Source organism: Prionailurus bengalensis, chromosome C1 (genome assembly GCF_016509475.1).
Source record: "Prionailurus bengalensis isolate Pbe53 chromosome C1, Fcat_Pben_1.1_paternal_pri, whole genome shotgun sequence".
In the NCBI taxonomy this organism is placed as follows: domain Eukaryota; kingdom Metazoa; phylum Chordata; class Mammalia; order Carnivora; family Felidae; genus Prionailurus; species Prionailurus bengalensis.
In genome coordinates, this window is record NC_057345.1 from 200,993,661 (window position 1) to 201,137,839 (window position 144,179).

The 144,179-nt window shown below is 39.1% G+C and overlaps 1 protein-coding gene across 14 annotated transcripts; it reads right to left on the reverse strand.

The window, feature by feature from the left end:
• Positions 1-10,882: 10,882 nt before the first annotated feature.
• Positions 10,883-81,734, reverse strand: FN1 (fibronectin 1). 14 transcript variants are annotated; one of them, XM_043577740.1, is made up of 46 exons: positions 81,239-81,734; positions 80,124-80,252; positions 79,062-79,199; positions 77,344-77,475; positions 76,268-76,405; positions 73,909-74,067; positions 71,228-71,419; positions 70,232-70,411; positions 69,395-69,571; positions 67,950-68,102; positions 66,530-66,658; positions 64,541-64,684; positions 59,455-59,576; positions 56,625-56,805; positions 56,250-56,426; positions 55,097-55,225; positions 54,900-54,989; positions 53,682-53,876; positions 52,619-52,891; positions 51,031-51,297; positions 45,874-45,968; positions 44,033-44,201; positions 43,421-43,507; positions 41,981-42,172; positions 40,396-40,668; positions 39,090-39,272; positions 36,865-36,954; positions 35,311-35,580; positions 34,200-34,316; positions 33,141-33,305; positions 32,236-32,391; positions 31,452-31,565; positions 30,345-30,614; positions 28,947-29,134; positions 27,396-27,483; positions 26,331-26,507; positions 25,491-25,580; positions 25,061-25,240; positions 23,821-23,910; positions 22,180-22,643; positions 20,906-21,044; positions 18,301-18,465; positions 16,300-16,425; positions 15,687-15,793; positions 12,231-12,338; positions 10,883-11,640 (listed from the first exon to the last, which is right to left on the reverse strand). In XM_043577740.1, exons 1-46 carry the CDS (start codon positions 81,384-81,386, stop codon positions 11,569-11,571), a joined length of 7,428 nt encoding a protein of 2,475 aa, XP_043433675.1. In that variant the 5' UTR covers positions 81,387-81,734; the 3' UTR covers positions 10,883-11,568. The 14 variants fall into 14 exon arrangements, with proteins under 14 accessions (XP_043433675.1, XP_043433681.1, XP_043433674.1 ...); XM_043577746.1 differs by having other exon boundaries at positions 22,180-22,286; positions 81,239-81,708; XM_043577739.1 differs by having other exon boundaries at positions 22,180-22,568; positions 81,239-81,708.
• Positions 81,735-144,179: the final 62,445 nt, after the last annotated feature.

Consider the following 144,179-nt stretch of genomic DNA (forward strand, 5'->3'; position numbering starts at 1 on the left):
AATGGACTAATTTCCCAGCCCTCATTGAAAGAAGGCTGACTTGGCGTAACCAATAAAATACTCACAAAAAATAGTCGACTTCTGGGGCTAGGTCCTAAAAGGCATTGCAACTTCAGCCTTAGTTTCTTGGATTACTTGACCTGGGACTGGCGAACACCATGTTGTGAAGACATTTAGGCAGCCCTCCAAGAGGAGAGGAGCTGTTTTGGCAACACTACCTGCCAGCTCTGGGAGCCAGCTGTCTTGGAAGTGGTCCTCCGGCTCCCATCTCAGGCAACATCTGGCCGCGACCTCTTGAGAGACCTGAGACACAAGTGTGCAAAGGAGCTTCTCGTGAATTCTTGACCCACAGAAACAGAGACATGTTTGCTTAAAGCCACGATGGTTGAGGGTGATTTGTTAGTAATAGGTGGCTAATCTAGGTTTTGGCTTATAAATTAAGTGTGCATTCGATGTCCCCAACTTGATTGTTCTTTAACTTTACCAAAAGTTAACATCAAGGGTATAATTATCAAAACAGTGGTTGCTGTATTTAACACTGTCTTGCCTATCCATGCTTGCACAAATATTCTTGAGAACAGTACTACAAAATATCCTACTTAGATATGCCAACGTGCAAATTCATCAAATTCATTCATTCTGTAATTACTGTTTTACATTTGCAGAAGAGGACTGTGTAAGAGCTGAAATGCCACCCTCCGTTACTCCCCAGATATGGAGGAGCAGTATTTTTTTCTTTTATAATTTATTTTTTATTATTTTTTTAATGTGTTTATTTTTTGTGAGAGAGAGTGGGGGAGGGGCAGAGAGAGGGAGATACAGAATCTGAAGGAGGCTCCAGGTTTTGAGCTGTCAGCACAGAGCCCGACGTGGGGCTCAAACTCAAGAGCTGTGACATCATGACCTGAGCCGAAGTTGGATGCTCAACTGACTGAGCCACCCAGGCGCCCCCAGAAAAGCAGTATTTTTAAAGACCCAAAATGCTTTAAGAGTATTTCTGTTAAAGAGTAAACTTTTTAAACCAGGTAAGTTTTTATTTTGGACTTCAGGCACACAGAATTAGAATAATCTTTAGCCCATGACAGACTGGTTTATGTATATGGTCTTAATAACATTATAGGACTGTGACTTCATCTCCAGGACAAAATCTAGGGTCTGGACAATAACTTAGAATCCAGCCCTTTGGTGTCCCCATCTTCCCCCACGCTATCCTATCTCCTCCAAGATAACCTCATCCTGAATCCCATGCCGATCTTTACATTTTTATGTAAACTTAAAAATTGGAAATCTTTGCTACCTACCCAAAGATTAGGAAGATTTTTTCTTATGTTTTGCTCTAAACAATTTATAGTTTTTATTATTACAGTTTACATGTAAGATCTGTTTAAATTTTAGTGTGATGATGTATGTGTCAAGTTTCATTTTCTTTCCATACGTTCATCTAGGTGTTTTATCATCATTTGGAAAAACTTCCTGTTGGATTTCCTTGTTTGCTTAGTTAACCATTATTTGCATGGGTCTGTTTCTGGCCTCTGTTCTGTTCCATAGTTATTTGACCTAACACCAGTGCCACGTTGTCTTAAAAATTATAGCTTTGTGGTAAATTTTGAAATCAAATCATGGAAGTCCTTTATCATTGTCCTTTTTAAAACTTGTTTTTTGGTTATTCCAGGGCTTTGGCATTTTCCTATACGTTTTCAAATTAACTACTCTATTTCTATAAAGAATCCTGTTGGAGGGTGCCTGGGTGACTCGGTTGAGCGTATGGCTCTTGATTTGGGCTAAGATCATGATCCCAGGGTTGTGGGATCAAGCCCTGTGTCAGGCCGGTCCCTGAGCGTAGAGCCTGCTTAAGATTCTCTCTCCCTCTTCCCCACTTGAGCTTTCTCTCAGGGGAAAAAAAAAATTCTGTTGGCATTTTGATTGGAATGACATTGAATCCATAGATCAATTTGTGGAGAATTGACCTGTCCCCTTCTTTCCCTGTGAAGGTTGATCCCCTCTGGTTTCTACCACCTTTTGGTTCCTCTCCAATGGTTTCAAATATTTTGTAACATTTTTGTTCTATGTTTATAACTATCTGTAGGAGAGTTAGTCTAGTATAGTCTACCCATAAGAGAATCAGAAACACCAGTGAACATCATAGGAAAATTTTTAGTCACTACTTCCATTTCTTAAGTTTTTTGTTTTTTTTTTTTAAATTTCTAAGTCAATTCTAGGGGCACTTGGGTGGCTCAGTCAGTTAAGCGTCTGACTTTGGCTCAGGTCATGATCTTGTGGTTTGTGGTTTCGAGGCCTGCATTGGGCTGTTTGCGGACATCTCAGAGTCTGGAGCCTGCTTCAGATTCTGTGTCTCCCTCTTTCTCTGCCCCTCTCCCGTTCACACTGTGTCTCTCTCAAAAGTAAATAAACAAAATTTTAATACATTTGAGTCAACTCTAGAAAGTATATTTTTTTTCTCCTAGGAATTTGACCATTTTGTCTTAAGTTGTCAAGATCGTTGGCACATGGCTGTATTGTTTTGAATTTTTAAAGGGTCTTTATTATGGAGGTTTTGGGATGGACACAAATCAGCTAAACTCTGTACCTGTCATCCAAGTGTAACCCATGATCACTAGTTTTATATGTTTGCCCACTTAACCACTCCTCAACACTGATTATTGTGAAACACAATATAGGTATTTCCTCTGTAAATATTTCAGTTAAAGTGACTCTATAAAATTGTAAAGTATTTTTACTCTTTAAAATATATAATCAATCTATCTGCTGAAGGGGCCAAGAAATAATAATACCCCAGTAGCAAAGAACATGCCTAATGCCGAGTTCTTGGTTTCTGATGCTATCCAATAAAAGGATCCAGGACTCCTTAGAGAAACAGCCGACTCTAAGACTAGGGCAGAAAATATACAAGATGAGATGGATGCCTGGAGCATCTTAGTTTCAGTTAAGGAAGTGGTTTAAAAACAAAAATATAATGAGAGTATGTCAAAAGACATGGGAGCCAATGAAAAGAATTCCCAATAGCCAAAGCTGGAATCATTGGAGCAACAAAATAATGTAGTGTTAGATTATAACCCAATCTATGAAATACCTGAGTTCAACGCTGACATAAATGAATGACTAAATATATGAAGAATAAATCCATGAGGAAGAATTTTAAGTAATTTATATGGATACTGCACTTTCAAGGATATGAGCATAACTTTTCCACCCCTGAAGCGTGGGCCCTCTGCATAGTGACTTGTCAAGGAGCGTAGCATGGAAAGGAGGGTGAAAGAGTAATTACAGTGGAGAAAGCTGCCCACCACCTTGGCCAGGTGAAGGTTGAACCACTGTGTCACGCTGTTAGTGTATGTATGCCTAAAAATGGGAGTGGCACTTTACCTCTCTGGTCTTTCCAAAACCCTGTAACCCCAGCTGAGTCATGAGAGAAACAGACAACTCCCAGCTGAAGGACATTCTACAAAATACCAGTACTTAGCACTGTCAAGATCATCAAAAACAAGGGAAGTCTGAGGACTACTATCTAGAGGAGACTAAAGAGACACAACCACTAAATGTAATGTCCCCAGGATAGACTGCTTGAACAAAGGACATGAGGTAAAAACTAAGAAAAGTCTGAATGAAGTATGTAGTTTATTATGGGTCAGTGTTGATTCATTCATTGTAACAAATGTACCATAATAATGTAAGATGATAACAAGGAGAAAGTGGGTGTAGGGTATATGGGAACTCTGTACCATCTTCACAATTTTTTCTGTAAATCAAACTATTAGCAAATAAGTTTTTGTTTCTGTTTTTAGATATATCACCACAATTCAAGTATCACACTGAAAGACCTAACCATTCTTAATATCAAATACCCAGTAACTGTCCAGATCTTCCACACTGGCTTTTTTTCCCCTTAGTTTGTTGGGAATAAGATCCGAGCCTGAGACACATTGCATTTGGCTGGTACATCTCAAGTTTGTTAGTTGACTGGTTCCTCTCCTTTTTTATTTTTATTTATTTTTTGCAGTCGATTATTGAAGATGCCCACTTTTTGGTTCCATAGATTTTCTGATATTCTCAATTTTGTTACTGCTTTCTTATAATGTCATTTTATTTTATTTGTGCCTCTTTTTTTAAAATCTCTTTTAAAGTGTTAGTTGTAGTTTAATGATTTTTTTTTTAACGTGTATTTATTTTTGAGAGAGGGAGAGAAAGCGTGAGTGGGGGAGGGACAGAGAGAGAGGGAGACACAGAATCGGAAGCAGGCTCCAGGCTCTGAACTGTCAGCACAGAGCCCGATGCAGGGCTTGAACTCACAGACTGTGAGATCATGACCTGAGCCGAAGTCGGGCACTTAACCGACAGGGCCACCCAGGGGCCCCTGATTTTTTTTTTTTTTTTTTTTTTAAGTTTGATCTATCAACAGTGGAGAAAGATCTGTTGAAACCTCCCTCTGTGAAGGTGAGTTTACGTCACTCCCTGCAGATTTATAGATGTTTGCTTCTTGTATATTTGAAGCTAAAAAAGTGCTTGCACTTTTAAGTTACTATTTTTCATAGTGCTTTTATTATGTACTAACTCCAATCCTACTAACAATTTTTGTCTTAGATAAAATATATAAAGTAAGTTATTTTATCTACTATGAACATAGCTAGACTAGCTCTTTTTCTAGTTTATATATGTCTAATACCACTTTTCATTCTTCTTTGGTGCTCTTACACTATAGGTGCAGATACATCTGGAACCTGTTTTTGTTTTTAATGCACTTTGCCAACCTTCCCTTTTGCTTTCAGCTCATTTGTATTCATGTCAATTATTGATATATTTGGACCCTATTTCTACCATCCAATCTATAAAGTTCAAACCACTTTTTATTCCCTTCCTGTATTATTGCTTTAAACTGATAACTATATATTTCTCCCCTAATAAGAACTTCTTCCTGCTTAAAGAACGTTTCTCCATTCTCATCCCCCAAAACTCCCATGTTAATCCCAGATTTTCAATTCAGGGTTAGAGAGAGACATTTTCTCCTACCTTTTTTTTTTTTTTTTTTTTTTTTTTTTTTAATTTAAAGACAATCTTTCCGAGGTTTCTGTTAACTACTTCTCATACCTCTTGCCATTTCTCCTGTTTTCTCTCATGTAGAAATTATATGCAGTGTTGTGGTCTCTTTAGGGACAAATTCATTTTTAAAAATAAATTGTAACAAATCATGCCTGTGGAAAGTGCATAAAACATCTACAGTTTAAAGAATAACATGTGAACAGGGGTGCTTGGGTGGCTCACTGGGTTAAGCGTCTGCCTTTGGCTCAGGTTGCGATCTCACGGTTGGTGAGTTCCAGCCCCGCATTGGGCTCTGTGCTGACAGTGCCCAGTCTGCTTGGGATTCTCTCTCCCTCTGTCTCTGCCACTTCCCTGCTCACTTGCTGTCTCCCAAAATAAATACACTTAAAAAAAAAAAAAAAAAGAACATGTAAAGAAACACTTATGTCACCATCAACCAGGTTAAGGAAAGTAATTTTTGCGAGCAGCCCCCCATGCCTGTTCTGGATTATTTTCCCATTTTTCCCTCCAGGAAACTACCTTGTGCCTTTTATGATAACCAATAACTTGCTTTGCTTCTCACCAGTTGGGTGATCTTGGGCATGTGGTTTGAACTCTTACAGTTTGTTTCCTTCCTCACTTGTAAAATAAGGATGGATTTGCTTCTGGAAAGGCTGAGTCGCTCTTGGTTAAAAGTACTTCTGGTTAAAGACACAGGAAGCCAGTTTGTCAGGTTCAGCTGAGTGATGTTAGGCTATGCACTCAGCCTTTGCCTCACTTTCTGTCTCTATGCACCTCATAGGGCTGTTACGAGGGGTGGGTGAGACAATGTGTAAGAACACTGAGAATACCACCTGGAACGTAATAAATACTGTAAAACATGCTAGTTACTATTCCTGGTGTTTTTTGTGTATATGGAAGGTGGTGGAGGATGACATTAATGCATGGAACTTGCTTCAAAAGTAGTAAGTGTATATTTGTGGAAGATTTTATTTCAGTTTCCAAATAGGTAGCCAAGAGATGTCTGATTTCCTTCAGCCTTTCATCGACTCTGTTTCCCCACACCTCACTTCTTACCAGTAGGCAAAAAGATATTGCAGAGACTTTCTGTAAGTTAAGAGGCATTTTGTTTTCTTTAATTAAAAAAAAATTTTTTTTAGTGTTTATTTAATTTTGAGAGAGACAGAGTGGGAGTGGGGAAGGGGTAGAGAGAGTGGGAGACCCAGAATCCGAAGCAGGCTCCAGACTCTGAGCAGTCAGCACAGAGCCCGATGTGGAACTTGAACTGTGAGATCATGACCTGAGCTGAAGTTGGATGCTCAACCAACTGAGCCACTCAGGACCCCTCTTTTTTTTTTTTTAAATGAAGAGTCACGTAACACAAAATTGACCATTTTAACAATTCCAACGTGTACAAATCAGTGATTTTTAAGTGTATATATTCACAAATTTATGTCACCACCACTGCCTAGTTCTAGAACATTGTCATCAACCCAAAACAAAGCCTGTTCCCATTAGCAGTTACTCTATTCCTCGCTTCTCCCTGCCCCTAGTACCCTTTAATCTACTTTCTCTTTTGGTTTGCCTATCCTGGACACTTCATATAATTGGACTCATGATATATAGCCTTTTGTGCCTGACTTCGTTCACTTAGCATAGTGTTTTCAAGGTTCATGTTGTGGTGTGTATCAGAACTTCATTTCTTTTTACAGTCAAATACTATTCCCTTGTACGGACACACCACATTTGTTTATCCATTCATCAGCTGATAAACATTTGGATGGTTTCCACCTTTCGTCTATTAGGAATAATGGTGCTATGAACGTTTGTGTACAGGTTTTGATGTGAGCATATGTTTTTGGTTCTCCAGAGTATATACCTAGGCGTGGAATTGCTGGGTTCTACACAATTCTGGGGTTAACTTTTTGGAGAACCACCAAATTTTCACAGCAGCTGGACCGTTTTGCCTTTTCACCGGCAATGGATGAGGGTTTCAGTTTCTCTACCAAAGCTGCATGTTTTCGAGGCAAATATAACTTTTTAGTGCTTGGCTCAGCATCTTACATCTAATGCTGAATTAATTAGATCAGTAGGTTTCATTGTAAAGTCCCGTCCAGCCGTTTGCTGGCAGAGGCAACGTTTCCTTCTGGAACGAAACGGCAGTTTCCAAAGTACTGTAATGCAAGGAGAGAAAAGAGAAGGCCAAGGGAAAATCCTTGGCCTTCACTGCATTATGTGGGAGAGGAGACTCCTGTGGCGGGCAGCGTGCAGACGTGTGTTCCAGGGCCCCGAGCTGCTTGCCTCCCTCAGCCTCCACACAGCGCTAATTGTGAGTCTTCGGGGCTCCACACAAGAGCTATTTTAGAGATAAATTTGGCTCCTAAGATTGTTAAAACGCGCATGTCTCTAAAGAGTAAGTAAAAAGGAATTCAAGGAAATGTAAAACATGCTTTAATATCTTCTACCTGACCCTAGTGAGGGATGTTAGAAAAGGAATTTCCATTCTTTGCTTTCAGCTGAAGCACCATTTCTCTTGCTGTTTTATTAGAGTATTTTCTTCCTTTGTGATTTGTATAGATTTTTGTTTGCAATTCAAATTAATCTTTTATTTCAATGAAGTTATGGAGTGAGCCAATGTGGCAATGATTATAACTCTTATTTCAAATGTGAGTGCCATATACTCTTTAAAAATAATGTTCTTAGCCTGAAAAACCCACAGCAGGCAAGGTCATCCTTGTGTTGTTCTCCTTTATCACCCTTTATGCTTATCTTTAAGTGTTCCTGAACACGAGAAGTCCCAAGAGTGGTCTTTTTTTTTTTTTTTAATGGTCGAAATCTATCTCCTGAAAATGGAATTTTTTAATTGTAGCTTGCCACTTTCCCTACCACAGTAATGGGAATTTACTGAATAGGAAGCAATTTCAGCATTTAAATGTGCTGATGTGATGTTTCTTAATCACTTTAATGAGTTTCATGCAACTAGAAATGGAATAGAATTTTCGATGGAAATATAATTAAATAGAAAAGTCATTTCCTATACTTGTAATTTCCACCTGATCATTTCTTTATTCACCGCCTTAGAAAGTGTGCCTTACAGACTTATAGTGATATTATTATACAGACTAATTTGCATCGTTCACTTAGGTCATTAGAGCTGAAAACAATATAAATACACAGTAAATTTCATTGCAAATCAAAAGCAGCAAGGCAAGGTAAAGCTTCAAACCTATGATTTTTCTTTTTGATTCTGATATATTTGTTAGTTTTACCTGACTTTTTCTTAAATTGGCAATTTCCTGCCTGAATCCAGATTGGTTTGTTTTTTTTTTAATGTTTATTTTACTTTTGAGAGAGAGAATAAGACAGCGCGAGAGAGTGCATGCACAGTGGGGGAGGGGCAGAGACAGAGGGAGAGAGAATCCCATGCAGTCTCCACACTGGCAGCAGGGAGCCTGATAACGGGGCTTCAACTCGCTTTCAATGGAACTGTGAGATCATGACCTGAGCCAAAGTTGGATGCTCAACTGACTGAGCTACCCAGGTGCCCCCAGGTTGGTCTTTTAATTATGCATTTTCAACCTGGTCTGTTTAAGACAGGTCTCAGGAAGAAGTATCATGAGTCAGTAAAAACTGTTTAAAGAACTTTGGAAATCCTCTTGGTTCTTGTTTTTGAATGATTTTTCTGAGAAATAGTAAAACAAAGTTTTACCATTCTTGCATTGTGATGCCAAAACATAAAAGACCATTGAAATTTGTTTAATTTGTTCTGATTATTTGAATGTAGTTAACCGATTCACTATTGAAACAGTTTAATTTTAAAATTAATGTATTGCTCTTGAGAATCTAGCAGACATTTTGGAAAACATGGTATTTTTAAATCTTAAATATGGAGTTTGTGTTTTGTTTTACATATCAGTGTATAAGTTGTCAAGAGGCTTTGCTGTCCATTTAATCAATACAGTCCAAGTGGATTTACCTAAACTCACATTTGGGAAGATAGTTTTAGGTTGCAGATAGTGGTTCAAAGCACATTCTCAACTGATAGCTGCTCTTTGGTCATGTTTTAAAATATAAAGACTGTTAAGCAAGATGGAGTTGGGGTGTAGACCTTGACCCACGTGTTACCTGGGCTTCCTCTTCACATATGGAAATGGAGGGACCCGTGTGCATTCTCGTAGGTAGGCCTGCACCTTCAGTGGGACAATCCACTGCACAGTGTGCATAGATTTGTATCAAATCACATGTTCTCTTCAGCGATGAATGATGACAAATGAGAGAGTCACTTAATATCACCATGATCTGTTTCTTCTGTGATTTATCTCTCTCTCTTTTTTAAATGTATTCAGAGCTGCTGTCTTGGTCATTACTGGCCTAATAAAGCTGAAAGATGAGGAACGTTAAACAGAAACCTAGGGTTAGCTTCTATGTCCTGCTAAGGAAAACTGATCTGAGCTGCATTCTTTATAAAATTAGACTGTAAAACCTTGTCCCATTGAGACACTAAATGTCAGGGCATTTTATAAACCATAAATCAATTCAGATGTGAGATGTTTTTTTTTTTAAACAAATGAACCCTGAGGAAATCTCTTTCTGTATTTAGTCTTAATATTCATTGGCAAGTATTTATTGAAATATTTTCTTCTGTTACTCAACAGTGTACAAAAAATGTTTTCCAAAGGCACTTGGGTGGCTGTCGGTTAAGTGTCCAACTCTTGATTTCGGCTCAAGTCATGATCTCCTGTCATGATCTCACGGTTTCTGGAATTGAGCCCCGTGTCAGGCTCTGCGAGGACAGTGTGGAGCCTGCTTGAGATTTTTTCTCCCTCGCTCTCTGCCCCTCCCCCACTCGCGTGTGTGCATGCATGCTGTCTCTCTCTTTCAAATATAAACTTTAAAAAATGTTTTCCATCTCTTGTATATTATGAATTACTAATTTTTAACTAATTAGAATTCAGCTGTTTCCAACACCATTATTTACTGTTTTAGATGCCAGATTCAATCTCAACGTTTTGTTGTTTCCCCAAAGTTAAACTGAAAAGGAGATGTCTCTGTAGGTCAGGAGTGTGCAAACTCTGTTCCCCGCTCTGCTGGGGCACCTCAAAAGTGTCAGCTGGCAGGAAGCAAGCAGAGCTGGGTTGAGGTTCTCCTATCACAGCATCTCCTTAAGACAGAACTCCTCTAGGATATACTGTTCAAGTAGTTTTAACATCACTGGCCTCCTTTTGTTTTCCTTGCAGGTAACCTCTTTGAATGGGTGTTTATTCAATGAAGGATGGCATGGAGAGGGGAGGGAAGGAAGAATGATAGTTGGAAAAAAACAACCAAAGGTTCTTTCAATCCCACTTCTGAAGAACCAGCTAGCAAGCTAAATAAATATTTGAGTCCACTGAAATCTGGTAAAGCAGAAATATAAAACTAGCTCCATTACTGAAGAGATGAAATGATAAGAATGAATCTGTTATTGTAGTGACAGATTTAGAAAATTTTGTATGTAAATCGCCAAGGGGGAAGCTGTACACATCATTGGTTTTTCAATGTTTGCTGAATTGAAAAACAACATTAATTAAAAAAAATTTTTTTTGTTTATTTCTGAGAGAGAGACAGAGCATGAGTGGGGGAGGGGCAGAGAGAGAGAGGGAGACACAGAATTCCAAGCAGGCTCCAGGCTCTGAGCTGTCAGCACAGACCCCATCACAGGGCTTGAACTCATGAGCCATGAGATCATGACCTGAATTGAAATCAGACACTTACTGACTGAGCCACCCAGGCGCCCCTGAAAAGGAACATCTGTGGGGATTCTTCTTTACCCCAAATTCCTTTATACGACATTCAAGCCACGACAGTCAAGTTGTGGAATGTAAATCTTTTATTAAACAGTTGTCTTTCCACAGTAGTAAAGCTTTGGCACATACAGTATAAAAAATAATCACCAACCATAATTATACCAAATTCCTCTTATCAACTGCATACTAAGTGTCTTCAATACAATTTTTTCCATATAAAAATACTGGGAAAAATTGATAAATAACAGGTAAGAGAAAGATATTTCTAGACCATTACTAGAATCATTTGGAAAAGGTGAATACTGTGGATATTTTAAATATCACAGTTACAGGGACATGCCGTCCCTACAATACTGCAGGCCAGTTAAGTGGAAGCAGAAGTGTTTGGGTAACTTTCCTACTTAAAAATTTGAGAATATCATTTCAATACATTTTGTATGTCGGTTGGTGCCTATGCTTCCCTATTGATCCCAAACCAAATCACAAGTTAGAATCATTTCATTTAAAATACTGAGCGGTATTGAATACTTCGGAGCAGAACAGGCGATGTACTGCTTCCATTTATGAGAAAAGTCTCAAAACACTCCCAGGGTGATGCTTGGAGAAGCTGTGAGTTGAGCTGAAGCTGGAGAAGTCACTCCAGAGCAAAGGGCTTAAGAAAGAAACTCTCTAAGATGGGGTCTGCTAACATCACTCCAGTTTGGATGGACCTTGGCAGAGAATCCATGCTTGTTTCTCTGGATTGAAAATATCACTCTCGGGAATCTTCTCTGTCAGCCTGTACATCTAAAGGCATGAAGCATTCAATTGGGCAGTTGACATTCTGTTAAAACAGAAAAGGAAAGAAAAAAAAAAAAAGCAGCATTCTGTTAAAATAGAAGAAAAATTTATAAAAAAAAATCCTGTAAAGTTACAGAAAAAAGGTGGGGAGGATTTTATGACAACTACTTATAGATAGATGATTTTTAGCTTCAAGAACTTATCAATATACTGGGCAATAGGAGATGTTTAAGAGTTTAATAAGTCTGAACCTAAATTATGTCATAGGGTACACACTCTTATGTGGATCCTGAGAAACTTAACAGAAGACCATGGATGAGGGGAAGAAAAAAAAAAGAGGGAGGGAGCCAAAGCATAAGAGACTCTTAAAACTGAGAACAAACCGAAGGTTGATGGGGAGTGGGAGGGAGGGGGGGGTGGGTGATGGGTATTGAAGAGGGCACCTATTGGGATGAGCACTGGGTATTGTATGGAAACCAATTTGACAATAAATTTCATATTTTAAAAAAAGGTGTTTTTTAAAAATTAAAAATATTTGGTTCATTCAGAAGAAAGGTAGCTACAGAAAGAGACTCCCTACTAGGTGTCTAACTGCGTTTAGGGAAGAAACACTCGAGGTGCAGGTGCACGTACAGTGTTCGTTCTCTGGTGGTATCTCTGCGAGTACTGGTTGTAGTGGCCGGTGGAGCCTTCGTGACCGGGTTCAGCCCCTGGTCTTCGGCAGTTGTCACAGCGCCAGCCCTGAGAGAACACAGGCATGAAGTCAGATGGGGTTTATGATAACCTGGGAGCATCACAATTTAGGTCTTCCACGTTGGCAAAGTATAAGCTATAAGCGGTTAACCACTGAGGGAGCTTAGATGAGGATTTTATGCATTTACAACTTGTAGAATACATTTGGGCTTATTGCTTATATCTTATAATTGCCCCTGTCTACTTATGCTTTTCCTGAAATGTTCTCCCTTCTCTCCCTATTCAAACCCCACCCATCTGCTAAGAGTCATTCCGGTCCCAACTTCCTAAGTAAGCTTTCTGCACTAGAAGACAGAGAGGTTTTCCTAGAATCCTAGAGCTTTTTAAAATGGACTTGCGATCACAGGGACAAACACCCTCATTTTGCCGATAAGGAAACTCAGGCCCAAAGAGTTACTTGCACAGAGCAAGTGGGAGAACCTCGTACTGAACTGCCGATGGATTTGGGACTGCTACCCAGCTGTGTGACTCCTGGCCATCTCTATCTGTTGTCACTTCTTCCTAAATTTCCATGCCTAGTGTGTATTGTAGCCTTTCATCTGGCCAGACGCGGGATGAGAGATGGGAACAGGACGGAGCGGGGCCACTGAGACTCCTCCCTGAGAGTTTTGCTAGAAATGTTAGGGAACAGGTTCTTTTTCGTTGTTGCTCCTAAGCCTGTAGGTGATAAACATGGAGCTGACAGAGGTCATCTTTCTCACTATCAGCAGGAGTTTCTAGAAAACAAAGCCAATACAAAGGGACAAAGCATATGAGAGAGTGAGAGACTCTGAATGCCACTGCCGGAGCAGCTCTGAAGCTGGTCGATCCTGGACTCTTCAGCTTTGTGAGTCTTTTTTTGCCTAAATCAGCTTGAGTTGAGCTTTCCTCTCATAACCAAAAGAACCTCAAATAATATAATCACTTTCTTCTACTGTCACTTAAATATTCCAGACATATTTCTCCATTAAAAAGTATATTCCCGGGGCGCCTGGATGGCTCAGTAGGTTAGGTATCTGACTCTTGATTTCGGCTCAGGTCATGATTTCACAGTTTGGGAGTTCGAGCTCCATGTTGGGCTCTGCGCTGGTGGTACAAAGCCTGCTTGGGATTGTCTCTGTCCCTCTCTCTCTGCCTCTCCCCTGCTCTCTCTCAATAAAACTTATAAAAAAGCATATTCCTCCTAATACCTAATACAGGTAAATACCTACTTACAGAATCACTGAATCTGGCTTCTACACACATAAAAATGTAACAGTTTCTACTGCTGTCTTTAGTGTTTCATTTAGCACTTTCTTTAGAACAGTACAGGTGTCACAAATGAAAGATTTCATGTGCATAAATAATGAGGAGATGCTGAAGTGAGACCACAGTCTAAAAATTAACTTTCCATCACACATTTCTATACCAACCACTTACCAGAAATGCCTGAGTTCTATGATCACAGTCTTTGTTTAATGAGAGACAGTGAGCACCTCCACAGGTTCCCTCCATCAGAGGGAGGAGGTCAGAATACTTTCCATGAGCTCAGGTCCTCAGGTGGGGACAGAGGCAGACACCCGAAGACCCTTCCCTGCCTTTCTAAAAACCATTTTCATCATGTTCCTTTTCTTCTTGGGCACCTACAGTTGGCTAATACCAAAGGCATCAACCAGTGAATCTTACCCTGGGGTGGGGAGCAGGCTCTTCATTGTATCAGAATGTGAGGAGCTGTTGGAGAGGGTGTGTTTTCATTGAAAATAAAAGGAGTGTTATGTTTCATGGCTTGTGAGTTATAAGAACCATTTTATTTTGAAATTTCAAATAATATTAGAGAAAAGCACAGCATTTTCTGTCATACTGAGGTAGAGCACAGACTAGAAATGGTTGAGGGGCCCCTGGGTGGCTCAGTTGGTTAAGTGTCTGACTCTTGATTTCGGCTCAGGTCATGACCTCACGGTTCGCGGGTTTGAGCCTGAGTCAGGCTCTGTATTGTCAGCATGAAGCCTGCTTGGGATTCTCTCCCTCTCTGCCCCTCCCCTACGTGCACACGCGCACATGCTCTCTGTCTCAATAAATAAACTTGAAATGGTTGAGAAGTTCCAGTTTAAATGATGGAATTCCAAGCCTTTCCATAAGTGGCTTCCCCTTCTTCTCATCTGATTTGTTACCATAAGACGCTCTGTAGACGGGTGGCTCCCTGGACCCCACATATGCCAGCCCCTTCCCTTCTCAGGTGCTTTACTCTGGTCTCTCTGCTTCCTCCTCTTCCCTCAACCTATTTTAAACAATCTAGGGGCATCTGGGTGGCTCAGTCGGTTAGGCGTCTGACTCTTCATTTTGGCTCAGGTTTTGTGAGTTCGAGCCCCCACGCTGGGCTCTGTGCACTGACCACATGGAGCTTGCTTGGGATTCTCCCTCTCTCCCTCTTTCTCTGCCTCTCCCCACTCACACGCTCTCTCTGAGAATAAATAAATAAACTTAAAAAAACAAAAAACGAAACATCCTAAACCCCAGCCAGTTCATGTTTCTCATTCCATGGAAACTTTCTTGCTGATTCCAGCCTACCTGGAAAGTATTTGTCAGACTCACTAAGAAACTTAATCAGCTTGACTTTCAGTGTATGCTAATTTAATGTTTCCAAATATATCGTGAAAAGCCAGGACCATTTCTCCTTCCCTCTGTCCCATATTCCTGAAGCACAGTGCTAGACCAACAGCAGGGATCTATTACTGGATTGAGAGAGGATACAAGAAAGTGGTAATTTCTTAGGTCCAGGATGTTATTCAGAATATTTAACAGCAATGCCACGGGGACACCTATCTATCAGAATGGATCTAGAGGCCCAGTGCTGTGCAGCATTTAACACTTTAATTTAAGGGGCGCCTGGGTGGCGCAGTTGGTTAAGCGTCCGACTTCAGCCAGGTCACGATCTCACTGTCCGTGAGTTCGAGCCCCGCGTCGGGCTCTGGGCTGATGGCTCGGAGCCTGGAGCCTGTTTCCGATTCTGTGTCTCCCTCTCTCTGCCCCTCCCCCGTTCATGCTCTGTCTCTCTCTGTCCCAAAAATAAAATAAACGTTGAAAAAAAAAATTAAAAAAAAAAACAAAACACTTATTTAAGATGAAGAATTGAGACAGCCCGAGAATAGTAGGTGTGAGAAGAAGGGCTGGGGCTGCCACGGAGGGGAGAGCTGGGAAGGGGTGTAGAGGGGCCTAACGTTGGCAGCTATGTGCCAACAGGAAATGAGGTGTTTCTACTTTCATAACGGGCACTACCACACCTTTGTGTACAGCACACACACAGGAAGCTGACCTCTTAATCCCCAGTGCAGGAGCCCCCTCTTTGTCTTATTTAAATTAGAGGGAGGCTGGCCTTACCCGCTGGCCTCCGAAGCATGTGCAGGAGCAAATGGCACCAAGATATTCCTTCTGCCACTGTTCTCCTACATGGTATGTCTTCCCATCATCATAGCACGTTGCCTCATCTGCGTGGAGACACAATTCAGAAGCTCATGTAAGACTGAGAATAATACAGACCTACCTCACCTTCCTAAAGAGGGTGGGTTCTATTTCTCTCCCAAATTTGCATCATCACAGCCGAAATCCTACATGTTTGTGAAAACCATTGTTAGGAGAGGTACTGCTGTATAGATCTTAGGGCAGCACTTCCAGAAACTAACTCTGATAAACTGGATAAGGTTCGTATTTTAAAAGTTGAATCTAAAGAACCATAAAGCTTTCTTGTAGTATTTCACTGCAGCTTATGGTCAAAATACTGAGGAAAAGTGCTCATGTGCCCTGTAATAACATTAAATCCTGGCTCGTTTTTGAAGCTTGTCTCCACTTTCCCAAATCAAAAGATTAACAAACCCACTGCTCACTCCTCAAGGAGACCTAAAGTCTCCAATCATTTCTGTGAATGAGAGCTGCAGCTCAGTAATAAAAGTGGGAGTGCTTAATAAGCCACTAAAAATGATGTGTGGCAACGTACGAGGATCACACTTGAATTCTCCTTTTCCATTTCCAAGACAGGTGCAGCTCATCATCTGGCCATTCTCCCCCTGACGATCCCACTTCTCTCCAATCTTGTAGTTCACGCCATTGTCATGGCACCATTCTGCAGGGTGGGGAAAGTCAGAGGCAGAGAGTTACCAGGGTGTTCTGACTCGCAAGACAGTGTGTGAGCTGGGACACGTCACAGGATTTCGAACGCCAGGCAACCTGGAAGGAGTGGCAAGAAAAGTTGAAAGTCATGATCTCCATGACAAACCAGTTTTGGGTTGGATTTAAAAATATTATCTTTACAGTTTCGCATTTTCTAGGATATTTTAAGACGCGATGTATTCCGCCAAAATCATGTCACAAGAATTGTCAGTGACCTTCATCTGCATTCTCACTCTTAAGGTTTAAAATTACTGGAAACCAAAGTAGGATTTAAATAGTCTTTTGGGAATGGATCATAGATGAAAAGTCACTTTTTGGATTTGCAGAGAACCTGGATACAAAGTAGTTCTATTAACCAAAAAACAAAGCTCAGCTGGTTTCCACGAGTCACAGCCTGTTTCTTGTAAATGGAAAGGGTAAACGAATAGGCCTGTGTGTCAAAACAAAACAAAAACAAACAAAATGATAGATCACTGGTTATTATCCCTACAAACAAGGCTGCTTCTGAGGAGCATCTAAAAGTCACAGTGCTATATCTTTACTACACATAAAAGGTGTCTTTAATCTCCAAAACAAAACACACGTCAGAAGTGTGTATAACAGCATACCAGTTCTTCCCTTTTATCAAGTCGGTCACTCCTTACTTTGGCAATTACGACATATAAGCAAAGGACATGTGAGTTGGGCCAAAGCATCACATAAATCCTTATAGCTCTGCTCCCACAGTTGCGCCTAAGTACTTAGCTTGGTAATAAATATACAAACCTAAAATAGTTCAGTGTCAGAAATGAAGAGCCACCTAAATGATGCCAAATGCTAAAACCTCCAACTCCTACTAAACGGCATAGGGCACACCTGCTCCATCTTTCCATTTTCAGATGGTCAAGCACACCAGCCTGCATTGAAAAAAATTAGTTGTCTTCATATGTTAGTCTGAATTAAACCACTTCACATTTTAGTCTGAAAATCTCTTAAAAATCTATTATGTTGGATTTCCCCAAATACAACTTCTGGATATGTCTTGTAGGAGGCTCGTTTATAAGCCATAATGGTTAACACCTATAGAAAGAAACCAACTGTCCATAATAATCACATCCCCTAAAAAAAAAAACAAAAAAACAAAAAAACAAAAACGCAGAAATGAGAGTTTTGTAAATTCTAATGTTAAATCTCAAAGCATAATAAGTCATTTCTAGGATCATTTTAACTGAAAGTATAATTAAAAATATTACAATCTTTTTATAGTTTGAAACTCAAATATATTTCAAATGAAGTCGATTCTTAATTATGTAGAGATGAGTATCTGTTCTCTCTACATTACATGGCAAGATTCAAACTACCTGATGTGTGTACATGGATGTGTAATACGAGGGTGTGTATGCGTGAGAGTGTGTATATATTATGATATGTGTATGTTTGGTGTGTGTTGAAAGAGAACATGAGCATAAATGTTCACCTCTGAGCTCACTCAACATTAAAGATTAAAAAAGATTTGGGATTCCTTCACATCTCTTCTATTCTTCATTAGACTTGGCTCCGGAGAATTTGACTTTAGTATCTTAACAGAAAATTTTTGTAAAAAAATCACATTATCATCACAAATATATTCTTAATTAATAGTCATATTGCCCCATAACCCTGGAAATGAGGCAGGAGTCAACAAGTAAAATTTCCCATCATTTTTTATGATGCAAAATGTTACTTTGAGGCCAGCAGTCTCCCCTCATTTGCTTCATGTTTGGAAGAGCCCTTGTCTACCAAACATGCTTGCTTGGCACACTGTGCTAACGCCTGGAACTGGAGGAGATGGACAAAGCAAGCTACTCACTAGATGAGTCACATCTGAAATGCCCACTGCCAAAGCCCAAGCACTGGCACGAGAGCTTAAAGCCAGATTCAGACAGCCGCTCCCACTCCTCTCCGACGGCATGATGGGAAACCGTGTAGGGGTCGAAGCACGAGTCACCTGTAGGTTGGTTTAGGCCTTGGTCGACTACATGAAGAAAAGGAGGAAAAAGAAAAAGAAAAGACATCTTATTGGTGGTTTTGGAGCATAAGGAGAAAACTGAATTACGGTTATAATGACTTAGTCTAAACCAGAAATCCCAGCAGCATTTAGAAACATGCCTCTGTTCTACCCAATGCATCAGCTGCTCTAATAGTGCTTAGATGCTGCCGGTGAACACTTGCCCAAGCACCTTAAAAGGAGCCCACATTTCATTTTTGCCATCACTTCTAAAAAATCCTCATTTCTGGCAAAACATGGAACACATCTCAAGGCATTTTAAGCTAGTTCAGAACCTGAGCGGGACGCAGAGGCTGGACTGTCTCTCCAGGAGTACCTGAGGGACCTTACGCTAGTTACTTTGCATTTCTCTGTCTTACTTCCTTCACCTGCAACACGGGGATACTAATAAAAATATATCTACCTGCTCAGGATCTTGTGAAGGATATATAGCATGAATTCAAAGCACTGGTCCATTGCTAACACTTAGAAAGTGCTCAACAAGTAAAAAATATTAGAGAGCATCTTTTGCTTGTGCTTTTTATTTATTTATTTTAATGTTTATTTATTTTTGAGAGAGAGAGTGAGTGAGCAGGTGAGGGGCAGAAAGAGAGGGAGACACAGAATCTGAAGCAGGCTCCAGGCTCTGAGCTGTCAGCAAAGAGCCCGATGCGAGGATTGAACTCACAAACTGCGAGATCATGACCTGAGCTGAAGTCAGATGCTTAACTGACTGAGACACCCAGGTGCCCCTGAGAGCATCTTTTGCTTTTAATGCAAAAGTCTCAGGCATTCTTATATACCATTAGAATGCAATATTCACTTTTATTATTGCAGCCTTTGCTTTGCATAACCGTGCAAAAATAGTGCAAAAATCCTAGGTTCTGTACATTATTATCATAGTAGTAGGACTGTTTCACTTTAGCAATAAAATCAACTGTTTCAAATAAGAGAAAGCAAGGGATATGAACGACTCAGGAATGAGTAATGAGGTCTCTTCATGTTGCCTCAGATCTTGGTCTTTATGTTTTGAGAAAACTTAATCTGTGCAAACAAAGCATGCTTCCAATGATTTTCTAAAAATTAAATAAACTAACTTCGGTGACTTTGAATCCCACCGGGTCTATTTCTTTTTATAGTGCAAACATCAAAATCTCAAAAGCAATAGATATTTCAAGTGGCTAATAGTTTAAAAGGCATCACCCTGGAAGAAACTAGAGTTTGAAAGAAACTAAGAAGTCTGACATGTCTAAAAGCCAGGAGAACCTGGCTAGAATGCAGAATACTGCTGCTGGGGATACTGGGTTGGAAAGAGAAATGAAAGGAAACTGAAGTGTTACTAGGGATTTCGGTAACCCTCCTAAAAATAGCCAGGAGTTAAAATTCCACCTGACTTAAGTTATGGAGATGGAATCTTAAAGAAAAAAAAAAATGATGTGGAAAAGCACAAAGACCTCTGTGCTTTTGAAAATTCCTTTCATGTGGCTCCCCACTAGTAAAACCACGCAAGGCAGAAGGCATGCATTACCATGGATACATAACACAACAAGCACAAAACGATCCCCCCACCAAATAGTCAACTGCTTAAATTCACAGGCATTTATACACGTAAAGTAGCATGGTCATCTGTGTACTACACATTCGGCAGCTGACCCTGGAATAAAGCCCGTCCCTTGACAGTGATAGAATTTAGCACTCCCTGCTGATGTGGGATAGAGAACCCTCTGGTGGGAAGATGGAAGGTTCATGGTTTCGATTATTCCCTATCTCATGTTCCTTGGTGAATCTTCAGCTGATGCAGGTTGAAAAGGCAGGTGATACACTACTGGCTTAAGAGGACTTTGCAAGTGCTACAAAGAGATGTCGGTGACCGTTTAACCTCTATTTCAGCTTTGGGCCTATGTAATCAGAAAAAGAAACTGAAATAACACTGGACTAAGGGAGCTCCTTGAACAGAAGGGGGCTATGTTGGCAGCATTTTACATGAGGAACAAAAACAGCAGTCGCTAATGTTTGCAGATAGGGAATTTCCTTTACAGGTAATCAGTTCCAGTACTTAAAAATCCCTGAAGAGGCAGCAACATGGTGAGATGCAGAGGGCCTGGGAAAAGAGATCAGGAGACTTGTGCCCTGTATCAATTCAGATACTCACTGGCAGGTAGTCAAAATGTTGGACTAAATAATATTTGAGGTCCCTTCCAGGTCTATTATCATACACTGTTTGAAACTATTTGTAGATGCATTTTACAAAGATAGTTGGATATCATGAGGGAAAAATCATTGCATTTAAAGTTGCTCATTTACTTAATGGCATTACCTCCCAAAGTTAAAAGACAACAGCGACAAAGGAACATTCAGTCAAGAGAAAAAGCGTCTCTGGGATAGTCCAGAGGGGAGCCTGTGCCTGAGTAACCAGGCATGCACGTACCAGAGTTGCCCACGGTAACGACCTCCTCCCGAACCTTGTGCCTCTTGTGGTCTTTCAGTGCCTCCACTATGATGTTGTAGGTGGCCCCTCTGGTGAGGCCTGTCAGGGTGGCACTGGCCGAAGTTCCAGGAACTCGGAACTGCAATTATCGGCACATCCAAAGTGACGGAAAGAGCGTTATAGTGAGGAATTCATGTGACTTGCCCTATTCTCTTATCAGTAACCTGCGCTACGTAAATAAAGCAAACAAGGAAGGACGGTGGAAAGGTCTCACACCAGCCGTAGAGAGAAATGGAACTTGGGGGAGAGGCCATCTTTTTTATTTGACCTGCCAAAAATCTACCCTCTGTGCTCCCTAGTTATCGGGAGCCCTCAGTAATTTAATAGGCAGGCTCTTCTTCGTCCTGCTGTAATCGCAGGTCTGTGTAAGCCCACTGGAAACCCTCACCACCCCATTTCACATAAAATGTGGACACTGTGCCATGAGGGAGATCTGTTCATCCTATGCAAGGTGGCATGTGACCCCCAGATGGGGGCCTTAAAGCGTTTTGGCAAATCCTCAAACTCATGTTTCTAAGCTCATGAAACTTTCACAGTGTGGTTAGTTTCTTTTGTTTTTGTTTTTGTTTTTTAACTCTTCCACTTTCTAAAAATAAGAACACAATAAAAATTGATACCAGCAAGACAAAGAACAAAAGTTTTAGAGAATCCATCGCTTGTAACAGCTGATATGCACGGCTTCACTTAAGTTCCTTCTCCTTAGACATATTGTAGATAATGGGATTCTTCATGGACAAACTATAAGGTGGCTATTTATTTATTTATAAAGATCTCATTTTTAAGTAATCTGTACACTCTATGTGAGGCTCGAACTCACGACCCCGAGATCAAGAGTCACATACTCTTCCTACTGAGCCAGCCAGGTGTCCCAAGGATGGCATTTTAGCCCTTCTTGCACAAATGTAAGTTCAGGCAGAATATTGATCTGTCTTTTCTCAGGTAATTTTTTGTCCATATTACTAAGGAGCCTTAAATGTGTGAGAATAATAGAAGTTCTTTTATTTTCTCTACTAAACAAAAGCTAATGATACTTTTTGGCACATCCCCCAAAGTAAGGCATCCTGAGATTTTAAAAAGAAGAATCAGGGCTTACGCCTGGCACCTTTCTAAAAGGTACTAGAAATAGAGCCACTTTATAGTTGAGCTCTGGTCACTTCAGTTACCTAGCTTACTTATTTCCAGGCAACTCAGAAGTAAAGAGGAAAAGCAATTACCTGTAAAGGTTCTTCGTCAATGCCAACGGGATGACATGAAATGATATACTCAGAGCTTTCTTGGAATGGGGTCCAAGAGATGGTTGTCTGAGAGAGAGCTTCTTGTCCTGTAGAGGCATTTGGATTGAGTCCCAGAACGTGAGGGTAGAGGTGATGGTCTACGTCTCCCCTGGGGACATGACCAACTTGGATCTCCTCATTTACATTCGGCGGATATGGTCTTGGCCTATGCCTTACAGGGGTGGCCGTTGTGGGCGGTGTGGTGCGCCTAAAACCATGCTCCTCAAAGATCATTTGTTGCCCAACACTGGGCTGCTGACCAGAAGTGCCAGGAAGCTGAATACCGTTTCCAGTGTCATACCCAGGGTTGATGAAAGGGGTCTTTTGAACTGTGGAGGGAACATCCAAGATCTCTGGTCCGTGAAGATTGGGGTGTGGAAGGGTTACCAGTTGGGGAAGCTCATCTAGCCGAGAGAGGTTAGAGCCAAAAAAGCAAAGCGTGTTAAGCTCCCAAAAGTAGCAGCAGTAGTCGTTATCAATTCAGGCAACAATGACTCTATCAATCTGATCAAAGCCCTTAGAAAATTAGCAGTTCTTAAATCACAAAACACTTTTTCCAAAAAGAAATCTTTATGATTTTTCTCAAAGGTTTCTTTATAGTTTAAGAATGAAAAAGCGTTCGTATGAGTTTATCATACACATAAAGCTTTGAACCGCTGAGCCCCATAGAAGCTGCTTCTGCTCAAATTAAGCCTAATGGAACTGAAATGTGCAGCCTTTTTTCTTCTTTTTTTCATTTGAGAATCATGTTATAAGGACTAGAATCCAGACTAATTATTTCAGCATCTGAAGTATGAGAATTCCAGAGGTTTGACTCAACAGTTTTTCATGAATTGAAATGATAAATATACATACATGTTTATTTCTAAAACTCTCCTATCAGCGTAAATATAGCATTTTCTTCAAATTAAACTGAAATTGGAATCATAAAGTTGAAAAAATTATTTAGCTCAAGTTTCAGAAACCAAATAATAAATAAAGACAAATAGGAAGGATTATTCTCCCTACTTTTTTGTTTTTTGTTTGTTTAACATTAACTTCAACAGAAGGTATAAAAGAAGAGCAGTAATAGCAACCTGCTTTTTACATTTTAATAACTGGCTTACATTTTTGAAAAGTGAATAGAAGGCTTTATATTGACTGGCTAAGAAAAAAAAAACTGGGGGCGCCTGGGTGGCGCAGTCGGTTAAGCGTCCGACTTCAGCCAGGTCACGATCTCGCGGTCCGCGAGTTCGAGCCCCGCGTCAGGCTCTGGGCTGATGGCTCAGAGCCTGGAGCCTGTTTCCGATTCTGTGTCTCCCTCTCTCTCTGCCCCTCCCCCGTTCATGCTCTGTCTCTCTCTGTCCCAAAAAAATAAATAAACGTTGAAAAAAAAAATGTTTAAAAAAAAAAGAAAACTGAATGTTGCCGATTATGTTAGGTTATTCATGATAACAAAGAGCACAATATACATGCTAAGCTGTTTAAGAAACAATTTCCAGGAGAAAGGTATCAAAACCTCGAGAACCTTTTCACAGCAAAATTTATCACTTATAATTAGTTTTGTCTTGATTATCTTCCTACCCAGAAGGTGCCCTTTACCTGTCTTTTTCCTTCCAATCAGAGGCTCACTCTTCTGGTTGTTCTTGAGGGCAATGACTTGGATGGTATACTCGGTCCCTGGTTCCAGACCTGAAGGAAGGACAGATCATCACATTAAAGTCTGTATGCTCAGCTAGTCAAATGGAAGTTGATGCTACTGGGGAGCAAGCATCCTCTCTCTAGCTGGCCTTTGGCCTCCTGAAAAGTAAAACAGACTTCACCTTTTTCCCGCAAAACCCAAATACTCCACATAGGATGACCACTTGGCAAATTAATAATTAATAATTTTCCTACCAAATCCGACACCAAGTAAACATGTTTATGCTAATTTTTTGTGGGTATTCCTTTAACACATGGTCTTGTTTGCCCTTTTGAATTCAAGAAAGTCTATCAGCATCATAAACCACTGGTGGAATACACATTTGGGGGAGATCACTGCAGATTGTATACATGAATCTACTTAGGCCTAATAACCAGTTGGTCCTCAGTGACAGGATCAATGAAAAGTTAGACTATAGGTAAGTACTCTGTAAGAGAAAGCCGCCAATCTTTGTGTGGTCCCTGTAGGAAGTATCCAATTCAACTCCTTCCACATCTAATTCTATTTTCCTTCCTCCAAAGTTTCTAAAAAAGCAGCATCTCTTTCTGGTTTCTCTGTGTTCCACAGTATTTTAAAATCCAGATGATATCCTGTAGATAGTTTAAAATTTTAATCCCCTGGAACAAAAATAATACCAGAGGCTTATGATCTTTCCCACTGAAATGCACAACTCTTATTCTCCATTCCAGGCATTCTCCCCAATATGGGTGGTTGGGAATCACTTTGCCTCAAGACCTAGTCTGTGAAACTGGGCAATGAGGGCAATGGCAGGTGGCATTCTGGCAAGTCCTGTAAGATCATCAGATCTTTAGGGAGCTCATGGGAGGACAGGATCACAATTAGTTTGTTTTGAAAAATGTCTTTTTCTAGGACTGGACTGACAAGTATTTGGCAAACATACAGCCAATAAATCTAGTTATGCCATGATGACAGTATTAGAATTACTGCATTTTCATGAATTCCTGTATTTTCAGATGTATTGAGCTCTACAGCTCTTCCACAGAGAATGCTTTTTGAAGGTATCAGAAACAGGGCTTCTTGTTCTCGTGATACAGCATCAAAGGCATAGTTGGGATCTGCTAAGTGCTTTGTGTGTCCTAGGGAGTCTGGAGGAAAATAGCAACATGGAAACCCCGATACCAGTAATAGTAGCCTCTGTGACACCAGGGCGAGGACGAGGGACCACTTCTCTGGGAGGGGACCCAGGTTTCTCATACTTGATGATGTAACCAGTAATCCTGGCACGGGGTGGCTGCCATGATACCAGCAAGGAGTTGGGTGTGGTGGCCAGGAAACGCAGATTGGATGGTGCATCAATGGCTAAAAGAAAACAAAATTAAGTCTCTAAGAAAGTGAGTAAGCAAGGAAATTATTCCCACACTCCTTTCCCTCCCTTATCAACAGACTTGAGAGAATCTGAGAGTTCTAGAACTATAAAAATGATTCACTTGTGATCTGCAATACGTCAGTCTCATTTTTGTTTCTTAAGCTCACATCACTGATCACCTATAAGTTGATGGCATTTCTTCAGTAAAAAAGTAGTTACAAAAAAAAAAAAAAAAGTAGTTACCAGTGGAGGCATCGATGACCACAGGAGAGCTCCGAGCATTGTCATTCAGGGTGTATAAATAGATCTTGTAGTCCATGCCGGGTTGTAAACCTGTGATTTGTAAACAGATGCTTTTTATCTGATCTTAAATTTTTAGGAGAATTTTCAAACTCCTGTGTAATTTTCATAGTTCCTCTACCATCCCATACAGACCACGTTTGAGCAGTAAATTAGAGCGTGGCATGGGTGCTAATAAGAAACATATCTCAAAAGAAAATCACTGATGCATACAAAGATATTGGCTAAAATACATTTTAAAGTTAAAAAAATGCTATTAGAAGTGGTCGTCTTGGAGAATAAGGGGCGAGCACCTGCTGAGTGTGTTTTCTCTTATTGTAATCAGTCACTGGCTGGTAACCAGACCTAAATTGACCCAGATATTGAACATTCTCAGACTACCACTTTGATTTTTATGAAGTAGTGTTGTTTGCTTTTTAAAATTTAATTATGTTTTATAATCAATATTAATGTTACGAACTGTATGCCATTATTTAGTTTCTTTTGGTTTTAAGCATTATGTTATATATATTTTTTTATATAAGAAAGGATACATTGATGAAAGGTTAAATTTAATAAACGGAACTTGTGCCATTTCTTTGGCAAACATTAGACAAAATCAGGCATTCACAGAATACAATTATTTCTAATCATAGTATGAAAGTGAGTTTTTAAATATTATATCTGGATTATTGTAAAACACTGACAGTAAATTTAATCATTGCAAGTGGTAGAGTAACTGAGAAGCTAATTTATGTCATTAGTAGCATCAACAAACGTGATCAGTCCAGTGAGTTCCCTGACCTGTGATGGTGTAGCTTCTGACATCTGGCTTAATGGTTCTCTGAATTGGAGTCTGGCCGTTTGCTGGGATGGCATCAACTTGGAAGCCAGTGATTGTCTCAGTCTTGGTTCTCCAGCTGATGGTGATGGTGGTCTCCGTAGCATCAGTCACACGGGCCCTTCTTGGAGGGCTGACATCTGCACAAATCACAACTGGAGATTAGCGCCCAGCTGACTCATTTAGGTAAGGTTTTGATATTTTAAAATGTTTCTTTATTATACACCAGATATATCCATTTCTATGAATAACTAATAATGTGTAGATTTTCCCCTGCATCCAGAGAGAAAGGTTGACAGTAATTAGAAAGTATGAAAAGATTCACCTGTCATGCTTTTTTTTTTTTTTTTTTTTTTTTGCAAAACTAAAAACCTTTGCAGATATTACCAGTGGTTTCTGAGTCTGACTTTACAGTATCTACAAATATCTTAGTAAGTATTAAAATTACTAATTTATTCTAACATAAAATATGGGTGGTAGGAGTTACAATGATATGGCCAGCCAGCAATAACATATATAGTATTGCTAGTATTTTGTCCTTTTTATAAGCCTTCATTTTTTTCTCTCAACATATGCAATGGAAACTGTATTTTATAGAATAGGAAATTTTGATACTTTATGTGATTTTTGAAAGAGCATACTATAAATTATTGATATGGCACAAAACTAGAATTTTGACCCAATTTTGTCCAATACTTATTGTACTGTTAAGGTACAGCAGAAGTCCATGTGTCTAGCCTCCACAGATTTATGAAGACAATTTCCAACAACTAGAGCATAAACTAAATGTAAGTCCTAGTTCATAACACTAACATTATCACATTTTGAAGTGATTCCATTTATGTGCCAGTACACCACTTTCTGGAGGGCATAAAAGGTGACTGTAGGCAGTCAAAAAGATGGGCAAGCAAATCAGTTTCCATATTGCGAATGCTTCTGTGAATTTGGTGATCTAGAAAACCATTTACCATTCTTTCATTTTTGCTTATGCAGAATATCTGTCGACATTAAAATGCCTGATTACTCACTCTCCAGAGTAGTGACGACTCCCTGAGCTGGTCTGCTTGTCAAACTGTCCTTAAGGGCATAGACGCTCACTTCATATTTGGTGGCGACCTAGAAAGGAGGACACGGTAAGTTTTAGTAACGTGATCTACTGAAACCGAGGCATTTTCACTACAGCATTAGAAAACCACAATGGTTATAAAAGAAAAAATAAACTAGCAAAACCCACAGAGCCATAAATTCCTAGATGAGTTTTATTCCCGCACTGCAGATGATCAACAGGACGTGTTAATTACATGAATTTAAAAATGTGCTTAGGGGGGCGCCTGGGTGGCGCAGTCGGTTAAGCGGCCGACTTCAGCCAGGTCACGATCTCGCGGTCCGTGAGTTCGAGCCCCGCGTCAGGCTCTGGGCTGATGGCTCGGAGCCTGGAGCCTGTTTCCAATTCTGTGTCTCCCTCTCTCTCTGTCCCTCCCCCGTTCATGCTTTGTCTCTCTCTGTCCCAAAAATAAATAAACGTTGAAAAAAAAAAATTAAAAAAAAAAAATAAAAATGTGCTTAGGGATCAACACCAAGTAAGCTTTAACTTACATACTTACACTGATACAAAGCTGATACAAAGTGGGGAAAGCAGGTATTGGCCTGTTTTTCTCCTTTATGATCTGACAGGTGCCAATCATGAATTTTTCTGACCACCGAGAGGCAGAAAGAACACTCTACTCTATCTCAGAACCCTCTTTCTGTCATTTCTCCTGAAACTGGCCTTATGTTAAGAAGTCCATCCATATCCTAGACTCCTGGCTAGTTTTCCACATGATTATCTAGAAGGATTAAAAATGTTTCAATGAAGGGAGAGTCAGGCTGGATTGGTACACACTGGAGAATACTCCTTGCCAAGATAAAAGAGCTCAAAAAATGCATAACCAAAATGGATTTATGGATTCAGCCTATGGATATATGAATTGCCCCCCTCAACACACACATACACACAATCTTTTAAAGTAAACAGAATACATTTAAAGAGCTGTGCAATATCCAAAGCTGTTTATAAAATTCTGTCCGAGAGAGTCATCTGGAAAAGCTTACATCGCTATAGATAATTCAGATACAGAATTACAAGAAAATTATTTGGTGGCAGAGGCACCAAAACACAATAGATTTATTATGATATTTTATCTTCACCACCTTAAAATGTGTAAGAGATGATTACAATTGATCCTTGTACAATGCAAGGGTTAGGGGTGCCAACCCCCCTGCCCAGTTGAAAATCTGTTTATAACCTTTGACTGCCCCCCAAACTTGACTAGTAATAGCCCCCTATTGACCAGAAGCCTTACTGATAAGCAGTTGATCACCACATATTTTTGTATGTTATTTGCATTATATACTATACTCTTATAATAAAGTAAGCTAGAGAAAAAAAATGTTATTAGTAAAATCATAAAGAAGAGAAAATAAATTTATAGTACTGTACTATAAAAAAATCAGCATATATAAGTGGACCCACACAGATCACATCTATATTGCTCAAGGGTCAACTTTGTTTTATTCCCATGAAAAAGGGCACTGCATACCATGAGTCCTGATACAACCACAGATGAGCTGTCAGGAGCAAGGTTGATTTCTTTCATTGGTCCAGTCTTTTCCTTGGGGGTCACCCGCACTCGATATCCAGTGAGCTGAACATTGGGCGCTGTCCACTGGGCGGTCAGGCTTGTTGGTGTAACCTGGGTGAACTTCAGGTCGGTTGGTGCAGGAATGGCTGTCGGGATGGTCATTAATTAGAGGTTATATTATAGGAACCGGGGAAAAGGGAAATTAAAGTGAATTCCGAGAAGTATAGATTGTGCTTGTTTGGTGAGGTGGGTTCCCTGGTCAAGTCAAGATTCAGTATGAGAAAGTACAAGAAGGGATGCAAAATAAAGAAAATGTTTGCTGAAAAAAATGTGTTTTATATCCACCAATTCTCAGAATCACTGGAAACACTTGGAAAAATGCCAGAAGACTAAGGGACTTTGGGTTTGAAAAGTTGTTGTTTTTTTTTTTTTTTTTTTTGCTTTCCCTTAAAAAAAATAAACATAAAAAAACAAAGTCAAGTTGGCTTATTGGCCATTAGGATTGATTTTCCATTTTATATGGAAAGATGAGCAATAGCCCTTTTCCCGGATAAGTGATCTTTGTATGGAAAACCACTTCACAGAGTATTCCATCCCCAAAAGACAGAATTATGTCTTTATCTTCTTTATTTGAACCCCACAGCAGATAGTGCTGCTAAATTTGAAGTACTCTCTGTGGTGCAGCATAAGAAGAAAATTGGCTCACAACAGAAGCAGAAAAGAGAAGCGAAGAGCAATAATACAGATAGTCACCTCCAAAGTTTATGGTGCCACACAGACACAAATTTAGCATTCCACTCTGCTTCGGAAACAAAGCACAAGCGGATAAAGTATAGTGGAAAGCATTTGCCCTAAACTGTTTCCGCTGTGTCTGACTCCCAAAACCTATAAGCAAATTGCGCACTCAGCACATGATATCTAACCAGAGAAGGAAGGTCTTACCTACGTGTTCTCAGAATCATGCTGCTAGGAAATAGCCCAGTTTGGGTTCCTTTTTTAGAGTAAGCTCTAGGATGCCAAACTCCTTTCCTTTATGCACCATGAGTGTGACCGCAGGGAATCCCGGTTTAAGAAATAATTCACAATTTTAGGACCATCTTCAGTTGTCTCACTTTATGGCCTTATTTATAAGCCAAGCCACTCTAAAACCTCCCTTTATGAGACTGTATCTGAATATCCCTTAAACTTTGTTGCTTATTACTATTCCTTTCTAAAGAGGGTCTTTCCTATTAGAGAGGCTGCTTTTTTTTTTTAACCCCCTTCCAGGGAATCAATAGCCCAAGAAAGTATAATTCATTCAGCAGGGCGTAAAGCCACTGCTCCCATGAGCACCCACTGGTGCAGTTACCGATATACCTGTGGACTGGGTTCCAATCAGGGGCTGGCTCTCCATATCATCGTGCAAGGCAACCACACTGACTGTGTACTCAGAACCCGGCCTGAGGCCTTGCAGCTCTGCTGTGTCTTCTTCACCATCAGGTGCAGGGAATAGCTCATGGATTCCATCCTCAGGGTTCGAGTAGGTCACCCTGTACCTGGAAACTTGCCCCTGTGGGCTTTCCCAAGCAATTTTGATGGAATCGACATCCACATCAGTGAATGCCAGTCCTTTAGGGCGATCAATGTCTGTTAGGCAAATTAATGGTAAGAGGTTATGTGAAAAGCAAGTTGTGAAATAAGCATTTTTACAACATGCAAAGCAGTTTTGCAGATACCATTTTCTCTGATGAATTAAATTCCAATGAACCCACTATTAAATGGAAAATTACTTGACACCTGAATAGGTTTTTTAGAAACTATTTAATGTTACATCACTTATCAAAACATAGGTGTATGTGAGACACATAGGCACCTGGTAAAATGTCCTCACAATGAGGATTTATTTCTATTAATTTTACGATATTGTAAAATTTGTTTTTTACAATTTGTTTTTACAGATTTGTTTTTGCAACGTGATGTTAGTCTCACAGACCTGAATTTTCTATACCTTGGAAGCGGTAAAGTTGATTTTCAATGTTAGAGTCAGATTATTACAACCTTTCTTTAACTCTTCTCTCCCCACTCTATTATTTACATTAATCGCTGGTCCAGACAGTTTTCCAAATGCTCCGAACATAATAGCTTCACGAAGCATGCCGCAATCAACTTTACCATCCAGTCGTAGAAAAATAGGTCCAGGCAAAATATTTTGTAGATTTGCTATAGGCAAACAAGATTTTGCTGAGGCCATTTGAGCAAAAGAAATTCAAAGCACAGCAACTATGATAGCTCCACAAACTTCCTTCCCTATATGTTCATTGCTTGGCACCAAGAAGGAAAAATGTTTGTAAAGGGCTCAGCTCAAGATTCAAACTAACCAAGTTGGTTTTCTCTAGGTATAATCGCAAAAGACGTGCAGAGGGCATTCATTTGCCTAAGAACACAATTGACTTTGAAAATGGGAAATAAGCATTGGTTACATACTGGTTACTGCAGTTTGAACCAGAGGCTGACTCTCTCCGTTTCGATTCTGAGCGTAGACACTGACCACATACTCCACTGTGGGCTGCAAGCCTTCAATGGTCATTTCTGTTTGATCTGCAAAGGGAGTGAAAAGCAAATGCATCTATGTCATCCACTGTAAGGTCAGCTAAGTGACTTTCAGAGTTCCGTAATAAACGCACGGTAGCCCAGAATTTTCATTTGCAGAATTACCATGAAAACATGGATGAGTCAGATATGAATTTCCCTTGGACAAACATGTTCTTTGCTAATACAAACTGCCATACTGGAGTAAAGTCAAACTAATGGAGACACTCTAAAATTTAATATGATGTCTCCAACAATGAAGGATGCTGCTCTTGGAAAAAATGAAAATTAGCCTGACCTCAAGATACTACCTTGGGATCCCGATTTCACCAGCATTTTATATAAAAACAAAAACAAGAGTTAAAAGGATCTTAAAAAGTTAGGCCATCTCTCTCTTTGGTGTGCATGATAAACCCACAAAGATAGATCTAATCATGTAAGATGGTCACACCATCAAACAGAACTATGCATGTAAAAGTGGAAACACACTTATCCTAAAAATGCTACCATGGAGGGAGTTTGTAACAATCTTGAGCCCTGAGTTCACAAATGGGGATCTCTGATGCATGATATGAAAATATATAGTACTTCAGACCTAGGTGGCCATTTATATTAAAAACCATATGGTGTGACCCTATTCTGTTTATCCTGATGTATGTGAGATGCTGGTTTTTCTTACCTGGACCCGCAGTTTTAGTTTTTGATGGTCCTGGGACATTTTTGGGAGTAGTGGTCACTCTGTAGCCAGTAACAGGGGAACTTGAAGGTAGCCATCTGACACTAATGCTGTTTTCCTGAACGTCAGTCACTTGCATCTGTGCTGGCTTGTCAATTTCTACACATAAACACAAGGAGAAATCAGTGAAGCCCCAGTCCATGGGGACAAGAATGGACAAGTCTTGTTTCCAGTTCTGGTATGTACAGAATCATCTCTTATTACCATTAATGACTCACGGGTGTATCTTTTGCAGAAACACATAGATTGCCTTCTGGAGGTGGGGCATGCATCTAGATGCCATTACCTATTTTCAAGATGGCTGCTTCATTCACAAAGACTATATTCCAAGTAGGTGTTTGTCTTCTTACCACCTCATTCCTTCACTCATTAACGAATATATTGAACACCCTCTATGCTTGTCTCTATTGCAGGCACATGGAATATATCCATTAACGAAATACACAAAATCCCTTTGTATATCTGGTGATACTTCTTTGTATATCTGGCTCAAAACTCTGCTGGCTGTCTATGTTGTTTCTTATTAAAAAAGAAACCAGGGGTGCCTGGGTGGCTCAGTCGGTTGAGCCCCTGACTTCAGCTCAGGTCATGATCTCGCAGTCTGTGAGTTCAAGCCCCACGTCGGGCTCTGTGCTGACAGCTCGGAGCCTGGAGCCTGTTTCAGATTCTGTGTTTCCCTCTCTTTGCCCCTCCCCTACTCATGCTCTGTCTCTCTCTGTCAAAAACAAATAAACATAAAAAAAATTTAAAAAGAAAAGAAAACTAATTCCACATGAGGAGAGTACTTTGGAAGAACTCTGTAAAACTAAGTAAATATTCTCATGTCACCTCAGAGCAGGGGTTGGTACCTGTTCGATAATCAATGGAAATTGGCTTGCTGCTTGCTGGGCTGTCTCCACGGCCAGTGACAGCATACACGGTGATGGTGTAGTCCGCTCCAGGTTTCAGGCCACTGATGGTAGCTGTGGACTTGCTCCCAGGCACAGTGAACTCCTGGACAGGGCTATTTCCTCCTGTGTGAAAAGAGGTTAGTTCAAAATGTGAGGGGCTGAGAAGTAGTCGGGGATTGTTGAGTAACTATAATAACATATTGAGACAGCAGTTAGTCACATGTTTTCTTATTCCTCTTAAAAGAGTGCTATTAATAGGGCCTAAACAGAAACATATTTATTTATGCATGTAGTGAACCTTAATAAGTGTGTAAAAAAATTGGGAGAAAATCACAGTTAATGCTTAACTGTGGAATGCTTAACATTCCAGCTTTAAAATGTCTCTGAATTGTGGGTTAAGATTAGAAGAAGAAAGAAGGTAAGTCCTCAACCCGGACTGCATAGACTGTGTTCCTTTTTCAAAATATTAATGCAATATATTCATGTTAAATAAAATTTTGAAGGGGTGCCTGGATGGCTCAGTCGGTTAAGCATCCGACTCTTGATTTCAGCTCAGGGCATGATCTTATGGTTCATGAGTTTGAGCGCCATATCGGGCTCTGTGCTGACAGTGTGGATCCTGCTTGGGATTCTCTGCCTCCCTTTCTCAATGCCTCTCTCTCTCCCTTAAAAATAAATAAATATTAAAATTAATAAATAGATAAATAAAATTTTGAAAATATAGGAAAGTAAAAAAAAATACAAATCACTTACCATTTTACCACTGATCATATATTTGTGAATTTTGAATTCTTTCTTCCTCAGCCCTTCTATTCCCCCTTTAGTATTACACGATTTTTTTTCTTGATTTTGCCACCCATTATAGCATACGTATTTTTCACATCCTCTTAGAAAAGACAAGTCTCCTCTGAATGGACTTGCCAAAGTTTCTTTACATACGTATCCATTGCTGGGCGTTCAGGTTACCCACAACACAATCCGACTTGATCGGAATGAAACAGTGTCTTACTAACGCACCTGTTTCTCCATAGGTGATCCTGTAATATCTCACTGTGACAGCGGGAGCATCCCAGCTGATCAGGAGGCTGGTGGGGGTGGCGGCGATGACTTCCAGGTCCCTCGGAACATCAGAAACTAGAAAAACACGGGAAAGTTGCCCCATCTATAACTTTCAAACAATGCCCAGATTCACTCTTCGCTCATTTTTCAGGTCAGCGCCTTTATAATTCTCTCATATAATAATGTAAATGCTATGCAAGATTAGTAGAATTAAAAATTATGAACAATTCAAGGTAAGGGGTTAAAGAGGTGACTCAAATTGTGATGAAATCATTATTATAAATTTATCATAGTGCTTTTTTCTTCAACTTTTTATTTTGAAAAATTGTAAAACAACAGAGAAGTCACAAAAATAATATACTGAACACCTATATCCCCTTCTCACAGGCATTTTCTAATTGGTAACATCTGCCACATTTGCTTGTCTCTCTGTCCTTCTGTTAGTCCACTTGAGACTGAGGTACAGATATCATCATGCTACTTCTCCAGATACTTCAGTATCCATCTCCTAAAAATAATGACACTATTACATTAAAATAATTGTGTTTTTAAAGAAACTTTGAAACAGGGACTTTCTTAATATTTTGAATAAAACTTTAGGTATTGGAAACATATAAATATCTAAATTCGGTGAGAAATTTTTTGCAATAAAAAAATGATCTTCGGGGCACCTGGGTGGCTCATTCAGTTAAGCATCCAACTTCAGCTCAGGTCATGATCTCACGGTTTGTGGGTTCGAGCCCCGCATCAGGCTCTGTGCTGACAGCTCAGAGCCTGGAGCCTATTTCAGATTCTATGACTCCCTCTCTCTCTGCCCTTACCCAACTTGTGCTCACGCTCTCTATCTCTCTCAAAAAATAAAAACTAAGATGTTCATTAAAAAATGATCTTTGATACAGTCTAAGAAGGAGATTTTCTCCACATACACTCTCACTTCTCTCTCCATGTCTCATAACCACAATCTATTTTTAAGAGACAATGACTCAGACAACACAAAGCTGTTTCACAGAAGACACCCCCTGCACAGGAAAGTCCTCGGAGTTTCTTTGCAGACCAGAAAACAAGTTACCTGTTGACTGTTGGCCAATCAAGGGAGGACTTTCCTCTCTGCCATTAAGAGCAACGATGCTGACCACATATTCTGTGCCCGGAATGAGATTGGTGAGGGTGATGGAATTCCGAGACGGGGGCACCCGATCTTCCCGAGGTCTTCCACCAGTGTGCTCAGGGTGATGGCGAATCCGGTAGCCAGTGATGGTGGCTCGAGGAGCAATCCAATGGACGGTGAAAGAGTGGGCAGTGATATCAGAAAAGTCTATGCCAGTTGGGGAATCGAGACCTGTTTTTCCCACCCAGGGGAGAAAGGTGGGGATGGGGAAAGACACCACCAGTTTAGAAGGTGAGGAAGAATGCAGGGAAGGTAACACACAACCTTCTGTCTGTCCTTTCTCATTAACACAACATATTGCCATAAACCTCAAGTTATGAAGCACTGATTCTAAGCCACACACAAATTTCGAAATCCTAAACTGACTCAGTTCCAAATGGCCAACTCAAGCTCTTTTTTCTTTTGCTAAATAATCCAAGTTATGTATGTGTGTTGTTATTCTAGGCTTCTGCATCACTCTTAAAGATGGGTGTTTAAGATATCCTGGGAATAATTTTCAAATGCTTCAGTGTTCAAGTATTCCACGTTTCTATCCTGTGTCTCTCAAAATAAGGCAAGTTATGCCCACTCTCAAGCTTTTGGCTGTCAAAGAAGTTTTCTATACTCAAAGGGAACTGATAGGTCAATGGGGTGATAATAATGGCAAACATAAAGCTCTCAAAAACTAAAACAAGACATCATCCTGGACAAATTACAATGCAGGTAAATCCTCATGAATTGAAAATTTAGTGTACCATGGAAAAAGTAATCAGAATTTAGAGTTTATCTCAAATTCAAGTCACTTAATCTCTCTGGGACTACCAGAAAATTTTGATTTTAGTACTAATAATTACTTATTCTATTCAATAACATATTCAAACCAAGTTGAGATGTCGCAACTTTTTTGGGGAAGCAAGTGGATTATAATACATAAGTTAATGGATACATCACACTGCAGTTTCTTAAAAAGGATAATTATTAGAAGCCCTCATATTTAAGGACTTTAATGTAATATTATGGGATTCAAATCAACTTTACATTATGCATGCATATTTCATCAAGCAGATAAAAAAGATAAACTTGTTGGCTTAGCAAAGGAGGGAAAAGACTTCCATGACAAGGACAGTGTTGGGTCAGCCTTAGAGCTGCCTAATGAAAAGGAATGTTCGCTATCTCTAAATAAATAGGGATTATATTATTCTTGGGCGATTTTTTACAAGGACAGATAACAAAGTTCCTGGACTATTTTGAGTCCTCTCTGGAAGCAGAGAGTATAATCTTAGTGACTGGAAATCAGGATAATACTTGAAGAAGTATCATTTAATTTTTAAGACCGGTGATCAAAAAGGAATGACAAGGTTATAGCACCACTACCATCACAAGAATGGAGATGTAGTTTTAGAAGCAGTATTCTACTTTACTATTAAAATTGGTAGGTGAGAGCTATTTGATAAGCATACTGCCAACATGACTCACCTGTTTTCTGTCTTCCTCTAAGAGGTGTGCTCTCGTGTTGTTCATAAACACTGGAGACACTGACCAAATATTCGGTGCCAGGCAGGAGATCTGAAGAGGCAAGTGGCACTTACTTTTAAATTGTGCTCAAAAGCATGAAAAAGCAAAGCACCCTTAGGACTATTTCAACTGATAAAATACAGAAAGGTTCAGTCCTATAACTGACTTATACTGACATGACTATTGCTACCTGGAGATGGGCTGTAACAAGGTGATAAGGAAAAGTCACCTCACCCTGTGACATCTCTAAGCTCTGCCCTCAGTTCCACTTCTGAGAGTGATTCAGCCATCTGCAATAAGATGGTCGCTGCCATGTAATATTATCTCTGTCATCCACTTAATATGATATCTATTGAAGGCATATAGTAATAATGACCGTGGCACTGTGGATTATCATTTACTCCTCACCAACAACCCCAGGAAGTAGTTTGCTACAATTGAAAGTGGACTTACGGCCATACAATAAACTACAAATATTTAAAGTGTACAGTTTTGACAGGTTGTGGTGTATGTAGGAACTTGTGAAACCATCACCAAATTCATAACAACGAAAGTACCCATTTCCCCCCAAAAGTTTGGTTTATAACCATCCCCATTTTACACAGGAGAAAACTGAGGTGCAGAAAAGTCATCTTGTTTGGTGTACTTACCCTAGATCATATAGGATTTGACCCAGACCAAGACCAGTGGTCTTAATAATTAACCTTTACTGGAAAAGAGTCCTATTCCATGAGGAAAGTGATTGGTTCCACCATATTGAAGGAAGAACAGACTACTTAAAAAATTACATACACATTCCTGAGTATCCTCTACTCTTAATTTTGAGGTCCCCAGAAAGGTACAGAGTAGGGTTTCTAACCTTTGAATTCCTACTCAGTAGACCTCATTCCCCTCCATACCATCTCCTCTTCAGCCTTTGTACAGAGGCCCCTGCAAGGTTTGGGAAAGCACCAGATGATAGAGCTGGATACTTGGACTCTACTTCCCTTATTCCTGCTTGCCCAGGGGCAATTGACTTAGCCACTAGAGACCTCGGTTTCTTCATCTGTAAAATTGGGTAATAATGGCTTCTCTGGGGGGCAGGGGGTGGGGGATGGCTACCTTGCAATCTAGAGCAGGATCTAAAATAAGATCTTAGAATGTGTGATGAACATGTGACCAGTCAGTGGGGCAGACAGTGGTCCTGAAGCAGGAGCTGTGTAATGAGCGATGCTGTAACTACTGACTCCAGAGTAATCCAGAACAGAAACAACAGCCCTGTTGATAGGCAGAACTAAGGATGTTCTCACCCTCAGCCATGAAATGAGAAGCCAAGACTATAGTCATGTTGAGCTGCCTTTCATTCTCTAAAATGTGTCTGCAACATAGAGGATATTTTCAGACCGTCATTTGGTAATATACCTAAATGTGAGCTCTTTCTTTCCTTACGTAGAAACCTATGCTATTCTCATGTGCTTATTTTACTATTATGGTGAAAATAATAAGAAGCAACATTTACAGGAAAAACAGCACCATGTTGCAGCTTCCTTCTATTTTCTTTAATAAACAATGTCTATTTCAAAAAGGTAGGATCCAGAAAGACACATAAATGGTTGCTGTTTATTTGAATGTTAGCTGTTTTCTGGGTCCTCAGCCTTCAGAGAAATCCTGCCAAAAGGTTCTTTCTGAAGTACCAATTACACTTCTGGCTCTTTCTTCAAAACAGCATCATCCCGATCTATCCTGGTAACATGTCACTGCTTCTGTGTTTTCAGAAGCTGGAGATTACCCACTGGCACTTTTTTTTTTTTTTTTTTTAATGAGAATAAAACAGATATGGTGACACTATTTTCAATCCTTATTGTTTCTCTCTCTGAACATCTAAATTTAGTCCTCTATTTTCTTTTGACATTCATTTATTTGTATGTGCTTATTTGGAAGCAGAATTTATTTGAAGTCTTCGAACTTCGCTGCTGGTGCTTTTCTACTGCGATCTTTAAAAAGTTGTGGATCTCAAAGATACATACATTAAAATAGTGACAAATGTGACATCTTTCAAAGTGTACAGAGTCACACATCACATTTGGGGTTTTGTTTGTAGTTTTGCTGTAGCTGTCTTGATCTTAGTTGCTCCTCCCTGAGAACCCGGAATTCTCTCCTCGTGCTCTAGCTTAGCATTTATGGAACAGATACAGTTGACTGCTTACTTGTTAAGACCACTGCGTTGTCTGAAGGAGAGATGGACAACTCCGCAACATCTTCCTCATTCTTGACAGGGGAGTAGCGCACCAGGAGGTTGGTCAATTCAATGGACGGAGGTGGGGCCCAGGTGACACGCATAGTGTCTGGACCGATATTGGTGAATCGCAGGTCAGTGGGAGGAGGCACAGCTGGTTTCAAATAAGAAGGAAGATAGAGTCAATGTCACTTTTAAAATGAAAGGTAACAAAAATTAGCTGGAAAGGTAAAACCAATAGTTCATGCATTAAGGAAATGAGTCAGAATCATGCAAACATTCTAATCTAAATCTGATCTAAATCATAGTGAACTACTGTTAAAAATAAAACACTACACACAGTACTGTTAGGCCTCTTTAACCTTTCTGCCATCAGTACATTTCAAAGAATACTTTTCATCTACTTTCAAACATGTTGATTTTAAGTACATTATTAACACCAGTGACAGTTATTTAATCCCAGGCTGAAGAGGCTGAAGTTGCCACACAGCAAAGAGAAACACAGCGGTACTTTTCAAACACATGCACACAGACGAAAAGACAAGAGGTCCTACATTTCCCCTGATGTGAGATGACTACAGCTACCGGCATCGCTACGATCCCACTCCGTGAGTTCTACCTACGAGTGCAAAGGGTTCATGCAGATTGGTTCTCAGCATGTTTCTTACCATGCAGGGCAGAGAACCTTCGGAATGTTGCATGCTTGGCCCCAGACTGGTTAAAGAGGAGTTTCTTTACCTAGCCATGGCAATGCAATCCACAGTGCCCCAAAGTTTCTTTTTCTCCTATGTCAAGATAACCCCCTTTCAACCCACCCTAAATTTGACTGGGTTTTTAAGTCCACTGCAAAGAAGGAACATGGTAGGGTTTATCAAGGAGTCGAAAGAAGAGCATAACGGCACATTCTATAAGTACCTCTCTCATAAACTGGTGCTCATTATCCGAGTTGGTATTCATGTGAGATACTTTGTAAAAACTCCAAGTCTGCAAATTCATTTAACCTTTGCCATTTTGTGTTCAACAGATCAGATCTCGCTAGCTTTCTACACATTTGTGGCTTAAATGAAAGTGTCTTTAAGACCACTTGCATATGCCTGCATCCAATCAGTGTAGCATATACATTCAATTCCTTCGCCCCGGGCCTCAATCCACCCTCTCTTTCTTAATCATTGGCAAATCGCTGGCTTTTCCCACGAAACATCCATATTTAACCAGAGTGACTGGTGGCAGCATGCAACACCGTCCACGTCTCAAACACAGAAGTTTTCAAAATTCACCCGTTTGCTGTGTCAGTGTAGTAGGGGCACTCTCTCCGCCATTAATGAGAGTGATAACGCTGATGTCATAGTCAATGCCCGGCTCCAGCCCTGTCACTGTGTAGTATCCTACTGAGGAGTCCACAAAATCTTCAAAAATAGGGATACCTTCTCCTGCCGCAACTACTGTGATGCGGTACCCAATAATGGTGGAAGAGTTTAGCGGGGTCCACCTCAGGCCGATGCTTGAATCGGTTATATCAACAAAGCTTAGGTCAGTGAGTTGGGGCACCTCTATTGAGTTACAAAGCAAAGAGGGGCAAAAGGAAAATAGAGGCAAAAAAGAGGAAAAAATAAAGCAGTGTACATCAGGTTACCAGTGGTAATAATTGATGGAATGTTAAAGCAATGATGGTAATATGCAATCTTTTCCAAATTTTCTGAAAAGACATCCTAATCATCATGAATAGTTTGCTTTCCTGGGAGAATAAGACAGGTTTACAATATTCTTTGGGATTTTCTTGCATTTTAGAAATGTCTCTAAATAGTAGAGTTTGAACGTCTCAGATTCCTAAAAATTATAGGCCTATTTAGGATGTCAAAACCATTCTTAGAACCTAGACATGATATCTGTAGTAAGTATCAACAATGCTGTTTTTTTTTTTTTAAATCCAAACTGTTTTAGTAGGAAAATAGAGCTTGCATGAAGAAGCTTAAAAAAAAAAAAAAACATCGGTGGGTTTTTCTTTCTTTTCCCATACAAAAACTCATGACAACATTATGGCCATAATGCTGATGCAGTATCATTGTATGGTGTGAAATGTGCCATTCAAAAGCACATTCAGGTGGAAGACAGACTTGAGTCCAATACTATTGCCAATATTTTGTTTAATTCATAATCAAAGTTATTTAATTAGCATTAGTAAAAGCATTCTACCAAACAGGGCAAAGGAGAACACCGCCTGTCCAATGCTTTCATTCGGTCACAATCCAATTTGGGGCAAATAAAAAACCTATCCCTAGATAGGTCTTTTCAGTGTTGTCGTTCAATCCACCAGAAAGAACACCCGAAGGTATGGCCTTTCTTTTTTTCTTCAGTTTTATGAAGGAAGGATTTGAAACTGCAAGACGAAGAATTGGACGTGTCAACCAAGTGCTAAGCCAATGCTCACATGTGGAGATAGGTACGATTGTACAGACAGCTGTTGAAAATGGATATGGACTGTAAAATCAGGGACAGATGTACCGATGGGATGCATTTACCATATTACTTTTAGCCTGTCAGTACAGAGGACAGACACATGACACTGTTTTAGTAATATTTCCACGTGAGCTGACAGTACAGAGTGAAGGCCATGGTTGCCACTCCATTACATACCCATCGCAACAAACAGCATCCCAGTGAAGCACAGAAAGTAAAGCGGTGTTAACAGCAAGCACTTGTCCAAATAGTTGCTTTGATTTCATGGTTTGGGAGAGTGTGGTTGGGAGGTCAGAACTAAATCCCAAATGTATCTGACACACTCAACCATCTGGGGATTAAGATATCAATCCCCACTCTCATCGAATCTGCCACTCTTAGGATAACTGCTTATTGTTCCATTACCTGGGATGATGGTATCAGAGATAGGGGCACTTTCCTTGTCATCTTTGACAGTGTAAACACTGACATTGTACTCCAAGCCAGGACTCAGGTTTTCAAAAGTGCAGGAACTCTGATCTGCATGGACCACTTCTTCCAAAGAATATCCCTGTTGGCCATTTGTAGGGGTGGTGGTAATTCTATAACCAGTAATGTCTAGAGAGGACAGAAAGGAGGAAGTTACTGCACAGAGCATTTGTGACCCAGCCTGAATCAAAGTAGACCCCAATGATGGACCCACAGAAGGGAATGGGGAAAGGACCCAGCATTTATTGAGGACTCTCCTGTTATTCAGTGCTGCAACAACCATTTGAGGCAGGTATTAATATCCTCAGTTTAAAGAAAATCTTGGAATGGGGGAGTGATTACCATAGGCTTGTCTGACTCCTAATCCAGATTCCTTTTACCACTATACCCTGCTTTGCCTTAACAGATCATCTTCAGGACAGGTGAGGAATCCTCCATTTTACCTGCTTAGTCTGGAATGGTTCTCAACCCTAAGCATATTCCCCAATATGGGCTCTCCTAATTTACAAGGTCTGAACCTATGGGATTTACAGGAAGGGAATAAGGAAAGGAGACAAAGTGAAAAACAAAAGTGGCTATACTTATATTGTATACAAAAAATGCTCACTGTGGAAGATGTGAGGAATCATAGAAACTGGGCAGTAAGAGTGTTGAGGGGGAAGAGAGAGACATTCAAATTCAAACAGTGATAATTAGAGATCCACAGGGACCAGACTAAATGAGAAAATATGTTTAAGTTAAACTTACTAAAGGGTGAGGAACAGGCTGGACACGAAAATGGTGTCTAGACAAGAAAGTCCAACTGGATGGAAATAAAGGTTTAGGTCATTACATTTGCTAGTGACCATCTAGACAGGCAGCCTAGACCATCCACAAAGACTAAATGTTAATGATCTGGTTTCAAACAAGCATACGACTTGCCAGCTTAAAGTTTCAAACTGGAGGTCATTTCTGTCTTCCATCACCTTTAGAGTTTTGTGGTGCCTCTCATGACAAAACATTTGTAAAACTTCATTGAATAGTATACTTAGAATCTCTAACAATAGACAAAAAGAAATTTCTGCAGTATGATTTCAGCCTTTTTTTTTTTCTGGCAATTTTGAGCACCACTGAGCAAAAGGTACCATCCAGAATGGTTTCTGTCAGCCCTCATGATGCCCTACAGCTTGATGAGGGTCTGCCTTGTTCACTTTCCTGTTATCTAAAGACACATGCAGTGAAACACGCTACATGTCACTCTGTGATGTACGCTCACATACTATATTTTTTATGGAAAGCTGGGTACTTATAATGTTGACCCTTTCTCTCAAAGTTTCCAACACCTTTGTCCTGTGACAGTACCACACAGACTTGCCCTTTGATACATCCCAGGCTTACCTGGAGTGGTGCTCCTCTCCCAGGACACTGTAAGCACACCGGTGTCGGGGTTTGCCTCCAGGTGCAGGTTTGTGGGTGGAGACAATGCTATGCAGAAAAAAGTTTAAGTTACAAGTTAAAGCTAACACCAAGCACTTGACCTGTGGAATGTTTCTTGCTGCCCTTTCCTTCTCTCCCTCCCCTCCCCTTCCCTTCCTTCTTTCCTCTTTCTTTTTTCTCTCTCCTCTTTCTCCCCCTCCCTCCTTCCATCCCTTCTTTTTAAGAATCAGTAAAAACATAATAGAAGCTATACTATGAAACCATGGTGGACAGCAATTCTCTGAGACCATTTTTTTTTTACAATTAACAATTTTGAAATACTATTGACATTCTTTCTGTCTTTCCAGTTCATAAATATTTTTGACATTAGAAAGAACAGTTCTGATGCCATGGAATATATGACAAGAGTTGAACTTGCTGCTCCAAATTTAGAAATAGCTAGTAAGATAAGGAGACATGGGATCTTCCTCTTACACCATCATCAGAAGCAAAAAGTGATACTGATATCAGTTACTTTTACAAATTGGAACAGTTTTAAAAGCTAAAAGAAAAGAGGCAAAGGACTCCTCTTACGTGTCACAACTTTCTTTACAATCGGTGTATCTCTCTCCTGCCCATCTCTCAGGACTGAGATGGTGTAAATGTATTCCACGCCTGGAGTCAGGCCAGACACGACGATGCTTCCTGACTCTGAAGTCACTTCTCGTGGTGCTTCCCCTCCCTGGCTTGGTCGTACACCCAGCTAGAAGAAGGAAAGCAAAATAAACACCAAGGGCAAATATTTCCAGAGCTAGGTTACTGCCGAGAGGTTTTGGTCATGCTTTGTATAATGTGAGCTTCTATGCACACTGCATGCTGTGCTTTTATTAGGGAATGAGTTGGCGCCTGCCTTTCGCTCTATTAGATTCTCCAACTGGAAGCTCCCTGGACTGGGGGCGCAAGGTGGGAGAGGTATCTTCCCAAACTGCATTACATTGGCTTGTAATGGAAGTCTCTGGAGAAATGTCATTACATAAGGTTTTGCTTGATAAATAATCTCCTGATATAAACCAGAAGTACACAGAGGCTTGGGGCAACATGGCAACTCATTTCTATTTTCTTTTTTGTCTTTTTATTATTTATTTATTTATTTATTTATTTATTTTTTGAGAGAGAGAGAGAGAGAGAGAGAGAGAGTGCAAGCAGGGAAGGGGCAGAGAGAGAGGGAGACACAGAATCTGAAACAGGCTCCAGGCTCTGAGCTGTCGGCACAGAGCCTGACGCATGGCTCGAACATACGGCCGGTGAGATCATGGCGTGAGCCGAAGTCAGATGTTTAACTGACTGAGCCACCCAGGTGCCCCTCTATTTTCTTTTTTGCTGGAAGAAATCCTCTAGCACTCTTTTTAATGAGTTATGAACATTCAATGTAAAGGTTAGTAGAGCCTTTAACATTTTGTACTTCAGAAACATTTCTTTTGAAGAAGTATGTTCATAGCTTAAACTGCAGGACAATATATTACAAAAGAAGAATTAAAATAAATGTGCCCATAATTTTCAATTTTTTAATATTTTATTTCAAAACCTAGGCAATACCGTATCATCAAACAGTGTTCTACTCTAGAGACGTCCTTTGTAGGTTACAAGGCTTCTGAAAGTCAGAATGACACGATTAAGGAGAATTTGAAAGGTAATCTTCAAAAACCGCTTCTCTATATTTAAGTAGCATAATCATCAATATGGCTATTTGCATATTTCAAAAAAGAAGTGACCTTTGGTGTATTTTTTTAAACAAGCTGTCATTGGGCTTTAGTCTTGATTTCCAATTATAATAAATATTTCTCTCCCTATACTCTAAATGCCAAAGAAAGGAATTCTTTTAAACATATTCATTTGTATTCATCACTTTCCTAATATCATTACTTTAAAGAACATGAATCCAGATATCTACAGGGAAGACCTTAATCTTAACTTCTATTAAGAAATTCACCCAAGGGGCTTTGAACAAGTTGAGATGAAATGATTGGATGAAAATGTGATTTTTAAGTGACTCTGACTTTAATTGGTCTCTCTAAATGGGTTTTTGTGAACTTGTTGACACCCATTTAGAACAACACAACAAATGGCGTTTCCTTATATATTTTAAAATGCAGTCCCCTGGGGGAAAGGATGGAGAAAATCAGATAACAACAACAGTTCCATACTAATGTTTTATCCTTTTGCGAAGCACTTCCACAGCCTCAGTCCATCCTTCCAGAAATCCAGTGAGGCCACAGTAATGTTATACCTGGACAATGCGGTCAGAGAGGCACAGACAGAAGCAGCGAATAAAACCCAGGTCTCCTGACTCCCAAATATCCTGTTTCTACCACATTCAGAAACATAAGGCCACTTCAGGGCTGTCTCACAAGAGGTTAGGGATATCTGCAATTTACCTTAAAACCAATCCTTGGAGCAGGTGTCCATGTGATCACAATGGTGGTCTCAGTGACCTCTGTGTTGTAAGGTGGAACAGAGCCGAGAGGCTGCCCTGTGAAATAGAATCAATGCATGTGTTCAATGTGCTGGAATCACAGACTACTGCACAGAATGCACGTAGCAATTTTTGTTTTTGTTTTGTTTTTGTTTTTTTCAGAGAAAGAGAGAGCGAGAGTGGGGAGAGGGGCAGAGAGAGAGAGAGAACCTCAAGCAGGCTCCACACCCAGCACAGACCCCAATGCAGGTTCAATCCCACAACCCTGGGATCGTGACCCAAACCGAATTCGAGTCATCTGCTCAACCGACTGAGCCACCCAAGCACCCCAGTAACAAGTACTTTTATGGAGAACCTCTGTTTACTCAGCTAGTGGATCCTGAATGTAACACCCTCACTGGGTGAGAATTTGGAGTAGGTCAGCGCTTCTCAGTCTTTTCTGTGCCACACAAGTTGTCTGACACCTGGCTAAAATGCAGGTTCTGACTCGGTAGGACCAACATGGGGCTAGAAGTTTGCATTTCTGGAATGCTGATGCTAAGTCCATGCATCGTACTTGAGTGACAAAGAGCTAAGTGACAAAGAAGACACTTTCAAGTCCTTTCAGTCTATGATTTGTGTCTTTTCATCAAGTTTGGGATTTGAGTTTTAGGACAATTAATTTCCCTGGAGAATCCCATTTGAAATATGAAACTGACCACAAATTGATTATCATTCTGCTTTTTAAATCATTAATTTGAGAACAATAGTTAAATTACAGATGAGATCTGAAAATAGCTTTAAGTTGAATTATTCCATAATTATGGTCGATTATTTTTGGTTGCAATAAGAAATGCCACATGAAAGTTAAACAAAATCTGTCACTATAGACACACTTAAAAATTCTAAAGGTTCCTTAAATATGTGATTACCCATTTAGGATAATCAGACTGAAAAAATTTAGTACTCTGCCACTGAAATTAAGAATTATAACAAAAGTTAATTTTGCGTCTCCTAACATCCTAACCTCACTGTTATTTCTCTTAATAAAAATATTACTTTAAAAAGAAAAAAACAGAAAAGAGGAGTGCCTGGGTGGCTCAGTTGGTTAAGCGACTGACTCTTGATTTCGGCTCTGGTTATGATCTCATCGTTTGTGAGATCAAGCCCTGGACTGGGCACTGCACTGAGTGTGGAGCCTGCTTGGAATTCTCTCTCTCCCTCTCTCTCTGCCCCTCCCCCCTTCACATGCACACTCTCTCTTTCTGTCTCCCAAAATAAATAAACATTAAACAAATTTAAAAACAAGAAGAGAAAGGATGAAAGAGTGTGTGTACACAAACTTAAGACAGACATTTTCGGGGTACCAGGGTGGCTCAGTTGGTTAAGTGTTTGACTCTTGGTTTTGGCTCAGGTCATGATCTCACGACCTGAGTCATGAGATCAACTCATGAGTTCGATGAGTTCACAACTTCATGAGTTCACAAGTTCGAACCCCACATTGAGCTCTGTGCCAACAGCACAGAGCCTGCTTGGGATTCTCTCTCTTGCTCTTTCTCTGCCCCTCCCCACCTCGCACTGTCTCTATCTGTAAATAAATAAATAAATAAATAAATAAATAGACTTAAAAAAAGAAGATAGACATTTTCAACAGTCCTATGAATCTTACTACAGATTTAGAATCTCTAAAATATAATCGGCTGATCAACTAAACCTTGTAATAAGGAAATGAGCATTTTAATAACTGGCTGCTATGGGAAATGTGAGGTCTCAAAAGCCAAGACATTTGAACAGGGCAAGTGTCAAATTCAAGGGTTTCAAGTGTGTTGCCAGCTCAGATCACGTGTTTGGTGTCTTCATAATTCCTTCTTTTTTATGTACCAACCAAATTCTGTGCCCACTGGGGGAAACAACTATTAAATGCATTTATGCTAAATTGTGAATGGCTGGTGAGACAGTTATCCCCCAGAGGCACACACATGGAAATTAAAAGTCTCAAGACCCCACTCACTACTCAGCTCCAGTCATTCATCTTCCCTGTGATCACATGGGAATTCAGGCACCATTGCAATTCTTCCTTCCCCCCGCCTCCCCAGTCTGGACTTTAATGTGTGATTTTAAAAACTGTTTTGAAAATACTGTGTGGGGGAAAAATAAAATATGTGTGTGGGCTACTTTGTAATTACTTACTCTAATGGCCAAATTGAAGTTCTACTGGTTTAGTGAGCTGTTTCCTAACTATGTTATTATTTCAAGGGTGTTTTGGGGGGAACCAGGATGGGTAATCCATGGTGCCTTCCCAGAGACTCTGAAATCATACACCACTTGGCTGCTGCTGACTTTGACAAAATGCTGTGGCCAGCCCTGAGTGACCATGTTAATGGCCACCAAAAAAAAAAAATTCAGAAAGCAAGCAGCTTCTTGTACTGAACATCTGTGAAAGCCACAACTTTTTCACAAATTACATTCTTTTCAACTGTCTTGGGCTTCAAGACTGGGTGTTTTCTACTGATTGAGCCAGCCAGCTAGAATCTTCCTAAGTTTAAGATGATGCTCTCTGCCTGGGAAGACCATTACAGGAAAGTCTCCAAACCACAAACCCACAAACTGATGTCAAACAAAGGATGTGACTGTAGTATGAATTATGGGTTCTGGCAGGTCATACATGAAGAATAGCCTAGCTGTTAAAGAAATAAAATTTGCCCTATTTATAAAGGAATAAGCTGTATTTTCCCCAGAAACAGCCCCCCACCCCCCACCTTCACATTTGCTTTTAAGAATTTGGCACAAGTTGTAAAATCCAGAAAAGTTCTTCCCAGAATTAAGCTTGGTAAGACAGTAAAAAGCTACAGAAACTTACAGCAATTTCAAAAATATGCAAGCCCTACTGATGTTTATAGCCTCAGAGAGTTCTCCAAGTTCAAATGAAGTTGTGGAACTCCCTACTTAAGTAGGTTTATTTAAATTGAAGCTTGGTTGAACTGTTTTCGTTCTCATTCTTCCCTCAATCATCTATTCAGTGAATATTTTTTGAAAGCGTGCTGTGTGCAAGGCACTATGTTAACCTTTATCTAATAAAATTAGTTTTGACTATCAGTACTTCCCTTAACTCAAATATAATTTTATTTTATATAAATATACTGTGCAGAGAATAAAAATAACATGTCCAATATATCAAAGTCTCCAAATAGTCTACACTGACCTGCCATACTCTACTTAATTACTGTTAGTACCAGTGAAAATGGTTTTTCTTTCGTGGTCACTCAGTCCAACCAAAGAAACTACACAAAATATGTATCATGTTAAGGAGTGAAAAAGTAAAAATGATAATTTGTAGAATCATATGTGGTCAGAAAAAGGCTAAATCTACTGAAATCTCCATTCTAATTCATGAAGGGCATCTGTAAGAAATAGATATTTACAAGAAATATAAAACACTGGTTTCGTATTAATGGATTCTAGAGTATCTTAGTAACATGTAACATAAAATAGCAAAATTTAAAGGTTAACTTACAAATAAAAAGACTTCACTTGCTTACAATTAGTAGTTACTTAAGAAAAAGACTCCACTAACAAAAATCATACACCAAATTTAAATGGAATTAAATTTTTGGTAAATTATGAATTCCTACAGGAAAATGAATTTTCTTTGGGAAGTAAATTCCATAGTTATTTACAACTAAACTTATATTCACTTTTTGAATGCTTATTAACGTCTGTATTTTTAAAAGCTTTTAGAAAAATGTAAACTAGTTGATAGTTGTAATATATGTCAAAAAGTGTTACGTGCTTCTGTAACTGAAAAGGTCGATTTAAAAATAACCAATAAAGCTAGAAATTAGGGGTCTCATAATTCTTTGTAATATAAATGAGAATGTTTTTAATAGAAATCAGTTTATGAATATAGGTCTTTATTGTGATGTAGATACATAGGAGATTTAAGGCCACTTCCTATAAAAGGTTAAATAAAAAAGGATAGATGTGACCAAAAATTGTCAGTATTTTCTTTCTTATTAAGAACTCTTGAAGTGGAACTTCAAGAGTAATTTAAGAAAGATAAAAGGAAAAAAAAAAGTTACTCTGTTCCTCAGAAATACTTTGATCTGCTGCAGTCTCATAAAGAAATAATTTCCTGGGGCACCTGGGTGGCTCAGATGGTTAAGCATCGACTCAGCTCAGGTCATGATCTCATGGCTCATGAGTTTGAGCCCCACATTGGGCTCTGTGCTGACAGCTCAGAGCCTGGAGTCTGCTTTGGATTCTGTGTCTCCCTCTCTCTCTGCCCCTCCCCTGCTCGTGCTCTGTCTCTGTCTCTCAAAAATAAGTAAACATTACAAAAATTAAAAAAAAAAAAAAAAAGAAAAATCATTTCCTTATCTTCTTGGTCTGTTGGTTTCCATAGTTGGTAAATGTTTTTATTCTACATTTACTGCTATCATTCAACACCCAGAATATTAGGATGTAGACATAGGTGCTATTTCCTTGCCTTAAGTAGGATTTGGTAAATTCATTTAATACAATAGCATTCAATTTTCAAATAACTAGGTGCTTTAAACTGTGTTACTCAAAGTGGTTTCAGAGGAAAGAAGAAGCTTGGCAACATTTGTAGTTTAACATGCTGCTACCTTCATCAAGAAAATCTTGCTTCGAAAAATAATCAACTGAACTGAATGGTGTGTTTCATGATTTATATTATGGCACAAGCTCCTTATTGTCCAATAAGAAACAATTCATGGTTCAAATAGCTGGTCCATGACCACATTTTGAGTAGCACTGGTTTAAATCTTCCTTTTTTTTTTTAAGTTTATTTATTTGTTTTGAGAGAGAGAGAGAGAGAGAGAGAGAAAGAGCAGAGCAGGGGAGGGGAGGGGCAGAGAGGGAAAGAGAGGGAGAGAGAATCCCAAGCAGACTCCTCACTGTCAGTGCAGAGTCCGATGTGGGGCTCAAACCCACGAATTGTGAGATCATGACCTGAGCAGAAACCAAGAGTTGGAAGCTCAACCGACTGAACCACCCAGGCGCCCCTTATACTGAGGTTTTTTAAGTTAACTTTTTAAAAGTGGGATGAAGAACAGAGAATGCAAATAAAGGTAAAAGAACCCATGACATCACTAAGAAAAGAGGGTAAACTTTGGCTTACGGGTGGTAAAGACGCCAGTGGCTTTGGGGCTCTGTTGGTTGCCTTTGACAGCCATGAGGGTTGCAGTATACTCAGAGGCAGGCTGCAGATTCCTCAGCGGGTACTGGGAGGCAGAGGGCCCTATGTTGTACTGCTTGGGCTGGCCTCCCCGGGTCAGGGCCACGGTCAGTCGGTACCCGGCTATGCGGGCCCGAGGTGGAGTCCAGGTCACGATGACAGTGGAGTCAGTTTCGTTGGTAAATCGGAGGTTAGTGGGAGCATCCAATTCTAGAAAGAAAAGATAAAACACATCAAGAAATATTTGAACCTTGGTAATGATCATACTGAAACTTAAAAGCCCAGCTGAATTTTCTAAAGATTTCTCAAGGTTGAAACTAAGCAAAAGTCAAAACCTTGGAAATGTTGAGCCATTAAGAAATGGAGTGCTACACAGAACTTTGCAAAACTGTGTCAGTCATGAGAAATTGCTGCTTTTTTTTTTCTTTTTTTGCTTGACTTTGATCCTGAGGAAGGTCTAATTTTCCATCCTGACTTTCCCATCACCCTCTGAAATTGTACTAACATTATAGAGATAGCATTAAAAATACAAAAACGAAAACACTTGTGAAGGCTACAATTAGACTCTGCTCTGAGCCAAACAGGTTAAGAAATGAGAGACAAGCCCACTAAAATGAGGGCAAGACATAACCTCTACAAGGAACAGAAACAGTATTCTCTGCATTTATTGAATGACTAGTCCTTTGCTAGAGAAATAAAAGTAGTTTTCCCATGATTCCTATCAGGTAATAATTATAACATATACATCAGAATCATGGTAAGACACTGGTGAGTGTGCACTATCAGAAAGAATCACACACATTGTGAGTTTCCTTGAGTATGATTACTAGCGGTTTCCCTGCAGTAATTTAAAATGCTTTTCAGATGAAGGGAATGCTTAGGAGATAGTCAAGGATAATCACTGAAAGAATGGGACATAGAGCCAAAATGCCATTACATCATTGTAGATCTAGCTCCATTACTTCCTAACTCTGGAACTTTACAAATTGCAGAAATTTTTAAGAGCTTCAATTCCTTCATGAATCCAATGAGGATAATAAGACCTTCCTCATTAGATCCAAAAGAGTATTAAATATAAGGACAATGCTTGTAAAGAACTGAGCAGAGGACCTGGCACTTAATAAGCAATGTTTCAAGCAATCACTATTCGTAAGTAATTCTCTCATAGAAGGGTTAAGAGCATACATTTCAAGTTTGACGGAGACAAATGTAGTTATAAAAAATATACTCAGGTTTGCAATCCATGTGTCTATTAGCAAAGAAAATTAGGTTCTCTGAAGTTGTCCTCTCTCAGTGCCATTACGTGGGTGCATGAATTTGGGGCACGGGTTACCATTTAGCATGATGGAGTGGGTCTCAGTTTTGCTTTCAGGTGTGATGTGCTTTACGTCCACTCTGCATTTCCTTATCCACTGGGTATTTCCCTATTTCTAACCATAAACCTAGGAGTAAATGGTTTGCTGCACATGCACCACAGATTGGGAATGAGGGTGGAGGATTCGGGGTGGAGATGGAGGAGAGCAGAACATACTGGTCGTCTGTTCTGCCGTCAGAGGCTTGCTCTCCCTCCCTTGGTTCACAGCGAAGACTTTGAAGTGATAGGTGACCCCGGGGGACAATCCGGTGACCTCCGCAAAGGTGTTCCTGCTAATGGGCAGCCTCTGTCCGTGCTCCCCAGGCAAGTTGACGGGGATCACGTCCACACGGTAACCCGTCACGGGGCTCTCAGGGGGTGTCCACATGATGGTGATCTTGACGTCAGTCACTTCCACAAACTGCAGGTCCTTGGGAGGGGGAACTTTATCTAACAGACAAGAGCCAACTGGTCAGTCACAATTCCTACTGAAGACTATTGTTTTTTTGTTTTTTTTTTAAAAGCCAATTTCCTAGATGTATATAAGGAAATTCACAGGGGTTCTCATTCCAAACTAATGCCAAGTTTTGTCTCTTAACTAGAAAATATGAATTTTTTCTTATATTTTCATGGTTCTGACATACTGCTTACATAGAACATTTGAAGTTTTTATCTAAAATATGTAGGTAAACCGAAGAGTTTCCAACATATTAAGTGTCCTATCAAGTAGGTTAAAATAAACATGCAAAAAATACAGTACAATACAATGCAATACAATAATACAATAATAAAATAAAATAAACCCTTATTGTGACAACAGAAAAAAATGTGGTTTGTATTTTACTGAACCATTTTATAGTATTTCAAAGGAATAGAGAAAGTGAGCCTTAAGTTTCTAGAGAAAAATGTGAAGACACTAAGGTGTCAGTTTTTATTCGGAAAGGCCAATAGCCAGCTTTGATAAGTCAGTTAATAGTGTGGACATTTCAGTCATATTTCTTAAGTTTAGGGATAAACTAATCTATAAGATCACTTGCATGGAGGAAATGTTGACAGAGACGAAGCAACCCTCCCACAGAAACAACTATTCTTTCATCTAACCTTTCTGGTCCTCCCTAGCAGGCTAAGGAAATGAACACAGTCCAAGGATAGTTTTATTTCTCCAACAAAAGAGCGGTTAGTCGTGTTTCCTCGTTAAGCCCTAAGAGATACAATGCCATAAGAAGTGACTTTAAGTTACCTGAACGCGGGACACCAGTGGTTTCTTGCTGGATGAAAACAGGAGTACTTTCTTGATTTTCTTCCACAGCGTAGATCGTGATGTTATACTGAACTCCAGGTTGCAAGTCACTGAGGGTGACGGAGTTGGCGGTTTCAGGAAGGTTAAGTTCTGTGCTACTACCTTCTACTGATGGCGAGTACACTATTCTGTATCCTGCAGATTCAAGGGGGAAACGTTAGCCACACTGTTTTATGAAACAGAGGTTTCGTAAGTCGTAAATCTCTTATCAGAAAAACGCTTAGCATCTTGCTTGATTAGTTAAGAACCAGAGATGTTGCCACTTCTCATAAGGACTATTCAGTACAAAGGTAAAACAAGAGCAGCCGTGCAAACCTTTTTAAATAATAAATATCATCCTTGAAGACCTAATATCCTTAATAAATGTCTGTTAGAGATGCCATGAGGTGAAAATACTCATGTTAAAATGATTTCTTCTCTTTGAGCTCCGAGCACTGAAAGCAATTAGTGAACTACCTTGAGCGCAGATTGTCTAGCACTGTCTCTTTCGGAAACTTTAGAGGCAGCTGAGTCACTTAATGAGCTAAGAAGGCAACTGAGCTACCTCTTTAAGAATAAGTCTTAGAATGAGGTTTTCAGAAAAATTAACCCTCTTCGGCCTCAGAAATGCCTGGTTAAATAAGTCCATGAGCTGGCTTTAGAAATTGTGTGTGTTGGGGAGCCTGGGTGGCTCAGTCGGTTGAGCATCCAACTTCAGCCTGGGTCATGATCTCGCAGCTGACGAGTTTGAGCCCCGCGTCGGGCTCTGTGCTGACAGCTTAGAGCCTAGAGCCTGCTTCAGATTCTGTGCCTTCCTCTCTCTGCCTCTCCCCCACTCATGCTCTGTCTCTCTCTGTCTCAAAAATAAAGATAAACATTAAAAAAAATTTAAGAAATTGTGTGTGTGTGTGTGTGTCTGTGTGTGTGTGTGTCTGTGTGTATGGGGGTCAATAAAATGGATATGATGGGAAACGATCTGTAAGAAAATTGAGCTGTAAGCCTTGATGATAATCACATTGTGAATTACTATTACACACACACACACGTACCCCTCTACCCTAGACTAGTAATTATGCAGAAGATTTACGTGACCTCCCTGTCCACAGGTTAAAATCGGCCACCTCGCCACCTACGCCATCAAGACTAACATGGCAGCCAGGGAGAGGAGGCCAAGCTCACCTGTGATGGGTGCCTGGGGTCTGCTCCAGCGAACAACAATCGAGGTGTCATCGACTCGGTCCACGGCAGGGTCAGGAGGCGCATCGGGCGCTAACAACAAAAAGAAAAGGGCAAATGAGGAAAACAGTCAGGAAATATCACTCTAGGCCTGTTCTACAGATAAACAATTCTTCTCACAGCATGTAGTACACATGTACCTGTTGTCTGTGAAGTAGACAGGATCAGACTCTGCTCTCCTTCTTCAGATATCTGATAGACATTTACAATGTATTTTCGTCCAGGAAGCAGGTCAGGGATGCTCACAGAAGTGGCCGTGCTTGGAAGATCTTTAAAGTAAAAAAGGAAAGGTTATCAATCAGAGCAAACCAATCCCTCAAATCACTCCACAACCTATAAAGGGGATATTTTTAAAACTGTACATTCATAAGGGATGGGGAAAGTCTAGAAGGAAATGTACTAATGGGTAATCGATAATTATCAATACATTATGAGATTTTTCTTTTGTTTACCATTTTTTTCTGAATTTTTTCTCTGAAGATATATAATTTTTGTAATCCACCCCCAAATTTATAAAAAACAGCTCTCTGTAGTTAAAAGTCAGGGTAGCGGTTATGGTCAGGGGACGAGGGGGTGTGGGGTAGGAGGGATGATCTTTTTTTTTTAAGTTTATTTATTTTGAGAGAGGGGGAGAGAGAGAAAGAGAGCATGAGTGGGGGTGGGGCAGAGAGAGGAGAAGAGGGAGAGAATTGAGAGCAGGCTCTGCTAACAGCACAGAACCCAACTCAGGGCTTGATCCCACGAACTGTGAGACCATGACCTGAGCTGAAATCAACAGTCAGAAGCTTAACCAACTGAGCCACCCAGATGCCCCTGAGTGTTCTTTTTCTTAATCTGGGTGCTGCTCACATGGATGTCCTAAGTTTATAAAAATTCATCAAGCTGTATGCCTATGATATATTATACTACAATAAAGTTTTTAAAAAGCCCCTAACCATGAGAATTTGAAAAGCATGAGTACACCCCCAAAGGCTAACATTTTCTGCTGTGGTCCTCATACTGGCAATCACTTCCCTGGAGAAAACACTATGGTTGTACAGACTTGTGCCCAGGCAAACGGGTAAGGCAGCTCACACTGGGACCAGGAAAATGAGAGCATGGCTCAGGAAAAATCCAAGCTCAGTTCTAGAAAGGGTCAGCTGTTCTCCTTTCTCACATTGGAAGTTTGTTCGGTCTGAGCTGTCAAGTAGTTCCAAAACTCAATGAACACCTTCTTGGAGGTCCCCCAACCCACATACACATAGAGTCACCATCAGCCACTCAAAAGCTGTCATGGCAACACATTTAGCTTACCAAGGTACTGTGGTTCATCTCCCTCCTCACTTAGCTCGTATTCCACACGGAATCCTGACACGGTGTCTGATGCCGAGACCCATGAGACCACAAAGCTGCTGGCCGTGATTTCGGTCACAGATTCAGAAGTGGCCACAACGGGAGAAAGGGGTGTCGTCTCTCCTGTCACAGTGTTGCCTAGACAGCCACAGGAAGGAGAGAGGGAGCCTTCAACCATCAAGAAAATGTCCTACTGTCATCTACAGAACACCATTTTTTAAAAACAGTATTGGGGCCATCCATGGAAGAATAGGACCCGAGAAGCAAACCACTCCCTGAGGACAGCGCAGCTCTGAGGAACACAGGCATGGGCATGAGGATGGCTCGGGTACGTACTAGTCACTGCTGTGCTCGTGCTGGTGGTGGTGAAGTCAAAGCGTGTCACCTCTCTGTGGCCGTAGTGCTGAACACTGATGAGCTGTCCCTCATATACCACACCTGGGGTCAGGCCTTTGATGGTGTAGGAATTCAAGTGGCCAGGAATGGTGGCTTCCTTCCAACCGCGTGGGGAATTTTTCTAAAGATTTAAAAGAAAAAAATCACATAAGTATTCACAAGGCTGAACATTCAGAGATGATCATGAGTAATCTTCAAAGAACGAGGGACCTGTGCAGCTCCATTGTGGAGGAAAAGCATGGAAAACTGAAATCAGAATAGGGACCTGTAGCAGAGTTTAATGTCAATAATAATTATTAGTATGGCTAATATTTACTGATAGCTTATTGTGTACCACACCCTGTGCTTTTACTTGCATTCTCTCATTCAGTCTTCATCTCTCCCTTCTCCAACTTCATGGTATAAATGCCCTCATTTTACGGGTGAAGAAACAGTTATATGACATGCCCAAGGTCACACAGTCACAGGCACGGGGCACCTTCCTTTTTGCCAGACGAATTTATTTCATATTAGCAAGAAAACATGATGAGCCTAAGTTTTGCCTCTCCCATTTTTTAAATGTCTATGATGCACAGAGATATATTCTTTTCTTAGGTGGGAAACGGCCAGATATTCTACTTCTCACTTAGTAGGATACAAATTTCTTGCCTTGCAGAAATAGTCAAAGATATAATATTACTTTGTGACTCAGTTCCTACAACCATCACATATAAGGTTCAGCTGGTCTGGCTGTATGACTCATTCTTGGATATGATTTACCCCATCAAAAGCGGTTAGCCAACTTTGGGCAAGACTGCAGAAGAATGTGATTTCGGTTTATTTAATCTTTGCTTCCAGTTTACATTTCACATCCGTCCAGCTTCATTAATATGTCATGGATCACAAAACTCATTGCAGTAAAATGTGTGGAAAAGAAACACACTTACTTCAAACAAGATGAGATCCTTTTAAGTGTAAATATTCTAAGCTAAGTCAAAATACATTTTTAATGCCCAGTGACTTTTTAAAATTATCCAATCAACCAGTTCCTCAATAATTCAAATACTCAAGTGTCCATTTATATACATATATATATTTAATTTTTAATGTTAATTTATTTTTGAGAGAGAGAGAGACAGAGTGTGAGTGGGGGAGGGGCAGAAAGAGAGGGAGACACAGAATCCGAATCTGCGCTGTCAGCACAGAGCTGGATGCAGGGTTCGAATTCACTAACTGTGAGATCATGACCTGAGCCAAAGTCGGACGCTTAACCAACTGAGTCACTCAGGCACCCCCATTTATATTTTTGAAATAAATGATATGGATTGTAGTATATTTTAAATTTAAATTTTAACTCAAGTACGTTGAAAAAAATCTCAAATTAGTCATTACAATTAGATCAGATTTCATGATAACTGTTTCATTCAATTCTAGAAGGTTAGGCATCAGAAGAAAGTATTCAAAAATACACTCTTGGATAATATCCATTGAGGAAAAACCTGAAAATTCTTCATCGTTAAAAATCTTAAAGAAATTAATCACTGCTGCTTCTTTGAAGATTTTCCAATTCAATGTACATCTTATTACTTCCCTATAAATGTCTCTTATTACAGTGATCTCACGCAATACTTCAGAATTAGTTTTAAAGTAAATAAAAGTGGGAGTGAGATGTAAAGATAAGAGACAAGAAGGTATTGGAGGGTAAAATATAGTAATCCCACTGGCTAACATCACTAAATGCAAAGTTCTGGAAATGGCTGCTCTGGACACTATGACAAGAATACTGAGTATGCTACAAAAAAGAATGCTTTGGGGGCACCTGTGTGGCTCAGTTGGTTAAGCATCTCTTTGTTTCAGCTCAGGTCATGATCTCATGGTTGATGAGTTCAAGCCCCATGTCCGGCTCTGTGCTGACAGCTCAGAGCCTGGAGTCTGCTTTGGATTTTGTGTCTCCCTCTCTCTGCCTCTGCCCTGTTCATGCTCTCTCTCTCTCTCTCTCTGTCTGTCTCAAAAATAAACATTTAAAAAATTTTTTAAAAAAAGAATGATTTCACAGCTTGAATTTTTCCCAAAGAGTTTAAATACAATTGCCTGAGTTGGTCCAGCATTTTGTTTTATTTTGTTTTTAATTGCTAGGATTTAACAGCTGTGACTAAAAGTGGACATTTTTTTTCCTGGGTTTAAAAGAGTGTTTCTTAAGTTATGAGTCATGAATTCTGGAGATCTAACAGGCAGGTTTGAAGGGTAAGAAATCCTAAAATTTACTAGATCAACATCTTCCTCAGTATGATTTCTTCAATTTCTAGATGCTTCTCATTAAAAACTCAGAAGGTTCACTTTTTAAACAAGCCAACTATCACCCCTCATTTTCTTCCCTGGAATCCTCTCTTTTCCCCCTCTACCTAAATAACTTCATAGAAACAAAAGTAACATTTTAAGAAGTGATCCCTTAAAAAGTGAACCTCTATAGCTAAATATTAATTTTTTCAAATCATGGAAATGATGCCAATAACTGTCTTCCTCTGACAGAGGTGCAAGATATACAAAGCCTTTAGATTCCCTTCCCATATCGGGGAAAAGTTGTTTCAGACATTATCATCTCTAATTCCTTGTTAAGAAGATCTTTCTAAATAACAAATCTTTCTAAATCCTTCTAAATACCAAAAAAGCTAAATCTATATATCAAATCACAGATAGTTCATCAGATCGGTTGGCTCGAAAGCTGGAAAACAAATATTTAGAATGTTTGTTTCAGAACCCTCAATGTCCCGTTTGTGGGTGGGATACTCACAGGTTTCCATCTGAGAATGTACTTGGAAATGTGAGATGGCTCTGGTGCATTCCACTGGATGGGGTGAGAATTGGGCTGACTGGGGGTCTCAGTGATGATGACTTGGACGGGACCAGTTGTGCCTGAAAATGAGAATGTGAGATTTGGTGATCTTGGGTATTCACTTGCTTCAACTTAAAAGTTAGTGCATGTGGATGGCCATCATTAAAAGATAGTTTTGCTTATCAGTAAGGGTGAGTATAGTTAAAAAAAATTCTGGGATTACTTTTTTACATATTGTCCTTGGAAATCAATGCAATAAAATCCTTTTTAGTCAATAAGTCATTGTCGTTCACATGAGAAATGCAAATAGAACTTGTTTATAGCAAATAAAATAAAATTTGAAAAATGCCTTAGTTTTATTTTGTCTCCATTTTCTTTTTTTTTTTAATTTTTTTTCAACGTTTATTTTTGGGACAGAGAGAGACCGAGCATGAACGGGGGAGGGGCAGAGAGAGAGGGAGACACAGAATCGGAAACAGGCTCCAGGCTCTGAGCCATCAGCCCAGAGCCTGACGCGGGGCTCGAACTCCCGGACCGCGAGATCGTGACCTGGCTGAAGTCAGACGCTCAACCGACTGCGCCACCCAGGCGCCCCAATTTTGTCTCCATTTTCAAAATAAGAATTGAGAAAATTGCCAAACTACCCTAACCCAAATAAAGTAACAAAGAACCCAAACTCCCATTTATTTATCATACTAAGCTTCTTTAAAACAAATTCTCATTTGTGAAGCTTTTCATCTAGAATGAATCCACCCACTAAGAAGGAAACAACATTCTAAAGGTCATATGACATGATATAAAACACCCATATTTCTAAATGGAGTAGAATCCTAGATGAATACACAAAAGCAGTAATTACAGGTTCAGTTTTATTTCTTATCAGCCTACGCATCCCATTAGGGAAAAAGTTTTCATTTTATTTTTACTTAGTAAGTATACTCTAAAATCATATCACTGATGGGCCACGTTATTAAGAGATCAAACTTTTTTTTTTGAAAAGCAATTATCAGCTGAAATGACAGGTTGAAGTATATACTAAATTCAGTATTTCCACATCTCAGTATGTATGATTGTTTCCTACAAAATTTAAAGTATGTTTTTTAAAGAAAAAACAATATAAGGAAAATGGAATTAATTTCTTAATAGTGTAGACTCCACTTAGGATAATAATGAATTACCTAGAAAATTTATGCTTGCTGAGCAGAACACATCTTTTCCCTAAACACTGTCTTTTTCATGATGTCAATGTTCAACTTTTTTGAAATGAAAACAAAGTTTCTTGTCATAACCTTTCCAAGAATTTCTAACTGCCACTCTATCAAAGACAGCAAAATTTTGCAAGTTTAGTAAAGTATTTCACCAGATTGTTAACAGATTTAGGTTTTCTGAAAGCTCTTAGGAAAAAAAAATATTGATTTTCAAACCTAATTATCTTTGCTGTCAAATTCTCTTTGAAAACAAAATTTTCTGTAGCAGAACAAATATATAACTTGCATCTCTGTGTAGACTTAAAAGTTTTACAATAATATGCTCACTTCCACACTGAGAATAATTCAAAGTGGTTGAAAACTAACAAGTTAAGATTCTTTGAATCTTAATTTCATTTAATGCACCTATTTCTAAGTCACATAAATATCAAAATCCATGTACAGAATTCTTAGTTTTCTATAATTCCATGTCACTCTTTGAATTACACCTTCTGTTCATGAAGCTCCTCAAAAATACAAATAAATTTTTAAAGACAAATGGTGAAGCAATATGTTAGAGATGTGACTTCTGTGAACATCAGTAAATACAGGAATATCAGGTCCTTACATTATTTACAGTAATTGGCATAAGGTTGTTCAAATATCAATCCTTTAAGGAATTCCTACTATAATTTCCTTAGGTAAAGAGACCTCTGATATGTATATTATTTAGTTTGACAGTCATGATTTTGAGGGAGGAAAAGGTTTATGATGCCATAGAATGTACAACACCAAGAGTGATCCTTCATGTAAACCAAAGACCTGGGGTGAAAATGGTGTCTTGATGCAGGTTTATTGATTGTAACAAATGCACTGCTTGGGTCAGAATGTTTGTAATAGGGGAGGCTGGGCATGTGTGGGGCAGGGGCTGTATGGGAAGCTCTGTATCTTCCTTTCAATTTTGCTGTGAACCTAAAACTGCTCGAAAAAAAAATGAGCTTTTAATTAAAAGAAAAAGTTTATGATGGTTGAATGTCTATTAAGTTTTAGAAAGACAATACAAATGACAATTACTGTCCACCTTTAACCTTAATCCTGTTCCTGGGTCCACAAGGTAATAAACGAGAGGGGAGGGAAACAAAAAAGGTGACTCACTCGTTTTTACCTCAGTGATGGAGCAAAACTACAGGAGTTTTTTCTCTTTCTAAACTTTCAAGCACTGGTTTGAAATTGTAGGTTTTAAATTTTAGGCTTGTACCATAGACCACTGAACATCAGTGTGGATTTCATGCATTTAGTGTATTTTTTATCAGAAAGTAAAGAGCCCATGTCCGTCATTTGTAAGACCAACTAAATTCTGGTTACCACTAGACCTGAATCTACATATGATTTGAAGACAGGACATCTGAAAATTCTGACATCATTTACATTGGTTAGATTTGGTAAAACTAAAATTAACCTAACTGGTATATACTAGCAATTACCAGTAAAAACCTTACTCCCTCTCTTATTCAATCTAGTCAGGCTAACCATAAAATAGTTAAGTAAAGATATGACACAATGTGTATGCCTTTAAAATCAGTTTAAAATAAGGCCGAAATGAATCATTTCCAGGAACGATGACCCTGGGGAAGTTAAATATTTATGAGTTTGTGACTCAGTCCTTTTTTCTCTATTTTGTTTGCTGAGATCTGTGCTTCCCTGGCTGTTTATTGACAAACCAAATGCCTCTTATCTTCTCTGAGTTTGAACAACTCCACCAAATCCTCTGTAGACGGGAGCAAACAGGGCAAGGCTCAGAGACAGTCTACTGGTCATCTGTGGTTCCTTTATTCTCCCCAACCTCATGAAGCCCCGTGCGCTAGGCATGAACCACTGAGCAAACCAGGCATGGAGATAAGCACCCAACCACGTACTGAGGGCAAACACCAATCCCCTCTCCAAATCTCCTTCTCTGTGTTCCCTGAGCATTCTTACCCTTTTTAAAAAATAGGAACAAAGTCAACAAGTAAACTCCAAAGCAGAAGGCTTCCTTCCCATGTAGATTTCACCCCTGTCCAGTTCACCTAAATGGTTCCAGCGAGCAGTTTTGTGAATAGGCTCATTGTAAAAGGGTGAGAAAAATTTTTTTCTCTAAATCATTGAGGGCGATTTTCAACAAGTTGCCACAACAATAACAACCATATACATAGAAACTCAGGAGCATTTCTTTAGAAGGCTCTACCCTTTAGTTGCCTCATTAAAGGAAAAAATATATATATATAATTTCTGAACTTAAGGTTCTTCTGCAATCAGATATTTTAAACGTTATTAAATAAAAAAATATATTTTAAGTGATTCCTACACCTAAATTCACCATGAATACAATTTAAGAGCCAGGTCAATTTGTGCTGTGAGCTTGTTTAAGCAAAGTCACCTTGTACGGCCCTGGCAGTGACTGAGGACTGGGGAGAACAGTGTTTCTTCCAAGTTTGTTGGAAGGGTGTATCTGGGCGGTTAGTGTTTAGGATCAGAGATTGTTAGGTTGTTTGTGCAGAAGGAACTTTAAAGGCAATCAACTTTAATATCCCCATTTTACAGATGAGAAACTAGTGAGTGAAGCTTGACACGGAATTCTTTCACAGCCTACAGCCAGGACCCATGTCTTGGCAAACTCTACCTTTGGCCAAATTGTTCCATATCCTGTTGTCTGTGATAGTGAATATGTGTAATAAGAGATACTAATCTCTTATGACATTATGGAGGGATTTAGTTTACTTAATCTTTTTCTCTTTGTTTATTTTTGAGAGAGAGAGAGAGAGGGAGGGAGACAGGGCACAAGCAGGGAAGGGGCAGAGAGAGGGGGACAGAAGATACCAAGAAGACTCCTTACTGATAGCAAAGAGTCTGACATGGGCCTCAAACTCACAAACCGTGAGATCATGACTGGAGCTAAAGGCAGACACTTAACCGACTGAGCTACCCAGGTGTCCCTAGTTCACTTAATCTTAATTTCTGTCATAGGCAGAATCTGATGCTCTCCCAACTTCTTTTTGTTTCTGAATGTGGCCCATGTTTCAGGTCTAAGGGTAACAGAGGCCTAGGAGGCTTTACAGCTTAGTAGTTGCTCAAATAACTGGTGCCTAAAAATTTGAGCTTCATAATTCACCGTGTCTTATTATAATCTCTCAGTGAAAATTAAATTTAAAAAATGTTTTTTTTGTCTAAAATGAATTAATCACACCTCCAGCTAGGCATTATGTCCTGTGACCTAAAAAAAAAAGAAAAAGAAAAAGAAAAAAACCCAAAAAACCCAGCAATAAACATTTGAGAATATTTGAACTGCGTAGGCAGAAAATTGACCAAATTACTCAACTCTTGACCCAGGATAGTTTGTTCTAGACTCCAACTGATCAAACAAATGAAAATTTTGACACAAAGAAGCCCCAGATGAAATGGTGAGCGAACACACATACCCTATATTGTATTTCACATAATCTCTCTAGGCAACCTTTCTGTTAAGAGCCGTAACATACAACCCCACACGTTACCTCCAGTATAGTTCACGGTATGGTTTCTATTTCCACGTGGGGATGTGAGATGAAATTAGCCAGAGTGTTTTAACCTAATGGAACGCTCTACAGTGTTCAGAAACAAATTTACACACAGGCACATTTTCACAGCTGAGCACACCTTTAACTTGATGGAGGAGAAAGGAAAATTATTTTAGTCAAAAATCTGATTATTAGAGACAAGAGAAAAAAGATAGAAAATAGAGAGGAGGCCAATGCAGGCATCAGAGTATTAAAAACACTGATGCTGCTCTGTTTTGGAAACTCCGTTAAAGACTCTCAGTTTGCATTAAGAAAGGTACTTACCTGGATAGGTCTGCAAAGGTTGGCAATGCCACTCCCCAATGCCACGGCCATAGCAGTAGCACTGGTACCTGACACCATGCACGTACTTCTCCCAGGAGTCTCCAATTTGATAAAATGTTCGGGTTTCTGAATCCTGGCATTGGTCTAAAATATAAACAAGTAGAAGAAGCAGCATTGAAGACATGGAGGTACAAATTTAATTTCAGTGTGCTAGACCATATATTTTTTTTTAATTTTTTAAGGTTTATTTATTTTTGAGAGACAGAGAGAGACAGATCATGAGCAGAGGACATGCAGAGAGAGAGAGGGAGACACAGAATCCAAAGCAGGCTCTAGGCTCTGAGCTGTTAGCACAGAGCCTGATGCGGGGCTCAAACCCATGAACTGTGAGATCATGACCTGAGCCAAAGTTGGATTCTTAACCGACTGAGTCACCCAGGCGCTCCTATATTCTTTAAAAAACATTTTTTAATGCTTATTTATCTTTGAGAGAGAGAGAGAGAGAGACAGAGTGTGAGTAGGGGAGGGGCAGAAAGAGAGGGAGACACAGAATCTGAAGTAGGCTCCAGGCCCTGAGCTGTCATGTCAGCACAGAGCCTGATGCAAGGCTCAAACCCACAAACTATAAGATCATGACCTGAGCTAAAGTCGGATGCTCAACCAACTGAGCCCAGACGCCTCCCCCTCCTTTTTTGTAAATTTTCAGACCGTATATTCTTAATTTTAATGGAAACTTGCAACTGTCCTTACATTTAAAAAAAATTTAATGTTTTTTATTTTTGAGAGAGAGAGAGAAACAGAGCATTAGCTGGGGAGGGGCAGAGAGGCAACTGTCCTTACAAATATATGTGGTTACAAAATGTTTTGTTCATATCTTTTACCTTACAGAGCAATTAGTAGTAGTAAAAAAAAAGTACCCATTGGGAGAAATGTTTAGCTTTCTAAAAAGATATTTCTTTTTAAATTTATTTTTATTTTTTTCAAGTTTTATTTATTTTTGAGAGAGACAGCATGAGTTGGGGAGAGGCAGAGAGAGAGGGAGACACAGAATCTGAAGCAGGCTCCAGGCTCCGAGCTGTCAGCACAGAGCCCAATCCGGGGCTCAAGCTCACAGACCATGAGATCATGACCTGAGCTGAAGTCAGACACTTAACTGACTGAGCCACCCAGGTGCCCCAAAAAAGACGATATTTCTAAATAAAAAATTTATGATTTAGATTTCAGTATATACTGACATTCTGAATATCAATTTTGGAACAATAAATTAGATATTATATTTAACCTATATTGATGCACTGACTTACCGTTTGAATAGTAAGAACAAAGGATCACTTTATATACCTCTTTAAATTTTGGAGTGCTTAATTTTACATGCACATGGATGAACTAGATTTTAACAACGACTACTTGCTGAGCAGTTTCTAAAAAAATACCTCTCAGGCTTCTCTCTCAGCTTTGATAATCTCATGTCAAACAAACTCATCTGATCAGTTTGTTTTCGTGGTGAGCAACAGGTCTCCTTTGGTAAGGGAATATTAATGGATTACCTTAAGGCTGGCCACTCAGCTCTTTTAAGGCTCAATCTTCACTATTTGCTTAGATCTATTATAAAGGGCAGCCAAGAAAAATAAAGTATTTGGAAGGAGGTATTTACTGGCACGCTCACTTGCCCGCGTTATTGCACAGTCAGCAAAGGAAAGTTCTCTTTCATAACATGGATTCTCTTTATGATTCAGAACCAAAGAACTAATTCCATTCCATTAAAATAAACCTGCATATATTACCAAACTGAACAAAAATAGATAACTGTCACTATCAAACTGGTATCTTGGTCTATGATTAGAGAAAAGACTTTGCAAAGCTCTCTGCAAGCCATTGATCAAAGTCTGGAGTCAACTTCCATTATGTAATATCAAATGGCTCTCCTTATCTGAAACTTGTTAACTAGTCCCAGCGTCCAAAACCTCCTAGAGACATGAGGCTAATTACCAACGGGATCGCATTTCCATCTGCCCCGGCCCTGACCAAAGCAGGTACAATTCAGCATGTGCCCCTCTTCATGACGCTTGTGGAATGTGTCATTCACGTTGTAAGTGATGTCGTCAACAATACACTGATCTGTTTAGGAGACAGTGGGATGGTGGAGAACTTTTTTAAGTTTCACGACGAGATAAAAAAAAAAAGTCATGTTTTTCAAAGCATACAGTTTTTTTCCCACTAAATTACCAACACCTCCCACTAAAATAACTTTTCTACTAGCATAGAAAGAACATTTTTTCAAACCTTAGTCAGGAATACAGGATTTGGAAAAAAAAAATTCTCTGTCTTATCAACTTTTTTATAAACTTAAATATCAGAGGTCAAAGTCTATACAACTAAGTTAAGAATGTGGTAAAATACACCTTCCTGTGGAAAGGTAATTTTTAAACAAATACATGTTTTACTTTTGGAAAAGTTCTTGCTAATTTGATAATGTCCTTTAGGTCTCCGCGTGCTATGAGAAATAGGAGGAAAATTAAGCATACTTATGGAGTACCCAGCATGGTGTGATGGTCTGATCTCTGGAATGGCTGGGGTGGGGAGATATTTGGATTTGGGAAATAAAATAACATCGATGGCATTTGTGAAATTAAAAACAAAATAAAACAAAACACAAGAGTAGGCCAACTGTGTTCCAAACTCTCTGAGAGATCCTGAGAAAATTACTTTCCCTTTTTGGGTCTCAGCTCCTTCCCCTGTAAAATGAAGAGTTAGTCTGTATGTCTTTCCTTTCTGTTCTGCAACATCATGTGGAATTATTATTACTCTGGTATTGTGTTACCCACAAAAGGAGAACAAGTTCAGGCCAAGGTCAACACACCAGTTATATGGACTATTTATTGGTTTAGAGTTGTACCTAAATCATACTCTTCAAATCAAAGAAACAGAAGTACCAACATGGTTTTCATAAATCAATATCCCTATATTATATCCCAGGATCCAAGGGAAAAAAAATTGAGCTGAGCAAAAGAAATAGGTCTCTCTGATTGTCACCTTCAATTTGGATCTGCAAGGATCTGTTTTTAGAATAGCGAAGTCTCTTTTCTTTACAGAAATTATTCAATCTTTTCTAGACATGAATCCAATGGTGTAACTAAAAGCTAACAGGATCAAATAATTGTGTTCTAGCCTTTGAAGTCATCTTCTCAGCCTAAGTACTTACATCCTGGGAATGTTTCAAATTTTAGAAGTGCTCTGCCAGCTTCTCTCCACTGGCTGCCTAACATGACAAACCTATCTAGCACGGTAGACTGATGGCATGGTGTCACACATTTCCCCTCCTGCTTTTGGAAAGTACAAACGTCCACAAAACTTGGTCCTCTCTGCAGTCTCGGTCCTTTCACATGCTCTCATTAATAAGCAAGCATACCTCGGAGCTGAGAGTAGGCGACACAAGTCCATTCTCCACGACCATTCCCAACGCATGTGCACCTCATCATGTGGCCCATATCATGCTGTTTGTCCCACTGATCTCCAATGCGATACATGACCCCTTCATTGGTTGTGCAGATTTCCTCGTGGGCTATATAGAAACGGATGGAGAAATGATCACAAGGTATAAAAACATGTGCAGTATTATCAGTCCTTAGGCTAATAGGATAACCAAGAATTGGTTGGAAAGCAGTCTGGTGTGCCTCAAAGAAGTCTCAGGGCTGCTCTCTGCATGTGTAGGGTTTGAAGTACCAGAGGGAGCAAACATAGTCCACAGGTGAAGTATGTTGTAGGGAATAATTACAGGAAAGGTTGAGGGATGTTAAACCACAATAATGCCTACACATTCATGTAGAGGGTTTGCATTGTTGTAGAAGACTGATGTTGACTACTGCCTCATAATTTTTTCTACTTCCAGCTTATTCTATCCTGAAGGGAAACTATGCACTTGGGTATAGAATTGTAAGCTAAAGCATGTTTTTCTTCTAAATCCGACATTCTCTTGTGTTGAAAGAAATAAAAGTAGAAGTACTTTTCTTATGTTTCATGGCCTCACATTCCACAACATACGGTGCACGGCTTCTCAGTTCCAAAACTACAAGATCAACTGTAACCTATGGCGTTCTTGAAATTTGAGAACAAAGAAAAGGTGTTGGCCCCCCTTTCTCTATCCTTACAAACTAGATCCCCCTTAAAAAAGAAAAGATCCCATACTTGAAAGAAAAGCAGAGTTTTGGTCATTTTGGTATTTAATAAGTGACCGGGCTTATTCTAAAATTTTTTTTTTCAACGTTTATTTTATTTTTGGGACAGAGAGAGACAGAGCATGAACGGGGGAAGGGCAGAGAGAGAGGGAGACACAGAATCAGAAACAGGCTCCAGGCTCTGAGCCATCAGCCCAGAGCCCGACGCGGGGCTCAAACTCACAGACCGTAAGATCGTGACCTGGCTGAAGTCGGACGCCTAACCGACTGCGCCACCCAGGCGCCCCAGTGACCGGGCTTATTCTAATCAAACCAAAATTATGTTGTAAATATCGTGGGTCTGTGACGACAGCAGTTATGTATTAAATGCTGTAAGTTGTGTGCTCTACAAATGACAAACCTGTAAAATATGTGCATTTCCAGACTTTAAAAAAAAGCATTTTTATTGCATTTATATGTTTTTGGAATTCAACTACATCGAAAGGATTTTACAATTATATGAATGGTTATATAATATATAATAATTATATATGATATTATATAAGTATATGTATATAAATATATCTTACAAAGTTGCATGCTATCTGAAAATTAAGACTTAATGGGTAAAATAGGAGTAAACCGGACACTATTCTTCTGTCTTACTGCGTAAATGGGTGTCTACGGGGCTTTGTCTTACCGGCCATGGGGCAGAATCCAAACTTCTGGTCAGCATCGTAGTTCTCCGTTGTTCCACACCACTTCATGTTGTCTCTCCTGCCCTCAGAAGTACAGTCCGTGTAGTTGTGGTTGTTGTACAGGAAGGGGAAGTGGCACAAGGCACCATTGGAATTTCCACCTCGAGTCTGAACCAAAACTGCCCAGAATAACAGACAAATAGGAAGAAATAATATGACAACTGAGCTTACAGTGGGGACTAAGCACACAGCTTCATATGACCCCAGCTTACAGTGGGGAATTACCACAGGAAGGTTCCGAGCGAGCCAGGTTTCTGCAGCTAATTCACGGGGAGTCTACCTCAGAAGAAAGGATGCCTGCTAATATAGTCTCAAGCTTCCTTAGCGTATTCACCTTCACCTTCAAAACAGATTTAAATCCAATTTCACTCTCATTTTCCCAGCCAAAAGAGAAAAGATCAAATGGTTGCTTTGAATAAAACATAGTGTTAACCAGTAGAGAAGCAGAAGCACTCAGGCATTCATCCTGTGTATTCTTTAGTGCTGGGGGATTGCCTACGGATGTTAATATACCCGTATCTTTAATCACATCATAATCCCAGTGTGTCAGAAATAATTGAACAGGAGGGCTTTCCCCTCAGTGTCATTTCCCAAGGGTCCTTGGGAACATGGAAGGATCTTCAGCTGCTAAGTTCGCTTCATGTCTCCTGGGTCCAGACTGAACAAAAGTGATACGTCTTCTGCAGCCTCAAGATGAATGCCCAGAAGGCTGGCAAATAAAAATAGGGCGTGAGAAATGGGTTTTTCTCACTGCTGTGCTTTCTTCCTGGGAGACTCACCAGTATGGTCTGTACAGAAGGAATATTTCTGGTCTTGCTCATAATTGGAAGTTGTGCTGCACCAGAGATGTCCATCCTGTCGCCCTTCTGTGGTGCAGGAGTAGAAAGTCCTGCCGTTGTAGGTGAATGGTAAGACACACGGCTCCCCATTTGAATTGCCACCGTAGGTTTGGGTTACAGCTACAAGCACAACCAAAAGGGTCTCAGTAAATAGAGCTGCATTTATCTCCCACCAGTAGCTGCTTCTTTATAGCTTAATGGAGACTAAGCTTGTGCCTTCAAGTGGCCAGCACAGAGAATCACCTAGGCAGTCCAAATGTATTACTCAGCAAACCTATCTTTTGTGAATAGAGTGACACCGGAGTTCCTCTGCCCATGTCCTTTGTTGCCACCTTTGCTGCCGTGCCTCAGTTTCCCCATTTGCAATGGTGTATTAATACAGACTAGTTAAGAATTCTGTTCAAAGTATACTGGAGTGATATACAGAACTCTGTTGGTGCCATAATAATTAATACATGAGGTTATTCTAGGGAAAAAGTCAAAGGTACCAATTGTTATTGGTTACTACCAATTATATAGTTATACCACTACAGTGGTTACTATCACTTTTGTAGCCCAGAAGCAGTGTATTAAGTTGTTAAAAGTTTACATCATGAAGCTCCAAAAATTTGAGATTCAGAGTATAAAATATGGTTGGTTTGCTATTCAGAAAGCAGCCCTCTTATAACAACATTTTAGACAAATAAAGATAATACATAGCAGTTTACTCCCCACTACAGGAAAGAAAATACATAGATTAAAAAGATTGGAAGAAAATATATGAAATGCCAACCCTGGTTGTTATCACAGGGTGGTAAGATTATAAGCTTTTCTTGTTTGCTTTATTGTTTTACTTTTTTTTTGTTTTTTTTTTGTTTTTGTAAATGAATGTACTGCTTCTCAAAAATTTAATAATAAAAAGCTATCAGTATTATTTTTTGAAAAGATAATACAGACCTGTCTCTTGGCAGCTGACACCATTGCCCAGGCAAGTGCACAGCATTTGCTTATTTCCTTGTGTCTTCAGCCACTGCATCCCCACAGAGTAAACCACACCACTGTCTGTGACACAGTGACCGTATGGAGCAGGCTGGGGGTGAGGCTGGGGCTGGTAAATGGCGGTTCGGACATCTGTGAAGGAGCCAGATCCTAAGGGCATGAGAAGGGAAAGTCATAAAGCTGGGTGAGAGAAACCAACTAACTACTTTCTGGAGTGGGGATCTTCAGGGTCCCATACAGATCACTCTGAAATCCATAGTGTTACTGATCTGGAACTGAAAAGAAATGCCCCTCCCTGTGTTAGCTTTTACGTTCAGCCTAGGAAATAACCTATAAGAGTCTAACCAAAGGGTCTCCATCTTCCAGTTTATCTGGATTATATTTCTAAATCACAGACATTATCCTGCCACTCAACAGAGCAGATGCCCTCAACAATTCCTCACTCAATCCAGGAAGCACATGGTCCACAGCTTCATAATCCCCCACACTTAAGTTCTTCCAGCTCACCTCTGACCACGTCCTTCCTTGGTGTAAGCCTTGTCTCCTCATTCACTCATTGTACCCTGTACTGTCTTCATGTCTTTCCCTTCTCCTGGAATGGTCTGCCTCACCCTCACTCTCTTAGCAGCTTCTATACGTTCAATATAACTAGGCATTTCTCTTGCCAATATTGTTTTTGAGAAGTCCCTGACACCCTGCGGCAGACCTGTGGCCGTCTGTTTAACTCTGAGCTAAATGAAAGCATCCTGGGCAGCCATTCTGGATTCTCTAGAAGTTGTTCCTCCTTCCACATTTTGTTTCCCCCCAGGATTATTTGAGAATTGGTGTGTGTGTGTGTGTGTGTGTGTGTGTGTGTTTCTAAACCCAATCAATCCGCTTCACACAGCTTTGTTTTCAGAGTAAGACAACACAATATGTTGATCTTTTCTCTAAATTGTTGGAAATCTGTTCTCTCAAAGGCCAGGCCCACAGGAGAAGAGTCAGAATGAATGCCAGAATAACTGATGGACTGAATTCAGCATCTCTCTAAGCCCTGCTCACCACTAGAACCCAAAGACACTTTACATACAATGGGTCCCAAGGTCATGGGGAGTGGGCATCTGTATATACCCCACTGAAGAGCCACAGTACAAAGTAACATAAAGATCTCATAGAAGCAGGATCCATTTTGTTTGACCCAATGCTTCTCAAACTTTTTAAACAGAACCTTTTCTGTATAATATTAGTAATATTAATAAAAATAGATAACATTTATTGAATCCTTATCCTGTTACACCTCAATTACCCTTTTAATTGAACTATTTCAGTAGGGGAGCTGGAGGAGGGAAAAAAATAAAACATAAACTATTTCAGTAGACTGATGTTTATAATTGTTTGGTTTTTTGGTTAGCAGTAATTTCACTGATATAATCAAAAACCTCAGGATGCATGGGTGGCTCAGTCACTAAGTGTCCGGCCCTTAATTTCAGCTCAGGTCATGATCTCACCATTGTGAAATGGAACCCTCCTTCGGGCTCCACACTGTGCATGGAGCCTGCTTGGGATTCTCTCTCTTTCTCTTGCTCTCCCTCTGCCCCTCACCTGCTCTCTCTCTCTCTCTCTCTCTCTCTCTCTCAATCAACCAATCAATCAATAAAATAAAAATGAAAAAATCAAATAACTCAAAGATACTATCAAGTCTAATCTTGTTTACCTTTGGAAGTGCTCAGAGCAAGACGAAAATTCACCAAAGGGAGAAAAATCTAAACAAATAATATTTTTATTTATGGTTAAATGGTTGATTGATAACGGGCTAAACAATAATGCTAGTACATTATGCAGTGAAAACTTGATGAGAACATATTAAGAAGGATAACAGAAGCACACACCCGTGATAGCCATTATTTCTGTCTTCAGACTCTTACAAAACAAGTTACAATGCAAAGATCTTGCTCTTGTGTCAGAAATAATGAAAACTACTTTTTTTTTTTTAAGTGCTTTAGACATTGTGTCATTCATTCTCATCCCGGGGCCTCCTCTGAATTTCTCGAATTGTAAATGCCAATACATGAAGAAAATGATTGTGCATTATTTTATGGAATGCAACAAAGTCTGCTGGAGCATGGAAACCACGCATAAAGAATTGTTTCCGCTACAAAGAAAGCTGAATGTCAGGACAAGGAAACATATTCCAGTTTGGAAAAGAACAAATGTACTTTTTTCCCTTTTCCTAGCAGAAGAACCAAGTGGTTGTGCAACCCATCATAACCCTTTCATTTCCATTAAAATGCACTTTAGGTATTAAAAATGCATAGGTAAAAAAATGCATATGTATGTGAATGTATATGTGTGCATATCTACATATATATCTATATATTAATTGTGTGGGTTTTTTAACATTGGCATTGCCTTAAACATCGTTTAATCTCTTGGGGCTAAACCTCCTTTTGTTCCCTCTAAGATCTATTTTTATTTCATTTTTTAAAAATTTAAAACCTGATATTAAACAAAGTTTTTAACAACTAGCAGTCTGTAAATGAACTCAGATTATTAGCAGAAACATGGCAAACTCATCCTCAAATGGCGTGTCAAAGGAAAGATGGATTTGCAGAAATAGGTTTCGAAACGTGCTGCGGTTTCTGGCTAGTTCTGTGCCTCACCAGCGGATGTGGTCTGCAGAGCCGCATGCCTCTCACACTTCCACTCCCCCCTGCCGTTGCCCGTGCAGATGCACTGGAGCAGGTTCCCCCGATTATCCTTCTTGCTCCACGTGTCTCCAATTCGGTAGGATGTCCTGGTGTCCTGGTCATTGCATCTGTCTGTATCAGAAAGGAAGCATTTCAATATACATGTCATGTCCAGCTGGGCAAATGCTCAAGTCAATGCTAAAAAAAGAATGTAGTGGTTTAAAGTTTGGTGAGCTATTCTCTGGTGGTAGGTTTCTATGTGGCTCCGGTACCACAGATGTCAACCTTCTGAAAGATGGGATTCCATTTGTTAGAGCAGAAAGGGAGATGTGTGACTTTGTAGGATTTAGTCTCGTTCCTCTTCGCTTTTGCCAAAGGACTTTTTCATCATCTTTCATCCATTAATTAAAAAAAAAATTGTTTTCACATTGGTCCTTTGATCAAATTCATTCTCTGGCTTTCTATTTCCCCCCTGTCTTTCCTTCTCATGCTCTCCCAGCTTTCTCCCAGTAATTGCTGGATACGACCAGCCCTTCAACAGGGGACTTTCTTTAGAAAGTGAGAAACAATAGGAGGCAAGTAGGTTTCAAAAGGTCTCCCCCAACTGCCCCAAAGAAGCTATAAAAAACAGTAGCATCTCTTTTTTCATTTGTTATGTAAGAAAATCCAGAGTACTGCCAACTTCTTTAAAATGTTCTCTTCTAACCTCCTCCAACACACACCTATTTAAAATTATCAGTCAAATGGCTTCTTTTGAATGGCTCAGTGTGAACCTTTCACGGAAAAATGGAATTATTACCATAAAGTGATCATTTGTAACTAAATTGCCATTAGTGTATGTGTTCAATTATCTGGCAAATAGATTGTTTCAGTTATAATCCAGTTTTTCCCATATGCTACGATGTGAGGAGGGAGGATTTGATTTCTGTATGAATCAGAAAATCACAGAAGAGACCATAATTAGACGGTTGATGTAAGTGCACACAAATACACACCCACATTGATCTAGCATCAGAATGGAGGTCTGGAGGAAGATATTATAGCTTTTCTCCATATCCCAGGGAAAAGTACTTCCCTATACCCCCGTAGCACTATTTTCAGTATTTTTCTTGAAGCCGTTAATATTACACTTTGTAGAAAATGAATATGTATAAGCCTTTCTTATCTCCCTGACCGACTAACTAAGTGCTTTTGGAGGCTGTACTAATGTCCAATTTATTTTTTGCATTCCTATACCATCCTGTATAAACTGGGGACTTACAAAATTTCATGCAATACATGACTTTTCTTTGAGGAACTTTCCCCCAACTTGCTATTAGAATAACTTTAAATAATAGATGAGGGTTTGAGTCAGACACTTACTTTGTCTTGAGCTAAAACTTTGCCACCAAGGTCTTGAAAGTCTAATAATCATAATAACATTCTAAATGCAAAAGATCTAAGGAACAAGCAAGTTTCTGGGAAAGAGTCTGCCAGAATTATTATCACTTTCCATGAAAGACTCATTTTTTTGTTAGCAAAGAATTCAAATTTAGAGGTTGAACATTTTAAGATGTTAAACACTTTAACCTAGATAAACAAAATAGGTTCAATATATTGAGATTTGACTTAGAATTTATTTATAACAGCAACATTAATGGTTGTTTTGCTTCAATAAACTAGTTGCCTTTGGTCTGAAAAGTTCAAAAGAGGAGCCTTGAATCCCTAGGGCAACAGGTAGGGCCTCCAGGCAATCCTGGAAGGAGCAGCAGGGGTGCTAGAGGTCAGCTTCTTTATGGCACTAAGAAGCCTATTTAAGAGCTTTGGGTAAGAGACACTGTCCTTAGTCCCACGTAGACACATAATTTTAACCTATATGTACTTTTTATTTTCATCAGTTTTGCCAGTGCATATGCCCCAGTTAAATTTCAAACATAGAAGGAAACCTAAAACTTTAGAGCTTCACTCCATTCTCTGTTAATAGTACCTACATACCCAAAGATGTATTTGCATGGATTTTAATGATTTCTTTGCTTTTAATACTTGGAAAATATCTCAGTGATAATTTAATCAAACATTTGCAACTAATCTTCAGGTCCACAGCATATTTGGCATTTTAATGCATATTTGGGATCTTTCTTAGTCACTCATAGCCGAAGACCTTATTATTAAACTTTATAGTTTTCTTTGAAGAAACAGAATAAGTTGATTGTGGAATTTTTCTTGACATCCAAATGTTACCAAAGCATGCTGGTGTGGTGGGTGTGTTATAAGTGACATCACGTTACAGGTCTCTCTAGGAATCCAGAAAACAATACCTCGCCTCATCTTGAGCAAAAGAACTAAGACGTACTTCTAGAAGTACAGGTGATACGTCCACTGCCTTCTCCCAGACAGGTACAATCCACCATCATCCAGCCTTGATATGGCTTTTCCCAAGTTTCTCCAACAACGTAGGAAGTTCCAGCAGCATGATCAAAACATTTCTCAGCTGTAAGGAAATTTGCATGAAAAACAGGGGTGGGGGGGAAAGGGTTATTTTGAATTGTGCAGGCTCCTTGTAATTTAAAGTATATTGTGTAAGCAAAAATCCAGCCACATTTTTTTAAGTGGTACTCTGTTCAAAAAGAAAGGCACGCCCTATAACTAAGCACATAGTAAGTAACCAAAGTGAAAGAAAGCCCAAGATGAGCCGGCAGGCGGAAATTCTATTCTCCTAATAAGTACATAGACTATATATATTCAGCTAGTAACATTTCTCACACAAGTATTTGGGTGAAAAGGATCTGTATATGTATTCATCTGTGGGGGACAAAACACCCACAATTCCGATCTTAATTATGAATGCATAAAAAAAAGACAAGAAAGCTGTTTAAAATCTGATTTCTATAATAACTACAACACAAAAAGTCTCATTCAAGAACAATTTACATATTCAAATCTATAGGCAGAGACTTAGACTTGTGTTTGTAGAGTTTAAGATTAAGGCCAAAAGAAGCTCAAAAAGTTTGAGTTTGAAAAAGAAAAATTACCAAGGTGTGACAGAGCACACACAGTATTGTTTCGGTCCAGCGTGTTCCAATAAAGAAAGATGTCAAAAGTGCTATTTTTTTTCTTTTAAATAATTTATATCTTGACCAAGGAGAAAGCAGCGATGAGACAGTAGACAAAAGAAATGACTGTTTCCTAAATCTTTCAATTCGATCCTGTCCTTCTGAAACAAAATTAAGACATCTACCAATGTTAGTACTTTTGGGCCTGATTCCTTCAGGGCTGTGGATTATGAACTTATTTCAGTATTTGAAATAAAATTTCCACTTCCCTATTTTTTGAATTGGAATTCAGATCTCGCATCCACAGGGCCTTTGGTGCAATCCACCATGTTGGCTGTACTTCCCCGCCTCTCCGTTGTCCCTCAGAGCCACACACCTATCGGCTTGCAGGTCCATTCTCCTTTCCCATTACCAAGGCACACACACTCCAACATGTAACCGCCGGTCTCATGTGGTCTCCTCCACGTGTCACCGATCTTGTAGGACTGACCCCCTTCATGGCAACGGTCTGTTCAAGACAAAAAGCAAATGTTAGAGAAAAAGACAGACAATATTTCAGTTAAAGAAAGAAAGAAAGAAAGAAAGAAAGAAAGAAAGAAAGAAAGAAAGAAAGAAAAGAAAAGGTCTCATGTTCCACCCAGGATAGGTACTTGGGTTAGGCAAAGCAAGAACACAGACAACAGCTTTCCCATCAGAGGCAGGAGGAAAGTTAACAGGTCTGGTCACTTTGGGTCTTGGTTAAGCATGATGGGAAATCACACAGAAAATTGAATGGCAAAGAAAGAGGTCATAAATCCTGGTTCCTCAGAGAGATCACAGGAAATTGGGTCCTAAGGCAGAAAAGAAAGGCTGGCAGGCAGATTGAGCCTGATGGAATGAAAAGGCCACACTGGGCATAGCTTTCCAGCTTTCAGGAGTGGGAGAGCCCATGTTTTACCCCAGCATAAAAAATGTCACATTGGTGGAAATCACATAGATGCACACCTATCAAGTGTGGAAATCTGGGTACTCTTCTAAGCTATTAAACACAGTGGCACATCAGAGGCCAAACTGTCCATTAGATTATAAGCACTATGGACCACTAATTCATAAGACTGCCAATAAACTTGAATAAACCCTAACATTAAGTACGGGAAAAGCTGATTGGGTCTATTCACAAAGGACTGCTTTGTTCTTTTGGACAGAAGCCTTTCAAGTAACTTATACTTAAAGGATGGATTAAAAAAACTAAATGCTTTCTTTTTAAAATTTAATTTAATTAATATATTATTTTTTATTTTTTTTAGAGAGAGAGAAAGAGAGAGAGTGGGGGAGAGGGGGAGAGAGAGAGAGAGAGAGAGAGAGAGAGAGAGAGAGAGAGAATCTTAAGTAGGCTCCATGCGCAGTGTGGAGCCTGATGCGGGGCTTATCCCATGACCCTGGGATCATGACCTGAGCCGAAACCAAGAGTCAGATGCCCAACTGACTGAGCCACCCAGGTGCCCCACTAAATGCTATGTTAATAGAGTCTATTGGTAGCCTAGTGAATACTAATGAAAAGACTGCCTTAGCTAAACGGGAATTAATGAGAGTCAACACAGTCCCCAAAGGTCCTTGGAAACACTAGTAGGCTAACCATTCCATATTATCCCTGGGAATAGAGATTTGTTTCCTGGGTAAATCCTATAAGTCACAATGAAGTCAGACTGTATCTGTGGGATGCAAGAAGTCTGTGCATCACAAACAAGAAGAGCAGACCACACAATGGCTAATTCTCCTCTTCTTGACCATCTTCCTAATCACTTGGTCAGTCTAGCTTGAAGATGTCCAGGTAAATTAAAATGAACAACTCCTCCAACCATATCTTACTGAAATGGAACTCAAGAGATCCACTGGGTACTCACAAGTCCATACAAACTAAACACTGTTTCCACCTGTGCACAGAGCCATCTTCCAGAAGCACAGGATCCAGTTGGGTGATCACATAAGAGCACCCAGTCACCTGGGGTAAAGCCCCAAATTAGGAATATCCAGTCATGGATAGCAGAAAGTGACAGTGACGGTAATGGAGAAATTCATTTATTTTATTGACATTTTGCAGAATGTCTTCCTTACTTGCAATGGTACAACTTATCCTCCCTCGCCCAGCTCCAATGCAGGTACAGTCCCAGATCATGGAGTCTTTAGGGCGCTCATAAGTGTCACCCACTCGGTAAGTGTTCCCAGTGTACTTGTCAAAGCAAGTCTCTTCAGCTGAGGAGAGAAAGAAAGTTCATGTGAGCCTCACATATATAAAAGCTTTTTTATTCCACTAATCCCATCCAAAGAAAAACTCACTTTTTCATTCTATGAGTAGCACAGTACAACAGAAGTATGTAAAAAATTAAAATGGGAGACCTACATTTTACTGCAGGCTTTAATGAAGCTCAACTTTTGAACTTTGACCAGTTCTCTGATTTTCTGTAAATTAATTTCTATTGTAAAGGATTCTCAGGCCCTTAGGAAAAAACTGTATTAAGCACTACTTTTGGACTGGTTAGATTGTGAAGGAAGGCTTCCATTGTAATCTCTGGCTCACTCAAACCAAGGTCCACACTAAAAGCAAACAATTTGAAGATCTCCACCTCCCACCAGGCACTGTCATGTCTTAATCCTATTTCCATTTTAGCCTCATCCGTGCTTCTCTCCAGGTGTTGTTATAATTTACAAGAAGCAGAAAAATGGTCATAAAAGAATGAGAACTTTGAAGTAAGCAGCTCCTGGTTTTATGTAACTGACAAATCACTTTATAATAGAGTGCCCGAAGTGTTTTCTGGCCTGTAATCTTACATGTAGTTTAAGATTTGAAATTCTTTTCTAATAAACTAAAATTTTATAAGTGGTTTCTTTGGAGGGAAAACACAAAATCTTTCATTTTCTCATCAAAAACTTTGAGAGAATAAAACAAAAAGTAGACTCAAGAAACTACTTTCAGATATACTAGTTGTTTGGTTTTAAAGGTAGAAGTAACATGTAAAAGACAAAAGCAGTTACTAACAGTTATTTAAAGAGGAAATGATAGATAATTCTACTGGGAAAATGGTGTACATATTTTTGTTACCAATGCTAAGTTTAATTAACAAGCACCCACTTCTCCATATATCAAAAGATACTAACTGCCAGGCTCCCACCACTTACGTTCAGGTTTACTCTCGCAGTTAAATCCTCGGCTCCCTCCATAACAGGTACAAACCAAGGCATTTCCCAGGTAGGTGCGCTCCCATTGTTGGTTTATCTGATAGTGTTTCCCATTGTCATAACAGCCAGCTATAAATGATTGAAGAAAAAAGTGATTACATCTCCATCTTCTCTTTTTTCTAAATTATGGAATTTTCTTACACAACTAAATTGACAAGACTAAGCAACAAACATAGAAAAATAAGTTAATCAACAGAGGATCAGAATATTCCACTCTTAAATATATAGAAATTAGCTATCTAGGGAGTTAACCACAATTCGTACATGTAGATATTTAGGTATTCCTTTTTTCTCTCTTTTAACTTAGCTAAATGTTATACAATGATGTCATTTCCATCTGGCCAGGGGTCTACATCAAAGGAGTGGAAACATTTTGGAAGACAGATACCTGGAATTACATTTTAAAATATGCAAAGACCTTCAATGCTTTTCTGGGGTAATAAGTCAAGAAGGACAACTTTAAGCAGTTTCCTTTAGCCCAGGCTATGGGAGGGTGTGTCTTTGAAAAACTGGAAGAGGAATTCAGATCTGTTCTTGGAGAAGTATCCTGAAGGGCCCAAAGCACTGTGAACCAATCACATCGCTTTCAAGTTCGTTAGGAACAATGTAACTATTTGGACACCCTCCTACCATCCCCATTTTGAAAATATTTAACCAATTATTTAGTAACAAAGAAAATCTGAAGCGTAAGGATCACACTAATACCAAGTGGAAAATGTAAAGGCAGTTTCCTCCTTAAAAGCAAGTTTGGATGAATTCATAGGAGGACGACTTTAATAGGTACCGCTGACAAGAGCGCTGCGGGAGCCCCTGTGCTCCAATGCTTTATTTTATTCTAAGGCCCTCGGACCCAGCCTGATCAAACCCCGAGCCTTTTGTGCCCTCGTTCGGCAACTCTCATTAAGGCGTGCGCACACACACACACACACACACACTCACACTCACACACTCACACACGCCGCACACGCGCGCGCGCAAAACTTCAGCCACAACTTTGGTTGGCTTCAGGGTCCCGTCCCGGGGACAGCCTGTTTCAGCCCGCGGTCGGTACTCACGCTTGCTCTGGCTGACAGCCACTGGGGTCTGGGGCTGAATGATTTGCTGAGCCTGCCTCTTGCTCTTCGAGGCTCCGGTGGAGGGCACCGCTGTCCCCAGGGACAGGACGGCCAGCAACAGCAGCCGGGGCCCCGGACCCCTGAGCATCTTGAGACGGTGCGGGAGGGAGACGCCCTCACCAGAAGGCAAGTTGCCACCAAGTTTGTCTCCCTTTGCAACCTGCGGGAGAAGGTTCCAGTGCCTTCTGCGGGTTGGTGACCCCAAGAAAATAGGGGCCAGGGGATGGGGAAGGGGACGGCCCGAGGGACAGAGGGGAAGGAGAGGACGAGAGAAGTTGTGGCTGCAGGTCCCCTCTCCGGCGCTCGCGCCTGGAGCTCCCTCACCTCCCCCTGCAAAGCGCTGCCGGCGCGGGCGGCCGAGCCCCGAGCGCCAGGGTTTATATGGGACGGTCCCCTCCCGCCCCCCACGAGGCCCCGGGCGCCGGGGAGGAGGGACGGCCCGGCTCCCCCCACCCTCCAGCCCCCGCCGCCGCCGCCGACCGCGCGCCGATTGGCCCGGACTCCGGGTGACGTCAGGGGGACTGTGGGTTCGCCGCGAACAAAAGAGATGCTGATCGCCCGCCAGGACTGGGGCAAAGGAACTTTTTTTTTGGTTTCCTTTGCGGTCGTCAAACTTTCTTGGGGCTGAGGGGGAGGGATGGGAAGCGGCTGGAAAGGGGTAGACTGGGAGGAAAGGGAGGGGCTGGAGTTGAGCGAGGCGAAGGGGTTGCAAGACACCCCCCGCCTTTCCTTTTCTTTTTTACTGGGGCGGGGGGAAGTCGAGGAATTGCATCACTTCTGAGAAAAAAAAGTCTGCTCACTGGAGTGTATTTTGGGGGGAGGAAAAACCATAAAGTAGCCACCACCTTGCAGCTGGAGGAATGTAGACTTTACAGTCCCAGGGCGGGGCTGGCTTCCCTCCTGTTCCCTCTCTTTGGTCTAATGTGCACTGACTTGGGACTCGCTTTCTCTGCCTTCACAGCTTCCTATTCAAGACTTCTCCCCTTCTGAAGGCTGTACCTGCCGGGTTCTGAGGAAGGGGAGAGAAAGCGATTCTTTAATGAGCTTCTACTAAGTTCTGCGGGGTGCTTGGAGGATCTGGGGGAAATTCAGAGAACGAGTTTTCTTTTTGGAAGGACAAAGCAGCCGTCAAAAAATGTGCGGGAAAGTCTCTTTCCTGGGGATGGGGTGCCTGTTTCCACTCAAAGTGAAATCAGTCGTGGATGACCTGAAACCTGGAGAGAGAAAGGTCTTCATGTCTTTGCCCACGTTCACCAAGCCTGTTCCACACGGAGGAGAGATCTTGTCTGACTCACTAAAAGCTAAGAAAAGACCATTCACAGCCTTGCCTCCCAATAGTCCCTTCCTTGCTTTTATTTGGCATTTTCTTTTGGTAGACATCAGTTTCATCACAGAATGCCCTTCCCCCAGCCCCTGCTGCCAATAAAAAAAAAAAAAATACATCTCAATTGTTACATATTCCAAGAATGTGGAAAGTTCCCATTTAAGGTCTCTCCCTCTTTCCCTCTAAATGCAGAGGGTTGAAAGGGAATCTGAGAAGACTAGCATTTAGCATTTCATCACATCAGTTTGTTTTCAGACAAACCAGAGTCACACTCGGCTTTAAAAAGGTCTTCAAAAGGAAGACTCCAGTTTTCTTCAGCAACTCCAGAGAGACCCTGACTCAAAGTTCTGCCTTCCAGAAGTAATGTTCGTGGTGCAGACCTCCTGTTTGCTTTAAGAACCTATGAAAAGTACTGGAAAAATGTTTATTTCTGCAAGTACTTGTTTTCTCCAAAAGTTCCACCTCCAGTAACTGCCATGGGTTAAAGAACTCTATGGTTATAAAATACCCAACACATCAAAGACACAAAACTAACATTTGCTTTTATTAACGCATGGATTAAAAAAACCCCACAGCAAATATCAGTCTCTTACAAGTAGTATAAAATAACTCCTTGAGTAATCTTTGTGACCAACGTTTCAAGTTGAGAGAGTGCCATGGGTTTCCCCAAATTTAGAGCCCCGTCTGGGTTAGACTTTTTTGTTTGTTTGTTTGTTTGTTTTAATTTCTCATCATCATTCAACAAAGCAGTTTTCTCTTTCAAGTATAAAAGGGCCCCTTGTAAAATGCCTAGTAAATTTCTGGGAAGCCAGAGGGAAGGATACCTGGAAATCAGGATGTAAGCAAGATAAACCTGAAACTAAAGCTTTCTTAAAATACATAGATTCTGGGGGAAGGAAATAAGTGGTTAGAAAAGTATTTTGTCAACAAACAGCATGATATTTTGATATATTTGCTGTACTCAAAATACATTAGAATAATATATATATGAGAGCTTGGAGGAAAAAGGACCACCTTACATTTGAGAAGAAACGTTTATATTTCAATCCTATTGAAATATAATTTGTTTCAGGAAATAGTACATCTCTAATATCTTACAAGCAAAAATATAAAAATATGAGACTGAATTTTATAGGAATGTTTGGAAGTTTACCCTTTTACTTGAACTTTTGTTGTTATTCTTAAACTTTGGAGATGGAGACATTTCTTTGGTTAAGATAACAAGGCTTATCTTTCATTATCAAAATCCCTTGTAACTATGTAAATCTAGTATCTCTTACTAGCGAGTTAATTAAATATTGAAGACCTCTCTGATTCTGTTCTAACTCAACTGATGTGCCCAGGGTCCAAGATTCCCTTGCATTTCTTAAGAATTCTGGAGACTATTTGGACAGGATGGATTCTTCAGTAAATACTTCAGTAAATATCTACTTGTAGGATATATCCTTGGATTTCTTTTTCCTCATCTTGATTTGGAGAGGAAAGTGTGACAAAGGAGACAGAAAGTAAATCCATAGGTGTCTGGGGCTGGGCCCAGGAATTGACTGTAAATGGGAACAAGAAATCTTACTGGGGTGATGAAAATAAATGTTCTAAAACCAGACTGTGCTGGGACGGGTGCAACCTGGCAAAGTTCCTAAAAATCATGGGGTTGTAACTTCAGAAGGGTGATAATTATGACATTCTGTAAATTACACCTCAATAAAGTTGTTTTTTAACAAAATTGACCAAAAAGTAGTATTTCTTTATTCTTTTCACTTGTACCTCTTCTGATTTTGTTTCAAGGACACACTCCCAAGAGGCTGCAGCCATACATAAGGTGGCTTCATGTCTTCATCTTTCTGAGAGGAAGTTTGCCTTTGATACAGTAGCAGATTCTGTCCCTCTATGCCAGAAACTCCTTAAGAAACCCAGTATTTGTGAGATGACATGTATGTTTCAAGACAGAACAAATCGTTACTTAGGACTGTGCCTTGCTTCTCCATGGAGGTGCCGTGGTGATAGGATTTTCCCAGAATTTATTGAGAGCAACTTAAAAAGGAACACACGTACTCGTGCGTGGGGAGGGGGGTGTTATTTGGATGTTTTGTTTTTAGAGGAGGATATTGAGGATTATGAACAATTATGGAAATCTGAGTTGAATTGACTATTAGTGGAAGATTACGGTTAAGCACAAAAAGAATTTATCAGATCCAGTCATTTAAAGAGGATTGAAATTAAAAAATAATTTAAGGGATAAATTTTAAAAGGCAATTTTTTTCCAAGTGAAAATGAGTTTCCTTTAAGACTAATACACACATGGCAGAAAATACCCTTGCTAGCTGAAACCCTTCTATTAGAAAAAACCCTTAGCCCTGATAAGAAATAACTTCTTGACCCAAAGGTTACTTTAAAGGAAGGTAGGCTGTTTTTCCTGAAAACCTTTGGCTTTTATCCTGTTCTTAATCTCTTTCAGTCCGGTTAGAGGGAAGGCCATTGACTAGAGACCTTTGGAACTTTCTGCCTTAAGAGACTGTAGTGTCTTTTTCTCTTTCATGGCTGGAGAGAGATAAATTGCAGTAGTTTTGTTTCTTATCTTGATTTTATTTTTTTGGCATGAAATCCTTCCCATCTTCTTCCCTTGAAAATGGCCAAGCTTGCAAAACTGCTACTCATTAAACACAGGTGTGAGAAGGAAAAATAAATTGCCCCAAGGGCAGCCCACGTGGGTTGAATGTCTAAGCAGTTAGTCTGTAATTGACAGGGCACCTACAACCAGGGAAAAAATATTTGATAAGGGCGTTAATTTATTCCTTGAAAGCTAGCCAGCTTCCACTTAATAAGTATTTTGTTTATATTTTAAGTTACTTTATTATTTAATCAGCACTTCTAAAAGCTTTAATCTAAGCGCCCCCCCCCCCCCGCCCCCTCGCCACTTTTTTAAACAGGAGTACTCTTTTCTCATTAGACTAACTCCCAAAAGGCTTTGCGAAGAAGCCTAATCCATCCAGTAAAACAGAACTAACTACTCTGTAGCTGGAACACTTAACCAAGGCTAAGAGAACATTTCCAGCTTCCCAAGATGGGTAACAGTTTCTGGGAAAATTTTTATTTTTGTGTGTTGCTTCTTTTTTCAGTTTTGCTTTATTTTATGTTAGTGTCTTTAAAGGTTTGTTTTGAAAGGCTGAAAAAATTTTTTAAAAACTTGGAGTGCCTTGGTGGCTCAGTCAGTTAAGCATCCAACTTCAGCTCAAGACATGATCTCATAGTTTGTGGGTTTGAGCCTCACATCTGGCTCTGTACTGACAGCACAGACCCTCTGTCTCCCTCTATCTCTGCCTCTCTCTTTCTCAAAAATGAATAAACATTACAAATTATTTTAAAAAAACTTAAAGTACTTGGGGTGCCTGGGCGGTTCAGTCAGTTAAGAGTCCAACTCTTGATTTTGGCTCAGGTCATGATCTTACAGTTTGTGGGTTTTGAGCCCTGCATCAGGCTCTGCACTGACAGTGTGGAGCCTGCTTGGGATTCTCTCTCTCCTTCTCTCGCTCTGCTGCTCCCCTGCTCCAGCATGTACTCTCTTTCTCTGTCTCTCTCAAAAATAAACATTAAAAAAATAAATAAGTAAATTATAAAAACTTAAAATATTTTAAAAAACTGAAAAGATTTCCACTATTTAAATTATTTTATATCCTTTTACATTTACATACTTTCAGTTTCTGATATGCAGCTGATCATGAAGGTTGTGTCAGATGCTTAAAAATAACTGTACACATTATCTCTTAAATAAATTTTCAAGCCAACAAAAGGCTATTGTCATATAGGTGGTCAGTAGGCACTCTTTCTACCAACTATTTTAAATGATTAATTAGTTACAATAAATTAAAGACATTCAACTCAATTATAAAAGTGAAAGCATAAATATATTTATCTCTAAATCTTTGCTGAACCATTTTCTAGATAAATTTAAGATACTCTCTCATTAACTATAAAATTTTACTGAGATGCAATAAACATTTAAAATCATTACTGTGTTGGGGCTCCCTGCTGGCTCAGTTGGAAGAATGTGTGACTCTTGATCTTGGGGTTGGGAGTTTAAGCCCCATGTTGGGTGTAGAGATTACTTAAAAATAAAATCTTTAAAAAAAAATTTAATGTTTATTCGTTTTTTTGAGAAGGGGGGGGGAGGGGCAGAGAGACAGGAAGACACAGAATCTGAAGCAGGCTCCAGGCTCAGAGCTGTCAGCCCCAGAGCTTGAAGCATGGCTCGAACTCATGAACCATGAGATCATGAACTGGCCAAAGTTGGACACTTAACCCACTGAGCCACCGAGGTGCCCCAAAAATAAAATCTTAAAAAAAATCTAAAATCATTACTGTGTCAAACATGGAAAACTAAGGCAAGTTTAAGTATCTGCATCAGGTCTTAAAGATTCTAGCACCAAAAGAGAAATAAATTAAATAGCTAGATTTTATTAAGCACTTAACTCTGAGACCTGAGACTAAGTGCTTTACAAGCATTTTTTTTTCATTCAACCATCAACAACCCTCTGAAGCAAATACTATTCTCTATTCACTTACTTTTACAGATAAGGGTCTGAGGTTTAGAAAAGTAACTCAAAGGATGTTTTCTAAATTGCCAGTCCTATTGAAATTGTGGTATCACTTAATGATCTTCCTCTGGAACAAATGTATAGGCAAAGCAATTGGCTAAAGAATTTAGTGAGTGATGTAGTCAACAGAAGACTAATTTATTCGGAAGATGTCACACAGATCTCTGTTACCTGATATGTTACCAGTTGTCACCTGTGGTATCTGGGGCCATTCTTTTGTGAACCAATTTCCTTCCAACAGCCTATGTTCTGATATTGTGAATCTCATGTAGAAGACCATTACCTGACTCCAGTAGACTACAAGCATGGTGGGGCAGAGTCTCTGTCTTGTTTACTCTGTCTGCCCAGTGCTGGACACAAGGCACTATTGGGTAAGTACTTGGCACCTATGAATGAAAGAAAAGAAGGGCACACAATAGGCACTCTCAAATTCACATTTAGTGATTATGTATCCAGCCGGTCACATTACTAAGTGCTCTGCCTCTGTTATTACAGTTTATTGTCAAAGCAATTGCCAGAAATAGATATAAATAGCCTCATTTTTCTCTCTGAGCCTCCAGAGATTAAAGATGGTCCTTAAGCTGGTGTAGTGAGAGAGGGACAAAGCTGGAACTTCAATCAAGTTCTTCCTGACACAAAATCCATGTTCTTTGCCAAGGCGTACGAGGCTTCCCCCAAAGAGATCTGTTCCCTATAAGTGTTAAGAAATTTGGAAAAATTCTTTGATGGTTACTTTTTCTGGTTCCTCTCAGATCTTCATGCTCTGCTTTTCACTGCCTTGCTCTGACCTGGGGGCTGACCCCTTGGACTGTATGGCAGAAATCTCTGCTTGCTGGAGGGCAGGAGGACAAAGAGGTCAGGGTGCTTCTTTTGAAGTCTGTTTCCTGTTTCAGGGCCGCAGTTCTGGGGGGCAGCTGCCTGTCTCTAGAACATGCGTTCTTTCTCAGTGGGAGCAATATTGCGCCCAAGAGGGTAAAACTGGTTCTTGAGAAGTGAGTGGGGGTTAAAAAAAAGAACCCAAACAACTCACCCCTACACCCCTACCTGATAAAATCTTATTCCTTTGTTGTTAATTTATTTTGTTAGGTAAAATTTGAATTAGATTTAATTTTTGGAGTGGGGGCAGTTGAAGTGGGGGTAACTAAAAAGAAATGGGGAGGAACTCTGCTCTGGAGCGACGTCTCCTGCCAGACTGTTCTCTGAGGCTCCAGCCCTCCCTGGCTCCCTCCTATGATGACAGCCCTAGAAGTAATAAAAGTTCATACCTTCCTGGTCCCTGGGAGCCTCAAACATCCCTTCTTCTTTATCCCTTGGCTATGCCCATACCTCTTTAACAGGCCTTCACCAAAGTGTCTCAGAGGAAATCATTTGAATTCTATTTCCTGCTGAACTCTAGTAATACAGATTCCAACAGTTTCTAAGGATAACATGAATAGTTCACATAAGCTATGGTTTAAGTTGTAAATTTTAGCCAAATAGATTTAGGACACATGAATTCTTTTCCAAACTTAGCAACTAATATGACTCAGTCAGTGATTTCTTCTTGCATTTCCCACGTCTTGGCCTTTATGTTTTCCTTTTCTCTGCTGAATATGTGCTCCTCAAATATTATATCTTTCCCAGAGTAAAATGCTCTGATGATAGGAGCACATGACCTAATGATTATAAATTATAAAGAAAAGAAAACATAGCAAGATTTTATTTTTAAGTATATGTGTTGTAACTTCCTAACTCCCTTGGAAATAATTTGATTTATCCACCAAGCAATTTGGTTCATGCAAAGAATATGGGATCAAGAGACTTACCAGATCAAAAATGGAAATTTATCTTTAAAAATCCCTCATAAATCTACAAATGGCATGTATGGAAAAGTTGAAGTTTTTACACATTTTTCATATGTGTAAAGATGAGCTTTGCTTTTTTTTTTTTTTTTTTTAATTTTTTTTTTCAACGTTTATTTATTTGTGGGACAGAGAGAGACAGAGCACGAACGGGGGAGGGGCAGAGAGAGAGGGAGACACAGAATCGGAAACAGGCTCCAGGCTCTGAGCCATCAGCCCAGAGCCCGACGCGGGGCTCGAACCCATGGACCGCGAGATCGTGACCTGGCTGAAGTCGGACGTTTAACCGACTGCGCCACCCAGGCGCCCCGAGCTTTGCTTTTTAAGTCATTTCAGATACTGAAATAATTTAGCTGAGAGCTTGTAAAGTCAAGGAAAGCTTGTTTGGATTGCTGTACTCCTGTGAGCAGTAAATACCAAGGTCTTACCAAAATTCATGTAGATAAATTCCTTATGCAGAAACAAACTTTCTTAGACAGACCTGATGCATCACTAATCATTTATACCTTTTGGAGACTCTTCATCATCTTTTGAAAACTAGAGAATCCAAGAGTGGCTGGGTGGCTCAGTAGGTTAGGCTTCCGACTTGGGCTCAGGTCATGATCTTGTGGTTTATGAGCTCAAGCCCCCCATCAAGCTCTGTGCTGACAGCTCAGAGCCAGCTTTGGATTCTGTGTCTCCCTGTCTCTGCCCCTCCCCCGCTTGTGCTCTGTGTCTGTCTCTCTTTCTCAAAAAACATAAATAAACATTAAAATAAAAAAATTAAAAAAACCTAGAGAATCTATTTATTTTTATTAATTTGGAAATCAAAATATGTATCACATCTTTGTCAGTTCTGTGTGATCAGTTGTAGCTCATCCTAAAGATACTTGATAATTTATTCTCTATTTTTTTACAGCATAGTGGTCACATTTTTGTCAATTTGTACAAAATTCTTGAAAGATTCCTGGTACTTTAACAACTTACACATTTAATTGATCTTCCCATTTGCTTCGTCCAATTAAGTTTTGAAGCAAAATAATACAAATTTTTACAGACCCTAAATTATAAACTCATTTCAGTTTGGAAGAGAGAAATACTAAGCATAAATTATGATTAGAGCATTAAATTTGCTCTGATACTATCTAACCTCTCTGAGGAAGTTATCTTTATTTTTAAATGTTTTTAATGTTTATTTATTTTTGAGAGACAGAGAGAGACATAGCATGATCCGGGGAAGAGTAGAGACGGGGGGGAGACCCAGAATCCGAAGCAGGCTCCAGGCCCTGAGCTGTCAGCACAGAGCCCAACACGGGGCTCAAACTCACAAACCCAGAGATCATGACCTGAGCCGAAGTCAGACACTTAACCCACTGAGCCACCCAGGTGCCCCAAGTTTTTCAATTTAGGCACACATAATATGAAATTAAAAGGTAGGTATTCTCCTTTACTTGTGAAAATCTTTATCTTTTCATTCTCTGTTCTTTACCAAATTTGTTTAATTGTGGGTAAATTAAAATTGCTTAAAGTTATAATCTAGACAGCCAGCTCTAATATTCCAGCAAATTATGTTTTTGGTTATTCCCAAATAATAACAGATTATTTAGAGAAAGCTGTATTTAAAGAAGTTTTTAAAATTTAAAAAACAAGGACATACTGTTTTCTCTAAAATGTTCCCTTAAGATTCTTTAACTATTTAATGGTATAATTAACATATAATAAATTGCACATACTTAAAGGGTACAATCTGATAAATGTTGGTATATGTGTACACCCAAGAAGTGATCACCACAATTAAGATAGTGGACCTATCCATCACCTTCAAAGGTTTCCTTGTTTCCGTGGGCAGTCCCACCCTCCTGCCTTGTCTATCCCCAGGTGACCACTAAGCTGTTTTCTGTCACTATGGGTTAATTTGCACATTCTAGAGTTTTATATAAATAGAAGCATACAGTATATATTCCTCAGTACCTGACTTTTTTGACTCAGTTTAATTATTTTGAAATTCATCTATGCTGTTGTGTTTATGGATAGTTCATTCTTTCTATTGCTAAATAGTATTCAATTAAATAGTTTTACCACCATATATTCATCTATTGATCTGCTGATGGACATATGAGTAGTTTTTGATGGCTAGAAATAAAAACCGCAAGAAATATTTGCATGTAAGTGTTTGAACATACACTTTCTTTTCTTGTGGGTAAGTGTTTAGGAGTGGAATGGCTGGACCATATCATAGGTATATATTTTTTTAACATCTTAAGAAAAGTCCAGATGGTTTTCCAAACTAGTTGTGCCATTTTACATCCCCACCAGCAATGTATGAGGACTATGGTTTCTTAGCATCCTTGACAACACTTGCTATGTTCCATCTTTTATATTTTAGCCATTTAAATAAGTATGTAGTGATGTCTTTGTGATTTTAATTTGTATTTTCTTTTTTTTTTTAATTTGTTTTTTTCAACGTTTTTTATTTATTTTTGGGACAGAGAGAGACAGAGCATGAACGGGGGAAGGGCAGAGAGAGAGGGAGACACAGAATCGGAAACAGGCTCCAGGCTCCGAGCCATCAGCCCAGAGCCTGACGCGGGGCTCGAACTCACGGACCACGAGATCGCGACCCGGCTGAAGTCGGACGCTCAACCCACTGCGCCACCCAGGCACCCCTTAATTTGTATTTTCTTAATGACCAGCGATGTTAAGGATCAAAGTGCTTATCCATTTATACATCTTCTCTTATAAAGTGGCTATTCAAACCTTTCTCTCATTTTTTTTTTTTTTTGTATTGAGTTTTGAGAACTTTTTATATATTCTAGATACAAGTTATCAGATATATGCTTTGAAAATATTTTCTCCTGATGAATAGCTTGTCTTTTTTTTTTCTACAATGGTATCTTTTGAAGAGTAAACTTTTCTAATTTGATCAAGTACAGTTTACAGTTTTTTTCTTATGCCATTTGTTTTGAGTCTCTTAAGGATCATTGTCCCTTGTTGCCTGATACCCAGTGTCTTGAAGATCATGGTTTCATACACTTTTTCTTTCTCTCTTTCTCTCAATCTCTCTCTATCCCCCCCACTTTTTTAAAAAGTTGTTTTGGGTGAGATTGTAAATTTGTTTCCTATGATCCTATCTTAGCTGAGAGTGGGACTGCTCTTCAGTTTTCAGATATTTTAAATATATTAATCAGTAACTTGAAAAAATACTCTGCCTTATTTCAAATATAACTTGGAGTTATATGTATTACATATGCATTTTTAGATAGTTTTGTGTCTCTTTTATTTTGTGCCCAATAAAAAATACTACTTTTGACAGTATTTTATTACATAGATTTTTTTTTACTATTGTCTTCATATTTCCTTTTAGCTAATAAAGCATTATGTCCTTTTCTATCACTTTACTCTTTGACAATAAATTTTATTTCTCTTGGAACATGATGTCAAAGACTGAAATTGGAAGAAAGTCTAAGCTCAAATCCATGGAAAAGACACCACAGGAAATAAATGTTATAACCATGGGGCTTCTCTAGGTGTTGAATTAAATGGTTATTAAGCTAATTGATAGATAGTCCTGGAATCTATTATCATTTAATATAATTAGTATGTAAATAATGTGACATAGCTTGTGTTCTGTGTGAAGTTGTTATTGATTGTTATCTCTGCTTGCAAGTCAGAAAGTCAATAGGAAAATTATGATTATTAGTGGCAATGATAACAGTTATAGGCCTTCTCTGATTATTCTGGCCCAATCTGATATTTTTCTTATTTTGATTACACTTACATTCTTTTCCACATACACTGGCATATTTCTATGGCTTCTTGAAAAAAAATCTGCATGGATTCTTTTCTCTTCAATAGCACTGTAAACTCTTTGATGGTAAGCACTGAATTCACTCCTACTAGAAAGTCTTTTAAATTTTCTATTATTTGAGGTTTTGTAAGGAATACAGTGGAGACTGTCCAACCAGATCCATTCTCTTCTTCCACAGTTAGTTGCTTTGTGCACAGCGAGACTACATCTCACAGCCTCCTCTGCGGTTAGAAATTGCAGTGGAAATAGTTCTCACCAATGGAATGTGAGAAGTGATGTGTCTCTACCGTGGGTCTGGGACTTAATTCAATGGGCATACCTCCTCCAGATTCTTTTATTCCTTCCCACCAGCTGAAACCACGCAAGCTTGGAAAGCATCCAGCTTTTACCTTGCAGATGATGAAAATGTCTTGGAAACAGGTTGGGACCTGACTCTGCTCTTCATGTCAGCAGAGCACAGCTTCACCATTGACCTGGACCATTCATTCTGGGACAATTGCATAAGAAAGAAGTACACTCCTTTATGCTGTAAGCCTCTGTGTTGTTGATCATCTTTTTTTTTTTTTATAGCAGCCCAGATTTCACATTAACCAACAGTGGGAGTCTATCTCAGTCTTCCTTAGATGCCCTGTTGCCATGTCTCTTGTCAATAATTGGAGGCCCCAGAGGGGTGCCTGGGTGGCTCAGTCGGTTAAGTGGCCGACTTCAGCTCAGGTTATGATCTCGCCGTTCATGGGTTTGAGCCCGGTGTTGGGCTCTGCTCTGACAGCTCCAGAGCGTGGAGTCTGCTTCAGAGTCTGTGTCTCCCTCTCTCTCTGCCCCTCCCCCACTCATGCTTTCTCTCTGTCTTTTAAAAGTGAACAAATGTTAAAGAAATAATAAAACAAGTAATTGGAGGCACCGGGTACCTCTAAAGGTAGGGAAGAAATGAAGGACTGAGAAGTACTTGAATGTCTCTCTATAAGCAGGAACTTGACAATTTCTTCATCTCTCCTCTAGTCTACCTAACCAAGGACCAACTTGCCACATCCTCACCTCATGAAGCAGGAGCTAGGAATTTGGCTTACTGAATAGATGGCCCAGAAATACCAAATGCAGTAGCAGGAAGAGTGGTAGAAGGGAAACCCAGTGCTGAAACAGGAGGATTGACTGAAAGTCAACACGCTTACTCTCCATGTGGCAGATGGGAGAATTTCTCTCTGGATTAAGTATCTTTGGAGAGAGTGATATGCAGATACAATGAAACAGCCAGATGTCAACCCCAGTCACCTATAGTGATGTCAGTCGGTCATTAGGCTCCATCATGTGCACAGAGTTTCCAGTCAGATCTTTGGTGCCTCAATTCTCAATCTCAATAGACAGCTAACGGTCACCAAACATTTGAGGAAAACCTCTTACATGAAGAAAGAGCAGAATGGACTTACACAGAAGACAAAATAAAAGATTTGAATGAGCGACAATGGAAGAAATAGGAGAAAATGAAAAACAAAATCAATGAAAACTCGAAAATCAGTGACTGTAGAGAGAGAAGAGATTTATTGTATGAATAAAAAAAATTAGTAATCTATATATGTATGGGCCTTCAGGGAGCAAGAAATAACTCACAAATTAAAAAAAATAGGGCAGCAGAAACTCTGAATATTGATTTTATTAGATATTATGGTGGAATTGGGAAGTGTCTTTACAGGGGGGTGGGTAAGGTAATGGAGGAAAGATGGGGAGGGGTGGGGTAAGAACAGCTGTTTTTCATAAAAAACTTTGTACTAATGGGGAACCTGGGTGGCTCAGTTGGTTAAGTGTCAGACTTCGGCTCAGGTCGTGATCTCATAGTGTGAATCTAAGCCCCGAATGGGGCTGCACGCTAACTGTGTGAGCCTGCTTGGGATTCTCTCTCTCTGCCCCTCCCCCACTCTCTCTCTCTGTCTCTCTCAAAATAAACAAATAAACTTCAAAAGAAATTTTACTCATTATCTTTTGATAAAAATAGAATAAAATTATAAAAAAGCAAAATAATAAAGAAAAAGAACTATCAAAACGATTTAAACGGAATGTTTGTATTAATTCTAGTACTGGAGATAGATATTGTACTTTTCTCTCATTCAGTAGCTTTCCAAATTGGAAGGCCGATGAGAGGCCAGGACAAGCTAGAGAATCCACTACCCAAGCTGTCTTTGGCAAACAAGATTTATTTCAACTCTTTGGGAAGGAAGCAAAAGTCTTGTTCCTAGAGCTCAGATACCTTGACACGTCCTGACCAAGAGGACATTTGAACAACGAGGCACTTGACAATTTCTTCATCTCTCCTCTAGTCTACCTAACCAATCTCTGTCGTAGACACTAGATCAGAAATCTGTAGGGAGGATTCATTATTATTTTTAGAATGTGTTGATGATCTAATGTATACCTATGAAAAATATTCAAAATTATACCAGGGCTATATTGCATTAAATGAAATTAAATAAGCACTGGAAACAAAATGCACATGCCTTTCAATACAGCAATCCCAAATTCCTGTCTTTTTTTTTTTTTTTAAGATACCTAACCTAACCCACAGATCTGCAAATTTAGAAGCCAAATCTAGCCCATCATTTTTTTATGCAGGCTGTGATCTAAGAACAGATTTTATATTTTTATTTTTAATTTAAAAAAATTTTTAATGTTTATTTATTTTTGAGAGGGAGAGACAGAGTGCAAGCAGGGAGGTGAAGAGACAGAGAGGGAGACCTAGAAGCAGAAGCAGGCTCCAGGCTCTGAGCTATCAGCACAGTGCCCAACGGGGGACTCGAACCCACACACCATGAGATCATGACCTTAAGCTGAAGTCTGATGCTTAACTGACTGAGCCACCCAGGCACCCCATATATTTTTAAAACCAAAAGAATAATACTTTATGACATGAGAAAATTATATAAAATTCAAATTTTAGTGTTCACAAATGACATTTTACTGGAATACCACCATGCCCATTTTTTAGCATATTGCCTTTGGCTGCTTTCTTGTTACAGTGTCAGAGTTATATAGGGAGAGAGACCACATGACCACAAAACTGAAAATATTTACTATTTGTCCCTTTAAGAAAAGTTTGTTGACCATCTGAGTGAAGTATCTTTCCCGATGACTATAATATTTCTTCTAATCTTTTTAGTTGCCTTGTTCACACCCAATTCCAAAGCAATACTTTAAATTCCGCACTTTATCATGTCTTTTCAGAGTAATTCAAATTAATTTTCAAAGAAAATGCTCTTTTCACACTTCTGTACCTCAAAGGTTCAAAAATATTTAATTAAATTGCATGATTATGAAAACAAGTAGAAATGGAATAAACAGTTTGGTAGCCAAGAACTGAGCCCTGGTAAACCCGACTGACTGGAGAAGAAGAGCATTGATTGACATGTGGACAGGACCATGGCTTTGAGGATGCGTGGCATCACTGTTACGTTCCATGGACAGAAAGCAGAGCACAGGCCAATACGGTGCATGGATGGAGTGGAAGTTGTTTAAGAGATTTTACTTTGAAATTGTAGTCTGGTTATTTCCGCTGTTTGGCATTCTCGTCCCAACTAAAGTATGAACCCCATAAGGGCAGGGGGTCATCTTCACATTTCTCTTGTATCCTTTCCCCAAGCACGGGATGCTGAATGGAACGCGCCACAAACGTTCAGTTAGAGTGTCCCGATGGGAGGTTAGATAGTGAAGCTTCCACAAGCCAGAGGTGACAATGCCTGGGGTAAGTCAGTTCTCAGAGCCACACAGACAGGTCTGCTCAACCACGGATTTTAGGCCCTCAATCTGTTTTGATTTGTGACGCTGTATTTCTTTTTTGCCATTCTCCCAAATGACACTTCAGCTTTCCTGATTCATTTTTATGCTTTCTCATCTACCGCCTCGATGTTGGACTCTTGCCTAAGCAGCAGCATTCAAAGAAAAGCCTCCTGTCAGAATCGCTGATGTGAAAGAAGGCCATAAGGTTCAAACGACTTCATAGCGCATAAAACAATGTGACTGAAAATGGGCACATTATTTATTGTTCCTGACAAAGAGGAGGACGCAGTGGAAAACTTGCTCAGTTTTGGTGAGATGGGAGAGTTTGCTGCACGCTGTCGAAAACTTGAGTTATAAGATGTCATTAATATCGACAACAATAACAAAGCTGCCTTGAAGGCCAATCGTTATATGTAATTTGCATAATTCTTGCCTCAACTATTTTCACTTTTATTTACTCAGGAATATGAATAAAAATCTGTAGTAGAGCAGCCTAGTCTAAGGGTCCTTATTACCCTAAGACAAAAATGCTTTTGGGTTGCCAATTAACCAAAAGTTTTGTATACAGACAAAGTATATACTGCAACGTATAATTACTCAATGTATAATTAATTGTCAAACGTTAAATATGTGTACTCGGGTATAGGAAACCTAACAAAAATTAGGTTATTAATTTTATTCTTCATTTGCCTTATGATTTCAGGGAAAGTACTTACTTTTTCACCCTCTTTTTTAAGAAAACTGGATAAAATTATACCTGTCTACACCTCCACATCATTAGTATATTGCAAAGAGTGGTCTGCAGAGTGGCATTTACAGCAGCTTTTGGCTTCATATTTATCAATTAGCAGTTTTATGTGACTGGCACTCTGGTCCTTGCTTTATCAGTACATGCACCTGTGTCACCTTGATTATGCTTAAAAAAAACCACTTGTGCCTTCATTTCCTTATGTGCAAAACAGGTATGTTGAATTATATTATTTCTGGGCAAAAAAAATTACGTCATTTTAAAACAGCTCTTATCACTTGCAATTTTTAAACTTCACTTTCAAAAATGGCTGAATATAAAATAATGACACATTTACACTTGTTAACCATTCATGTACATATTTTGTCTATACCCAGAAAATTGAAATACGTATTTTAGCAAGGAATATGGGTTTGTATCTGAACTTGCTTTGTTTCTAAGTAAGAGAAAAGTTGAAGAGATAAAGCTTTATCTCTAGCAAGAGTAAAAACTGTGTTTTTCTCCCCTCTGTTTAAGTCATCAGAAAACCTTTGTTACTCTACCTCATGGTTTCCTCTTTTGGGGGTCCCTGGAGGTGGGCAGTGCAGTTCACAAAACAGGCATCTCTTCCCTGCCTGCATCCTAAAGAGACGGCCAATGAGGGCTAGGATGGAGGTAGTGATTCACGATGGATCTGCTAACTGTGCCCGGAATTAGGGAGGCTCCTCTGCCGGTTGAAGGCCCCACTGGACTGGAGTGACCCACGGAGGGCACATGACTGTCCTAGCAAGGCCAGATGCATGGAGGAGCAGAGAGGCAAAAAAGATTTCAATGACCAGCCTCCATACCTAGGGGGAAAAAGGAGTGCAGAGTTCAGCTGGCTTGTCTGGTTATGCTTTCCAAATTTACCAATCCAGTAACTCACTTCACTTCTCCAGAGATGAGACAAAATGAGATAAAGGTCAAGGAGAATTACCAGGACTGTGCTTATGGAAAATCATCAGGAAGAGGGTAAAGGTGCTTCTTTTCTAAACGTACGGTCATAGTCATTACCGGCTATGTTCTCCGGAAATAAACCTTTGTGAATTTTTTTTAAATTTTAGACAATGCCAAGATATGGCATGTAAAGCAATTTAATATAACTTCTCAGGTAGATTTCGTCCATAATGAAACCACTCTTGGTTCTACATTTGCAGATGCTCTTTGCAAAGAAATGTGTGCACATGTTTAACATTTATCTTCAGTATTAACTGTGTTAGCATTACTATTGCTTACTCTGACATTTTAGTTTTAACATTTCTATTTGGAGGAATTAAAATACCTTTGACTTCAAAGGCAATATAACTCATTTTCACAATTTGGAGTTCATGTGAGTGTTTCAGAAGTGTTTCAGAATGGCTGTCCATGAATTTAAAGAATGAAATGGCTTCTGAGACAATGTTTAAGAGTATGTCACTTGGAAATTAAAATCCTACTTGTGGGAATTGCTTCTATGGAAATATATGTCAGTGTACAATGTAGGATATGGCTTGATAGAATGAATATGTTGGCAGAATTTTCAGTGACTAGATAAAGATCTATAATGAAATAATAACTAGCAAGATAAGAACAAAATAGCTACAATCTTAAGTACACTTTGACCTTCATGACAATGGATAGAAATGATAGAGAGGTAGAGATTTTATTTTGACATAAGGATGAACTTCTTCATGTTAAGAGCTATCCAAGACTGAAATGGGCTGCCTTAGTTACAAAAAGGCTGTATGATCACTTGGTGATGGTACTTGAAGCAGAGTCATTCATGCTTGTATTCTATTGGTTGACTTCCAAATTCTCTTTCAATTCTAATATTCTGTAAGAGCTATTGAAATATGTAATGATGTCAACTCTTCCAAAGTTTTTTTTTCCCTTTTATGTTAGTTAATAGAATATACTAAAACTAACCATCATGCCTCTGCTTAAATAACAAAAAAGAATCAGGAACATTTAAAATCGGCTAAGTGGAAGAAGAGGACCATTGGAAATGAATTTTTGCAAATTAAAGTATTGAGAACAATATCTATTTTCTAACAAGATTAAAAGATTATTGCAAGTATGACGTATTTTATACTATTAGTATTCCTTTATTACTTCTGAAAATAGTTTCTATGTATTACTCCTAAAATAATGCTGTAAATGATCGAAATTTTGTTGGTGAAATCACTTTGCAAATTCTAAAATTTATGAGAGGAAACTCATGAACAAAAGCTGCCCAAAGAATGGACACTATCAATTTGGAAGTATGGTCTTGAAGATTTGGTAAGTAGATGGATTGTACTGTCTTGGCTATAACTTTTCTAATAAATTAGCCACAGCTTCTTTTTATCCAGATGGATGGAGCTACATTGATTTAGCATTATTGAGGCAACAGTGGTCAAAACACGTGACTAATTTCTTTATTGCATCCCAGAGTTAAGCTTCACCAGAAACACATTTCCTGATTTGACAGTAAATGCCGCACCCTCAGTGACAACTAGGAGGAGCTGTTTGGTCTTTACTCTGTCTCAAAATCCTCACTGTGGCATCAAAACGTGCCTACTTACACTGAGTTCACTTTTTGAGTCTTTTGGCTCACACATGTAGAGTACAAAAAAATACATGTTTTGTAAAGAAAACACGATTTCTGGGATTATTTATGCCAATGAAGATTCTTCTGCTCCTTTTTGTTCTTAAAGGTTTTCATGAATTGTTTTGAAAAGATGGCTTGTTAAATTCTCAGCTCAATCACCAGCTCTTGGAGTCCGGTTTCTGTGCATAGGAGCTTACCACACTTCTCAACTGCTTTTTTACTTTGTAGGAAAAAAATGATTCAATCTACAGTTTCAACTGTAAAACATCTCCCCCCCCCCCCACCCCACTCCCACTGTCGTCATGCCAAAACAAAATCCCCCACATCACTCTGCATAACTGAATCATATACTCTTTGAATTTCAAAAGGTCACCATTGGAAACCTAAACATTGCAGTGTTTGTTTGTTTAAGTTTATTAACTTATTTTGAGAGAGAGAGAAAAACTGGGAGGGGCAGAGAGAGAGAGAGTGAGAGAATCTCAAGCAGGCTCTGAGCTGTAAGCACAGAGCCTGATGTGAGGTTTGATCCCATGAACATGAGATTATGACCCGAGCCAAGATCAAGAGCCAGATGCTCAACTGACTGAGCCACCCAGACACGCCTGCAATGTTCATTTATTAAGAGAGTTTTATGTAAAAAAAAATTATGTTGGAAATAAACATAGTTTCTGACCTCAAATACTTCAAGATTACATTTGAGAACAGACAAAAGCTTTAATATAGCTCAAAATTGGTAATAGCAGTAGTTAGAAACAACATAATTAGAGGTAGGAGACATTTTCTCTGGTGTAAGACTGATGAGATGATAAACATATATGCATTTTTTTTTTGATGTGTGCATCTTGGAGAGTAAAAGATAAGGGAGTGGGTAAACATTTTTTTTTTTTTTGCTATGTTCCTACAGTGCCAAAGTTATGAGAACCCATCAGCCAAATAATAACAGATTGAACACATCCAAATAATATTACTTTGAATGAAATGAAATCGTTATTTCTATAGATGAACAGTGAATATTGGCAATGTCATATGTGTAAATCAATAACAATTAAAAAAAATCCTACCTCAGTTTTCTATTGCTGTATACAAATTGCCACAAATTTGACAGCTTAAAATAAGACTTAAGTATTATTTCACAGTTCAGTATATCAGAAGCCTGGGCGTACTTGCCTGGATTCTCTGGTTGGGGTCTTACAAGCCCCAAATCAAGGTGGGGCAGGGATCCAAGCTCAGTCAGATTATTGGTAGAATTTAGTTCCTTGTGGTTGTTGCCAGGAACTCAAAGCTCCTCTTTGGTCCTCGATGTGGCTCCCTCCATCTTCAAGCCAGCAAGGATATGTTGAATCCTTGGGCTTCAAATCTCTGACTTCTTCTGCCGCAAGCCTGAGAAAGCACTCTCTTTTAAAGGACTCATGTGATTGATTAGGCCTGTCCAGATAATCATTTTGATTAACCCAACACACCTGATTTGTGACCTTAGTTACACCAGCAAAATCCCTTTTGCTATATAATGTAACTAATCTAGGCTTGATAGCTCATCATATTAGAGTGAGAAATCTTAAGGGACTATTTTAGAGTTTTGTCTACCACATATATTAAACATGATCCCAAATGTCTTGGATGTAAAATCCTCAATTATCATAACTGTGTTATCCATGACTTGGGATCTTTCCCCAGGTACAAGATGTCCACTAGAGGATGGGGTGTATTTTTGGAAATGGCAACCCTTGGAGGATTTTTCTAATGTGTTAAATGTAGTCAGTGTTCTCCTAACACATTTCAATTTTAACCTTAGTTCTATTCTAAATTATAAAATAATACTCATTATTCCATGAGTCAATATTAAAAATAGTTGGAAAATGTTATAAAATTAATCTCATTTTGCAATATATATGTGTATCAAATCATTACCTTATACCCTTTAAACTTATGCAGCATTGTATGTTAAATATATCTCAATAAAGCTGGAAACAAAATAAAATGAAATACTATAAATCTGGTAAGAATCTGAGAATGTATTCCAGAGAATCGATGGTACATTTTTTACCTGGCACCACTTTAAAAATAATAGCCAAGGATAATACTCAGTCATAAAAAGAATAAATCTTGCCATTTGCAATGACATGGACAGAGCTTGAGAATATTATGCTAAGTGAAATGTCATCAGAAAATGAAAATACCATGTGATTTCACTCATGTGGAATTTAAGAAACAAAACAAATAAGTGAACATAGCGGGGGAAAGAAAGAGGCAAACCAAGAAATAGACTCTTAACTACAGAGAACACACTGAGGGTTACTGGAGGGGAGGTGGGTGAGAGGATGGGTGATATAGGTAATGGGGATTAAGGAGGGCACTTGTGGCACCATGTGTTGTATGGAAGTGTTGAATCACCGTATTCTATACATGAAACTAATATTACATTGTATGTTAACTAACTGGAATTTAAATAAAAACTTAAAAAAAAAGAACTGGAATAGTCAAGCAAGGGAGGTAACATGTATGCAATAAATAACAGCAAGTCTAACGGCAAAAAAATAGTTAAGAGTTGAAATAATTAGTACACTTATGAACTGAAGAAATTACAAACGACCTCTCCTTTTTAAATTTGAAAAAAAGTGTGCATTACTCTTGCTAATAGTGATATTTAGAATGTTTCCACTTCTGGTCTATTTGATAGATTAAATCCAATAACACATTAAGTGTTATGCATGCCTAACAAGTTGTAGGGGGCTGTGCTATGGGGAGAAGAAAATACAGGACATTTTTTTGAGAACCTAATATTGCAATGTAATAATAAAGAAATCAATGACCACCATTTACTGACTGCTTATTATGTGCCAGGCACTGTGGTGTAGATAAATGGTCCAGACTAAAGTGCTGTGAGAGGTTGAGCTAGGAAGTGGCTGAAGACGTGGGCTCAGCAATCAAGCTGTCTGGGTTCAAAGCTATGCTTATTCACTAATTGTATGATACTGGACAAGGTTTTTTAGCCTCTTTGTGGTTCTGTGAAACAAGCATCACCTTCAGTAACCTACTTGTTGAATGGATTAGATAATCTATGAAAATCATTAGCACAGTGCCTGCCTGGTACATAGCAATTGCTCAGTGAGTAACACATTTAATAAATTATTGAGGAGGGGCACCTGGGAGGCTCAGTCATTTAAGCATATAACTCTTGATTTCAGCTCAGGTCATAATTTCATGGTTCGTGAGTTCAAGCCCCAAGTCGAGCTCTGCTCTGATAGCTAGCATGGAGTCTGCTTGAGATTCTCTCTCTCCCTCTTATCTCTGCCCCTCTCCCACTCAAGCTCTTTCTCTCTCTCTCTTTCAAAATAAATAAATAAACTTAATAAATAATATTTTTGGAGGAAAAGAAGATGGAAGAAAAAGTGGAAGGAAATTGATACAGGCAGAGTGATCAAGAAAGGATTTATAAAGGAGATGAAACTTGAATGGAATTAAATTGAATTTTTATACAGTTGATCCTTGAACATGACAACATAAGGTTGAACTGGGTGGGCCCACTTATATGTGGATTTTTTTCATAAATATAGTACAGTACTGTAAATGTATTTTATCTTCCTTATGATTTCTTTTTTTTATGTAAAGTTTTTATTTAAAATTTAGTTAGTTAACATATATGGTAAAATTGATTTCAGGTATAGAATTTAGTGACTCATCATTTACATATAATACCCAGTGCTCATCACAATTCCCATCACCCAGGTACTTAATTCCCATCACCCAGGTAGCCTATCCCCCACCCCCACCCTCCATCAACCTTCAGTTTGTTCTCTATAGTTAGGAGTCTCTTTTTTTTTCTTATTGTTTCCTTATGATTTTCTTAAAAACATTTTCTTTACTTGGAGCACCTGGGTGGCTCAATAGGTTGGGCATCTGACTCGATTTCGTCTCAGGTCATGATCTCACTGTTCGTGAGATTGAGCCCTGCATCAAGCTCTGGGCTGACAGTGTGGAGCCTGCTTGGGATTCTCTCTTTCTCTCTGTCTCTGCCCTCTTCCATTTGAACTTTCTCTCAAAATAAATAAATAAACAAAAATTTTTCTTCTCTAGCTTACTTTATTGTAAGAATACAGTATACATGTAACACATGAAATATATTGTAATTGACTATGTTACCGAGAAGGCATCTCATCAATAGGAGGCTACTTGGAAAGTTTTGGGGGAGTCAAAAGTTACATGTGGATTTTTGACCATGTGGGGGGTTGGTACCCCTAACCCCCATGTTGTTCAAGGGTCAACTGCAATTGTTGTTGAGGAGAAATTATTCTTTCTAAATTATTTCAAATTCACAAAAAAGTGTTTATTTTGTAGCAATAAGAAACTGATTATATCTGCTTCTTTGGACACTGAATCCACATATTCTGCCTGTTGGCAAATACTAGGTCTGTATAATTTCATTTTCTTCAAAGATAAGTAAACAAGTGCCTAGTCCATTCAGGCTGCTATAACAAAATACCACAGACTGGATGATTCATAAACAAAAGAATTTATTTCTCACAGTTCTGGAGCCTGGAAGTCTAAGATCAGAGTGCCAGTGTTGTTGGATTCTGGTGAAAGCCCTCTTCTTCATTGCAGACTGCCAATTTCTTATTGTGTCCTCACAGTGATGGAAGGGGCTGAGGAACTCTCTCTGGTCTCATAAAAAATTCATCTCATTCATGAGGGTGCAGCTTAATCACCTCACAAAGTTACCCTCTCCTAATACCATCACTTTGGGCATTAAGATTTAAGCATATGAGTTCTGGGAGAACACAAGCATTCAGACCATAGCAACAAGCAAACAAACCAATAAGGCCCACTGGAATAATAGGACAGTGTGTTATATTGGATAAGCAGGCTCGTTCCTGATGTATGAGATTTAACCCAGGAAATTGGTAAACGAACTTTCAATATTTATCTCGACTACCCAGGAGTACTATGTATGCTTTTTCATCATCAGTTGATTGGTACAAATGCCTTAGTCACTCCCTTCCAACATAGCCCAAGCCAAGATGAACAATGACCATTGCTTAAGCCTCAACCTCCAGTCAGAAGAATGGGAAAGCATTATAGCCATTTAGATCACAAAAAGCCTGGGTTCATAGCCATCTGGTTAGTCCATTCTGCTAATAACTTTTGTTTATATATTTCCTATCCAAGAACAGACTAATCTAAGACTGGCCCTACATGGCCAGTCCACAGACTAATTAACCAAGAGCCAATTAACCAAAGCAATCATCTCTTTTTTCAATATATGATCCCATGATGAGATAAACACCTTGACTTTCTCCTGAAGAACCGTTCGTTCTCCACTTTCCATCTATGATTTTTAGGCATAGATGACCTCAAATGTGGGATTTTGACTTGACTCTGAGTAATCAGAGCATTGAAATGCCTTAGCCTTTGCTCTTGGTTCATGGACTCACAATCCAAACTAGGCCAATTAAATCTTTCCTGAGAATTTTTATAGAATTAATTACTAATTGTACTTTCTTTTAGGGCTGCTAAAATAGTAGAATGTAGGTGTGAAGCTACTGGTGGGTAACATTCTCCATAGGGAAAGAGGTTGCCTGGGAAAGAAGACAGCCCAAAGAAAACAAACTCAGAAATGGAGAGACTCAGTCTTGAAGGTGTCATTTGAACACCTATATCCAGCAAAGCAGTTAAAATCCCTCTAGACTTCTAAGTTTATGAGACAATAAGTTATTTATATGTTGTATAAACACATTTGAATTTTTATTTCTGTTACTATCAACCAAATGTGTTCTAATTCAGATTTAATACTGGGCATTACCCATCCAGATTAATTAAATTCAGTCCCAATTATAGAATCCTGGTGGACAGAATCTCTAACTCCTAGTCCAATCAACTGTATTTAGTATCAGATAAACTCACAGAGCCCAAACATGCCTGTTGTTGATGCTTACCCCAGTAGGTGAGGTGGGTAAAGAGAGGTACTTTCATCAAAGAGGGATGGAGATATGTACCAAAAGTCCTTTGGTTTCAATCTCTAAGAACATTTTGGAAAAGAATAATTATAAAAGAGAATTTCCTCTAATTATCATAAAATATAACAAGTAAAATGTGTGTGACTTTTATAATCAGAGTATAAGAACATTTATTTGAAAAGGGGAAAAAATCTTGCTCTTTTGTTAAATTCAGTGGCTGTTAGGAGTTTTTATTCTTCAAATAATTTTAGTTAACATTTAATAATGGAAATCCATGCAGCAAAAATGTTTCCTTTAAGTCATTTGAAACAAGGGGAACAGTGCTGGGATGATATGTAGACAGCCAAAATCGGGTTAGGCATTTTTCCTTTCCATGCTTCATAGTCTCATGCTCTTTAGCCAAATTCCTATTGGCAGTCCCTGTGATCTGTTCTGTCTCTAACTACGTCTCTCCCTAAGGCACACTCATTCCATGAAATCATCTGATGTATTGTTAAGTAGACATTAGAGACTATTTGGAACAGCTTTCATTTGGGATATGTTTCTAAGAAGTTAATAATTATGAGATATAAAAAAAGGGGGGAAACCTAATGTTATCAAAAATCCCCAAACAACTTGATATTGGAGGTGCTTATCGGTTCTAAATCAGACTGTGGCTAGTTGGTTCCTAAGTATATAGCCTTTATTCCTAAGTAAATTTTTTTCTTTAGGATTGAGTGGTCAACCAAGCTCAGTCATCATAGGGTAGAAGAGATGTTGGAAGTTATCTGGTCTAACAGCATTATTTTACAGAAGAGGGTACTCAGGCTCAGAAAATAAGTGAAGCTAAATGAGAAGAAATTCTAGGAAGGAAAAACAACTAGAACAAAGACACTGGGTTGAGAAAAGTTACACTCAGGGACAACATTTTTGAAAACTATTTTTTAAATTTATTTATTGTGAGAGATAGAGAATGAGCAGGAGAGGGGCAGAGGGAGAGGGAAAGAGAGAATTTCAAGTAGGTTCTGTTCTATGAGTGCAGAGCCCAGTGTGGGGCTTGATCCCACGAACTTGAGATCATGACCCAAGCTGAGACCAAGAACTGGACTCAACCGACTGAGCCACCCAGGTGCTGCAGGGAAAACATTTTTGACAATGAATTTGAACATGGCTTCCGATGCTTGAGGAAGTTGACTGTAAACTTAGGAAAGGTAAATTATTAAGTTGCAGTTATAGAAAATTTTCTGAGTCAATGTAAAGAGTTTTTCTTTCTTTTCTTTTAAACTTTATAAAACATATGAAAGTGGGTAAAATCTGATAATGAAGCCCATGTAGTTATCACCCATCTTCTGTTATGATCAACTCATGGCCAGTTTTAGTCCATCTGTGTCTCCAACTCCTCCCACCTATCCATGCTCCCAGATTATTTTGAAGCAAATCTCAGTCATACCATTAATTTTCTATAAATATTTCCTATATATCTCTAAAGAAAAAAGGTTTTTAACTCTTCTATAGATAAGAGAAACTTTTGAATATTTGTAACCTGGGGAGCAATATGTTCAGAACTGTGCTTTGTAGGAAGGCTAGTATGAAAATTACGTGTGGGAGGGGCTGGGGAGCATGGTAAGCACTTCATATTCCCCATTGTTATCATCATATATGCTACCTTAAAATTAGTTCCTAGTTTCCAAATTTAAAAAGTGCGGTACAATTTTCTATTCCAGTATTGAAAGTAGAAATAATTTATACATTCTTGGCCATTGGAACGACTTCCTTTTGGAGGTTTTGTCATCTTGACATTTAGTTTCACGGTTTGTAATTCTTTTATTCATTGAGGTGTATGGGAATAATGTAAGTGTGAATTTTTCTATTTCTACTTATACATTAAATATTCATCTTTTATTTTATTATATTGCTCATAAGGACATTCTGAGTAGTAGCTTGATGTTTATAGGAGAAAAAAGCTTTCTTAGCTCTAAAAAATTGCCTTTGAGTTCCTCATCTCTGTGAGTAGCAAAATACATCACATAAATTATTCAGGTGATATGAAAATAAAATAAATACATTTCAAGTGGCCATATAGGAGATCATTTCTCCGTATATCAAGTCCTCTTTCATATAGGCACTGCAAAACCATGAAAGACTGAAATATTTTCTGAATGAGAAAACTTTCAGCATGATGCGCCTCCCAGGGCATTGTGAACAGTCTAAAATAATCCCTGTCTGGCCCTAGGGTTCATGTTGAATATTTAGAAGTTGGAAATTCTCATTTCAGGGTACATTTTTCCTTAACCCTGTCATCTCAACGTGCTACAACAATACTAGAGAATAAATATAAGAGTCTGTCTGGCCAGCTGAGTAGGCTCTCCTTTACATTGCTGAGAGATTTCTGGAGTACCGCAGAGGCTTTCAGATCTTCAATGCATACAGTACATCTTCTGCTTTTAATTTAGGCTTTGAAGATAAACACAAATGGAAAGAACAGATAACTCACTTTCCAGTAAAAGACTCACATTTTCCATCTGACATATTGTCATATGTTACATAACAGTGCATTTTTTTCATACCAGTGTTCGTCTGCTGTATATTTATAATCAGAAATGTCACATGATCCACTGAAAAAAAATCAGAATTATGCATCATTGCTATCATTTACCTCCTTATATTTCTTACCAGAAGGTTTTCCCTGCAGGTTACCTCTGTAAATTGTGAGGAATCACTAGAAAAAAGCCCAAGTGGAGAGCCAGCAATGTCCTAAAATTGTAGAGAAAAAAAATAATTCTTTGTCTAACCATCACAATAGCATATTTTTGAAACTCTTATCTTTTTGAATGCATTATTTCCCCTTTTAATGAATGAATTAAAGTTTTCAGAAGAACTTTGCCTATCACATTTATTTATTTGTGTTTTAATTGCAGCTTTACTGAAGTACAATTGGCAAATAAAATGCAAGATATTGAAGTGTACATCATGGCAATTTGATCTACGTATTCATTATGCAAAGATCCCTCCATCTAATTAATTAACACATTTGAGGTGTATTTTTTAAATCAAAACACAAGATTGATAGATAACAGAAAATCAAGAATTTTCATAACAAATCTCTCCTAAATTCTTGAAACTTCACACAAACCAGCAGGAAGTGATATGAGCATGTGGTGACTGGTATACTTTGTCAGGCCAACACATCATGCTACCAAAAAAGTCTGTCTGTGGAAACATGTTTGTTTTCTGAAAAAAGAATCCTAGTTGCTTATAGAATCTCAGGTTTAAAAAGTCACAGATGTGCCCAAAGTTTTCCCAAACTTCTAATTGACACAGAGGAAAGGCAAGAAACCCAAGTTCTCACTACTGATCACCCACTGGTGGGTTGCACTTAGGCATGTTGCCAATTTTTTGTTTTCAATGCTTCACTTTTTTTTATTTCCAAATAAGATAGCATTTTAATCATAAAACCAATTTTAAAAGAGCACACACATATAAGACAGTAATTGCTATTCTTTTTATTTACATAAATCTGGGAAATCAAGATTGCCAACAATCATTCAGCCACAAAGTTTATTGAATATCCATTCCATAAATTGTTCTTGCTGCTGGGGATTTAGTAGTGAACCAGATTGCATCTCTGCTTTACTTGGTATAGAGGGGGAACTCAGACATTGAGGAAAGTGATTTCATTTTAAGTGCCACAAATATTTCAAAAGGAGGAGGAAAAGGCTCTGTGGGACAGAATGATAGGGTGTGTTAACCAAATGTGGGCAGTCAGGGAAGGCCTAGAACTGATGCAAAAGTTGGGTGAAGGGTTAGGGAAAAGTAAAAGCCCTGAAGTGGAAGAGAGGCTGATGCATTTGTAGACTTGAAGGGAGATCAGCGTGGCTGGAATTCAGCAGTGTTTCCTGGTAGTTTTCACACCATTGCATGCAAGTCGATGGGCCAGTTTGTGCCTCTGGCAGTCCAAAGTCTCAACATCTTGGCATACCTGCAATCAATTTGCAGAAGCACTTTGGAGTTTGGCAAACCAGTTGGGAAGTTTGGCATGAATGGATGCTGACAAAATAGAGAGGGGCTGGACTGGAGAGGACTGGGAGGTGACTGGGGAACGGGACGGGGAATTTAGTGCGAGCAACACATTCGAGGTCAATAAAGTCACAGACGTCTTGTTGAGGATACCCAACTATACTGGGGGCAGTGGAGAACCATAGAAGGGTTTTAAGCAGGATGGAAGTTTGTTTGGAAAGGGGAGGAAGTGATTCAGAGATGCCTTTAAGAAATCCACTTGTTGAGGCACCTGGGTGACTCAGTCGGTTAAGTGTCTGCAGCTCAGGTCATGATCTCTTGGCTCACGAGTTCAAGCCCTGCATTGGGCTCTGTGCTAATAGCTCAGTGTGGAGCCTGCTTTGTATTCTGTGTCTCCCTCTCTCTCTGTCTCTTTCCTGCTCACTCTCTGTCTCTCTCTCTCAAAAACAAATGAACATTAAAAAAAAGAAAAGAAAAGAAATCCACTTGTAGATGTTATAGGTCTAGAGCTCAAAGAAGATTCTGACCCCAAACCCAGTTTTTCAATTTCATGCTGATTCTAGGAAACCCTGATATTCTTTCAATACATTCCTTTTCGTCTACAATAGCCCGAGTTGGTTTCTGCTGCTTGCAATGAAGAACCCAAACTAATGTGATAGTATGCAAGTAACAGTGAGGATGACATCAATTCACACACACAAGATACAAATTCAGTTTAATTTACCGAATAAAGACACAGCAAAATGGTCAGAGTTTACTGATTCTGCATCCCTTTTGGAAGCGTGTTGAGCGGCCTGAACTGCAAGGCCTCTGTGCCCAGTTTAATGATTATACATGCGTGTTCTTCAGTGAAAAAATGAAATGTGAAATAATCTCCTTAAAATGGATTATATTCATTGTCATTGTGAATTAAAGTTGTAAAAAATACAGATTATGTAGAAAAAAATTACAGTGTTAACACTATGCCTGAATGTTATTAAAGAAATATCTATTCTGACATATCAAGTCACATCTATTGGACATAAAGTTAAAAAACAATCAAAATTTTTGTCTCATTTTTATAGTCATTAAGGATTTTTTTTTCCTGAGTATCTTGGAATCTAATTTTTAATGTTAATATTGAAAGTTTTACATCAGTTAACATTTGATAGGTATGGATTGAACCCAAGTTAGCTAGACTTTCTCCCCAGGGTAAATAATGTGATTTTACTTGGCTTCTTTTCTTTATTGCTTGTAGCATTTAATTTTTTAATTGAAGTATTTTTACTGTTGAAGTATAGTTGACATACAATGTTATGTTAGTGTCAGGTACACAATATCATGTTTCTTTTTTGTTTTGCGTGATTTTTTTCTAGTTCCTGTGATAAGGGATTAAAAAAAGAATTTCTTATCAACCGGTGTTACTTCAGTAGATTAACTTTCCATTTTATCCACTTCAAGACTGAGATGGCAGCTTCCCTACAAAAATCTCTTACTATGGGTATTCACGAAAAGGTTTAATGAAAATTAATGGAATAAAGCCATTCAATTTTGACAGTGATTTTATTATTTTTATGTTTATTTACTTTTGCGAGAGAGAGAGAGAGAAAGAGAGAGACAGAGCATGAGCAGGGGAGGGGCAGAGAGAGAGGGAGACACAGAATCCAACGCAGACTCTGGGCTCTGAGTTATCAGCACAGAGCCCAACGTGGGGCTCCAGCTCAGGAACTGTGAGATCATGACCTGGATGCTTAACCAATTGAGCCACCCAGGCACCCTGTGACTTTCAGAGGTGGTATTAACCATGTTTAAATAGCCTTAATAATCCATTTACTTTAAAGGAAAGAAAGAAAACCTAAGAAAGCACATAACTAATTATGAATGCTAGGAGTTATCTGATTTACACATGGTTTCTTTTCCTAAATTTGGGCATAAGGGTAGCTTATTTCTCACCCCCATCTTTTGTTTATTCTTCCCGTTCCTATGCATGATTACATGTGGATGTAGACAGACCAACAATTATGCAACCAATTTCACAGTTAAGTGAGTTGTCTGTGTTTAGATATCCTGTTGGTCTCTTAAGGCCTATTTTTTTCTTCCCTTGTGATCACCAAATCATGTACTGCAGTGGGTTTGCCATTTCAGAGCTATGACCCAATGGCTCTGATGCTGGTGGAGAACATCTCTAGTACAATCTCCATCCTCTGCTGTTCCACATGATTTTCTTTTGCCCAGAGAAATATTCTGAGTGTTACAATTGAGTCTCGATAAGAGAGTCATTAGGAAGCTTTTCTATGATGATAGGCATATTTGTATACCTAAAACGTTAATGAGACAAACATGAGATCAGTTTGAAACTCTTAATGCTGGTAATTTCTAATTAATGTGCCTTTTCTTCTGACACTTTCTTTAAGGAAGCATATTTAATTTTTCTATCACATTTCACTCTGTTCCCATTAACCTCGTAAGCTCATGGTAATGGTTTACAACTTTTTAATTTACATTTTATCTAATTCAGAAATAAATTAAAAGGCAGATGTTTTCATAACTGTGAGTCAAGAAAAACAGCCCATCCCTAAACAGTATTGGCCAAGTCTCTTTTGATGCAAGGGTCCACAATCTAACTGGCCCTAGTAAAAGAGGGAATGTGTTGGCCCCTATAACTGAAAAGTTGACAGGCATCAGACCCGGCTGGATACATACACATAGTATGGGGCATCAGGATCCCTCTTTTTCCAACACTCCTGACTCTGTCTTCTTCAAATGGGCTCGTTTTCAGGAAGAACTTCCCACACTCCCAAATACAATGATGAGATGTCTACCAGCAGCTTCGGGTTTCTAATCTGCTAATTTAGTAACTCCAGCAGAAAGAACACTTCTTTCTCTCCGTTGGTGGGATCTTTCAGGGGCCCAGCAAATAGCATCACTCTTTCATGCCTAGGTTCTGAGTCAACTGAGATATAAGAAAACATTAAGGGGCCTAAATATCACCTTTATTACTGACAAAGACTACCAGTTGGCATTAAAGCCCCATGGACTTCTTAATATGAACCGTAGAATTGGGTGGACTTTTCTACCTGGTTCCAGGTCAAGATAGTTCTGCATTGGGCTGGGCCTCCCAAAGGGTTATCAGTGAGCAGACAAGTCTGGTGAATGTACCAAATTTATTCTTCTCAAACTTACCAATTAGGTAAGTCACCCTTCCTCAGAAAACTTGGATGGGGGGAGGTTGAGGAGGGGCAGAAAAGCCAGGACTGCTCCTCTATTAGTGGAGCAACTTCAATATGGAAGAAATGTCATGGATGTGGAGAAAGTTCCTTCCTAGTCTTTCCTGGGTCTTAGTTCTCTCAATCCACTGAAATCACCATTGAATCCATGGGCAGCCAGGAGTGTGGCTGCCCCACCTCCAGGGACAATCCTGCTCCCTCTTTTACGGGGTCACTCCTAATACCAAGCATCCCTCCACCGAGGATCCCTCTGGGACTTCCAGTGAGTAAGGTAGTTTTGATGCAGAAAGCTCTGAAATGGGTCAGAGAAATAGATTAATTCAACTACTTTCAAAGCCAGTTTGGATCCAAGGCTGAGTGTTCATTTCCTATTCTATTTCCTAACCTACATGGTGTCCCAGGTCATTTCAGAGATCAAATACTACCATAAAGACATTCCAATAATAAAATGCATAGAAATTTCACTAGTACAATTTCAACAATTTAGAGATTTCACAAATATAACATTTTTCAATGATCATAGTCCTAGGAAGAAATTATAAATTCCATAAACAAAGCCTCCCTTTTAAGTTACAATTTGTAGATATTAAAATCTAACAAAATTAAATTCTATAAATAAATGCCATTATCCTTGTGGGCTAAAAAGAAGCTCAGAACATTAAAATGAAAGCTCAAAAGCCATTCTCTCCAATTTATTATTCAGTTTAGTAGTCTTGGCGTGGGAGCTCTGGGTACGTGCGAGGGGTGAGGTTCTCTGAGCACATGCATGTGAAGCCTGAACTATTTTTTCAGGGAGAGGAGTCATTCTCTTGGAACCTCAGAAGTTTTATTAGTTTAATGTCAATCTCTCACTTTCTAAGGAACTCAAAGAGTTAGTAGGACATACAAGATTTCCATAGCACTGGCCTCAAGTTTATCATTTGTAGGAAACAAGTAATATGCAACCTCTTAAAGCAATCATCCCTAGCAAAATGATGTACCCAGGACTGAATATTTAGTGTTGCCAAAGAACATTACAGCGACTTGGAGACCTCTAAAGAAAATAGAGTAGATGAAAATCTTGGTTTTAGCCTCACAAAATGCAGGGCAGTCAATACTGGGTGCCTGGAATCCATAGCTGGGTAAGAACTTTATAATGGAGAGATGATCCTGGATTATCTGGGTGAGGCCAAGGTAATCCCAAAGTTTCTCATAAGAGGGAGGCAGGAGAGTGAGAATCAGAGAAGAGTAAATGATAGAAGCAGAGGTGGGAGTGATGCCATTGCTGGATGGAGTCCAGGAGCTAAGGAATGTGGGCAGCCTCCAGATGCCGGAACAGGCTGGAAACACATTCTCCCCTCGAGCCTTCAGAAGGAGCACGATCCTGCCAACAACTTGATTTTAGCTTGGTGAAACCCTTTTTGGACTTCTGACCTCCAGAATTGTAAGATAAGAAATGTATGTTATTTTTTTAAGCCACCTCACAATTTATTATGGCAGCAACAGGAAACTAATACAATCCTCCACCTCTGTACTTTTTCCCCTCATCTGTGCTTATCACCTTATCACATACTAAATATTTTATTTACTTGCTTTGTTTACCTTCTGTCTATACTAGATTATTACTCCATGAGGATAGGGAATTTTTTGTTATTGATCTCCAACATCTAGAATAGTACCTGTCATATACTAGATCACCAATAATTATTTGCCAAATGGAAGAATTATTTATCTTTATTTTATTTTGGTTTAATTTTTGAGAGAGAGAGAGAGAGAGCACGAGAGGGGTGATAGGCAGAGGGAGAGAAAGAGAGAATCTTAAACAGGTTCCATACTCAGCACAGAACCCCATGCAGGGTTCAATCCCATGACCCTGGGATCATGATCTGAGCTGAAATCAAGAGTCAGATACTCAACCGACTGAGCCACCTGGGTACCCGGATGATTTGTCTTTAAAAAATTCTATCACATCATATCATTCTTAGTTGTTGGGTTTTTTTTTATGTTTTCCTAAACAGCTTTTTATTTTTTAATGGCATATTCTTTATGATAAAGAATTTTTCCACATTTTCAGCTCTTTCAAATGTAAGACAATCAGCAGCAGTCTGTTACTGATTTTTTTTAAAAAATAGCTACTTTACAGATGCATATTAGCCACTTCATTTACAAAGTTTATTCCCACATTTTAAATGTTTTAAAATAGAAAATTTTTTTTTCACATTTTAGATTTTTAAAAAGGGACTCATGTTACAAAAACATTAGTAAATTCAGAAATTATTTTCTTACCTAATAAAGAAAGCAGTCTTTAAATTCCTGGCCAAGTATCAATTTCCTGAACTCATATGACTTTAAATCTAAGGATCTTAGTCTTCTAGTGAAAATTCCAAAATATGTTTCTCATGGATTTAGAGGAAGCAAATCATCTTGGAATAAGTACCTTCCTCCCACCCTTCCTCCTTACCATTACAGGGTCTTTTCTACATTTCAGGTAGAGGAAAATGATGAAGTGTGGTATGTTCTGATCTTTACGAAATCTGCCATGATGGATTTTCCTCATTGTGACCCCAAGTCCTAGGTTGGGTTTATGGTATCACAATTCCTGTCTATGCAGTTGAAGTATACTACTTTTTCCTCTACCTTTGGAAAGGACATGAGTAGCACTGTGTGTGGTCATTCTGCCCCAGTGTTTCCTGAAGTTGTCTGTGACTCTGCATGTCACCCAGTGCTAAAGAAGCAGTAGTGTGCATAGCGATTTCCTCCGTTATATCAAGAATATTTATTAAGCACCCATTTTTACGGGAGATGCTAGAGGTACAAAGACCACAGACTCTGATCACCTTGAGCCCTCAGTCTAGTGAATATCTTCCATCTTGCTTTCAGGGAACCAAAGCATCAGGGCTAGTTGGTGTGCAATGAATTCCAAAGGTAAGGAGGAAAATGTGGGAGAAAACTAATGAGAACAACTTCTTACTAGGGAATCTTTATTTTTCAGATAATAATGTTTTGGGTAAAGTATATTACATAAAAGCCTGTCTCACAGGAAAAAAAAAAAAAACTACAATGCTTCTGCTTCAAGATGGGAATCAGAAGGCCTATTTGGAGCCTCCCTTTCCCCAAATTCTCATGAAAATGTAGAGGAAACTCTAGAGCATTGCTGGAGCCAGGAAAGGGCACCATTGCTTTTTTCAAATGAATGGAATTAAAGAGAGATACCATGCAGCTAAATTGGGTTGAGTAATGGGCCAAACAACCAATGGTTGGCTTACTGCATAAGGATCCAGATTTACCAGTAGGTGAAAGTACCTCCCACTTCAGATACAAGTTGGAGGAAAGGGGGAAGGGTGCTTTGAGAGGTCTCTGAGGTACAAATGTCTGTGACAGTGACCATAGACCACATAGAGCATACCTGCCACGACTCTTCAATTATTTGGACTCACACTTGATGTAGATGGCCATTTCTAGGCAAACAGCCAGGGCTCCCTTAGCAGGCTCCTAATGAGGGCAGTTGTGCTAGTTAGGAAAGGAGAAGCTGCTTGAGGTGGCTGGCTGCCATGCAAAGGAGAAAAGAAGTTCTCCCAAACTCAAGGCAGCTCCTGAGTATAACAGCTTTTGCCTTGGAGTTCCCTTCTGAGTCCACAAACTAATGGGCCACCAATCTGAGAAAGCAGAGCCAATTTTTCTGGACTTTTTTTTTCCTTCTTTTTTTGATCAACGGTTTGGACGGGTATACTTGCAATTTCTGATGAAACTGTTTAAATTCACAGCAATGGATAAATCTCTACCTGCTTTTGTAAGGATGGGTCAACAGGTAAACCACAGAATAGACAGGTGAGGATGCCCAGCCATCAAAAGGAGGCAATCATTCTGAGAAAGGATGTTCTTGGGAGACAGTGATCATGAAAGATGAGGTCAAAATGTCTAAAAGCTGATCCTCCACAACTGATCAAATAACTTACAGTGTCCCATTACCATAAAAAAATGGTAGCCAATAAAAAGGATATTATTAGACACTTTTATTGGCATGGAAAGAGTTTCGCAATATACTGCTAAGTTTAAAGAGTGAGAGACAAGCCAGGTAATGAAGCAGTAAAGCAAATGCATTGTGTTTATGTGCACAGATGGGAGGCATGAGTGGGCATTATCAGTGATAAGAAGATAAATATTGGAAAAATATGAATCAAAATAATAAGCAAAAGGTTAATATGCACTCTGGAATGCGATACTAAGATGATTTTATAATTTTCTTTTTGATGACCTGTAGACAACTTTTTGACAACAAAATCATAAATGGTTACATTTTTCTCATGTAATTACAAAAAGTAAATATGTTTCTCAGAAAGCTTACTTCCAAAAAAAAGTGTTGGACTGAGACAATTTTATGGATGAGTTTTTAACACCTAACAGAGATGAGTAGTTTTCATTTTATTTCAAGTATTCTCTAATGCAGGAAAAGACAAAAAGTGTACTGGTTCATTTTATGCATTTATCATATCCCTGTATATCAAAAGGTAACAAAGAGCTGAAAAGAAATCAACCACGAACCATTTCACTTGTGAATATGAAGCAAACTTTCAAAAATGATAAAAATTTAAAACAATGAAAGCAATTTGTTTTCAATATTACGCTAAAAGAATAATATGCCATAGCCAAGTAGGGCTTATTCTAAAAATGCAAACATGGTTCAGGGCGCCCTGGGGGACTTCATTGATTAAGTGTCCGACTTCGGCTCAGGTCATGATCTTGTGGTTCACAGGTTGGAGCCCCATGTCAGGTTCTGTGCTGACAGCTCAGAGCCTGGAGCCTGCTTCATGGATTCTGTCTCCCTCTCTCTGCCCCTCCTCCCCTCATACTCTGTTTCTCTCTCTCTCTCTCTCTCAAAAATAAATAAAACATTAAAAAAAATGTTTTAAATGCAAACATGTTTCAATACTCGTGAGTTTGTTAACAACATTTTTGAACAATAAATAAACTATTTGACATTGAGGTCTCAGTAGAGTTTGAAAAGCATCTGGTAATACTTAACGTCCTATTCATTAAAACAAACAAAAACAAAAACAAAAAACTAGACTCTTAGCTTGGACTAGAAGGACAATTTTTAGACATGATAAAGAATGTTTATTTTAAGCAAGCACCCAATACATAAAACAATGAAATAGTAAAGACATTCCTGTTAAGAGAAAATTATCATTATTCGAAGAGATAATACATAAAAGCCTACAGGTATCACATAAAAAACAGTGATACTCTAAAAGTTTAGGCAGCTGGCCAATAACAAAGTAGAATATACAGACTAGAACTAGAAGATTGAACAGAACAGTAGGTTGGACCTGAATTAATAGAGTAACTCCATCCCACTTAGACATTTTAAATACTTAAATCTTTCTGGTAGTTTGATTTGTTACTCCTCTTAGACAAGTAACTTTCTTCCTCCTCTGTTTCTTTATTAAATCACACTGAGGTAATTGGCCTTCCCAAGTCAGCAGGGAAAGGAGTTGGAGGCAAAGGTAAGCACCAACGCGTTTAAAGAAATGCACGTGGAGGTTTAAGCTAAGACACAAGAGACTAGTGATTTTGTGCCACATAGAACAATAGAAAATGGCTTTAATTCCAATCTTGCATTTCTCTGGCAAGGTATGCTGTTAACTGTTTTTCCTTCTGACATCGACTAGTTCTGACACCAACCTGGGGTTCTGTAATTCAATTCACTTTTGACACTGAATAGCCAGAGTAAGCGCCAGACCCCACAAATTTAAGGGCTCAGTCCCACAAGATTGTCCTTGTTTTATTTATTTATTTATTTATTTAGTGCCAGTAGGGGAGGTGGGCAGAGGGAGAGAGAGGGGATCTTAAGCAATCTCCATGTGCTCAGTGCAGAGCCCGACAGGGGCCTCAATCCTACGTCCCTGAGATCATGGCCTGAGCTGAAATCAAGAGTCGGACGCTTAACCAAATTAGCCACCCAGGCACCCCAGGACTGCCCTCGCTTCAGATTTCAGCCACAAGTATTGGGTCTTCAGGTTACCCACACTTCTGTCTGACATGGCTACAGCTTGGAGTTTCCCCTCCTATCCCATTTAGGTTTGCTAATTTGCTAGAATAGCTCACAAAACACAGGGAAATTCTCAACTAAGGTTTACCAGTTTAATGGGATATATATGGGGTATATATGGAATATATATGGACAAGGGATATAAAGGGACAAGGGGTATAAATGCCAGATGAAGAGGTACACAGGGTGAAGCCTGGAAGGATCCTGAATGCAGGGCTGGAGTGGGGTACACCACCCTACTGGCAGGTGGATGTGTTCGGCACTCAGAAGCTCCCCAAAACCCATTGTTTAGGGATTTTTATGGAGGTTTAATTACATAGGTATGATTAAGTCATTAGCCATTAGTGATTTAATGCACCCTACAGCCCCTTTCCCCTCCCTGGAAGTCAGTGTGTGGGGCTGGAAATTTCAACCCACTAATCACGCCTTGGCTTCCTGGTGATCTGAAGGCATCTAGGGGCCTCAGGTGCCAGTCATTTTATTAGCATATAAAAGATACTTTATCACTGGAGGTTAGGAACTGGGGACAAACACTATTTCCGAGATGGTCATACATACGTTCAAAGAACAAGGAGTGCTCTGTGATAGCTAACCCAAACAAGGTTTGCACGGTCAGGGAATGGGGTGATGGTGGGCTGCCACGAGTACCACTGGGAAGACACTCCAGTTCAAGGGTGATGCCCCCAAATGTTATGTCCACTTTCCACTTTCCTCAAAAGATTCGTCCTCTAAAGAAAGCAATAATTGGGGCGCCTGAGTGGCTCAGTTGGGTAAGTATCCAACTTTGGCTCAGGTCATGATCTCATGGTTCATGGGTCCAAGCCCTGCACCGGGCTCTGTGCTGACAGTTGAGAGCCTGTAGCCTACTTCGGATTCTGTGTCTCCCTATCTCTCTGCCCCTCCCCTGCTAGTGCTCTGTCTCTCTCTCTCTCTCTCAAAAATTAGTAAACATAAAAAATTAAAAAAATAAATAAAGCAATAATGACAACAAAAATCTAAGCTTTACCCTGCTACCCTCTCCTGACTTTGAAAGACTAAGCAGGGATTTACACAATCCCCGACAAAATCCCTTATGAAATGGACAACGCAAGAAACAAAACAACACTTTAGAACACAGTAAAACAGTGGTTTGCGAGCATAATTCATTCTGGAAACATGCCTGTAATCCAAAGCACTTGTATATCAAAGCGAATTTTAATAGCTAATGGCAGAGTTGTGATCATGTGACCCTCGCTGTCACATACTACTTGTATTGCAAGACATAGCTCATTTATTAAGTTAAAATTTACTAGAAATGTTTGTTCATCTTGCAGAACACTCACAGAACAAGTTACTCACAATTTAATACATGTGATTAATTTTCTTACTAGAAATTGTGAGGACACTTCATTTATATGAAGGCGTGAGGTCAGGAAACATGTCCCAGAGGCGAAACCTGACGGTGAAGGAAGAAGTAAATGCCAGATTTAAATGGCAGACATAAAAACCAGTGAATTGGAAGACAACTCAGGAATTCTCCCATTACTGAGAGAAGATTAAAGAAATAAAAATGAAGAGAGAAGAGGTAATAGACTTGGAAGGGAGATGTCAGTGGTTCAGGATATGCACGAGGACTTTCAAGAGTTGATGATAGAAGAAACCCACAAACCAGAGTCAATAAAGAATTGATTTTTATAACAAAAGGGCTAAAAAAAAATTCCAGGCACATTAATTAGCAAACTACACAGTCATAAACATAAAATTTCTGAATTTCAAAGACAAAGGAAATTCTTCAAGCAGACAGTTAAAGGCATCTGATATCAAGATGCAGAGGCAGACCCAACCCCTGAGGTGAGTGGATTGGGAACGAGAAGCAGAGTTTGAAATACATACAGCTGAAGGGAGTCTGTGAATATTTCAACTGCTCTACTGTATATGAAAGACACCAGACAGTCATTTTCCCAGATATGACAAGGATCCAAAAGAATTATGTTACATTACCAGTAACAAGTTGTGAAATTAAAGTAATTTTTGGACCTATCCGTAAGAAGAAACAAATTTAGATAAACTGTGCTATGGGGATTCTCTTATGCTTCTCTGTATAGAAGATGATATTAGAGGGGCACCTGAGTGGCTCAGTCGGTTAAGCGTCTGACTTCAACTCAGGTCATGATCTCACAGTTTGTGGGTTCGAGCCCCGCACCGGGCTCTGCTGACAGCTCAGAGCCTGGAGCCTGCTTTGGATTCTGTGTCTCCCTCTCTCTCTGTTCCTCCCCCGCTCATGCTCTGTCTCTCTCTCTCCTTCAAAAATAAATAAAAACATTCAAAAAAAGATGATATTAGAAAGTTGTTATGAAGAGGTGAAAAAAGAAGATGCAATAAAAAATGTAGGAAAATGTGTACATTATAGAAGTATACCAGGCAATTAATTAATATAAATACTATGTTATTTTCTTGAATGTGTGAAATTTGTAGCATTTGTTCATATTTTAAGATTTTGCAATTTGTTATTTCTCATCCTGAATGAAAATTTGTCTTCATCCCTAATTTTTTACCAAGCTACCATTTGCATACACTAAAATGAGTAATCATAGTTGTGTATCCTTTTTCTCGAATAGAGCTCCTAAAATTATGTTTCAGCTTCCCAAAACCTGAATGCTTTCCCTGTACACTTCTCTATCCAATCAAGAAATAAATCAACATAAAGAAATAAAACACTACTTTAAAAGAAGGGGAGGATTGGGTGCCTGGGTGTGTCAGTTGATTAAGTGTCCGACTTCAACTCAGGTCATGATCTCACTATTTGTGGGTTTGAGCCCTGCATCAGGCTCTGTGCTGACAGCTCGGAGCCTGGAGCCTGTTTCACATTCTGTGTCTCCCTCTCTCTCTGCCCCTCCCCAACTTGTGCTCTGTCTCTCTCTCAAAAGTAAACAAAGGTTAAAAGAAAATTTCTTTAAAAAGGGGAGGATTAAGAATTTAAACCATCCTGAGTAATATCAAGACCAGAAAACACATTTACTGTCTACATAACTGTTAATATACTTATAAAACTTAGTGTAAATTATTTAAAAACATGATTCTTGAAAAAATAATATGCAAAAAGATAAATATCTTTTTTTTAATTTTTTTTTATAATTTTTTTTTCAAAGTTTATTTATTTTGGGGACAGAGAGAGACAGAGCATGAACGGGGGAGGGGCAGAGAGAGAGGGAGACACAGAATCGGAAACAGGCTCCAGGCTCCAGAGCCATCAGCCCAGAGCTTGATGCGGGGCTCGAACTCACAGACCGCGAGATCGTGACCTGGCTGAAGTCGGACGCTCAACCGACTGCACCACCCAGGCGCCCCGATGAATATCTTTTTAAAAAAGATATAAATCATAAATCATAAATATTGGATCATTTCCAGAAGCTTTGTATTTAGATTCTATTTATGATGGAATATAATTTTGTTTACTATAAAATTGGCATAAGTATGTAATAACTGGTGTACTATGAGAATTTACCAAGTAAAATAGACACAAGTTGTAACAATTCATATGCTCACCTAGTACGTGTAGAAGTAATACTATCTTGGATAGAAATGGTCATCGGTGGTAGAAAAGGTAGGAATTTGCAATTTCTAAATCATTAGATTTTTTTAAAAGTGAATTTCTTTGCCTTCAGTTAACATCCAGTCATTTTTCAGTGAGAACATTGGCTTTGGGAAAATAGTAAGTATTCAGTGGATTCAAAAGTTCCTATCTTTGATATCATTAAGCCAAGGCAAACATACAGATAGAGACTCATTATCAACTGTGCTAAATTGTTAGAATACCAGTGCTCAAACACAGTAACTACAAAATCTCTGGTGCCTTCAGCACTGGCTTCAAAGAGTGGAATTGCAGCAAATTTCTGTGAACTGTTGAAGGGCTGATTTCAGACTCCTTCTTCTTTTCCAGGAATGAAAGCAAAGCTTTTTAGAAAAAAAAAAATCATACATCTGTCATAGCCTTGACTTTGTTCTTTTTACTACAAGTTCATTGGTTTAAGAAAAAAGTATTTGCTAAAATCAGCAAAACCCAATAAACAAACTTCCCCAACCCAGAATAGCACTATTTCCTGGGGACTGGTAACCAACTTATGCATTTGTTTTATGGAAAATGTTGGGGGGCTCCTGGGGAGCTCAGTCGGTTGAACATCTGAATCTTGATTTTGTCTCAGGTGCATGATCCTGGAGTCATGGGATTGAGCCCTGTGTCAGGCTGCATGTTGAGCATGGAGCCTGCTTAAGATTCTCTCTCTCTCTCTCTCTCTCTCTCTCTCTCTCCCTCTGCCTCTCTCTCCCTCTGCCCCTCTCCTCACTCATGCTTGCTCTCTCTTCTAAAATAGAAAGGAAGGAAGGAGGGAAGGAAGGAAGGAACAAAGGGAGGAAGGGGGGAAGGGAGGAAGGAAGGAAGGGAGGGAGGGAGGGAGGAAGGAAGGGAGGGAGGAAGGAAAAGGAAAGGAAGGGAAAGGAAAGGAAAGGAAAGGAAAGAGAAAAAAAGGAAAGTGTTGGAATTGTAATTGAAAAAGTAGTGAACCTCAGACTTGGAAACAGTGATTCTTTCCTATGCAGGGTATGAATGTTAATGTTTAGGACCTTGAAGTTCTATATTATATTTATTTGTTAGTGGTTATAGAAAACAGAACTCTAGAAATACATCCTACCTTCCCTTAACTTGAAAACTCATTTCAGTACTTTATCACCTGTAGGTTGTTAGCGTAGAGCTGACATCCCAATTATTCATTTTTCTGAGCATGGCAATGGTATCTTTTCCCTTCGTTTTCACTTAATTATGCACTTGGTAGCTACTGGATACCAATTAACTTGCTGGCTGTAGGGGTATACGTGGCTTTTTGTGTAGCCTATGTCTGTCTCTGTGTACAAAATTTTCAAGTAACTTAAGAGTGTGATACCAAGGCAAATGCTTCCAGCTTCCAAAATAATTTTTTCATGGGCCTGTCATTTTTTTGGCTTTTGTTTGAATAGTTTAGTTCAGTTGCTTGGGTACAGTTGATTGAATACAGTTGCAACAACTAATAAAAATCTGTTATAAGTTAGGGGCACTTTACATTTGTACTCCATTGTCTCCAATATGATGCATTATTTTCAACCCAGAATTTAGTTCCTGTACAAATCTGCTCTCAGTCTTAAGCCTTGACTAAAAATGGAGAAGATGAGGAAAACATTAACTCACTTTGAACTGAAGAACAATTTATTAAAAATATAATAGTATATAAAAAGTTGACAGAAACAGATTATTTCTCTTGCCATGTTAAATTTTTTAAGGCGTATTTATTTATTTTGAGAGAGAGAGAGAGAGAGAGCGCATGCAAGGGGCAGAGAGATGGACAGAGAGAGAATCCCAAGCAGGCTCTGCACTGTCAGCATAAAGCCGGATGAGGGGCTCAAACCCACAAACCGTGAGATCATGACCTGGCCAAAATCAAGGGTCAGATGCTTAACCGACTGAGTCACCCAGGCACTCCTCTCTTATCATGTTAAAAAGAGGCCAGTCGCCCTTGCACAAAACAGGACTTCTTGTCAATGGTGGGGTCTGGTCAATGGAGGCCCCAGCAGGAAGTTGGGGGCAGGGAGGAGTGTGAGGTCAGGGTATTTATTCTCTGCCTTCCTGTCTGCCAGGTTGCTGAAGAGTAGCTTTGTTCCACCGCCAAAGCCACAGCCCTTGTCAGTAGCGCTCCATCCAGTTCTGTATCTGGACTCTAATACTCTCCCTCCCTTTTTGTTTTAAGACACAGAGCTGGTAACAGTTCCCTTCTATTGTTAGTCTTCTATACCCGTGTCTTCTTACTTCTCTGAAACCCTGTACACATCTTTGTGAAAAGTAATTTTAATTGAATTCTCAAATTTTCCAATGTAAGTGTAACTTCTGGGTTTTGCCAGGTCCTTGGGTAAGGCAGTAATTTATTAAATGAAAAGAGGCATTCTGACCAATATTAATGATGAGTGAGAGAGAGCAGAGGAGCCGTGAAGTACTAACTGAAATTTCTACACAGCTCCTTCCTACCTCCCATCTCTGTTTGCTCATCCTAGTCCTTTCTCCCTTCTCCTGGCTCCTGGCTTCCTCATGACTGACCAAAGCCTTTTATTTCCATTCTGCAAGGAATCCTCTCTACTCTGGATGAATGCCAATACTGTAAATATAACACTCTCCCATTTCCTGAACTTCTCATCACCTTTCATCTATGCCTCATTTTCTCAGAACACAAATGTGAACTGATTTTGATTAAATAGGAAAATAACTTGATGTACTAATTTACGCTAATATACGATGTCTGATGATACCTTAGTCATGGAGAGCATTCCATGGAGTTCCGACTTTTAACAAAGACTTCTTTTTTTATTTTTATCAAAAAAAAATTTTTAAGCTTTATTTATTTTTGAGAGGGAGAGAGAGAGAGAGAGAGAGTGAGTGGGGGAGGAGCAGAGAGAGGGGGACACAGAATCTGAAGTAGGCTCCAGGCTCTGAGCTGTCAGCACAGAACCAGACACGGGGCTCAAACTCACGAGCTGCAAGATCACGACCTGAGCTGAAGCTGGACGCCCAACTGACTGAGCCACCCAGGCACCCCAACAAAGACTTCTAAAGATAAAAAGTCTTATCTCAAATTATGTAATGTGGACAAATGAGTGACTCACTGATGGTGAGTATATCACCCACAAAGGCAGAGACTTCCTTTGGGGAACTATTATGAGGCAACAAATGCAACTCTTGGGTCACATAATAAGAGTTGTCAGCTCTACTTTGATATAAGGTTTGCACTAAGAAGCTGAGTGGTAGGTTTAATTGTAAGGACTATGCAAAAATGAGACCATTTCTCTTCTTATATAAAGGAAAAAAGGGAAGTGAAATGAATATTAGCAACTTTGGTATAAGAAATGAGCAGATACTATAATAATTCTTTATGTATACAAGGAATCTCCATTTAGATATGGTTTTGGCATAACTTGATATATTAAAACTTAAGCAGAAGTCTCAAGAGTATGAAATTTGATGTGTTTGTACAAAGCCAAGAACTGCTGGATGATTTGGACTATTTTTAGAGTCATATTTCTTTTTATTCCTCTGATATGAAAAGTTTGGAGTGTCATTAATACCCATAGCCCAATTTCTGATGGTTTGCACTATTATATATTTGATGTCATTGATTCAGCACCCAGAAGTGTTTTACATACCTTTCTTTTCTTTTTTTATTGGCATGTAGTTGACCCACAATGTTGCATTACTTTCAGGTGTACAACAGAGTGATTTGCAAGTCTACATGCTGTGCTCAGCACAGGTGTAGCAACCATCTGTCACCAGACAACACTATTACAATACCATTGACTATATTCCCTATGCCTTTCATCCATGTGACTTAGTCCATAACTGGAAGCCTGGACTTCCTGCTCACCTTCACCCATTTTTCCCATATCCCCAGCCCCCTCCCATCTGTCAGGCATCAGTTTGTTCTCTGTATTGATGAGCCTCTTTCTGCTTTTTGTTTGTTTTACATACCATTTCTTAAGAGCTTCTGTGGATGATGGCTTTCAGTTCAAACCCAGATTAATGAACAGATCTCACTTTGTCTTACTTTAATCCAGTTAGATGAAGGCATGTGTGTAAATTGCATCTAAGAAATATTTTGTTTAGAAACTGCATATCAATTCATTTGCATGGGGTAGGCTTAGTAATACTCTTCCAGGGTCAATATCTGATTTCTGGTAGCCAAGTCCTAAGTCTCTAACTGGTCTAGAAGCAGGATAAGAGAACATATAGCCAGGTCTCAACGTGGAGAGAGGGAGGGGAAGCCTGGGGGAAAGATCTGGGTATGAGTTGGAGGGAGGCTTGCCAGGAAGGAAGCTTAAAAAAAGCACCATCCTTTGACAACCTTACCTAAAGTTGTCAAATACTGGTCATCAATGTCTCAATAGAATATTTTGCAATTTCTTTTAACAGTTACCATTCATTTATTCAGCAGATATTTTTTAAAAAATTACCCACCAAGGGGTGCCTGGGTGTCTCAGTTGGTTAAGTGTATGATTCTTGATTTCAGCTCAGGTCATGATCTCACAGTCATGAGATCGAGTCTCATGTTGGGCTCTGTGCTTGGAATTCTCTCCACCCCCCTCTCTCTCTGCTCCTCCCTCTGCTCTCAAAATAAATAAACAAACATTAAAAAATTACCCATCAAGTACTAGGCATTGTTCCCTGTACTGGGGATGGATCAGTGAGGGAAAACGGATACAATAATTCTGCCTTATAGAGGGCAGAGATGGGGAGAAAGACCATGAACAATAAATATAATAAATAAGTAAGCTATATAGTGAGCTAGAAAATGATGAATGTTAACCATAAAGAAAAAGAACTGGATAAGAAGACTGGGAATTTGGGGAATTATAATTTATGTTGAGAGACTTTGTTGAGTAATTGACATTTGAGCAAAGACTTAACAGAGATAAGGGAAGGGGTCATGCAACTACTCCTTTAACACAGGCCTACCAACCATTAAATCAACATGTTAAAGCAGCTCTGTCCACTTGGAATATAATGCAAACCACATAGGTGATTTTAGATTTTGTAGTATTCACAGTTTAAAAAGTAAAGGGAAATAAGGGTGCCTGGGTGGCTCAGTCGGTTAAGCATCCCACTTCAGCTCAGGTCTTGATCTTGCAGTCTGTGAGTTGGACCCCCACATTGGGCTCTGTGCTGACATCTTAGAGCCTGGAGCCTGCTTCAGATGGTGTGTCTCCTCCTCTCTCTGCCCCTCCCCTGCTCAAGCTCTGTCTCTCTCTGTCTCTCAATAATAAATATTAAAAAAAATTTTTTTTAAAGTAAAGGGAAATAGGTGAAATTAATAAAAACCAAATGGGTTGTCCAACTAAATATATCTCAAATATCATTTCAGCATGTAATTAAGATCTAGAAAAAAATCTTAGATGTTTTGCATTTCTTTTTTTAAATAAGTGTTTAGCATGGAGTATTATTTCATAATTATAGTGCATCTCAATTTGGACTGGGCACATTCAAATGCTCAATAGCTATACTTGGTTAGCCGCCATCATATCAGACGGTGGAGGCTTAAAGAGCACGGACAAATTGCCACTTTTGAAGAAAACACTTGAGGGGAGTGAGTGGTCCTTCTCCTTTCCCATCTCTCTAAGTCAGGCTCATGGGCAATGGGGAAGAAGCTAGCTTAATTTGGGGTTGGGGAGAAATTTATTGCAAACAAAGCACAAGGCAATTTTTTTTCTATTTTAATCCAATAAGGATAACCTATTCTATCCCCTTTGGGTTGACAACTTGGCATAAAGGGTCACATTTATTCTCAGATGTTTGTATATGTCTTCCACCAAAATCTTCCTTTCTTTTAGGAACTGTCTCACTCAGAGACTGGTTTTGCTGGATTATCCATTCAAGGTCAAGCCTTTGCGGTATTTTGTGTTTGTTGGACATGTGGATGATCACCTTAAACTACAGGTTAAGGATATAAATAGGAGTTTTAAGAATGCAACTGTTTTCAGAATGCCTGAGTTCTGCTTACAAGGTATCCAATTCAGCAAGAAAAACGAAGAAATAAACCATACATTAAGGCCATTTTTGTAGATACTAGTAAGATGAGGAACAGCTGTTACTAGTTTTCCCCTCTGCAACTAGATTGGAAGTCCCAGAGGATAGGAACTAGGTCTCCATGATTTTCTCTTTTCTTTTGTTTTCTCCATAGAGGATGGTGCTGAGCACATAGATGATATTTTATAAATATTTATAGGTTTCTCCAGGGGTTGGCAGGGCCAGATCATAAATATATTAGTCTTTGAAGGCCATACAGTCTCTCTCACAGCTACTCTACTCTGCTGTGGTAGCACAAAAGCAACCATAAACAACATGTAACAAATGGACTTAGGTATGTCTCAATAAAACTTTATTTATGGACACAAGTTTTTATGTAACTAATAAAAACTAATAAGGCTTTTTTATGGACATGCAATTTTATGTGTCATAAAATATTGTTCTTTTGGCTTTTTTAACCAATTAAAAATGTAAAAACACTTTGCTGGGACTCTGCCTAGACAACAGGCTGGGTTTAGTTAATGAACCATAGTGGGCCAGCATCTGACTTACAAGATCCTCAGTTTTTGTTTCCACCTTTTTCCTTGTCTTCATTTCCTTTCTTCCTTATTTCCAAATTCATTCTCTTTTCTCTTTTTTTGGCTTTCCTTCAGCTCACCGCTGATTCCCCTATATCCTCCTTTCTTCCAGATCTTTCTTTTATTCCTTTCTTCAAACATCATTGCCATTTTCTTCTCTTAGTTTACATCATCACTGTCAACTCAGGTGGAAGGACTTCCTGAAACACTGATTCATTCGATTACGGGGGGGGGGGGGGGAGATAGATGAGATTGAAATCATATTTAAAACATGAAATCCTAAAATTATTATATTATGACCTCCCCTTCTTGTTCTTCTTCTCCTCATTTTTATGCTTCTCCATACACCCAGTACAAGTGTAAAAGAATAAAAGTGACTTATATGTATGTATTGACAGAAGTGCCATTACTAATATGTGCAAGTATGTGGGTGGGGAATGGATATTCCAGTTGTGCTATTTATTCTGCATTAACCTGTAATAACTGGGCCTCTCAGCTATTTATTCTTTCACCCCTTCTTGCAGATTCAGACACCTATTTGAGAAAATTATCTTGATTCGCTAACAATTTTGTCTTTGGTGAAAGTCAGGTTTTTTTTTTTTTTAATTTTCAATCATTCCAATTCATAGCTTCTAATTTTACAGATGGCCTTATTCAAGTCTTTTATAAATAATTTGCCTCAAATCTACCAGGTTTGAGCAATAGCCTTAAAATTCAGTTACCAGGGCAATTTTAGAAAGTACAGACATGACAAAGACAAAAACAAACAAAATAACCTCCACAAAAAACCCTGCTTTGGTTCTTGTCCACAAATGTTCAGAGCATGTCTCTTTGAAAACAATGCTGTTTTAGAGCTTTGTTCCTAAAACAAAAGCAGCAGATTTTCCTTTCTTGTCTTTTCTTTCTTTACAAAATTACCAACTTGAAAAATATGATAGAATTTTACCCTTGTCAGCAGTATGCAGAATGTTGCCCATAAATCTAAGATGCTTCTGCCTTTCCTTCATTTTTTTGGCTACTCTGATTAAGTGTTAGGATCAACAACCCTCCTTTTCTGATAGAACTCTTTTCTCCCACTAAGAAATATCCTCTGAGTTAAGGTGAGGTGGTCATTTTCTTCAGCTGTGTCTATCATCGTGTTAGGCACAGAAATCTATCCTTTTAAGGTATTCCATGATTTTTCTCCTTAATTCAGAATATATGACAGAATGTGATATAGCACAATTAGCAAAATTGAGACCAAAGCAAAATATTTACAAAAGGTATGATAGCTTCATAATCATCCCATCCTCAAATGTACACACTGTATGATTTGAAATACCATTACAGCTCTTGTCCCCTTGGGAAAATATTGTCATTTCACTGAATCTCACCAAATCATCTCAATCACATGGATTGCCAAAAAATGTTGACCTTGATCACATCTGATATATTACCTAAAAATTCAAAGATAAAATGATTATTTTTTGGTTGCATAACTTTTTTTTTTGCATTGCAAACAAATCACATTCACTCACTTGATAATATTTCTAATAGGTGAAAAGTATGAGGAAAATACTAACACTAATATTTTCAAACAAAAAAGCACAGGCATCCAGCAATAATGGTATGTAATATAATTTACACATTATTGTAAAGCTAATCATAATTGTTAAAATTTAATCTATATACATTTTATATGTACCCCTTAGGTCATTATAAAAATATTTCTAGGGGTGCCTGGGTGGCCCAGTCAGTTGAGCAGCAGACTCTTGATTTCAACTCAGGTCATGATCCCAAAGTCGTGGAATTGAGCCCCTCGCTGAGATTCTCTCTCTCTCTCTCTCTCTCTCTGTCCCTCTCCCTTGCTCACAGTTTATCTCTCTCTCTCTAAAATGAAAAATAATAGGGGCGCCTGGGTGGCGCAGTCGGTTAAGCGCCCGACTTCAGCCAGGTCACGATCTCGTGGTCCGGGAGTTTGAACCCCGCGTCGGGCTCTGGGCTGATGGCTCAGAGCCTGGAGCCTGTTTCTGATTCTGTGTCTCCCTCTCTCTCTGCCCCTCCCCTGTTCATGCTCTGTCTCTCTCTGTCCCAAAAATAAATAAACGTTGAAAAAAAATTTTTTTTTAAATAAAAAATAATAAAATGAAAAATAATAAAAATAGAGAACAGTATTCTCATTAAAAAATATGTTTCTAAAGACCACAGACATAGGAAAAGATACTGTCTATAATATACATAACTTTGCCAGTCATATGTCCTATAATCTTTCATTTACCTTATATGGAATGTTGCCAATGTTAGAGTAAGAGAAAAAGACTTAATCTTCTCTCTGAATCCGGGAAGGAGAAAGAAAAATACTTTCATAGGCATTCTCCAAGAAACAGAGCTGAAAGTAAAGCCTCCTTAAAAGTGTCATTGCTGTCTTTGGGCAGACTAAAACAATGTGCAAAGAAACTAGTAGACCTTTGTGGCTGATTGTATTTTCCAAAGATTGTTTCACCAACATTTATCCCATTTCACAAGTTCTTCCCACACAATTGCATTGACGTGTCTCCATTCAGAGGTGAGGTCTGCTCCAACCTTGAATTTGGATATATCTTTCTAACTGCCTCAGCTGATAGAATGTGATGGATATGGCATTGCATGATTTCCAAGGCTGGGACGTAGAAGGAAATCCAGCCTCTGCCTGGTTTTCTTTTTCTTTCTCAGGAAATCTGCCCCTTTGGAATCAAGCCATCATGTTTTAAGGAAGTCTGGGTCATATGAAGAGGCTACATGTAGGTGTTCTGGCTTAAAGTCCTAGCTAATAACTTGGCTGGCAGTCAGCATTAACCATCGTTTATGTAAATTAATGATTCTTCAGATAATTGTCGCCCTCAGCCTTTGAGCCACACTGGCTGATATTAAGTGGAATAGAGATGAACTATCCTCCAAGCTATTTTTAATTTTAGATTTATGAGAAAAATAGGTATTATTGTTTTAAGCCTCTAAATTTTGGAGTAATTTAACATGTAGCCATAAATAACTGGAACAGCCTTCAACAAGATAGTTCTTTCATGTTGCAAAAATTACATTGCTTGTGTAATTTGAGTTCCATTCTATCTCAGAACTAATGCTGAACCATAGCAACCCCTGGCATACTTAATATATCTCCCCTTTTATTGAATATACAGTTCCCTTTTTGTGATTGCTTTGGGAACAGAAACAAATAAGACCACTTCAGAACAAGAAGTGGCCGGAGAATTATTACTTTATGGTTTTTGTGAGTCCTCAGAACTAGAAAAAAAATTAACTAGAAAAGCAGTAAAATGCTTCCATTAGTTGAGCTCTTGGAGGAAAGCCTTCACAGCTAGCAATACTATGACACCACCCCTGTGTACCTATTATGAAGCAAGAATGATCTAGTCCCACCTTGATCTACCTTTGTCATCCCAAGAAAAATAATTTTGGGGGTGCATTTGAGTAAGTGGTGTGTACAGACAGAGCAATAACTTAATTTATGTTCCTATTTATTGTGCAAGTCCTCAGGTAGGCTGGAAGCATATGGCTACAGCAAGTTTAGAGTTATTTCCCCATTTGTAACTCAGTAGGGTGGCGCCTGTGGTTGGCCTTAGGGTCACAGAATGAGCTAGTGAAATCTGTCAAGATGTGTTGGCCAGCTCCTTGGATAAGCACTTCAGTTAACTTAGAGGTCAACACCACCATTTCAGCCGGACTCTCCAATTTTGGCAACTTGGATAAGAGTCTTGACCACAAAACCCTTAAACTTGATTGAGGTAAATTGTTTACAGCAATCTACAATAACTAGATTGCTGAAAGCTTATTTCCAGGTGTTTTAATGACTCCATGTTAATAACAGTTCTTCCTATGATGTGGTCCTGAAAATCCCATATGAACTACTGAGCAAACACACTTCATAGAACAGAAGAGGCTTATATGTAGCCATGGAATCTACCATTATAACATCTAACTCAATTTCAGTTCGCTAGGCCAAGCTTCACACCGAAGCTTTCACACAAATACTCTCTGGACATGCCACAGAAAGGTGGCCAAGACAATTTAATAACCATCTAGAAGAAAAAGTCAGGGATCATAGTATTTAATAGTATGGACTCTGGAGCCAGTCTGTCTGGGTTCACATTCTGTCTCTGACGCTGATTATGTGATTCTAAGGCAAATTCGAATTTCCTAGCATTAGAAAATTAATCTTCCTTTGTCTCAGTTTCTTCATTTTCAAAGTGAAAACGATAAAGTTGTGATGTTTAAAGAAGTTAATAGACATGCAGTGCATACAACAGTGCTTGGTATGCAGTGAGTGCTTACTAAATGTTAACTCTTACTATTATGTTGTGAGTGAACAACTTGAATTACTTGAATTACTCAGTAATTACTCTTTCACCATTATAAAGTGTTTTAGGGTTCTGGGCAGTTAATCATACAACTTGTTCAGATGGAAGATATGTTTCAAGCACATTTTTTAACATCAACGCTTTCTCTAGAAGTGTCACAATCTCTCCAGAAATCAGTTGTGACAGTCAGCTCTGGACATCAAGATTACATACAATCCTTTCCATTGCATTCGAGGCAAGTAGAAAGCACCCTGTGACCACTGAGAATGTGGTTTCAATGCTGTGTAGATTGTGATCATGATAATTAATATAAAAGCCTGCAGTTAGAGCTTCCAATAAGATTTGTATTATATTGGGGAAAATTGAGCAGTGGGGAGAGTTTTGACTTCTGAGAGAACTCATAATAAAGATAATATTCTTTGGAGCACTTCTCAGAGCCAGCCACCATTGGTTTTTAGACTATATGGAGCTCCCTCACCATAAGCTGAGGAATCATTGGTGGGGAATTATGGTTTATTCTCAACATAAGAAACTGATTCTGACTGGGAAATGAATGATCATATAGCATTCCCAGAAAATAACATTTTGCTGAGACCAGTTCCATAGGATGGTATTTCCAAGAAGTTGTGAAGTGACCCAGAAATGGCAGACTTTTGAGGAAGAAACATAATAGAAAGCGTGGAGCCCCAGGAAATTTTAGTTCTGTTTAGCTTTACATCACATCCAATATTGCACATACTTATCTCAGTTGGCTAAATGATGAAAGCAGGGATGGGGTAATCCAAGAAGGTGCCAGTGGAAGTTCTTGTTCCAAAACTTCCCTTATTATGTGGATGCCCACTATGTCCTCCTTTTATGAGATTATCATCACTTTTTCCATCCTTGAAGAAACCTTAGTATTTTATCATTATCAGTACTTATGGGAAACTTTTTGAGAAACCAGGATTATTCTTCTCACTGTATTTCTGAGTTTTTCTGTGGAATTCAGCTTTCTTATTGACCCCTTGATTAACATATTTATTTGAGTATTAGCCCCTTTTTGTTAGTCACCTGTCTGTTTTGCTCTCAGATGCATTCCCTGCCTTTCTCTGTGCTGGGAGGGAGCTCCATTTCCCAGGTTCCCTTGCACTCTGGTGTTTGGATAGGTTTGGCCAATAGGAGGCATAGGTGAGAGACAGGAGATCAGGAAGAAGGGAGAAAATAAGGTATTTCTCCTCTCTCTTTCCTCTGAGCAATATCTCTAACAAGTATGTCTCATCTGTGGCTCCAACTCCCATTGAGTTGTCTACCTTGGTTCTATTTGGCAAGTGCCTTTGCTTTGGCACTTTAGTAACATTGACTTCTCCCTTTCTCCTTCTACTTCTAGTTTTGCTAATCTCTGGTTTCCTCACCATCCTCTTGCCTTTTCAGATCTTCCAGTACTAGTGCAACAAATTTCCTGTATTAAACTCCTCTTTTCGAAATATCCAGAGTAATTTCTATTTTCTGGCTGGATCCTGACTGATATATACATGTAGAACTTTGTAAGAAGTCTGAAAGACACTCTAGAATTCAAGAAAATTCAAGATTTTGAAGGATGACAGAAAAGCTAACTGCTATAACTGAGACTATTTCTGAACTATTGATTGCTTGGACATATACAGTCATGCCATTAACGATCAGCTATTAATAGCCGTAGAGAAGGCCAATTTTTACAAAGATCTTGTCCTCAATAAGGATAATGAGAAGTTTACTGTATACAAACACTACATTTGGGGCTTCTTAAGGACTTTCTTTAAAGTCTTTGTACAGTCTCTATAGAATTTAACATAGAGCATTAGTGACAGTACAATTATATTAGTCTATAATATGCAAAATGTATTCAATGTTATGTTAGTTGACCAGAACCTCAAATATCTCTTCTATATTTTTACTTAAAACAAAAGGTTCATTTCTGACTTGGAGTAAATTATTTCAGAGGCTGAATGTAGATAGAATGGCATACTTTTTAGTACAATTTTTCAGAGACATCATGAGAAATCTGTTACCATTTTGTTGAAGCTGGGATTTTCCTATGGTATTGGATATCTTGGAAATTAATTCCTAAAATTATGAGACAGTTTCTTCCCTTCAGTGTATTTTCTTCACAAATGGAAACGTGTCTATCACCACAACACAGTTTCTGATAATATCAATTATTTGATTTTTATAATCTTAAAGAATTACGCTGAGTGGTCATAGCAGTGGGGTAAAAGAGCTTGAACAAAATATTACAGAAGGGTCTCAACCATACCTTTAAACCATTCCTATAACATCACCTGACATTTATTCTGCAAGCCACTGCAATCTGGCTCCCACCCATTAACCCTCACCCTATCTTCCACCTCTTTAGTGGAAGCGTCTTGAGAAGGCTATCAATGACCTGCCAAGTTAAATCTAGTCCCCTTTTCTTAAAAATTTCTTTCTTTGGTTTAGGCTTTTTGAATCTCACTTTACTCTAGAGATACTTAATTAAGGATCTCATTTTCTCTTCCCTGAACAATACAATGAGCTTGTGTTGTATTGTATTGTATTGTATTGTATTGTATTGTATTATGTCTCCTTGACTCTACTGGGTTTTCTCTCCAATTTATTCTTCCCATTGTCACAGCATAGAAGGCAACATAGTACAATGAGAAGATCATGGGCTTGAAGCCAGAAAGACCTATGTTCAAATCTCAGCTCTTCCATGTAAATGATTTGATGCTGACCTCAATTTTTTTTTTATTACATTTTTTTTCAACGTTTATTTATTTTTGGGACAGAGAGAGACAGAGCATGAACGGGGGAGGGGCAGAGAGAGAGGGAGACACAGAATCGGAAGCAGGCTCCAGGTTCTGAGCCATCAGCCCAGAGCCCGACGCGGGGCTCGAATTCAAGGACCGCGAGATCATGACCTGGCTGAAGTCGGAGGCTTAACCGACTGCGCCACCCAGGCGCCCCAATGCTGACCTCAATTTTGACACATCTTGCAAATATGATAATAGAACTTACCTTGAGTAGCTGTTTTCATAACCAAAAACAATAATGTCTATGAAGTGGCTTGTACATAATACAAAGTCATTTTGATTTCTATGCACATGTCTATCTTCTCTTAGTTATAGGATAAGTCCAAGCCTCCTTAGCCTGGCGCACATACCACTTAACAGACTATAGTTTCTTTTCAGTCTTAGCTTCTGTGCCATCATCCCATGTTCTGAAAATATAGTTGGGCTTGCTCTTTTCCACACTCAGCCTCTCATTTATGTTCCCGCGTATTTGCATATTTAGTTCTCCATCTGTAATGTTTTTTGCCCTCCTGTCTGAATGGATGGCTCCTAATTTATTCCTCAGAGCCCTATTCAAATATTATCTCTCAGTCCTTTGCCCTATTCTAATAGATTTTGAGCAGTTTATGCTATTAAAGTGGTCTCCTATTCTTGAAGATTCCACCCTTCATATGCTGGAATTTGCAAACACAGTGAGTCTGTGGCATCACAAATTTAAGAAGTAGATAATCTACAAAACCCAGCAGATATTATGGGACTTAACTTTCCAGACAGTCTGTCAACCCTGCTGTCAAGGGTGTGCTATTTCCATGTTAAGAACAGAAATTTTATTTAAAATTAGTCATTATAATAATTCTTGGTGCTGGTGAAGATATGACAGCTATTCCCATATCACCTATGATGGGGATGCAAATTTTTAGGATAAACAGTTTGTCAATATATGTCTAAACTGATACTTAAAATATTCACCCAGGGATTCTATTTCTAAAAATTTACTTAAAGAACATAAAAAGATACGTGTAGACAAATTTATGCATAAACATGTTCATCATATAGAGTGAAAAACTAGATAAAACTTAACCACCCCAAATAGGTTTTAGTTATATAAATTGTAATACATACATATAGGGACTCCTGGGTGGCTCTCAGTTAAGACTCTGACTTCGGCTCAGGTCATGATCTTGTGGTTTGTGAGTTTGAGCCCTGCGTCGGGCTCTGTGCTGACAGCTCAGAGACGAGCCTGCTTCGGATTCTGTGTCTCCCCCTCTTTCTGCTCCTCCCCTGCTCACTCTCTGTCTTTCTCTCTCTCAAAAGTAAATAAACATTAAAAAATTAAAAAAATATATGTACGCACAGCATAATACTATGTAGTCAGTAAAAGTTACATTCTTGAGGTATTTATAATAAAACAGAAAATCCTATGACATAATGCTGAATTTTTTGAAAAGTCAGAGTACAAAGGCATACAATTGTATTGAATATATATAAGGAAAAAAGACTTGAAGGATGCCTGAGTGGCTCAGGTTAAGTGTCCAACTTTGGTTCAGGTCATGATCTCACAGTTCGTGGGTTGGAGCTCTGCATCGGCCTCTGTGCTGACAGCTCAGAGCCTGGAGCCTGCTTCAGATTCTGTCTCTGTCTCTCTCTCTCTCTAAAAAGTAAGTAAAGAAAAACTTTTTTAAAAAAAGAAAAAAGACTTGAAAAAATGCTGAATGTTAGTGATTAGCTACATTAATCAGAGTGGGGTACCTGCTGGAATAAACAATCCCCTAAGTTTCTGTGGGTTAATAATGATCGTTCATTTCTTGTTATGTCATAGTCCAATGCAGGGTTGAAGAGCAGCTCTTCTTCATGCAATTATTTGAAAATCTAGTCTCTACCTATCTTCTAGAGAAAATTCAATCATTAGTCAAGTAAAGGAAGGAGGTGTGGGAGGTATGGCTTGGAATTGACACACGTCATTCTGTCCACAGACCACAGGCCAGAACTCAGTCATATGATCCCACCTATGCTCCTAAAGTTTTGGGAACTGTATTCCCGAGAGGAAGGAAAGGAACTTTCTCATCTCTGAGAGTAAATCTAACAAATAATTTCTATTTCTTCACATATTTCTGTATTTCCCAGTTTTTCTCCAGTAAGTATGTATTACAAGAAAAAATGTAGAATTAGAAGCCTTCACATTTTTAAAAGAAGCTACTCTTTTAATTTTTGTGACATAAATTAATATGGTCTAGAGTACTTTCTTTGACACTCAAAGGTTAAATTTGGTTCAGGCAAGAGTTGCTATCTCAAAATGTCACTATTAGCACCATAATGAGAAATCCATGCGATATGAACAATCGCTTGAACTCATGAAATTTATATACCTAAATAGCTTTGATAAATACATTGATTATCTCACAAATTCATCAAATATTGTTTATGAAAATGAAGTGTTAAGAAATCTAACTTTATGTAACTAAATCACGTATTTAGTAGAAAGAGATGGAGAGGTGGAAATGTCTGACCCAAACACTTGAACCTCAAGCCCTCTGTTAACTGCACTCTTCCAATAGTTCTATTGTTCCCAAATTGTCTTTATCCTTAACCTATCCACATCAGCGCTCTTCTTATTTGGGAACAGAAAAGAAGTAGAGAGAGAGGAGGTTGGATTAGTACAATTGTCCCTTTCTTTAAGTTCTCCCTTTGACGTCCAGAGGCTAACATATATTCTGGGTAGTACTGAAAATGTTGACTCTCTTAACAGTTGAGGTGATGGCAATCTTTTCTTTCTTTCCTTCCTTCCTCTCTCATTCTCTCCCTCCCTCCCTCTCTCCTATCCATCCATCCATCCATCCATCCAACCATCCATCCATCCATCATTGAAGAAACTGACTGAGCCTCTACAAGTAGCTAGGAACTGTGCAATGTAACTCTATTTTCAGTCTTTTATTTTTATTTGCTACATAACAAATGAAAGTCTTTCTCAATGTGCATACAGGAGAGCAGGTACACTGACGGAAATTCTTTCTATTTCCTCTAGAACAACCATTTTAAACACAGGATCTGCTCAGATCCCTGAGTGGAGATAATATTTACTTACTATTCTATAACACTTGAGGATGGATCTACATGGCCTGTTGGACACCTTTCTCTCTTTCTTTTCTTTTCTTCTTTTTTTTCTTTTCTTTTCTTTTCTTCTTCTTCTTCTTCTTCTTCTTCTTCTTCACACAATGGCTTCAAACCTGTGTGTGTGTGTGTGTGTGTGTGTTTTAATATTAAATTTATTGTCAAATTGGTTTCCATACAACACCCAGTGCTCATCCCAACAGGTGCCCTCCTCAATGCGCATCACCCACCCTCCCCTCCCTCCCACCCCCCCATCCACCCTCAGTTTATTCTCAGTTTGTAAGAGTCTCTTATGGTTTGGCTCTCTCCCTCTCTAACTTTTTTTTTCCTTCCCCTCCCCCATGGTCTTCTGTTAAGTTTCTCAGGATCCACATAAGAGTGAAAACATATGGTATCTGTCTTTCTCTACATGACTTATTTCACTTAGCATCACACTCTCCAGTTCCATCCACGTGGCTACAAAAGGCCATATTTCATTCTTTCTCATTGCCAAGTAGTATTCCATTGTGTATACAAACCACAATTTCTTTATCCATTCATCACTTGATGGACATTTAGGTTCTTTCCATAATTTGGCTATTGTTGAAAGTGCTGCTATAAACATTGGGGGTACAAATGCCCTATGCATCAACACTTCTGTATCCCTTGGTAAATTCCTAGCAGTGCTATTGCTGGGTCATAGGGTAGGTCTATTTTTAATTTTTTGAGGAACCTCTCAAACCTGTGCTTTAAAAAAAACAAAAACAAAAACAAAAGAAGACAAACAAACAAAAAACCACACAGACCCAAAATGGTGTCACTTAGACTGAGTTCCCAAACCAACGCTTAATACATAACTTAATTGCAGTTTTAAGTTCCTCCAGAAATGTAGTCTTAACTAGTCAGTCTGGAATTTTTCAATCAGCACCAAAGAGTTTGCTGAGTGGCCCCTCTCCATCACCAAAGGAAGATGAGGTCATCTGCATGGTAAGACCCCTTGCTATTTTCTGTAGAAAGCCCTGGAACAATCCTTTTCTTTTGTTAATAACTTTCTTGCCCCCACTGTCCTTCTATAAAAACCTTCCACTGTGCACAACTCTTTGGGGCACCTCTCTATTTGCTAGATGGGGTGCTGCCTGATTTGTGAATTGTTTAATAATGCCAATTAGATCTTCAGATTTACTTGGTTGAATTTTGTTATTTTAGCACCACCCATTCTAGAGTTCTGAAAAATGTGGCATAGCAGTTAAAAACAAACAAACAAACAAACAAACAAACAAACAAACAACAGCAAATCCCAGCAGGTCTACTGCAAGGTGATTACTATTCAAAACAAAACACAGCTTGCCACTGTAAAGTCTCAGAAAGGCTCTCCAGCCCATAACCCAGAGGATATGTGGATGTGTGTTGAGCCTCAGTGAACATGGGGTGCATGAGCCATGGATTTTGCCACCACATGCTTATCAGCCCGGTGCAGTATTGGCACAGAGCAGCTGCCACAGTGAGGTTGTTATAATACATGTGGGTGTCCTCCTCCCTGGGGGCGGGGCAAGCATGCTCTTTCTACACTCATTAGAAACTGTGTTCACATAGCAGGCATCCTTTGTTTTCCTGTTATTTAAGGAAATTGTGTCTAGGATAAAAGTCCCAAAGAAGAAATTGGATTAACAACTTGTTTTATTCTATAATACTCTATCTAGTTAAACTTAGAAAAGTCACATTTATTGCCCTTCTCGGTTTATCAGATTGAGCAACATAGATTTTATTACATATGACCTCCTGGGTCACTAGGACTTCACAATCATTAACATTTCACTACAGCTCTTTTTCAGAGCAGAGAATGTCACTGGGAGCATATGTGAAATGTTTAGGAATCTTGTATAAAATGTACAAGATTTTTTCTTTTATATTTAAAAGAAAAAAATCCTCTTAAAATGTCTTGTTAGTTTCCCACTAAAATTTTAAATTCTTGGGGTGCCTGGGTGGCTCAGTTGGTTGGGTGACCAACTTCAGCTCAGATCATGATCTCACAGTTTGTGAGTTTGAGCCCCGCGTCAGGCTCTGTGCTGACCCCTAAGATCCTGGAGCCTCCTTTGGATTCTACCTCTCTCTCCCCCTCCCCTGCTCACGCTCTGTGTCTCTCTGTCACTCAATAATAAATAAACGTTAAAAAAAATTTTTTTAATTTTTTAAATTCTTGGTTAAATGCTTACTTAAGTCAATGATGCCTGATTGAATGGACTCTGCCATCTCTCCATCCCTATTCAGTCTTCCGTTTCTCCCATTTAAATTATTGTTTTCGTATGGCTGGTTATGTCTACAGAGCCAGGAGAATCGGGACATAGAATTTTATTATATGTGTTTGGGATCATTCGGTCAACCATTCCACATTAGATTAAGGCAGAGAACATTGAATTTTCTAAATTGTCTGCTAAAATAGGTCAAATTTGCTAAGTGTTTTTCCCACATCCTCCTTTTTCCAGGAGCCTACCTTAGGGTTTATTCACTGTATAAGTGTGCTGATGGCTTTATTGAGTATACACGGTTAAGTTATGCACTATATAAAAAAATTCATTTTGGATTCAGTCTCTGACCAGTAGGTTCACAGCCTTTATTTAGCACTTGCACTTACAAGGGAACAGAAATAACTGCACTTTTGCTGAAACCTCATTGCTATTGTATACTGGGAAAGAAATTAAGACTTTTTTCTTTCAGTTAGCATTTCCTGGTGGTGATAATTCTGAGCACACATTTAAGAGAAATAAAACCTTCTTTATTTCACAAAAGCATTTTTAGTAATGCAGGTATGTTCATTTTAAGTGAGTATGCTTTGAAATTAGAATTAGCCTGGTGATATTTGAAGCAAGTATGAACGCCTACTCCTTGAGGTTAGTGTTTTTCAGTGAGGTTCAGTTATGTGAGAGACCCACGACTAATTTATCCCCAAAGAAACAGTCCGATTTGCCTCACAATATTATTTTCTAATAACAATGAGTAGATTATATCTATAAACTGTTCAGGAAACTTAACATAACTGTCTATTGAAGCTGAGAGGCAAAAATATAAATAATTGGTGTTTTCTGGCAAGGGTTTGGTGGAAAGGACAGTGTTAATTCTCTTTTTAAATGTGATACATTTTCTGATTATTTCCCTGCTCCCTTGAGATGAGAATAAAGGTCTAGTTACGAGAAGGCATAGATTCCTCTTTCCCTCTTACCTTTGACTGGTTTTAAAAAAAAAAAAAGCACTCAGTTCTCCTCAGAACCGAGCGGGCTTACTTTGGCTTATGTTTTTATTTGCTCTTTTCTCCTCGGCTTTGCCTTCTTTGTGCCTGTTTTTTCCCTTTCCGCCTCTTCTGAGTCATATGTTGACATAACTTGGTGCGAAGCCTGGGGTCTGAAGAGACTTGGACACAGAGTCCAGGTACACAGAGATTTTTGTCTGATAACACCACAAACACTCGGCCTGTAGACTTCCTACACGCGAGACATAATATTTGCCGACAGCAAGTTGCCAGGCAGGTTGGCTGCGAAGATGCCAGCCTGCCAGTGGTTTGTCAGAGCTGGGATCCTCTCTCTGTGCCTCTGATTTTTGGGCTTAGTTCTTACTTTAGCCACACTAATAAATATAGCTTCTTTTTGAAGTGCAGAGTCTGGGAGATTTTTCTCCCCCAGGCTGTGGAGAGAATAATAAAAATGGGCTGCTTTATTCCGAACTCTATTTTTGATGGATTACAACTCACGACTGATGTCGGAAATAAAAGCTTCTCAAAGTTTGAACTGTCAGAGTCAGAGGTGTCGTGACCTCTTCTTGATCACTCGATAACTTTATTTCCTGTCTTCCCCATGGCTTCACATTTTGGAAGTTGTGTGTACGTAGAACACCATCACTCCTGTTTGATGTTTTCAAATGTGAACAGCGGTGACTCTTCTGTTCGTGAGTAAATCGTGTCACTCCCACACCACCCTTGCATTTTCACTAATTTTTTTTTTCCCTGCTCCATTCACATAATGTACGTAGATACAAGATACAGTGAGTGAAGACAGGAAACAGGACAGGGAAGATAGAGGGGCGGACAAAGTAAATGAGTAGAAAAGACAATGAAAAAGGAAATGGGATAAGATTTCTACTTTAAAATATGGTAAATTTCACTAGGAGTCATTAGACAGTTTGGCTTTTTTCATGAAACAAAACAAATAAACCTGCTGAGTTTTCATAAAGCAATTATCTGCATTTTACGACTGGCAAAAATGTTTTAAGAAAGAACTAACAACTCTCTCTCTCTCTCTCTCTCTCTCTCTCTCTCACACACACACACACACACACACACACATCCCACAATGGGATTTGGTGATTAACACTTAACCCTGTAACGACAAGTGGTGTCAAAGATAATGATTCTGAGTCAGCAGAATTCTTCTGCCTTTGATTTAGAGCAAATGTCTGTTATTTGACTTTTGATGTGTCTTAAGGTCCCTTTTAGGTCCCTTCTTGCTGAAGCCAAGAGCTTACGGCAAAAACAAACATGCTTTTGATGCTCATGCTACTTTAGCACCAAAATATACCCAACATCTATGATCACTTAACTTTAAGATGGAGAAATAGATGGTATTTTCTCTTACTCAGCACTGGTCAGATTTTTACAAAAGAAAGTGCTTTCCGGTTTGGGTTCCACATATAAAGAGAACTCTGAAATTTGGGGAGGA

Excerpts from the sequence above, each read along its gene's own strand:
- FN1 (XM_043577740.1), bottom strand. The coding sequence starts at position 81,386 with ATGCTCAGGGGTCCGGGGCCCCGGCTGCTGTTGCTGGCCGTCCTGTCC. Across the intron at positions 68,103-69,394 it reads TGGATTCTGCCCCATGGCCG|CCCACGAGGAAATCTGCACA; the intron begins GTAAGACAAAGC and ends GTTTCTATATAG. Across the intron at positions 59,577-64,540 it reads ACCTTTGCAGACCTATCCAG|GCACAACTGGTCCCGTCCAA; the intron begins GTAAGTACCTTT and ends TCTCATTTTCAG.